The following is a 144,179-nucleotide window of genomic DNA, read 5'->3' as shown; positions in this document are numbered from 1 at the left end:
TGCGAATGAATGCTACTCGCTGATTGACTTTTATGTCATAAGGCGATTTAATACAAACTTGACTAATTATTTAACAAATATAGATTACAAAAATAGAGACGTGATTACGTAATTGCGTAAGACGGCTCGGATACCGGCATTGCGTCGCGGGATTACCATACAGAAAATTAAGAAAATATACACTGAATAATTATCCGACGACGCTAAAAATTATCACAAGACATGAACGGTAATCAGTATCGATCTCGCAGTGTACAACTAATTCGGAACTTTAACTTCCAAGTTTTAACTTACTAACTATCGCAGAGACTTACACGAGGTCCGCACGCGGCACGCCATGACATCAGAGAGAGCAAAAGGAAGAAGAAACGGAAAGAAGGATCAACTTCAGCGCCGCGACGGACGTACACAGCGCCGCAATCAATGCTCGCAACGCCACACATGCAGTTCTATTAACGCCATCTTGGAAAAGCGAGAACTTATTCAAGATCTCATATAATAATACACAATAAAAACATTTTACACCTACCCATTATAATGACAGAGTCTTCACTGACGTTTAGGGCATGCACGTTCTCGTTAAAATCTTTGAAACAGTGATGTGCAAAAGCATTTTCGCAAGAGGCACGAGGATGAAGTTGCAATTGCCATTGTACATTTTAATGACTAAAAAGGTATTAAAAAAGTAATATTTTTTATTAATTGGTATACAATTGAAACCTATTTTTCAGAAACATATTAAAGTCATTCTATATAATTTTGCTCTTATATATTTTTCGCTAGAGTTGATCAGTTTCGAGATATTTTAGCGTTTCCAAACTTTTTGAAAATTATATATTGTGATAAATGTTTTATACAACACTTACAGGACCACTTATCGTATAAATAAAATTATATATATTATAATTAAATAATATATATAATTATAAAATATAATTATTGATTATGTCTAGTGTCCAGTGCCGACCATACCACGTGATACCACGTACCGCGTACCGCCTATTTTCCTAGTTGCTTACAATTGCCTGTAAGTTAGTTACTGTACCGCGCTCCATGTAATCGCACCTTCACTTCACATTTTTCCTCACACCGAAAAATCTAGTGATTTCTAGTATTTTCACTTCGTCGTTACAGAATCACGCGGCAAACTCACATGAAAGTGCGAAAAGTGAGTGATCTCGAATTATAGAATCGACCCCCTGAAGGCTTGCTGAATAATATTTACGCTTTCTCACTTCACGCCAAGGTCCATATATCCTATTGTCACCGTTTTTTTTTCCACGAATATATGGAATAAAAATATTAAAATTATTTATTTAAAACTTATTTAAAACTTCCGAAAATTCAGGTTATTTCGTCTTTATGTCAAATTTAGTTGTACACGAACATAAGGTTTTAAGGTCCAGTTCTACAACTGATTAATTCTTATGTCTCCGACGCACTAGCGCGATGTTCGTCGCACGTGACACGCGATATCCGGCACTGATGTGCTGGAACCATTAATCGAGGTTCAACTTAGGCTGCATTTTCATGCTGACACTCAACACTCGAAACGAGCATTGAGCATCAAAGCTAAACTCAATTGAGCTTTAGCGTTTTCGATCACGTGATCAGTTTGACGCTCGAATCGAACGTCGAGCATCAGCATGAAAATGCAGCCTTATTTATTGTCTCTTTCCAATTTTAGAATTGGAAAAAGATGAGAAAAAAAATGAATCTCGGTTAAGAATTAACCATGAGTTGTGGAACTGGGACTTAAGTTGTATCGTTAATCGTGCATGGACTGATTAATGTAAAAAAGTGGTCACTTTTTAATTTGTAAAAATTTCCGAGGAAACGAATCGAAGTCCTTGAGTGTAAAGTCACTAGATAACGAAGTACCACGAACTGCCGCCACTTTGGCTCCATGATACGCGGTTATTCAAAACTTACGTATGACTATATTACATTATAAGGAAAAATAAAATCTCACAAATAAAAATTATATCTCACAGATTACAGTACTATTCAACAATATTTCTTTGTCAATTAATTGAAGTCATTCTTCACGTCTATCGCCTATTGACATAAAATAAACGAAAGCCTCTTTCGCTGCGGTTTTTGCTATTCTCAATACCGAATATTTTCAACATTTTTTAACCAATTAAATTTATACAAAGTTACAAATGCATATAAAGTTATAACAGAATCAGGGTAATGATCATGTAACTTTTTCCCTAGAGCAAAACCGTGAAAAGTGAAATTCTTTGTATGTATGTGTGTATATGTACGAACATACATATAATACATAAAAATTTTCACTTTTCACGTAGGAGAAGTTATATGATCGCTATCTAGGTTAGGATTGCACTTAATGTGTAGGAAGTTAAACACGAAATGCACTATCTGAACTATTCGACGCCATTTTGGCTTCAAATGTTAATTCAGTGAATTTTTTTCATCGCGGTACTTTGTTATCTAGTGAGTTTACTTATGTGTACACTTCGTCTTCTTATTGGGTTATCTAAAAAGTATCCGCGGTTTTTTGTCACTAGATGGTGTTGATGGTCAACACATCATGCAAGAACTGACAACAGTTGAACATTTCCCTCTCATTCGACTGTAAGAGAGGAATACTCGACTGTGACCTAGTTTTCACCGAGGGTTTAAACCGGATCAAAATATAAGAACAAACCAACTACAGTCAAGTATTTTCTTTATTATAGTCGAATGACGGGGGAATGTTCGACTGTAGTTAGTTGAATCTTACATTCTGATCCGGTTTAATTCTCGATGGAAACCAGGCCTGTGACTAGTCAATTTCCACACTCCGTCAAGACTGAACTCTAAAGCTGAAATCACACGGTGCGAAATAGAACTACGTAATAAAGAATACGTCATTGAAGCAACCAATCAACGCTATATATTCCGCACTTTTCCATTGTTATATTTTAAGGAGATTCGACTGATCCCCGATTTCGATCTAATCTGAGGCTTTGGGTAAGATACAAAATTCGCGGTCCTAGATATTGAAACAAGCTGTGATTGATATTATTCAATTTATCAATTGGCTAAATATGAACGCTAGATATAGCAATTATTGTTGACTCTGAGTCGTTCCACCGGTTATTCCTCCGTTCCTCCCAAATATACTAGGAATTTTTTCAAGATTCTTGGACACTCAGAGCAATCTGTAACCGCGCGAAGTGTAACGAGTGTCAAAGAGCACAAATGGCAAGTCTCGAACCGCTCGGGGTAATCCATGTAATCCAGGACGTAATGTCGCAAAACCACGGAATAATTCTCCTTTTCGTAACGAGGTACATTCAATGCATTTAATTATCCCCTTATGTTGATAGAATAGGGCGGATACGCAACAACCGCTACGCATCCACGCGACGTAAGGATTGATAACAGGAGTCAAACGTTATAGAAATGCGCGAATACGGGAGTATAGGGCACATGCTCTGCTGTTCATTTACGGCGAGTTTCAATTAGTGAAGTGTAAAAAAATTTTGTTACCTTGAGATATTGTATATTGATACTTGGATGGATGTTTTGCGGTGTTCCCAGCGGGAAAGAGGGTGGTCCAGGACTTCTACTGCTCCCTAAACGAAATTAGCTGATTCGGCCAATAGGCGCGCGCAATCATTTTTTGTTAATATTCGATAGCAGTTATATTATTATTAGCGTTAAGATGAATTAGCCAAAAGAATGGAGATGTCCATGAAATGCATACTCAAATGAGAAAAATTAAATATATATTTAATTAATAGTTCGTACACTAGTTAATGCCTTAATAATTAATTTTATACGAGGACAGATTTAATTCTAAATTAATTAAAAGTTATAACTTGCGAGTTAGGACTTATGATTTAGAAATTGGATTAGTGTGTTGGATTTAAAATTTGAAATGCAAGAAAGTCACATTCAGACTTAGTATTACGTTTTACATGCAGCGTTTAAAATAAAAAATTAGAGTGGCAATTTTGCCGGATAGTGGAAGGAGACTGAAGTTCGCGCGTGTCTACTCTGCGATCTCTCTAAGTCTTTTTTTGCGTCCCTAAGTCTTTTTTTGCGTCTCTAAGACTCCCTTCCATTGACCGTGTCGCCGTTGATACATGTGGGGAGAAGCATCAGGTACATTTCAAGAAATGTCCGCGTGTACTACTCGGAGCTGTTAGTGAGTCTATTCGAAAATAGTTATTGGACAAAAAAAAATGAGATTATTGCGGACGTGACATCAACACGTAAATTTTATGTATAATACAATACTATGCATGGTGCAGCAAAGATGCATTCAGGATGAATATAATTTAAACAACTTTTATTAATTTTAATAATTTGCTTATTAAAATGAAATATAATTTATCAAAAAATTAACACAATGTCATGGCTTATTTCAAGCTATAATTAAATTAACTTTAAATTAATATAATTAACAGACGTTTCGGCTTATAAAATCTTCTTCAGTGTTACAACGCAGAAATAATCTTACATTAACGAATAAAGAATAACGGATACAAAATTTAAAAACCTTCAATGGTGAAGTGTCAAAGTATAAAAAAATATAAAAGAATATAAAAAAATATATAAAAATTCGAACGTCAATAAATATCCCGCCATATGACAAAAAGCTAGGAACATTTGGATACTTCAGTCAACAGTAGATCAATTATGTTCATCGATAAAATAGATTTGCCAAATTCCTCGGAGATCGAGAATCCAGACTTTGTCATAGACTTGTATCAAACGATTTGAGAATTCTTTAATTACGAGTATTTTATGATATTCTGTAAAATAAATAGATTTAAGATAATATATTATTAGTGTGAAAAAGAAGTATAGAATCAAACAATAACTTACAGTAATAATAACTTACGGTAATTATATAAAATATTGTAATCTCAACTCTCCATCAAAGATCCGGTTAAGTACGATAAAGATACTGACTGTTGCTTGTTTGAAAATTGACTAATGTGAAGTGTAGGTCAAATAAAAGTAAATTGATAAAATCGAATATAAAAACAAGTCTGTTCAAAACTGACCATTTATGTTCTCGTATATCGTCAAGTATGTTAAAATAATAACCCAATAACTCAGTATCTTTCATTAAATTTAAACCATCTTTTTTTGTTCTTTAATTAATGTGTATCATTTCAGAAATATTTCTTTTACGATAATTCTTTTCAAAATCAAGAATACTAACTTTCTCCCAATCAAAGTCGTGATTAGTTTCTATGATATGTTTCGAGATTACTGAGTACTTGGACTGGTCTAATTTTATATTATTTAATATTTTATTATATTATTTTATATTATTTTATTTTATATGCGATTCTTTAATTCTTGTCTGCCATTGTCTCTTCGTTTGGCCAATATATAATGTATCGCAGTTATTACAATTTACTTTATGTATGACATTATTTTTATCATGTTGATTTTTGTCCTTATGAACTTTTTAATAAATTTATTAAGCTTCTTTTAAGCATTATAAATTGCACTGTAAATTACTAAGTTCATTAATAAATCCAAAAACATAATAGGTAACCTATAGCCTAATCATGTTTTTGGATTTATTAATGGACTTAGTAATTTTATTAGAAATAAATCTTATATTGAGTCATCTAAAAAGTATCCGCGGTACTTTGTCACTAGATATATGACCATCAATACACATCTAGTGACAAAAAACCGCGGATACTTTTTAGATGACCCAATATATGGGAAAACCATTATCTCTCTCAAAACTTCATCAGTGTCAACGTTATTTGAAATGGTGTTAATTAACCTTCGTGAATTTTTTACAAGCCAAACTTTTTATCCTTTTATAAATATAATAAAAAAATCATTCCTAAAGGACCGTTATCCTTCAAATTCTCTATTATAAATTCTATGTTCTTATTATAGAATATAGAATAAGATCACTCAACTAAGCTATATATAGTCCCTATTTTATGATATGCGGGATGATTCGAATAGAACGATAAATACTTATCCGATGTTTTCTTATAGTACCAATCTAAAATAACAGTATTTATTGATGTCGATATCGTCTTTATTAATGATCGATAAATCCAAAAAATTTAGACAATAGTTTTCCTCATATTCAATAGTAAATTTAAGTCTATCATGCTGATCATCGAATGAATTTAAAACTTGAATAACCTTATCTTTAGGCGCAATCATAAAGACGTCATTAATATACAGATAAGTACTTATTAAAATCTCTAGTTTGAATTCTGGTAGACTTCCTATTAATATAAGAATGGAACTTAATTCTCATCTGAATTGAGGAGAATATAAAAGGAAGAGGATATCCATTTTTCAATAAAACTTGTATCATATAAATAATATTCTTACAATGGAATTTTGGGTGGGATAAAAGGAAAATTTTGTCAAATAAACTAAAAATTACGCCTCTTTTATGACAGATGGAATTGGAGTGAAAATTAAGATATCTTTCAGAAAATGAAGATTTTTTGTAGATGTCAAAAATAATTCTATGTTCGTCAATAATAAGATTCACATCCAAAAAGTTCAAGCTATTCTTGCTCACTTCAAGCATGAATTGAAGGCGTTCATGGAACGAGTTAAAAACTTCCAGTATAGTATTATATTTAAACTGTCTAGCGGAGCAGCAAGTAATATATCGTCTACATATCTAAAATAAAAGAGTACACAATATGATAATAATTGGAATGCTTTTTCTTCTAAATCTTCCATAACTATGTTAGCTATGATCGGTGGCAAAGGAGAGCTCATAGGAGAACCAAAAACTTATCTATAAAATTTCTTATTAAAGGAAAAATAGATGGATTCTAATATTAGTTTAATAGCTATCAAAAATTCTTTTTTAGGAATTTTAATATTCTTCGATATATTCTTCCATCTTCTCTCTATACTCTCAATTACAAATTCTGCTGGTACGTTGGTAAAAAGTAAAACAACATCTAAAGAAACCAATTGATAGTCAACTTCAAAATAAGTCCATAAGAATTTTTAATATGTCATTGTTGTAAGGTAGACGTAGTTTTAACATTGAAAATGACCTGATGGAAGGTCGAAACGTATTATGATTATCTGTATGATTTGTTAAATATAATGTTTTGTTATTTATAACAATAGCGAAGTACATCTTGCTTGTGTTCTGAGTCCTTTAACGGATTATTTTAATTTATTTTATTTATTTTATTTTATTTATTTATTGTAAGAATTAATTATTTACAAATTTTAATATGTCATTCAACATTATGATCGTTCAACATTAAGATCGTTTCGAAGATGCGATAAGCATCAAAAATTTATTAAATTGCTAGTTAATTTAACTTGTAATATTACTGCGGTAGTTTAACGGAGTTAGCGTTTCAAGACTAAAATTTCGGCGCGCGTTTCTAAGAACTTATATAAATTCACACAAAAATCATACAAACATTCAAGATCTAGCTAAACCGTTTAAGACTTTGATTTCTATAGTTTGTGTTATTGATTTTATTTTATTTTATTTTTTATTTTATTTTATTTTATTAATATTATATTATATTGTTATATATTTTTATATTTATATCAAAAATTTATTAAATGCGTTTTTATACAAAATGAATCTGAAATACTCTCTCTTTTTTCGATACAATATGTTTTCAACCATTATGTATGCGTGCGTAATATGTCCCAATCGTACCACCTTCTGAGGTGAGGCAAATGGAGCGTGCTCTTAATTGATCCACAGAGTATGCTCTAACGCGATGCGACATCTAGTCACCATATTGGTTCTGGTGACACGAATGGATTGGAACATGTTGGGCATATTGTAGCGTGCGACGAGACAAACCTATTGTAAATATTTTAGTAAATTTACTCGTTTTTGTAATTTTCACTTTATTTCGAGATACACAATCGATTCCCAGGTTTGAGTCATCATCTCATCCTTTCTGAGGTTTCTTTCTGATGTTATTATTAGTGCATTTGTTTACGTAGCGGTTAGTGCAAAGAGTATCATTTAATCCTTGTTTAACGCTCGGTGAACAATAAGGATAAAGTAATACTGCTGCGTAAACGAATGCAGGATATGGCCTATATTCAGAACACACAACGATGTGGCGTGCTAACATAGTTTACGTTACGCATATTATAGAATTTCAGATATAAAAAGGCTCATATTCAAAACGCGCTTATAATGGTCTAGTTTCCACCGAGAGTTTAAATCGGATCAGAATATAAGAATTAACTACAGTCGAGTATTCCCCTGTTACAGTCGAACGACAGGGGAATGCTCGATTATAGTTGATTGGTTCTTATATTCTGATCCAGATTAAACCCTCAGTGGAAATTAGGCCAATGATGTTAGCGCGCTATAGGGTACTTTTCAATAGAGAGCCTATAATCAAAGTGGCGCCATACGAGAGTCATGTTTTAGCGAAATTCTGCGAGAGAGAAAGAGATACACGGTTTCAGTCTATCCAACAGACTGTTAGTTTTAGAGTTAGGTGCAACAACATTGAACGACATAGATACGTAAAGGTACATTGATAAAAATAAAGTTATCGAAATTATTTTAGAAATATGGTTGGATGTACAATACCGTTTTATAACAATTCATTAAAAAAAGGATATCTAGCTTGATTAAAAAGTTTCCGGAATTCATTCAGAAAATTCAAAATACAAGTTTATTCATCAAAAGTGATATTGTCCCCTTCAAAGTACTCTCCAGCGACTGCAACGCACTTATGCCAGCGCTTGATCCAGCTCTCGAAACATTTCTAGAACTCTATTATTGGTATAGCCATCAGAGCTGTCTTCGATTTTTCCATTACCTCCTTTCGGCTGTTAAAACGCGTTCCCCGCAGGTTTTTTGACTCGATCGAACAGAAAAAAATCGCAAGGAGCCATATCGGGTGAATTCGATGGCTGTTGGATGGTATTCGTTGTTGCAAACTCGTTGTTGCAAATTCAACTCCATTTTTAAAACTGTAAAAAATCGAAAACACGCGCAGAGGTAGATGTACTCAAGACGGCGTAATTTTTACAAATGTCAAGCTATGGCGATAAAATTTGATGGAAATGTCAATGATAGATGTGGCAACCTAGCCAAAAAAAAGAACTCAAATCAGCTGACTCAGAGCATCACCTGGTGGTCTCTTTCGGAAACTTTTTGATCAAGCTGGTATATATATATATATACGAGGGCGGTCCGATAAGTACTTAGCCTACAAAAGAAAAACGAAAATTTTGGAAAAGTGGCGATTTATTTCTCAACATAGTGTCCTTTTAGCTCAATACACTTGACCCAGCGATACTCCAACTTCTTTAACCCGTCTAAAAAGTACGTTTTCTCGAGGTCTGCAAAATAGGCCTCCGTGGCAGCGATGACCTCCTCGTTCGACTGAAATTTCTGCCCGGCGAGTGACTTTTTCAAGTTTGGAAACAAAAAGAAGTCGCACGGGGCCAAATCTGGAGAATACGGTGGATGGGGCAGCAGCTCATAGCCCAATTCGACCAATTTGTCGAATCACCGACCGATATTGCTCTTTTTCCATTTTTCTAAAATCCGCGGACACGCCCACTTCCACACGCGGTCAAAACAAAACTACGAGTCCGATTCGGCTGAAATTTTGACAGTAGCCGTCTACGAAGAGAATGTACTACACGTTAATAAATTTCTCTTGCGATAGTGGCTCCATCGGGCGTTAAGGCTAAGTACTTATCGGACCGCCCTCGTATATATATATATAATATTTTTCTGAATTTTTGATTTCTTTTATATTATTACAGATGCATTTTGCTCCTAAAATGTGGGAACAGAAAATGGATAATAAACTAGCGCATTTAATAGCGCAAATAATGTGCAGTAAATAACATTTTGTATAAAGTAATGTGCAATATTACAAAATGTACAATATTGCAATAGTACAAAATAAATGAAATTTTATAATAAATAATATATGTATTATAAAAGTTTTATTATTTTATATACAATATTATATTATTATTTTATTTATACAATATTTATTTATTATCATTTTTTAATTTGTCACAATTTTTGAGCATTTTTTAGCATGAATTCAAAATTTAAAAAATAATGCGTTTAAAAAACTGGAGGGAAAACATGGCTAAAACATGGCGGACCAATCACAAGTGATACCCGTATGGCGTCACTTTGATTGTAGGCTCTCTATTTTTCAGCAAAGACACAATCAGACACAAAGGCCTGTATTCAGAACACGCTTACAACGATGTTAGCACGCTTTACGTCAAACATATTATAGAATTTTAGAGATAAAAGTGCGCTTTTATCGATAAAAACGCGTTCTGAATATGGATCAAAGAATCATTTCATCCTTGTTTAAGTAGGCAAACAACAAGGATGTAATGATTCATGTGTTACACTGTATCTGATTGTGTCCTTGCTGGAAAGCACCCATAATTTACATTACGCATACTATAGAATTTTAGAGATAAAAACACGTTCTGAATACGAGCCATACCTTATCTTCATCGTCCATTAAGCTGATCGCAAGTTTGTTGCGACAGCTAATATGAACATTGATTTCAAAATGCAAGTTTCATATTGGCTGTCGCAACAAACTTGATATCAGTTTGCAATTAATGTAGAACCGGCTTTAAACGTGAAATAAGAGGACTGTTTTCTGTGACTGAACCAGTGTACTTTTGGAACAAAGTGAAATAGGTATATGTTTGATATTTGTCGAAAGCAAGAAAGAGATTTCAAGTTATCAATCATGAAACTTCATCCTTAGGATGGAAAGTGAAAAGTTAAGTTTTAACTATCGAAGTTAATGGAGAAATTTTTCACTTTTCATCCTAGGAAAAAAGTTTCATGATTGATACCCTAGCAATCTAGTGTAGTCTAATGCAGGTACAGAAAACAGACCAATAGATGATATGACACAAAGGTCACAAAGATAACGCGTTCTCCGAATACAGCCAGGATTTCTAGCTTCCGCAATGCGTCACATTCCATTAGCGATGAGCCACTTGACTAGTTACAATCACGTTTTGGGTACTGATAGCTGATAGTGATGATTCGATTGTATATACGTATATATGTACTACATATAAGGGTGCATCAAGGAGCGCTCTATCCACGTCATTTGGATAATACTGTCTTTATCTTACGTCTAATGAACAATGAAGATTGAATGACGCAAATAGCACTAATAGTGTTTTCCCGAATGCCTTAATCATCTTTTTGCCGTGTGATTTTATAAGTCTCGACACCTCGACAAATCACTCAAACGAGGTTAAACCAGGTGAATGTTTTTCGTTTTGACATGGATATTGCATCACCTCGGAATTTTTTAAAAAGTATTGCCGACTTCGACTGAGCAATCATATTTTTCATTTCTGTAAACTCTTCATTCAGTCTCAGGTGTCCAGTGTCTGGAGAATAATATTGTCATCAATTGTCATTTCTGACTATATTATATCATCCATTTAAGGATTTTACCCAGTTTGTGGTGATCAGTGCATCGCGTTTATTTATTATAAGTTCTATTTTTCGACATTTGAACATAAGTGACCCAGTCTCAGCCGATTTATCTATCGATTGCGAGATCATTCAAAGAGGAAGATGGTATATTAATTTCCTCATACATATATGCCATACACTGCCATAGTTATCATTACGACATGATATGAACTCGTAGTTTGTCTTTATCACTTTGTCTCCAAAAACTCCAAGAGATGTGGCTAAGAGCCGATTATTAGATCCTGTCATTCAGAAATAATGAATTCGTCAATGCAAAGCAGTGGCGAAAATAATGACAGAATCGATGTTCTTGATGAGGATGATGAAAAAAGGCTGATCAAGCCGAGGAATAATTTCGCATCATATTCGAACGAGGATATCGACGTGCGATTCCGGGTATATCAAATTTTCTGATATGCATCTTTCATGCATCTCTCTTTCTCTCTCTCTCTCTCTCTCTCTTTCTCTCTCTTTCTCTCTATCTCTATGTTTCTTAAATTTTTAGATGAATATTTTTAAATTATTCTAGCGAGTGTCTTCCAATAGTTCATCTTTCCTCTTTTTTTTTTCATATTGTAAGACATTCAATTAAAAAGAATAGACATTAGATGTTAGAAAATATATATCTATATAGAAGTACAGAGCCTTACTTCTAGGATTACATTTGGAAACACCACTTAAGTGGCTCCATGCATGGTAGAAGAAAATCATATGGCTTTTATTCTTCCACCATGATTCCATGTATCATTTTAACCTTGTTGTTCACAAAATATTAAACAAAGATAAAATGATACATGAGTATATCTAAGTGAAATTTCTGAATATAGCCTAGAAGTATTGACTTTATTGTGTCAACACAGTGCATCGCCAACATTAACATAACATGCAGTGATATAGAGGCTATCTCAGGTCAATCCAAAAGACTACATATCAGGGATATAACCCCAGGAGCGACTAATTTCTTATCAACTAATTATGAGGTAATTGCTTCATGATGAACTTTTAATTGTGAATTGATTGCAAGCACCTTCTGATCCTGTTTAAACACGTGTATTTATGTTTTAATACACTGTATTTCATTTATATGTATTATATATCTTGTCTTTGCTTGGTAAATAAATTAATAGCATCTTTTTTTCAGAGTCTGGATTATGACCCTTGTGAAAATTATCTTCTACAAGATGAGGAGAGAAAGAAAGGATACAAATTTATCGTTAGAAAGAACTTCGCCAGGTGGTTTATCTTTCTCTTAATCGGAATTTGTACTGCTCTCATAGCATGCTTTGTAGACGTACTAATAGAGGAATTATCCAGCCTAAAATATGGCTGGCTTAAGAAATGTATGTTTTCTAACATATTTAATCTATATAAACATGTTCTATGATATATAAAATAATATGCGAACTTCGTGTTGATAGATGTGGACCAGTGTGTGATGAAAGATTGCCTTTGGTTACCATACATGATGTGGTTAGTGCTAAATATAGTACCAGTTTTCATAGGTGCTGTCTTAGTATCCTATATTGAACCTGTTGCTGCAGGGAGTGGTATTCCGCAAGTGAAATGTTATTTAAACGGAGTCAAAATACCACGAGTTGTACGTATTAAAACTCTGGCTGTGAAAACTATTGGAGTTATATGCACTGTAGTCGGAGGCTTAGCAGGAGGCAAGGTAAATAGTTCATCATCGTTTTTTTCATTTGTCAGCATCGTTCACATCTCGTATACTTCAGGAAGGTCCTATGATCCATTCTGGTGCCGTCATAGCCGCAGGGATTTCTCAGGGTAAAAGTACTACTTTTAAGAAAGACTTGAAAATATTTGAATACTTTAGAGAGGATCATGAGAAACGAGAGTTTGTGTCCGGAGGCGCTGCGTCTGGAGTATCAGCGGCTTTCGGAGCACCCATCGGTAAGTACTATTAAATATTAATGGATATGTGTAATGTTCTATTTCGTGCACATTATTTTTAATGAGAAACTAGTTTTTTGTTAATTTAGAATTGATTTATCCTTATTATAAATTATACTGATTTACAAGGTTTCTGTTCCTCGACACCTGAATGACTCGTACATTCTCAACTGTCGAACAAGAATATAAAATTTAAAAAGTTTCATCCACATTTTTTTTGAGAAATCAAGAATTTTTTAAATAAAACTCTTTTTTAATAAGACTCCACAAATTTAAATAATTTGCAATTTTTTTTTCTTTTACTTTATGGAGTAAAATAAGAATCATTATTCAGATGTTAAGAAATAGAAACCACATCAATTAAAATTTTTTTACATTGAATTATTCAATAACTTTTACTTATATTACTTAAAATTGTACATAATGTTTGTATAAATGTTTGTATAAATAATAAAAGACTTCTCACCATCACATTATTTATTCATATATTACAACAAAACTATTTAAATTTCTAGAAAGTAATCTGCGCAGTCTTATATATCTAAAATAAATTTATTCAAAATACATATAGATATATTATTCCAACATATAACTTGAGATATTTCTTTTAGTTAATTTAAATTTCGTATATAGCTACATGGATGGTTTGATAAGTCTGATAAATCTTTATAAGATGATTACAATCTATTTGATAGCGTGAGACCTGAAAAATCATTCTTCAAATCCTTCCAGGCCAAATGTCAGCTAGATTTGGTGTGTTGTTCACGTTCGATAGTTTGTTTTTAAAGCGAGTGAGAAATTTAGAGATTGCATATAAAAATGGAAAAAAAATGAATTCTGTGCAAAATTATAGAATGGGGCTTCGATGATTCCTCATTCTATTCTAAATTCAAAGAATAAGATGGATAAGGAATCAATTCAAAGTTCAATTCAGTAATTTTGTACGAAACTCGTTTTCTTTTTCATTTTTATACATGGCAATTGCTTAATTTCTCACTTATGTTTTAAACAACTACTAAACGTGAAAAACGCATCAATTCTGGCCGAAATTTGACCTGGAAGAGTCTGAACGTTTGAAGAATAATACTTTCCAGGTGTCATGTCATTAAATGGATCGTGGCACTATCTTATAAAGATTTAGACTTATCAAACTATCCACATATATTACAAATTTGCATAAGAAATTCAAAGAAGAGTTCCTAAAAATTAAAGAGTGATAGAATTTTTTGAAAAGCCCATCCTTTTTCAATGTAAAAAGAAATCCTACAAGAAAAATCTATTGCTTCTTGAGAAACAAAATATTGATCAAAATTTATTGTTTAGTGTTATTGTATATTACGATATGTTGTAACATTATGAAGAAATTAATACTATAAGAAATATATTTTATAATTCGCATTTTTTGCATTTTTTAGGTGGAGTCTTGTTCAGTATAGAAGAGGGTACTAGCTTTTTCAATCAAAGCCTCACATGGAGAACTTTCTTCGCCAGCATGATCACTACGTTCACTTTAAACGTGATCTTGAGCGCTTACCACGGACATCCTGGAGATCTTTCGTATCCCGGCTTATTGAATCTAGGAAAATTCAACTCGATTCCATATAAAATCTACGAGATACCTCTATTCATGCTAATGGGCACGTTTGGTGGACTACTCGGTGCTTTTTGGAATTATGTGAATTATAAAATTACTTGCTTTCGTTTGCGATTTGTAACACAAAAGTGGCAAAAAGTCGTCGAGGCTCTTCTGGTGGCAATATTAAGCGCAACGATGGGATCTCTAATGATATACTTTGTCAATGACTGTAAACCATTGGGTAATGATCCCACCAAGTTTCCAGTTCAAATGTATTGCGCAGAAGGGCAATACAATGCGGTCGCCTCTTTATGGTTTCAAACTCCAGAAAGCAGTGTACGATCTTTATTTCACGATCCTAAAGGTATATAACCTGCGATAAGCAATGATAATAAAATCAAAAGACAAATGCAATATAAATTATGCATTTGTAGGAGCTCACAATGATCTGACGCTAGCTATCTTTGTCGTATTGTATTTTTTTCTCGCTGCCATGACTTTCGGCCTATCAATGTCAAGTGGCCTTTTCATTCCCTCTCTATTGATTGGATCTGCTTGGGGTAGATTAATTGGATCGGCTCTCGCGAAACTGTGTCCATATTGTGTGAGAATCGTGAAAAGAGACTTTTAGCTGATATAGCGTACAAAATAAAATTATTGCTGTGTTACATTATATAATTATATTGCAGGAAGTATTAGATCCTGGCAAATATGCTTTACTAGGTGCTGCCGCGCAATTAGGAGGAGTAGTTAGAATGACTATAAGTTTAACCGCAATCTTAATAGAAGCAACTCAGGGAATATATTTTGGTTTGCCTGTTATAATAGTCCTTATAATGGCAAAGTGGATTGGCGATTTCTTTAATGAGGTAAGTATTAATTATTGATTGCCTTGACATCCGAGATACTACCGTGTCTCTTAATGTATGCTGCACTTATAAATATATCATGTGTTTTTTAATAATAAAATATATACCTTTTAGGGAATTTATGATATTCATATACAAATGGCAGGAATTCCATTGCTTCCATGGGAACCGCCTCCACTCTCGAATAATATTTATGCAACTGAGATAATGAGTCATCCTGTTGTGACTTTGAAAACTGTCGAAAATGTCGGACATATTGTCGAACTTTTGAAATGCGTTACATTCAATGGATTTCCGGTAGTTGACCCACCAAGTAGCGATCAGGTAATAAGCAAATATTAATTGTTTCAAATAATTTTGTACATTTATTTTGACTGTATTATCCTTTCAGGCCGAAATAAATTCGTACGGTCGACTACGAGGTCTAATACTGCGTTCTCAATTAATAGTACTTTTAAAAAATAAGGTATTTAACGAGTACGAAGAATTTTGGGAGAGACCTTTAAGTATAAATATGTTTAGAACCGAGTATCCTAGGTATCCAACCATCGAGCAAGTCGCCATCACTGATGAAGAAAAAACTTACACAATTGATTTGAGACACTTTATGAATCCTTCTCCTTATACAGTACAACACGTTAGTAGTTTTTATATTAAGATCTTTTTGATACATCAAAGTGGATTTTAGGCTCATAATTGTTTTTTTAGTCTGCCACACTGCCAAGAACATTCAGACTCTTTAGAGCGTTAGGATTACGTCATGTACCAGTAGTAAATGATATTAACGAGGTAAGAGACTAATTAATATACATTTTGCAATCTATTATGAGAACTGCATTTAATTTCTATATATTTATATATTTCATCTAGGTAATTGGTATTATCACTCGAAAAGACGTTGCTAGATTCAGGATATGGAGGCATCGTGGAAAAATGGGATTGGATGAACTTTTAATCACTAACAAAATTTAATTTTTTTAGAACTTTTCAGAATTTTTTGCGAATTTTATCATATTAGGATTTGTGGTAGTGTCTATTACATTTTACATATTTTGTCATATACAAATTTCAGGTATGTATATGTACATATATTGTTAACGAAACTCGAAAATAATTTAACAGAATATATGTAGACATACTGCATAATTGCATTATAGAAAATATGTCGAGATTTTTCTATACAATTTGTATGTGTGTGTGTACATGTGCGTGCGTGCGTATATGTGTACATAGACAACTTGGTGACATCATTTAGCTTATATTTTAGTAATGTCAAATTTTAATTATTCACAAATAATTCCCATCCAAGCCATGACCAAAGTTTAAAAAAGAGATATACAGGTAGAATGACTAACAGTAACAGAAAATAGTATTCATAGGATGATATGTACATGTCGAATGATAATATTTAGCTGATACTTTATTGATCAATTTTCTAAAGTTCTGTTATTTATTTAATATACTATAAATCTATATACGCGGAACCTGAAACAAAAATAAAGTATTTTGTTGTACAATGAAAAATATATTTATTTTTACAATTTTATCTACTTTCTATTGAACCTTGACTATGCCAATTACAAATGTTGACTTTTTAAAAACTACACAGATTGATTCAAAATCATATATTATTCAAGAAGTAAATTTATATCAAATAAAAAAAGATTTGAAATATACATATACACTATAATTTTTCTAAATTATTAGAAGATTAAAAATGTTTCTTGTTTCGATGTGAGCTACTGATATGATTTTAATTCGATTTTATATTTATAATTACTGTGTTGCGACTCGGATTCTTGAATTTCTTTTACCTTCAACAATTCAAAAATTACATTTGTGTAAATTTTTGGAAAAAACAAAGGGAGTGCAATTTTTTACGACTATTCAGAGATTGTTCTATTTCTATATTTTCTTAAGTCTTTTCCTTCAGTTGGATCAACAATTCTGAATTAATTTTTAAATGCTTGAAACATAACTGACAATGTTTTCGTAACAGTGCATGTTTATGAATAAGGATTCTTTATTTTAATCAATTTTTCCTTGAGTGGAGCATTATTATCATAATTTTTTATTTCTATGAAGAAAAATCAAGGTTGAAATAGTACTAAATTAGAGACTTAAAAGTTAAAAAGTTAAAAAGTTAATTCATCTTAACTTTAATTTTGTCTTATATTGTACAATCGTTAGTTGTGAACAAAAATAACTAGTAATTCTTTGATGAATATATTGAGAGAAAGGAAAAATATGAAAAATTATATAAAACGATCAATTTTTTTTTCATTCAGACCAAATTTAACTTTTTAACTTCAATTACTTTTTTTATTAACTTGTAATTTCATTATGAATTAACTTTTATCTTAAACCAAGTTAAATTTTCAGAGCTGTTAACTTCAACTTAATTTAGTTAAAAAAAAAAAGTTAACTTACTCAACCCTAAGAAAAATATATAAGAAAATGTAGAAATAAAACGATCGCGAAAAAGTGGAAGTTGTCCTTGTCTTTTATTCTTTGAATATTGACATTTATGAATCACTCTGCAGAATCCATAAATTCTTCGCGTTAATTATACGATTTAAACATAATCTAAAACGCTTACATTTCCTTAAATCTTCTAAAGGCAGATATGTACATTTTATTTGACATCGGTTACACAAGTTTCACGAGACATTGCGCGATGTGCCATCATATCTTTTTGTCTTTCTTGAAAATGTAAATCCTCTACTTCCTAAACTACCTAATCTCGACGTTACGAGAACGTTGAGAAAAATACGTATCAGCCGCTCGTTTTCCAACGCGAAGTAGCAAACCGTCTCAATTCGAGCCGAAAGTGTCTCACTCTATCTCTCGATTTCCCTCCATCCGGCCACTGTCGATGTCTTTACGCGAGACATGTAACGCGCGATGTGGCAACTGTGACCTTTAAGACGCGACCACGCGACTAAGAAGTCAATAGTTTCGCAGGTCGTACATACACCTGTCTGTCGCGAGGTTGCGGAAGATAGTAGGAAGGGGTTATGGTCAATAAACGCAACCACGTCACACGCAGCCTATCGGCGGCAGCGGCGGCGGTGGTAACGGCGACGGCAGCGACGACGACCCCGCTTGGCCCCTTAAAGTGGCTCCTCCGTCCTCCGTCTCGAAAATCTTACGTGTCGTATGGCGATACCCGCCTTTGTGCATCTGTTTCGCGGAATAAACCGGGTAAGATCCGCGCGGATCGACGTGGGATGCGGACCGGCGAACGCGGCACTCGTCGAGGAGTCCGCGGATGGGTGTCGCAGACCTGTGGCCGGCCGATCTCTCGCCAAGGTGAGTGGCCAGCGCGTTTCAACGAATCGACCGAAACACGTCCGCCATTGTTGTCGATCAGCCGCGCCGTCCAGCGCCATCCAGCACCGTCGGGGATCGGATCATACAGCGAGAGCAAGCGAGAGAGCGAGGGCACGTGTATATACTATATACGTGCCGATACACGCATACATACATGCATACATGCGTATACATACTCTACGAGAAGACGACGTCTTATGTGCGTGCGCATGCGCATCCAATAACTCCAATGTACAATACTAGTGTTGTTAGACGTCAAGTCGGGTTTTAGACGCATGTGCGTCCAATGTAGCTTCAGTAATGTACCGATCACTAGTAAATAGGAGATCATTAGTTGCTTAGAGTTGAAAATGTTGAAAATTTTAATATATTTTACATAGTTTACATACACATAGTTTACGCACACATATGTATAAATATATATAATATATTTCTATATACCCAGCAAACGAGAATGGATTAAAATAGATTGAAATTTTTTTCTATCCGAATGCATATTTTAAATAGCGAATCGAGCATTTGATAATGGATTGAATTCACATTCAAATCATATTTTTTCTTGACTTAAGTTAGTTTTTTTAGAGATGATAAAATTAATTAAAAATAAAATAAAAGATAAAATAGTTACAAAAATATTTTATATGTGTAAAATACTTTTTTTTTTATTTAATTGGATTCAATTGGATTGAAAAACTGCATTTCCTATTCAAAATTTGAAATCGAACAATATTCACAATGTGTGTGTTGTGCACAGAAAAAGCTAATATTATTTTTAGATTGAAAGGCATAGAGATATGCTCCATGCAATTCTTAAAATGAATAAAAATGCATTCAGGATTGAAAAGCATTCATTTTCGTGAATCAATATTTCTGAAAATCTGAATCCATTTCAATTCATTTCAATCCGTCCTCGTTTGCTGGGTATATATAATATAAATATATATAAAATAAACATATGTAAAATGTGTAAAATATATTAAAAATTTTCAACATTTTTGAAAAAATGTTACATAGGCGACTATGATCTCCTAATGATCTCCTATTTATTAGTAACCGGTACGTCACTGAAGCTACATTGGACGCGCATGCCTCTGAAACCCGGGTCGTCTAACAACACTGCTCAGACGCGAAAGACGCGGACGCTCATTTCTTTTCAAACTTTTCCTATCCTTTGCCTGGCCGCGTCGCGCGCGTACGCACTTACTAGCACATATACCAGGCAATGCAGCTCGCAGATACGACGAAGAGACGCAGTAGACCGAGACAACGACGAAGATTTCCGGGATGATGCGATAATTTCGAACGTAATTGTTCGTAAGTTCAAAAAAACTCGTCGTCCGATATCCTTTGTACTTTTCTTAAATGAGATCGCAGATTCCGGATCTCAGTTATCCATATGATTCGTCGGATATTGGATGTTAACAGTTTTCGATAACGATGCAATGACATCTTATAAGCTGTGTCAATTTAGTCATTTTATTGTGATCCCATTTGTGTTTGACGTATCTTTCGTTAGGAGGTTAGGTCTCGCACGATTTAAAACCCATCATATGTCATATTATACATTAAAGATTGAGAATTATGAATTCGAATTCGACTAATTCAATAATTTTAATTTTAATCCATTTTGTTCTGATTGGCTGAGTCTTAATCTTCAATTCGTAATCTGCAATCCTTAATGCTTAATGTGATATGGAATTTAGCCTGAGACATAAAGTACTGAAAGGCACAAGCAATAGAAACAGAAACTGACAGTTAAGTTTTAACCTATTAAGCCGATTCTACATTTGTTGCAAGCTGACAGCCAATCTGAAGTGTTGATTTCAAAATGCAAGCTTCAGATTGGCTGTCACAACAAACTTGCAACTAATTTAAAACTGATTTTAGAAATTGTGTATTCTGGTATACGTGGTTTCTGATTAGATTGAAATCTATTCCCAGCAAACAAGAATGGATTAAAATAGATTAAAATTTTGTTAATGCATACTTTAAATCCATGAAAATGGATTGAATGGATTGAATCCGAACTGACACTAAGTTTAATATTCAAAAAAACAAACTTTCATCTTTTAGGATAAATTTTATTCCTAAGACATTTATAATAATTATATCTGAAATTAACTACTTCAAATTGATATTAAAAAACGCATCTTAGTGGGATTCGAACCTGGAACCTGTGGATTATGAGTCTTCTACGTTACCCGCTACACTACTTCATCAATTGTTAAATATATTATTCATTTTCTATTTCAATTACAATCAGCTAAATTAGTAACAAATTATAAATTAGTAACAATTATATAGATATAATAAAAATAGTATCATTTGACAAATATAATAAAATATCAACAATTTACATTACTGAGACAATATTGGATAAGTGTCGGATAATCTTAATCTCTCACTTGGCCGATGTCGTGCGCCGTGATTAGCCTAATATTCGGGCTATGTTCGATTTAATTTGCGAGTGTTCACTCATCGATCATTCATTTTACTTCGAATCAAAGATAAACAAATGAACATAGCTCAATTATTTTTACGTTACAATTTTTTTTGAACTTGGATTAAAATGAAAAATTTCCTACTTATAATTATTTTAAATAATTTAAGTAGCATTTATGATCCATTTTTAAATAAAAACTTTTTTTATTCAATTAGATTGAAAAACAGCATTTCATATTCAGAATATTGAATTGAGCAGTATTCACGTTGCACAGAAATTGCTGATATTATTTTTGAATTTAACTGAATTTAAAAAACTGTATTTTCTATTCATAATTCTGAATTGAGTAGTATTCATGATGCACAGAAAATGCTAATATTATTTTTGGAATATTTTGAAAGGCATAGATATGCTCTATGCAATTCGTATAAATGAATAAAAATGTGTTCAGGATTGAAAAGGATTTATTTTAACATTCATGAATCCGTATTTCTGGAAATTTGAATCCATTTTAATCCATTTCAATCCATTCTCGCTTGCTGGGTTGTTTCCATTGTCTGTATTTTTCAATTGCTTTAATCTCTGTGAATATATTCGGATAATCATATTTTATCATCCCTCCCCCCTCTCTCTCACTCACTCACTCACTCACTCACTCACTCACTCACTCACTCACTCACTCACTCACTCACTCACTCACTCATTACTATCTTTATAACATGATTACAATTTGTTTCAGATGCCCGATAGACTCAAGTTTCTCGAATTATAGCACACATGAACTAAACAAAGAGTACTGTTAAAGTGGCGAGAGAATTGGAAAAATAAGCTGTTTATGATTGCAATATTTATTCTATTTTATTAATTTTAGACCATTTTAAATATTATAATTTTACTCTGAAAATGACAAAGCACTTGAGGGACAGAATCAATGTCATTTGTGTCATGTATTAAGTTCAAGACTGGAAAAGAATCTTGCTCTGAAACAGTGAAGGAAATGCGAAATTATAGATGTCAGAGACAGGGGAGGAACGTGCTGTTAGATTATATACGGCTGCGGAGATAATGAAAAACGCTAGAGCCAAGGAAACTGAGGAACAAGCGGCATTAAGGAGAATGCAGGAGGCTCAACGAATGGCCAGGCATCGTGCCAAGAAAAAGCGTTGCCTCGATGAGAATCTCGCGAGGGAGATTTCCAAGATCGCCGAGCTGTCCAAGATGCCCGTTCCTGATTCCACTACAATAGCCCAGATGTCCGAGATGAATATGAATAAAATATCCGCGGAATTGAAGCAAATGATGGAGAGGGGAAAAGTACCTGAGCATATAGTTCAAATGGCTCAACTCGCAGAGTTTAATAAAATGAATTCTGAATTGAACAAGATGTCACAGGACATGGCGAAGAGATATGAAATGGAGAAGATGGCAGAATACTCCAAGACCACGGAATACATGAAGATGCAGGAGATCGCCAAGATGAACGAGATGGTGAAACTTTCCGAGATGGCCAAGTATAACGACATCACTAAGATCAATGAAATGGCAAAGATGAATGAGATGATGAAGATATCTCAGATGGCCAAGATCAACGAGGTGCAAAGGATGAACGAGATAGCGAAACTGAACGAGATGGTGAAAATGACAGAGATGGCAAAGTACAATAACGATATCACAAAACTAACTGAATTCGCGCAGATCAACGAGATGGCGAAAGAGATCGCGAAGATGAATGAGAAGACGAAGATGAATGAGATGATGAAGATGGCAAATATACAAAACGACATCGTCAAGATGGAAAGATCAGAATACCAAAATGTTAAAATGACAAATGAGATGGTGAAACTGAACGAGCTGGCCAAAATGAACGAGATAACGATTACGAAGCTGAATGATCCGCCGAAGGTACCGGAGATTTCGTCGCTACCACCGCCACCGCGTATCCCCGAACCTGTGATCACCGTGCCAAACCCGAGGAATCTGCAGAACGTGCAGACTGTACAAGTGGCACAGGCCAGCCCGTCCAGCATGATCAACTACCAGACCGTGCCCGGCCAGAACAATTATGGCAAATTATTGAATATTATTGAGGAGCTCGGCAGAGACATTCGTCTGTCATATGCAGGCAGCCGCAGCGCTGCCGACAGGCTGAAGAATGGCATTCAACAGGCTAGAATTGCCGTGCGGGATTGCTTGCACGAGACGCAGCACAATGCACAACAATGATCTGCCGACATGAGTTAGATAGCGATTAGATTACTTGTAGCTTTTTATCATTTCATGAGACGTTGCTTTGTACGAACTGCTTAAATTTGAATTGCGGTATTAACACTACATGATATATACAGTAGCGGACGTACATGCATAAATCGAGCATTTTATTTCTAGCAAAAACAAACCTAGACTGCTATCTTTTCATTCTAATAGGTCTCTTTTTTTTGAAGATATGATAGTGACTACTCAGCGCTAAGACAAGCGCAGCGATTCGATCTCGATTTCTCAGCTCGGTTCCTGCACGTACGTCGTTCGAACAATTGTGGCTGACAGTTTCCTATTTTTAAGTTACAATTTAATACATAGAAACGGGAGGGACGGTACCAATTTGTATACACGCACTGAACTACTTAGAGAATATTAGAGTCTTAGTTTATATTTTATAAAAAAGAAACCAGAAAAAAATTATATCATGATTTTTGTTAAAACTCGCATATGCTGCAAATTTTTAGTATACGTTTTGAGTGAGAAAAAGAAAAGAATGCAAAGTAAAAGCTTTTCAAATATGTACCTAATGGAAAGTATAATCCCGTAAATATTTCCCGCAATATATCGTTAAATAAATAAAAATTTTGTATACAACACTGACATCTCGCTCTTCTTTTCCTGACTTGGCGTTTGTATAGTACAATGAGTCGAAAAATGAAAAAAGTTCAAAAAATCGAAACATAAGAGATGTATCTTAAGACATTGAAGAGAATGCTGGAATAGAAATGGGCAATAGGCTAAAAATCAATTTGGAAATTGACCTTTAGGTAAAAAAAAAATTTTTTTTTTCAAGTCTAAGGCTATTTCAAATCGATCTTAAAAAATCGTTTCTTGTTTATCTAAAAGACAATTTCCAAACAATTTTTAACGTACGTCGTTCATTCCTGTGCTACAGCAGCTGAATTTCATTGATGTCAATAAAACAAATTCTTATAGAGTAATTATCCTCAAAAAGTCGCTTAAAAAATGCACTAACAAAAGATCAACGTCTAATGGAAGGAAATGATTTAAAAATGTATGGGCATCATTTTTACAAATGTATTAATATTTATACTTTATATACTAAACGAAGTATATACAGGATGTCCCGAAATTTTTTGCCCAACGCTCTTGTGTAGATAGGGCGGACTAAACTGAGTCGAAAATTTACGAAAAGTTTTCTACCATTTTGCAATTTTCGCAATACAAATTATTAATTATTAAAAACAAGATATTAATTATTTAAAATCACTGAATATTGGTCCTCAATCTTAAGAAAACTCTACGAAAGTGTATGGAAATGTACACATTACACACACGCACACACACACACACACATAAGTATATTTTTATTAGAGCACAGATTTAAAAAATACTATTAGATTTACAAATAAGTTCTGACCTCTCCAAATTAATCAACTGTAACTTTACTATAAATTCAAATCTTTCCTGTTATTTTCGTAGTATCAACCTTTGATAAACAAAAACTACATATGGAAACCTTGCTAGACAACATTGGCATGTTCCAAAATATGCTGCCAGTGCTGAAAATGTACAGTATACGTAACATAAACGATAGATTTGCAGTTCTGGCAGTGAATTTTGGAACATAGCTCATAATTTATAATCTCACAAATCTTAAAAGTGCATTTTCGCTGCTCAAACTGAGGATCGATTATGTATCTCGAAATGAGGTGAAAATTACAAAAGTGAACAAATGCACCAGAATATTCATAATTTAATTGGTCAATATCTAGTACATTGCCCACTTTTGTAATTTTCATCTCATTCTTAATTTTCAAAATACACAATCGAATCCCTGGCTGTTTCAGCGACAAAAAAGATCACGTGACGACTTTGTCGCGGAACTATTAGAGCGACAATTTTATACATAAAAAGGGCAAGAAGCGTTAAATTTGACATTTAAGCACAGATTTGACATATTATGACATACGATTACGGCCAATATAAACGCTCCCTAAAGCCTATTCTACAATAGTCATAAGCGTAGTTGTAAGCGGTTATAGTAAGAATTGACTAATCACAATCAAATATTCTCCTCACATTCGACTTGATTGGTCAATTCTCACGCTTACGATTATTGTAGAATAGATTTAATGGGTCTGTTCTACAATACAGTCTCAAGACGTAAACCGTAAGAAATTGGCCAATCATGTTGAATATGACAAAAATAAACGACTATGATTGGTTAATTTCTTGCAGTTTACGAATTGCTATTCTATTGTGTAATGCATGGTCTACAATAGACAGTAGCAGTAGTGGATTAAGAAATAGGCGTAGAAATCGATCAATCATAGTTGAATGTGAGAAAAAGAATGAACTATGATTGGTTGATTTCTACTCCTACTCCTTCCTAATCAATTACTGTTACTGCCCATTGTAGACCGTGTATTACAGGCCTAAAGTCTATTCTACAATAATCGTAAGCGTAGTTAATGGCTTCTGTATACTAGACGCGAAAACATTTGCCACGCGGCAAAATGTGATGCGGTAGTCAATAAGCTTACAGCTTCTTCTAATGTGTTCATTTGTTACCGCGTCTTATCTATTATTCCGCGTCCAGTGTGTAGGAGTAAGTGCTTGTAATTATAAGAATTGACCAACCAAATCAATGTGAAGGGAATATTTGACTGTAATTGGCTTCTCTCAAATATCATGGCCTAGTTTGGCCCGTTTCTACCAACGCAGTTTAAAGAGTTAATCCCTAATGAGACATGTGGTTAATCAATGTTTAGCAAAATATTGGTTTCAACCAACGATTTGTTCAAATTTAAATTTATGTAAACTAAGTTCAATTTAAACCGATTTTGGCTGTTTAGGCTTTTTAACTGTCAAGTTAAAAATGTAACTAGCTAATCTGATACAAAAAAGTCCTTTTAATCTACATTTTTCAGATATGGCAAATTTATTTAATCTTATGTTGTCATCCTCCAATGATGAAAATAATAAAGAACAACAAAGAAGACAAAGGAAGTTTAAACAACAATTTATAAATTATTTTGATAAATTAGATCACATAGAATTTAAAATGTGATTTCGATTAAATAAATAATCAATATTATTAATATTAGAAGAGATAAGAGAAGAGTTAAAATTTGTTACTAACCGATATGTTAAAATTATTGTATAATTAAATTTTTAAGCATTAAGAAAACGAATATATACAAGATCATTTATAGATATAATGGAATATCTCCTATGGAACAATTATTGTTAACATTTCGCATTTATGCTACCGGATTCCTTATAACAATGGGTGATTTTTCTGGTGCAAGCATAACATCTGCGCATTACATAGTTCATAAGGTCAGTGCAGCTATTGCTGGCCTATAATCTCGTTACATTCACTTCCCAAGTATCAAACAAGAAATAAGGCAAGAACAATTACGTTTTTATAATGCTCGCTTTCCAAGGTCATTGACTGCATAGATTGTACACATATACGTGTCCAGTCATTTGGTGAGTTATTATAAGGATATATTATTTTAATTTATCTATAATATTTATTATTATATTATATTTATTTTTGATTATTACAGGTGGAGAAAATGCTAAATTATTTCGTAATAGAAAAGGTTACTTTTCTTTAAATGTTCAAACAGCGTAATAGCAATCTTCCATCGGCAAAAAATTTTCTTGTCTTTTTTAAATTATCCCAACAGTTTTTCAAAACTTCAGAATTTCGACATTCATCAGAAAATTTACTATTAAATGAGTGTTTTATAATTTTCCAACATTTTTCTGTGTCTTTTGAGATTACTGAGTCAGATTCCTTATTTTCAAGAGTGTCTTTATATTGTACTAAATTTATTAATATCATTTCCTTTGCTTCGGAAAAATTCCGAGCACGTTTACGTTGTAATTTATTTCCCATCTTCATTCATTATGTTACTTGATGCTTATTATAACACTACGAAAACAATATCAAAAAAATATGTATTTTGAGGTATGCGCCTTATTTCTATTAGAACAAACCAATCAATATTCGATATTCTTAAGTTTCCTAAAGTTATGTCGCACAAATTATAAGTTTAGCTAAACGTTCTAGATGGAATGTTCGTAGGAATCATTCAATTAACTGAGGGTTCGGTCAATACAATGCTACGATGAATTTTACAAACTGACTAATTAAAAAAACTCTTTGAAGCGTTTTTTAATTAGTCAGTTTGTAAAATTTTTTCTTCTAATTGGTCCATCAAACGCTTTAAAGCATTTGTAGCTAGACTTTGACCACAGCCTGAGAGTCACGAAGTAATAAGGAGATCAAATTCAAGGTCTTAGGGCCATTCCACACAACTTGCATAGCCGCATAAACATATGTACAAAGAAAATCATCCAATCGTATTTTACGTTTGTCTTTATGACAGAAATGTGATTGGATAATTTTTTGTATGCATATGGTTATGCGGCTTGCAAGTTGTGTGGAATGGCCCTCAAGGGCTCCATCCAATAAAAGGAACAGAGAACAGAAGATAAGAATTTCAACCTATCAGAAATCATGTATTGTGGAATACACCGTTTCTAGGTTGAAATTCTCTATCTCTCTGTTCCCTATTCCTTTTATTGTGCGGAGCCCCTGAAAGTGGGCTCGAAACATGATGTATGAATGTGTAGTATGTATGTGTATATATATATATATATATATGTATATATATATATGGGTCATCTAAAAAGTATCCGCGGTACTTTGTCACTAGATATATGACCATCAACACACATCTAGTGACAAAAAATCGCGGATACTTTTTAGATGACCCATATATATATATATACATATATATATATATATATATATAGTAGATACGTGTAAAGCTAGAAACATACATGAAAAGCACAGGCAATAGGAACAGGGAATAAAAGATTTCAACCTATTAGAAAGCGTTTATTCTATTGGGTCATCTAAAAAGTATCCGCGGTACTTTGTCACTAAATATATGACCATCAACACACATCTAGTGACAAAAAACCGCGGATACTTTTTAGATAACCCAATATTATTCATAGTTTCTAAGTTGAAATCTCTTATTGTGTTACAACCAAGTGACAGTACTTCCAACTTTTCCCGCAAGGCGTGATGGCATTAAAATCACATCTGCCGAATTTTCCATGGATTTTCCTACATCGGAAAGCCTATTTTTTTCGTGACCGGTCGCTTGAGTTTAATCTTTGACTTCCTTCTTATTATTACTCCACGTGTCAACATCCATACTACGGGCTTACCAGGTCTCGTCTGATCATTACTCCACGTTGAGAGTTATCTTAACCCAGGTTTCACTAAACTATAATTAAAATCAATATTGGTAGAAACGGCCCAGAAGAGACGAAGGGAGATTGACTAATAGGAGTATGTATAGTACATATTATATTAATATAATATTTACGTTCACTTGACTTGTGTTTCGATAGAATGATATATATATAGTAAGTCAAGTAAGAGCGTGGTCGACCAGCGTGTTGACTATTTCATGTTATTAGCCTTGAGGTTCGAACAGTTTCGTACGATATATCTAAATCTGCTTCAATTTTGCTTGTCCTTGATGCAGTGTTAAGCCAGGATTCCGCGAAAACAGATTCACTATTTTTTTATCGTCTTTTTTGACCACTTTGCATATCGAGCCACGTTCCGTAAATCATCGACATTTTTTGCCACATTATATTGCTGCACCCACTTCTGTACGAATAATTTCGATTTTTTCATATATTTAGCAGCCGCTAATTGTGACATTTTTGGGAGAGTACAGAGGAACACAGCTTCATAACGTGATGCGTATTTGGTACTCATGGCGCTTAATGCGATTCTCTTAAGAAAGTTCAATGACAACTGAATCTTTCTTGATAGTGCCTCAAGAACAAAGGTGTCCTCTATGGATTCATGATAGATTTAGGGCGATATCTTTTATTAGCTTTGATTAAGGCCGACCACGATCTTACTTGACTTACTGTATTTGTATCAACATGACTTCAATGAAATGAATTCAATGGACTTACTTCTCACATTAAATTAAACTTTAAAGATTAGTATACTGCGATCGATCTTTTTGCTTCGCTCGCTGACGTTTCATAGGCCTGATAGATTATCGATTGTTTCTTAAGGTTATTGTAAAAGATAAATGGAAAACGCGCAGCCTCTTTCCTCTCTCTCAAAGATGACAAAACAACGCAAAAACGTGGGAGTAACAGCGAAAATTATGGAACCGCTGCTGACGGTGCCGGAGCCGAGAGTTTCTCAACGCATCGCATCAATATCTTCCGTGCCTGCTCAATCAAAATACATCAAGTTGCTGCGAGTCATAGAGCAGCTAGGTCGCGATCTTAAACTTTGTTACACCGGCGATAACATTAACAAGACATTAACTAAAGTTGAACGCGACATTGCAAAGGCATGCTGTCTGATCCAACAATGCCGTGCCGAGGCTACGAAAAGTGCCAAGAAAACGTGCCAATAACATTGCGTGTTTTTATAATGAATTATCGACATTATTTACGTAGAAAACTCCTCATATTGATGCAAACATATATTTTTAAAATAGTACTTATTGCATTGTGCAGAAACTTGTATTATCAACAGTATTCATTCTGTTTTGAAAATCAATCCATATTTTAGATCCACTCAAAATTCTTGATAACATACACTAAAACTGAAATACAAAGATTATAACTTTAATGTAATCCTTTTCTAAGCTATTCAGCTTTAAATATCTTTAAATCTTTTATCCTTTGTGGAAAAAAAAATTTTAATGACATTTATATGAGGAAGAGAGTTAATATTAAATCTTATATTAAAATATATCCTACAAAATGGATAATTAACTAATGGATTGTTACACGAAATCATGTAGGATTTCTATCAACTGAGCTAATGTTCTTGAATATCAAGAATTTTAAATTTGTGTCTGTATACTTAAGCAAATATTCCATGTATTTTCTATACAAGTCTATAGAGCCATTACATAGCTCAATCTAAAGCAATCTATAATCAAATGAATGATTGTTCTGCTACCTCTTGCATATTGTAAGAAATTTTGAGTGGAAAGTATTATCCATTGTGATAGAAACACAATGATTTATTGTAATGTGTTATTGTTATAGGTAAAGAATAAGCTGAAATGATAATTATAATAGTGGCAATAGATTCTATTGAAAACTAATGGAAGAATATTTCTATCAAATATTTCAATTTGGCTAAATTTAATTAAATAGATAATTAGCTATTTAATTAAATTTAGCCAAATTGAGATATTTGATAGAAATATTCTTTTAATTAGCTACTAAACAACTTTCTTTTTTTTACACAACAAATAATAATATCGAAAGAATTAAATACTGCCAAAAAATAGTCCTGTAATAGTGATATTTTTTATTATTTATTTTAAGCTCTTGGTTTATAATAGACTTTATATAGATAATTCATATAGATTTTTCTTTTCTTAATAATATTTATTTATTAATTTAAAATAATACAATTTGTGAAAATAGTGATATACATTTAAAGCCTTAACATATGTATATAATCCACAATTATAGTACAAATTATAATACAAATAGTACAAATATAGACACAAGATGCGTATAAGGTCCTACGATAAATATAAGAGAAATGCCATAAAAAATGGTACAAATGTGTTCCTATATTTAAATTTTGTGTAATATCTATAATGAAATAAACATTTTTTTTATTGAAAAAGAAAAGAGCTGTGTTCATTGCAAATATTTTTCTTTCAATTTGATTCACACATATTGGATATATTCTCGTTTCTCTCTTGTTTACATCTTTTCACTATATATATTTAATTACAATTAATGTGCTGCTTTCAATACTATCTTTTACATGCATACATTGATTATGGTCAAGATTTTTTGATTATAATTAAGAATAATCATTGCTATCTTGTTTAAATTTATTATATTAGGTGTTGGAATTAATTCGTAGCGTTTTTAATGAAAGAATGTTATTTATTTCACATGAGCATTAAAAAATACATTAATGAAAGTACTTCCCATCACTTGTAAAACGCTACGAATTAATTCCAACACCTAATATGTAAGTTTATTATTGGATATGGGAAAAAGTTCGTGGCGTTTTTCTCACTAGATGACATTAAATGCTCAGCACTTAACTACTAATCGCATCGACACTAGACGTGCGTTTAAAAAGTGACATTTCAATCTTTGTTTTGAGTCGAAAAAGATTGAAATCAGTGAAGTGGATCGATTATTTTATTTTGAAAATGGAAATAAATAAGGAAAAAATTCGTTACATTTTGCAGTATTACTACGATAAAGACAAGAACGCTGTATAGGCTTGTGAAAAAATTTGTACTATTTATGGTGAAAATACTCTATTAAAATCAGCAGCACGGAAATAGTTCACTCGTTTTCGTTGAAAATTTCGATGTGAAAGATGAACCTCGCTCCGGTCGACCAATCACTGAAAAATCCGATGAAATCATGGAAAAAGTCGAGCGCGATAAGCATGTGAGCACTGTGGAGATTGCCAGGGAACTAGGCATCGACCACAAAACAGTTTTAAATCATTTACACAAAAAGAAGCTCAATGTTTGGATTCCTCACAAGTTGAGTGTTAAGAACATGATGGACTGAATTAACATTTGCGATACGCCACTAAAACAGAATAAAATTGAGCCATTTCTGAAGAGAATGATAACTGGTGATGAAAAATGGATCATGTACGACAATCGAATTCGCAAAAGATCGTGGATAAAGGAAGGAGAGAAGACACAAGCAATCGCAAAATCTGGATTGACGATGAAGAAAGTAATGTTGTGTGTGTGTGTGGTGGGATTGGAAGAGAATCGTTCACTATGAGCTGTTATCGCACGATTAAACAATTAATTCCGAACTCTACTGTGAATAACTGGAGAGATTACAACAAGCGATTGAGAGGAAGTGGCCAGAATTAAGCAATAGGAGGGGTGTCTTCCACGCTCAATCGCACACATTTTTGATAACTCGGCAAAAATTGTGAGAGCTTGACTGGGAAATCTTAATGCATCCACCGTATAGTCCTGACATAACACCTTCAGACTATCATTTGTTTAGGTCTCTGCAAAACTCTCTTAATGGTGTAAAGCTGACTTCAAAAGAGACCTGTGAAAATCACTTGAAACAGTTTTTTGACCAGAAACCACAGAAGTTCTATCGCGATGGAATTATGGTTCTGCCTCAAAAATGGCAAAATATTATTGAAAATAATAGAGCATATTTGGTTTAAATAAATTGATTTTAATATTCTAAGAAAAACACTTGAATTTTACTAAAAAACCGCCACGAACTTTTTCCCATACCCAATATAATCCTAAAACCGCAAATTCAAATAGGTTTTACTAAATATCATTTGACGATGCATCACTCTAAATTATGTCGAAATTCCTTTTGTTCCAGATAATTGACAGAAAGAAATGGCAGAAGACGAGATATATGTACGTACATTGGCTACATTCGATACAAAATTTCCAGCAGACACCGTCGAGTGGTGTCCTGTAGAGCCATATCGAAATGTATTAACATGTGGAACATATGAATTAAATAAAAATGAACCTAACACAAAATCTACCTATAGACAAGGGCAAATCTTATTGTTGCGTATAACAAATGGTGGAGAGTTAGAATTGCTGCAACAAGTATGCACTTCAGCTATATTGGATATGAAATGGTTACATGTCACAGATATTATAGAAACTCGAATATTACTCGCAGTTGTCGATTCCATGGGATACTTACAAATTTATCAATTGAAAAACGATGGAAAAAGAATAGAATTTATTACTAAATTAAAAGTCAATAATGAGGAGAACGTGATGGCGTTATCTTTAGATTGGTCCAGAAGAAACAGTCCTGCCTCTGATCCTATCATTAATACAAATATTCTTGTGAGCGACAGTGCAGGACACATCTCTCGTTTTACGTGGGGTGAAGCGGGTGATCTGACGAAAGATTTTACATGGCCCGCTCACAAGTTCCATGCATGGATTGTCGCCTTTGATTATTGCAATCCATTAATTTTTTATTCTGGTACGACGATATATGATTTATGTGAAAGTGAATCTATATAGATTTTAGGCATACTTTGGAATGCAGCCTATTTATATGATATATTTTGCTTAATTTATAAATAACAATTTTTTGCGGTTAGGCGTATTAGTATGCGTTGGTGCATATACTCTGATTTAATCTAAGTGTAAAAGTGATATGCAAATATTTTGAATTATAAAATACATATTTTATCAAACAGCACAATAAAGTGTTCCGACGATTTTGCAGCTCAACACATTTCTATATTTATATTAAACACACACCTTTATGTTAATTTGTGTGCGTGCATGTGCGCGCGTGAACTGACAACGCACTTAGTCGAATTTATTATTTAGAATAGTATAACTCAATTGAATAAGAAAACTCAATAAGTTTTTTTATAAATTAATTTATGGTAAATTTCAGGAGGCGATGACAATAGATTCTTATGTTTTGATAGCAGAACTGGATCTCATCCTGTAGTTGAAAATAAGAAGCATATTGCCGGTGTTACTAGCATCCATAGTAAAAAATTCTTACTCGCAACCGGAAGGTAAAAAGATTTTCGATAATCACTTTGCATTCTCTTTCAAGAAAATAAAAGTTTAAAAACTCAAAGATCTCCATATTCAATTTTTCGTACGCGCGTGAAACCTTATGATTTTTATAATAAATTTTTTTTTTCTTTATTTATACATTACTAAAATTAAAGAAATTCAATTTACATATTTTATCTTCTATGATTGCAAAATTTATTTGATAAACTTTTCTTTAAACGATCAATATGCACTTAAATATTTCAGTTACGATCAGAATGTAAGATTGTGGGATAAGAGAAATTTCGCTCGGCCAATATCGACACTTTGTCTCGATGGTGGAGTCTGGCGTTTAAAATGGGATCCGTTTACTCATCAATATCTGCTCGCCGCCTGTATGCACAATGGTTTCAAGATCATTAATCATGATATATTATCATCTGTTGTTGTCAATTATAAAGAACACAAAGGTTTATCGTATGGCTGTGACTGGTCATTCTTAAAACAGTCGGATATTTCGAATTTAAACATATCTAATGGAGATACCTTGATGAGCACTTGTTCCTATGAAGATTGTCTCCTTAAAGTATCTGTAATTGATTTTTGGCCGGATAAACGTATTGAGGAAAAAGATTATTAATATGGATAAGATGAAGGATATTCCTGAATAAACATTATAGCAATTTTAGAAACATGAATTAGATATGTTTCATAATTTATATATGCTTATTTATATAGAAACCAGCGATTCAGTATTTATTAAAGTAATTATAGAATGACAAATAAAAAAAATGATTCGAAGACTATAGATTTTTCTAATAAACATCAATAATTCGATGTTTATTAAATTTGATGATATAGGAATTCAGAATGCACTTACAACGATGTTAGCGCGTTAACATGCTACAATTTACGTTACGCATTTACATTTACTAAAAATTGTAGAGATAAAAGTGTGTTTTTATTGATTAAAGCGTGTTCTGAATACAGGTCATAAATAAATTTATAAGGAGAACTTTGTGCAATATGCTGTCGTCTGAAATATATATAAAAATTATGAACATATAAATATCCAGAAAGTCTTGTTCTTTAAACATAATAATCTTAGATTTGTCTAAGCTTCTTTACCCCGGATCTACAATAGATTTTTAAACCTTAAGCCATAAGGAATGGATGAATCACAATCAATTATTCTCTTCGCATTCGGCTGTAGTTAATCAATTTCTTATGGCTTTCTTAAAGTTTAAACACCTATTGGGTGCTTTCCATTTGATGATACAAGTTGACAGAAGCGTCATTCTATCCTTGTTGACATTCAGAGAGTGACAAAGATAGAACGACATTTGTGTCGACTTGTGCTAACCTGTGTCATCAAATGGAAAGCACCCAGATCCGGACTTCTGAATAATGTAATGCGTGATCTACAATGTAGTAGTAGTGGATGAAGTTGTAAGAGTAAGAAATTGATCAATCACAGTCGATTATTCTTCTCACATTCAACTGTGATTGATTGGTTAATTTGTTATTCTTATAACTTAGACCACGCATAAGAAATAAGCGACAACACAAGAAAAATACCAGGTCGCTCCGGGATTCGAAGTGCCCTGATATTTTTCTCGTGTGTCACTTATTTCTTAAGCTTTTTACAAAACAAACTACTACTTAAGTTTTAAGTCTTAAATCATAAGACTAACTAATCATAATTACTTACATTCCAAAACTTCCTCTTCGAGAAGTTTTACTCTTTGACATAAAATTTTTACATTTTTTTTTTTTTGAAAGTACAATCTTTAAGAATATGTAAAAAAAATCGATTTTTTTTATCCAACAAGATAGAAATCCTACTTAATTTTTGAGCTGAGCAAATAAAAGACACATATTTGAGGTTAAACTTCAATAATATATGCTGTTGCCGTTATTCCTTTTCATGCGTAGTAAATGCAGCGGAAGCAATTATGAAAAATTGAAGTAACATTCATGCAATTGGGACTAAAACGTGAACTTAAGCCGATGAGCCAATCAGGATACTGCTTTAGATTTGCATACTCTAACGGAAATAGAAATAGCAGTAAACATATCCATAAGGCGAGTTTCAACTGAAATTCACCTTATTGCGAGGTTATAGATAAGTTTACTGTTATTTACATTTCCGTTAGATTACATAGACCCAAAGCAATATCCTGATTGGTTTATCGGCTTAAGTTTACGTCTTACGATTACTGTTGTGGAATTTTGTGTATGGCAGCCCTAATTCCTGAACGCAAAGATATCTTGTTACTGGCAATTTTTAATTCTTGTGTACGGAAAAAAATTGCGGTATAGCGCGGCAGAGTATTCCGCTGCTTAAGGTCTGTAGTTTTAGATATACTTCTTCTTCTGAAATCGACCATGGGGTACTCAAGGGTTCTTCCTTTTATCTGATGAATTTATTCAGTGTAACTATTAATTTTTTTATTTAGTTTACATTGTTCACTCCGGCCTAGCTGCAAGCTATCATAGAGACTGCAACTTGTGCCACAGTATAAGTAAACTCGGATTCTCATACGGACAACAGCCCTTTGCAGACACCGAATGCAGATTGGTGAAAAGCCGGTTGTGGGGATAAAATTTACCCCCATCGCCCGTTTTTTACCAATTAGCGTTCGGTGTCAGAGCGCTGTTGCTTATTGTATATTCGTCGAGGTTAAGTTAGCCCGGACCCTCATACGGGCAACAGCACTCTAAGAAGACTGAAGGCTGATTGGTGAAAAGCGGATGAAATTGGGGGTAAATTTTACTCTCACAACCGACTTTTCACAAATCAGCGCTCTGTGTCAAAGCGCTGTTGCCTGTATGAGGATCCGGGCTTAATGTAGGGGATTCTGTTTTCAATCACCAACCAAATTTTTCTCTATAATTAAAATTTTTAAGATTTTGTAAAGTATTTATAATGTAAATTTTTAATTTTCTCGTAATGAATAACAGAACGCAATCTCAATTGCAGTCTCTATGATAGCTTGCAGTTAGCCCGGAGTGAACAATGTAAACTAGATAAAAAAATTAATAGTTACACTGAGTAAATTAATCAGATAAAAGGAAGAATCCTTGAGTATTTCATGGTCGAAAAAGAAGCATATCTACATATAATACGGACCTTAAGCGTCTGCAGCGAAATACCCTGCCGCGCTATACCGTAATAGTAACTTTTTTCCGTATACGGAAATTAAAAATTGCCAGTAACAAGATACCTCTGACTTTTACATTTATAATGAAATCAATACACAAGTTGAACTTCACAGAAACTTTGAAAAATTAAAAATGATACACAAGCAAGAATTACGTTCATTCCAGCCTAGTGGCAAACCAGCAGCAGAGATTAAAATTAAGATTGATTCATTATGATAAAATTTGAAATTCACACATTACGTATGTACGTTTACTCTACGAAATTCTAAGAGAGAAAAATTTGGTGCCACTCGAGAACAGAATCCCCTCAAACATTAACCTAACTTTGACGAATATTAAACGCTATCAACGCTACACTAAAGTCGTTCACGGATCTGTAACGCTTAACGCTACCAATACACTACCTTGGAAGGAATAGCGTTGATAGTGTGCAGTTGTGACGTAATACGCTATAGCGTCAGTTATAAACAAATACAATGCATTGTAGTCATCTTACATACAGGTCTCCAAGAGACACAGCAATAAATCGTACGTCATACGCCAAAGCTTGTGCGTTACGTCTACAACTTAAGCTAAGTAAGTGTTACGACAATTCTTGTGCTCAAATAAGTTCAAACCCTTATAAGTAACACCACCAGATAATATTAAAGACCGTCAACCCTGGGCAAATTTTCGGCGAGTAAAAAGAGTCCAAAGATAATTGAAGAATGCTGACATTATCGACAATTAATATAAATTTATTACCCAGTAAACGAGAATGAACTAAAATGGATTGAAATTTTTTCTATCCGAGTATTTTAAATAGCGTATTTTAAATAGCGAATACTTTTTTAGATTTAATTGGATTCAATTAAATTCAATTGGATGCAATTGGATTGAAAAATTGCATTTTCTATTCAAAATTTTGAATTGAACTACACAATGTATGTGCACAGAAAAAGCTAATATTATTTTTAGATTGAAAAGTATACTACTGTGGGCAAAAAGTATCGATAATTTGTTTGTTTTTCAAAAATTCTTTATTTATTCATCCACATTCGTATCATCCCCCTCAAAGTAGTCCCCCCCGGTTGCAATGCAACTGTGCCAACGCTTTTTCCAATTTTCGAAACATGCCGCATAGTCGTCTGTAGGTATGGCCCGCAGCTCACTCGTCGTTTTTTCTTTTATCTCTTCAATCGTCTCGAAACGGTGTCCACGGAGTGGCCTTTTGAGTTTTGAGAACAGCCAGAAGTCAGATGGTGCTAAGTCAGGCGAATACGGTGGTTGTGGAATGATATGAATTGAGTTTTTGGCGAAATGGTCACGAACTACGAGTGATGTGTGCGACGGCGCATTATCGTGGTGAAAGAGCCAAGAGTTGTCGGCCCACAATTCTGGTCTTTTTCGGCGCACGGCATCACGCAAACGACGCATAACACCCAAATAGTATTGGCTGTTGACAGTTTGGCCGGTCGGAAGATATTCAAAGTGAACCACACCACGATAGTCGAAGAAAACTGTCAGCATCACCTTGATTTTCGACTTGTTTTGGCGCGATTTTTTTGGTTTCGGCTCACCTTTGACACGGTATTCAGCTGATTGGTCAGTTTCCGGATCGTATGCGTAAATCCAACTCTCATCTCCAGTTATGATGTTTTTCATTCGGTTTTGATAGTCGGAAAGCATCGTTTCAGACACATCAACGCGTCGTTGTTTTTCCAAAAAATTGAGCGATTTTGGCACCAATTGCGCTTTCACTTTTCGGAGGCCCAAATGGTCGCTCAAAATGGTTTTGACTGATCCTTCCGATATGCCAACAAGATCAGTAAGGTCTCGGACAGTCAATCGACGATTTTCGAGCACCAAATCTCGGATTTTTTGGACGTGAATCACATCAGTTGATGTGGATGGCCGTCCGGCACGTGGCTCGTCTTGAACGCTCTCTCGGCCCTCTTTAAACATTCTGTGCCATGCAAAAACTCTTGCTTGTGACAAAGCGCCATCACCGTACGCCTTCTGACACATTCTCAACGTTTCGGCTGCAGAAATTCCATTCCGGACACAAAATTTTATCGCACTTCGTTGTTCCATAACTTCAGACATTTCAAAAAACGACAAATCACTTTTTACGTGCTTACAAACAGACGCTTATCTCAAACACTAATGACTATTTTGACGTGTACCTTGGCGCAGCTGTCACTGACAGAATTGCCAACTTCAAAATAAATTCGGTTGTCCCTATCGGAAACCCCGGGAAATTTAAATTTGAAATTATCGATACTTTTTGCCCACAGTAGTAGAGATATGCTCCATGCAATTTCTATAAATGAATAAAAATGCGTTCAATATTGAAAAGCATTCATTTTAACATTTGTGAATCAATATTTCTGAAAATCTAAATTCATTTGAATCCATTTCAATTTATTTCAATTCATTTCAATCCATTCTCGTTTCCAGAATATTAACATAAATATGGTGTTGATGGTCAACACATCTAGTGACAAAAAACCGCAGATACTTTTTATATGACCCAATATTTGCCTCATGCATTATTAAATTCATGATTTTTTATTATATAAATGTTCCATAAATGAATATGTTTACTTGTAAAGCTAATATTCTATATATTGCAGAAAAATTACAATTTTTTTTCTATAGTTATCATCTTCGTTGATAATCAAACTTTGACGATAGTACTGAAATCACAATTATAAAGAAAAATCGAGTATTATTGAGTTCTAAATGCATAAATACGTCTACTAAACTAATAAATCATAAAATTAATACAATATTATTTCAACTCTTAATCACTTCAATATTCTCAAGGACGCAAACTCTCTAAGGGTGAAATCACACGGTCCGAAATAGGACTGCGGAATACAGAATGCGTCATTGAAGCAACCAATCAGCGCTATTCCGCACTTTTCCATCACGCAAGTTTTGCGTGCTATGTTCACATGATGCGTTAAAGATGTATCCAGTTAATTTCATGTTAATAATTTGCTTATTAAAATGAAATATAATTTTTCAAATTGTAAAAACAATTATCACTGTTGTAGTATTTAATGTTTTACAATTAATATTTATAATCTCATAACAGTTTTTTGAATTGCTTAACGCATTTACTATCATTTTTTCGCATCGTGTGAACATAGCACACAAAACTGGCGTGATAGAAAAGTGCGGAAAAGGGGCACACTGAAATCGCACGTAATGCATCATTGTTTTTTTGATCTTAGTATCTATATTTATGCACTCAGATTTTGTCATTTTACTTCATTCGTCTCGAATTACGCAATTCCATTATATTAATCAGCATCAAATTATTTTAACCTCTCAAAATATGACAGTTTATTACAAGAACAATGACGCACATCAAATGCGGAATAGCGCTGAGTGGTTGCTTCAATGACGCATTCTCTATTCCGCAGTCCTATTCCGCACTGTGTGATTTCACCCTAACGATGTCGGTTTTTTAATAGTACCTCGTCGGTGGTAGCACACTCGCGTCGCTCGCTATCGAAGTCGAATCATTTTCGATTCGATTTTTTCGTAAAAAAATCGATCTGCAAATTTAACCGAGACATGACAATCGATCCAAAAAATCGAAAATCGAGATTGAAAAGATCGATCTTAATCTCCCATCGCCTACCTCTAGTATCGCGAGATGGCAGGTCGAGCGCGGCGCGAGTCGCATTTCACCGCTGACCGCGGACGGTGGACGGTTCGATAAAAATCAGTCGTCGATCGGCGTTAGTCGGTGTTGGTCGGCGTCGTTTAGCAATTTCGATATCGTTCGGCGTTACAGCCCATCGTCGCTCAATTACTCGGTAACTTGTTAGTTTCATCTGGCCTCGTTCAACTTCGTTCGATCGGGAGGCCATTCCGTGCGTTTCTCTCTCTCAACAACAAGCGTTGTATCGCAGACAACGGCTTCAAAAACACTGCTTGTCGCAATCGTACCCGCGATCACGATCCTCGGAATCCGGAGTGAGACGGTGAGTAGCAGCCGAATCCCGACAAAGTGAAGTCGCGAGCCTCCTCAAGCATCCTCAAGGCGGCTTCTCGCCGAGTCTCCCTCCCGCGAAAAGCGCGCCGGATCAGCTGGTTCTGTCACCATGGAATAGCGACTAAGCGACTAAGCGACCTAGAAGCGATTCGGCGCGTGTCTTCGAGTGTGATTCACCTACCGCGAGATCCGGAAGATGCAGTTCCGACCGGTCGAACGAGTCGGTTAAGCCCATAATTTATAAGCCGCGGCTGATGCTTATTCGCGTCACGTCACGTCGCGTCGCGTCGCGTTTCCCTCTCTCTTAACGAGCCCCCTTGATTTGGGGCGGTGCGCCCCAAATCGCACGATCTCCATCTCCAAGGAACAAAATTGCTCGCGGAAGCACATCTTGTACAGGATCCGTGTGTTTTGCCCTTCTCGTGATTACGAAGCGGATCAGCGGATATCAGGCCAAAGGATCCTGGATTTTACCGCATGTGACGTTATCAGTAACCAGCACTGCAAATTCGCTGCTCTTCCGGTACTCCGCTTAGTCGTTGATTTTTTTTTCTTCTTTATTGTTTCCCTTTACTAAGTATAATGTCCGTTTTTATAAGGGCGGACAATAAAACTGCGAGAAAACAGGTACTTAGGCTGTGCCCCCTTTCCCTTTAAATTACACTATGGATTGAGAATGAAAGATTAGAATTCAGCTAATTAAAACGAAATGGATTAAAATTAAAATTATCTGACCGATCGAATTCTAATCTCTAATTCGCAATCCTTAGTCTCCAATGCGTATGTGAGAGGCGCGTTTGCGCTTTTGCGCTTTTTCTCTCTCTCTACGTAGTCTTAATAATTGACGCGGATTCGCGCCGTTCGCGGAATTTCTAACGCAGCGCTCGAAGGACTCCGAGTGGAATCTTTCACGGGCTTCATACCTTTTTACGTTGATCGTTTAATTCGGTTCGCCGCTAAATTACACTAGAAAAAGAGTGATGATTATACTAATTAGAATTCTGGTTGAAAATTGAGGAATCAGAATTTTATAGTTGAATTTATTATACATAATTTTATTATAATTCTAGTTGAGATAACCAGAATTCTGATTGACGTAATCAGAATTGATCTGGTTCGTCCATTTTCAACTAGCAATTTTTCTCAATGTACATTTTTACACGTTTCCTATATCCGTTGGGCTGCGTTCGAAAACACCGAGTGGCCTTATAGCTCATTTTATCCTTGTTCACTGTATGTTAAACGAGGATAAGATAATACATGAGATCGTTCGAGTGCAGGTATTTCCGAATGTAGACTTGGAAAAGCAAGTCTAATCAGATGTTTTTTTTTTCCATTTAGCAACGTCCGGAGAACCTCCGAAATTCCACCTGTAAAATATATACAGGGCTGGATACGTATTTAAATTACTTTTATTTAAAACAGTTTTTTATTTCAGTGAATCACATAAAAGTGATTACGTATTTTGTATTTAAAACTGAAAGATTAAAAGTTTTTTTTGTATTTCGTAATTTAAATAATAAGATTGATTGTCAATCTTACGACAGTATTTGAAATACAAAATATTTTCATGTGTTCCGCTGAAATACAAAATACAAAATACACTTGTATTTGCAAAAACTGTGTTTTATTAAAAGTATTTGAAATGCCTTGCCCTGTGAATATATAGAGGGTAGTGTACGAAATGTCATACTATTTAATTGTGCAATTTTCAGGCTTTAGTGATTAATAAATACACTAGTTCTATATTACTTGGGTATCAATTTTGTTAAAAACAAATATATTATACAAATCAATTAGTATGACATTTCATGTACATATTTAAATGTATAGATATATAGTAGATATTTTCACACATTTTCTTTTTCTTCTTGAAAAAATCGAAGCAAGAAATATTTCCTTCCATCTCTAGTAGTATTTGGAGAACCTATTTCACTTGTAAATTACGTAATTTATATAATTCAATACATAATTTAATTTATTAAAACGCGTATGTGCAGCTATGTACGTAATTCGTCTGGGGTCTCAGGATGCTTCAAAATTGATTTCCGCCTGGTAGAACGATCGCAAAACTTATTCTCGATTATCTCGTTACAGCGCTGTCCTCGGCGCGATGGCGAGACGAGTGAATATCAGCGCGCGAATCAGCCTCCCCGTCGATCGTCAATAGAGAGGATCCAGTTGCGGTGCAGGGGCGTTGTCCCTTCCCCCCCCCCCCTCTCTCTCTCTCTCGTCATATCCCGGTTGCACGTCCTTCACCTCGTCCGTCCTCAAAAGGGGAACAGGAACGACATGGAAAGGAAGAGAAGAAACGAAATTAAACTCGGGGAATGCAAACGTGTGCGTGATCGATCTTTCTTCCTCTCTTATCTACGCATGAAAACAATGCGTGCCACGCGACGTAGGATTTTTTCCTTAGCATGTGAAAAAAAATGGATGAATCCGCGTGCTTAGTCGGAGTTTTGAGAGTCACCATTATTTACGTTTTACGTCTCGGAAATCATCATCGTTTATCATATCTGCGATGCAGAGTTATGGAAGGATAGCCATCGCGTTAAAGGCCGAAGCATAGATCTTTGCATAACGCATAACCAGCAAACACAATAGAATTAGGCAGTTAGGTAAGCCTTAAACCTTAAAGCCTATTCTACAATGAGTTTTTGTTTCTTGTTTTTTTTGTTATTTTTTACATCTTGTTTTTTTGTTTCTTATTTGGTTTTTTGTTTTCTATCGCCCGAGATAAAAGTTAACAAACTTCGGAAGAAACAGGAAACAGTAGCAAGAAATACAATTGTCGATTGTCGTTAAAACGATCGCAAAGGAAAGAAAAAGTGAGAAGTAAAAAGCAGTAGGAAACAAAGAGCACATTGTAGAATAGGCTTAAGAAATTGATCAATCACAGTCGAATGTGAGAAGAATAATCGACTATTGATCAATTTCTTAAGGCTTAAGGCTTACTCTATTGTGTTTGCGGGGTAATGCGTCAAGTATAAGAAAATCAATCGAGAGTTCGCATAATTTTTGAAAAATATTGCATTTTATTATATATATATATATATATATATATATATATATATATAATACATATATATCTTTAAACGCAATTTTTTAATAATTTTTTAACACAAATTGTGCAAGAAAATAAATAATAAAGCATTGCATTATTTGAAATGCCGAAGACGATTCGGATACAACCGAATCCTCCCGAACGTGCTGTGACGTCACACTGCAACGAAACCACAATTATTCAGTAAAAAATTAATTTATTTTAAAAATGAGCAAAGGAAACACGTATAAAACGTATTTTGCACCTTTGTATAAAAGCAGTAAAACATCGAAAAAATTGTTCTTTTATGTGCCTCAAGCTGAAAATGTGAAAAAAAGTGGTTTAAAAGTGCACATCGTGTTGATGAATCAGGAAAATGGAATTATTTTTGTCGTGAAGATATTTTGATGCATGTATAAAATATGTTTTTTATGCTCTTTAATTATAACAATTATAAAAATATTAATCATGTTCATGTAAAAATATCCAACATAACCCAAAATGTTATTTAAATTTTCAGTCGTAGATTCAAAATTTATTGTCATCTCATTAGTTGTAATAAATTTTTTTGAAATTGCAACATTAGATAAAGCTGATTTTCTCTAATAATATTCAAATTTTTTCAGTTGAAGATTCAGACTCATATAGTCTATTAATCCACATTAAGAATGCTATATCATGTTTACATTCTCCTATAATTAAATTCAATTTATTTAGAAACTTATATATTTATATTGTTACAAATATATATGTATATATATATATATATATATATATATATAAACTTTTATCTTGGATTTATTTTTACTTTGTATTTTTAAAGTCGCAAGTGACTGTTCTATAAGGGTATTTAATGACTGTTTATTGAATTATTACTTTTATGAAATAAAAATTTAGTTGTTTTTTAAACTATTGCTCTTAAATATTTTAATCTTCTGATGCTACACATTCAGGCATTCTACGTGTTAAATTATTTATTTTTTTTCGTCAACAATTCAGATTACAGTATAATTTTTTTTTTGTAGAACTCTGTGTTCAGGGCAGATTCTTCCTTTTACTGTACAAATAGAATCTTCTCGTTTGACGCTAACATAACTTATAAGTTATACTCCGCTAAAGCGGAGTATCCTTTTCTCTTGATGATCTATGATAAATACATTAATTATAATATTTATTATAATATTTATTCATGCTACTTAGAATAAAATTGAAAAAAAATTACCATAATAATAATAAAAATATACAAAGTTGATTTTATTTCCCGAGCTTCTGGAACATTATATCACTCATCACTTTCTCTAACAATATACTCCCAAACCATGAATACAATTATTTGTGATAAATTCGTTAAATCGACTTTAATGAATCCTGAATTCAGTTGGTTTGACATTTTATTTTAATATTCTTAATTTATAAAGAGATTTTTAAGAAGAGAATTTTAAGATTTCGCTTTAGCCTTCCAACGTAAGCAAATAGTTACAGATGATTTATTGCAGTGTGACGTTACTTGGTAATCAAAATTGTTTTCTCAAATTTCAAATATTATTAAACTTTATTTTAATTTATTAATACCTATTTATTGCTAAAAATTACAAATTTTATTATACATAAATTTATAATAATATTTCCATAATAAACAAAAAAAATATATTATTTATTTTCGAACTGCCTATTCACTCAGCAGAGCTTGAAAAAAACCCGGGTTTTGTTAAAATATATTTCAGCCCAGTGAACATTTTTGTAGATATTTTTCTTGTTTTGAAGATTTTTGAGGATTTTTGAGGATTTAAAAAATTTTTTTATACAATTAATTATTTGATATTTTTTTCACTTAATATTTAGTTTATATTATATTTATTTTGTATTATTTAATTACATATTCAAATAATATTATATGAGAATAATATTTTGTAGAAATATTAATGATGACTTTTAGAAAAAACATTTCTGTAATGAGACAAAGGGAGAAATAATGACACTACATATTATAAACAATATATTAATATTTATTTAGATATTATAAACAGAGAAATACTCAAATATATTAAATTATTAATTCAGTTTAGTTTGATATACATATATCCATTAGATATTTATAAATATGTTCCTTTTATTTGTTTTTAATTAACAAATTTTTCTACAATTCCAATAAAATTCAAAAAACAATTTTTTGACAGGTGAAATTTAAAAAATCCTCCAGCTTTTTTGGGGTGAGTAAAATAATGCCTTGAATCAGATTTATTTCTTTCATTTTATGGAAAGGAAGGAAATAACGGACTTCAATTGGTTTCATTTTCTTATCCACTAAACGTTATGCGTTATGCAAAGACTCTATGCTTCTTCCTAAAATCTCAGACGGATTTGTCTGAGATTTTATCGTGCCATTAGCACGACGCTCAGTTTTGAACTGTGTGCATGTGTGCGTGCACGAAAATTAATTTCAAATAATTATCGCCGTCACGCATACGTGATATCGGTCTGTCACAAGAATCGGAGCATCACATAATATGCATGTGATAACGAATGTGCAAAAAGAAAAAAAATTTTTTTATTAAAAAATACTCGCTGTTCACCGCTGTACACGCGATAAAGAGTTCCCGAATATTCTTTTCTCGACGTAAAAAAATCAGAACTATAAAATCATTTCCTATAGTTTAATTTGTTCGATATTGAATAAGAATCACAGTTCCTAATGTTTGCTCCATCACGTTACAATTTTGAGAAATTTGTAATTAAAGTTCGTAAAAAGGGGCTATTTTCGTATATATTTTAACATATTAAAATTGCGATATGTGATATATTGGAGAAGTATTGCAATTATAATTAATTATGTTAAGACTTTCAGCCTTTAAAAAAGATTTTTCAGTATCGATTATGATTAATAAAATAGTCATAATTAAATATGGACTCTATTGCAACTGAAGAATAATTGTGAATTAGTTAATTATTGATTTACCAAAAAGCTTTTATGTTTATTTAAATTTAAAGATCTTTTTCAAATTGCTGAATACGAATCTGATGTTAAAATTGACAAATTCAAAATCATGATTCAATCATTGCCGTATTCAATCTACCATTTTGAATTTATCAATTTTGATATCGAATTTATATTCAGCAATCTAAAAATCCTCTTTAGATGAACACAATTTAAAGCTGTTTAATAAATCATCAATAAATCAATTTGCAGCTTTTCCATAATAAATCCCATGTTTAATCATATTAAACATGAATATATTATTAACTATGGTTGACACTAAAGAATTTTTTTTAAGTCTAAAAATCCCTAACAATGTACAGAATGGTCTACTTAAATTTCGTCCACTTAAATTGTCTTGATGAAACGATCGCTCTATTTTCTCGAAATTATAAAATCGTCAGTAAATAATATAATGAATGTTATTATATTTAATATAAAATATTCTCATTGCATAATATTCTTGAAGCTTCCACAGGTGCTTTCTAAATAAAGATTATGCGTTTCGCGGATTTCCTTCGTGTCCAGATCCATTCTTGGAATGCCAACGTTTCGTGAACATTGTAGTCCACTTCATCAGGGCGAGGAACAGCTTGATACTGAGCTGTTCCTCCAAACCGTTCTTTTTTATATTACGCTACTTGTTGGAATGGTCGGGGGAAAGAAGAGAATTGCGGGTGGGGGGGGGGGGGAGAGGTGGAGAAAGTTGGTCAGTCTTCAATAACCGGTTTTCCATATTTTATTTATGTTATAACCATTATCTCTATTTAGATTGTTAGAGTGTTTTTGTATCTCTATGACTTCTCTATACTTTCTTAAGAAAGTATGATGTAATGTTGGCTATTTCGTCGTTTTGTCAAACAGTATTTGATGTCCTGTTTCGATGTTGTGTTTTGATAATGCTGATTGCGTGACGTGTTTTAGCCTGACATCACGTTGGTATTCTTTTATCCGTAGGTTGACCATTCTCCTAGTTTCTCCAATATATACTTGCCCGCAGGAACAAGATATACTCCTGTGGAGCTGAGTGGAGATCTTTGATCTTTAGGATTTCTTAAGATTTATTCTATTTTTTTGGATGGTTTAAAGATAGTTCGGATATGTTTGTTTAATATCCTGCCAATCCGATCTGTTGTTCCTTTGACATATGGGAAAATGGATAGGATCTTTCGTTTGATTGTGTGTCAGAGACCGTTGTCTTGTTTGCATGTTTATTGATTGTTTTGATTATGTCTTTTTTGTCGTATCCGTTTTTCTGTAAGGCTAATTTTAAGTGATTGAGTTTGGCCTATAGATGTTCTTTGTCAGAAATGGTGAAAGTTCTATGTACAAGTGAATTGATTGCAGACTGTTTTTGTGCTGGGTGGTGGTGCGACTCGGCATATAGGTATCTATCTGTGTGTGTTGGTTTTCTGTACACTTGCCTAAGGTACCGTCTTTCTTAGAGACAAGAATATCTAGGAAGGGGAGTTTTTCGTTTTCCTCTATGTCTATAGTGAAGTGAATATTTGGATAGTTGATTGTTGAGGAAAATAAGGAATTTACGGAGTTCGGCTTTGCCGTGTCTCCATATCGAATATGTGTCGTCTACATAACGGAACTAAATTTCTGGTTTTTTGAGGGCCTTTTTCTCAAAATGCCATCTCCATGAAGATGTTGGCGCTTGCCAAAGGTCCTAACTTCGCAGTGGCACCTAGAAAGTTTCCAAAGGAAGCGATTATCAGTTAAATAGAGCCAACCATCTACCGACTCCCATCAGAAAAAGCAGATAATATCCGCAGACAGGTAACCAGTATTCTTTCCAAAGCCAAACCCCCTCCACCCAAACATCACTAGACAAGAGTAATTGGCCCTCCAAGACCTGAACAGAAACATAGACATCATCGTGCTTCCAGCCGACAAAGGCAACACGACAGTAGTCATGAACACATCAGATTATAAGAAAAAGATGAAGAACCTTCTCTGGGACAAAGTATACAAAAAGTTTGACAAAGATCTAACTAATACAATCGCGCAGAACACCAAGGAAAAAAGCAACATTCCCAATAAAATTAAATCAATATTAAAACCTACAAATTCTCTCCTACTAAGATTGTAGAATTCCTTTTCACACAATAAAACATAATAAAGTCCCCTCCGACCTCATCCCGCTAACTAGAGCACTGCTTAACAACCACTTACTTCTTCTATAACAACCAATTTTATGAACTTCAAGAGCGGCAATGGGCTCTTCTATTTCTCCCGTAATCGCCAACATCTTCATTGGAGCATTTTGAGAAAGAGGCCTTCAGAAAAACACTTAAAAAACCAGAAGTTTGGTTCCGTTATATAGATGATACATTCGTGATATGGAGACACGGCAGAGTGTAAACGAACTCCGTAAATTCCTTATTTTCCTCAATAATCAACATCCCAATATTCACTTCACTATAAACATAGAGAAAAACGGAAAACTCCCCTTCCTAGATGTTCTTGGCTCTAAGAAAGCTGATGATACCTTAGGCTATCAAGTGTACAGAAAACCAACACACACAGATAGATACCTGCATGTCGAATCACACCCAGCACAAAAACAGTCTGCAATCAATTTACTTGTATATAGAGCTTTCACCATCTCTGACAAATAACATTACAAACAGAACTCAATCACTTAAAATTAGCCTTACAGAACACGACAAAAAAAGACATAATTAAAACAATCAATAAACATGCAAACAAGACAACAGTCTCTGACACACAATCAGACGAAAGAATCCTATCCATTCTCCCATATGTCAAAGGAACAACAGATCGGATTGGCAGGATATTAAACAAATATAATATCCAAATTATCTTTAAACCACTCAAAAAGATAGGACAAATCTTAAGAAATCCTAAAGATTAAAGATCTCCACTCAGCTCTGCAAGAGTATACCTTGTTCCTGCGGGCAAGTATACATTAGAGAAATCGGGAAAATGGTCAACCTACGGATAAAAGAATACCAACGTGATGTCAGGCTAAAACACGTCACGCAATCAACATTATCAAAACACAACATCGAAACAGGACATCAAATATCGTTTGACAAAACGACCACAATAGCCAACATTACATCATACTTTCTTAAGGAAGTACTTATAGGGAAGCCAGATATAAAACAATCTAAATGGAGAGATAATGGCTACAACATAAATAAAATTTACAACATAAATAAATAATATGAAAAACCATTCTCCCGGTTATTGAAGACTGACCGATTTCCCCCAATTCCCTCCCCCCATCCACAATTCTCTTCTTTCCCCCGACCACTCCAACAAGTAGTGCAATATAAAAAAGAAACGACCCGGAGGAACAGCTCAGTATCAGGCTGCTCCTCGCCCTGAAGAAGTGGACTGCAAGGTTCACGAGACGTTATTCCAAGAATGAATCTGGACACGGACGAAATTCGCGAAACGCATAATCTTTATATTTTCATTGCAATTTTTTTAAAAAAGAAAATACCTGACATATCTCCGATATCATTTTTCTGAAAATGTATAAAAATGCCCTTACTTCAGTCGCGCAAATAATTGTACTTTTTGGAATGAATCGATATAATATATTTTTTTTAAACTTCACGTTTTCCTCTTTTCAAAACACTATTTTTTTTATCATAGAGATAATTTAAAAAAAAACTAATTATTGCACTCTTCACAAATTGTTCTTTAATATTTTTTGGCGTAATTTTTTCAATTATTATCAAAATCTTTTTATATTTTGATATTTTGATTCTACATTTTGACATTTCATTAAAAAAAAATATTTTCTATTGAGATTTGTGATAATTACAGACCTAGTCAAAGATATCATGAGTGAATTGGACCCAGACATGTAAATTAAGATTTCAGAACGAGACATGTAGTTGAGGGTTAAATTAAAATCGGTAAAACTTTCCTTTTATATGTGAGACATTTAATTGGTCGACTTTATGCACTTATTTATGCATTTATATACTAGCTTGATCAAAAAGTTTCCGGAATTCATTCAGAAAATTCAAAGTACAAGTTTATTCATCAAAAGTGATATTGTCCCCTTCAAAGTACTCTCCAGCGACTGCAACGCACTTATGCCAGCGCTTGATCCAGCTCTCGAAACATTTCTGGAACTCTATTATTGGTATAGCCATCAGAGCCGTCTTCGATTTTTCCATTACCTCCTTTCGGCTGTTAAAACGCGTTCCCCGCAGGTTTTTTGACTCGATCGAACAGAAAAAAATCGCAGGGAGCCATATCGGGTGAATTCGATGACTGTTGGATGGTATTCGTTGTTGCAAACTCGTTGTTGCAAATTCAACTCCATTTTTAAAACTGTAAAAAATCGAAAACACGTGCAGAGGTAGATGTACTCAAGACGACGTAATTTTTACAAATGTCAAGCTATGGCGATAAAATTTGATGGAAATGTCAATGATAGATGTGGCAACCTAGCCAAAAAAAGGAACTCAAATCAGCTGACTCAGAGCATCACCTGGTGGTCTCTTCCGGAAACTTTTTGATCAAGCTGGTATATATATATATATATATATATATATATATATATAATTTTTTTATGTAAGTTTTGACTAGATAAACTTTCAAAGAAGAAATATTTAAAAATTAAAAATATTCATGAAAATAGAGAGTAAATATGAAATTAAAAAATATTTAGTCGATATTTTATTCATAATTTTTTATTTGATATGTTTATATTGAGCTGTAAAAAATATTTGATATTATCGAATAGCGATAAACATTCCTACTTGAAACTATTGAAAACAATTTAGTAGAAAAAATATTACTCCAGGAGTTGGAATTTCTTAACTACATATTTTTTCTCATCGACTACGTTTACACGGTATTCTTAATCAGGTTTAATAACATTAGTTATGAAACTGATCAATCATAGCTATTCCAGTGAAAGAAAGGAATGACTGGCCAGCTTCATGATTATACGGGTGTTATTAAACCCGATTAAGAGTGCCGTGTAAATGTAATCATTATCATTTTCCCTATCATTATCATTATTTCTACGAGCAGAAGAACCGTTTTGCTTGTCTGAATTATTCTCCAATTGTAAACGATGACATGGAATGCGTCAATATACATATATGTATGCATATAATAATATGCTCGTATTCGCAGAATGTTTGGCAAGTAGTTATACGATGCTTGAGTTGACTTCAAATCGAAGAGCTTATTTTCAAACCGTCTACGCTTTTAAGCAAATTGTATAGATCTGTTCCTTCAAGTCTTACGAAAAACAAGCCTCATGCGTCACAAAATTTAACATAAGAAAACATTCTTTAGTTATGAATATTAAATTTCTATTTATAAGGAAAGAAATATAAAAAAAAGAGTGTTTGGTTTGGAAATACCTATAAAGACTCTGTATGACTAAGGGTCTCTTTCACCAATTCCAATTAACGCTAATCGATGGTTAATTCAATCACCACGATTGCCAACGTGAGAATTAAATACAGAAGAGGAAGAGAGGGGAGACGTTCTAATACATTAAACTACTGTTGGCATTTCTGCGAGTTAATCGTCGATTAATTTAATCAGAAGTTGATGAAAGAGGCTCTAATAGTGTTTTTCACTGGCAGAGTGGTATGCACTCAGTGTATACTTTAAAACCGTTGTACACAAATCGATGTAAAGATGTACGTTTAATAAAAATATATAGAAACAAATTAACCGCAAAATCTTCAATATATTTTATTGTGCTGTTTGATAAAGTATACATTGGGTATTTTATTAATTGAAATATTTCACTTTTACATTCAGATTAGGTTAGTATATAACAGCTTTAATGTGCACTGAGCGCACTAGTTCTGTCAGTGAAAAACATTATAAGTGCTAAGGAAGAAGGTCCAATGTTTGTGGCATGATCAAATTTTCGTTTTGTATTTTATTTCTGCGTTGTTGCACTTTTTTCTCTTTGTCAGTCTTTTTTTTTTCCTCTCAGTGGTAAGATGATGCATACCACGTGTGCGCCGATAGGCACGACACGCGTACGTCATCATCGTGAATCTCTCTCGAAGAGAAAGAGCCAATGTATATATGTGCACTAGATTTTTTCGCGATAATATCTTAGGATCAAACTCTCGCAGATCCCCTCTCTAAATTACTACAATTACTATTACTGCTATTCTAGAAAGGCAGGCAAGCTGCTATTCTAGCAAATTTTTGGATCGTGGCGACTTTGAGTCGCTTCGCAGCCTCGTGATATGAAACGCTTTCTATGATGCGATGTGCGATATTGAGTTCACCGAACACAATCGCACCTTTCGACTTTCGACGATTAAAAGAAGAGATCGGTACTCACATTGTTACATATCAAAGAAGCAACGGCAATCTAATCCTTTGAGGGAAGAGCTGCCGAATGTGTATCTCTTCTTAATCTATTTTTTTATTACTTTTTCCACTTGGCATTATTTTGTATGCAAAACATTGGAAATTGTAGTTTGATATTTTAGACACTTATTATTACATGTTTACTTTTTCAATATAATGTATTATAGGATATGTGATAATACAAACTATAGAAATTAAAGCCTTAAACGGTCTAGCTGGATCTTAATCTTGTATGATTCTTGTGTGAATTTACGTATGTAATTTCCAGAAACGAGCATCGAAATTATTTTTCGGTCTTGAAACGCTAACTCTCTACTAATTATACTACCACAGTAATCACGACTTAAATTGACTAGCAATTTAACAAATTTTTTATGCTTATTCGCATCTTCGAAACGATCTTAATAATTGACGTTATTAGGACTACATAGTAGGATATTTTTATAAATTCACACAGGACAATCATACAAGCATTAAGATCCAACTAGACCGTTTAAGGCTTTTATCACATATACAGTCCTATAATATATTATATTGTTTATTTATGTCGCCTAAAAACGCGTTGTTCCTTCAATTATTGCGAAGAATATTACTAAAGCCTCGGTAGTCTAAAGGTTTAGGACGCTCGCATGGAATGCAAGAGATCCGGGTTTAACTCTCGAAATAATATTTTTCGTAATAAGAATTCATTATTTATAGATTTTAATATGTTATTCAATATTATTAAGGTCATTTCGAAAAATTTGTTAAACTGCTAGTTAATTTAACTCGTGATATTATTGCGATAGTTTAGTAGAGAGTTAGCGTTTCAAGATCGAAAAATCATTTCGATGCATTTCTGGAGACTGCATACGTAGTATATAAATTCACACAAGAATCATACAAGCATTAAGATCTAGATTAAGAGATCTAGACTAGATTAAGAGTTAGACTGTTTAAGACTTTGATTTCTATAGTTTAATTTTTCACCAATATCAAATTAATTTATTGTAAGTCTTTTTGTAAAGTCTTATTACAAAAAGTACAATTTAGACACCGATTATAATCGTATCTATAGGTTTTTTAAATCGTATTTCGTTTGAAAGTATTGAATTTATGAATTAAAATAATAAAAAATATGTGTTAGATTAATAGAAAAAATTAATTTATACCTAGATAATAATTAACCTAGATAATACTTAATTTAATAATTTATAATCGAAAAAATCAAGTATTTCATAATCATTAAATAATTACAATAATGTAAAAAGAAAGAAAACTCGAATTTATTTTTGCAATTGACATTTGTATTCATATCAATTATTAGTTTTATTATTGTCCATTGTTAATCTTATCTTGTAGTGGTATGATTTAGGAAATTTCATATAAATATCGATTTAATCTTTCTGATGATTGCAAATACATACAATGTATAAATTTACATAAAATATTCTGAATGAATGGAAATGTTCAATAAATCTTCTTTTATAAAAATTCAAAAATTTATAATAAAATTGGACGATTACGTTATCAGCTACCTGATTTTTTAAAACGCTGTTAAGTCCATAAAAACATGCATAGCCTATTGAATTTTGCTTATTACTCATTTCTCTTTATTTTATATATTATTGTTATTAAATATTGCTTATATAAAATAACATAAATATTATAAATTATTGATGAGATACGATTTAGGTGATCAGTAAGTACGCATTCGGCAACTCTCCCCTAAATAATATTTTGTTACTTACCTTCCATTTGTGTAAAAATGTGAATTAATCCATTTCCAGGGTCGGCACTATTTTATCCACCTCAAAAAAAAAACCCAGAAGGTTTTTTTGGATTTTATTGGAATTTTGTATAAGAAAAATAAATTTTTTAATCGGTAACACATAAAAGGAACATATGTATATAAAATATTTAATGAATATACTAAACTAACTGAACTGATATAATTTTAACATATTATATTATACCAATTTTATATTTGATAAAGATCTACTAATCACATCCGTTGGCGACGCCACCCAAGGTCAAATGGACGTAATCATAGATCTTTTTAAACCTTACAACTTTCTGAAATATTTTTTTCAAAAATGCTTACATTTCAAAATATTTAAGAAATCTGGGACTTTTTATACACCTTGTGTAAACATATATATATATATATATATATATATATATATATATATATATATACATACATATACCTTGTACACACACACACACACACACACACGCGCGCGCGCGCGCGCGCGCACCCAGTAGTTTTAAAGTAAACAGTGTCTATATTAACTTAGTAACTAATGAACTAAATTTGAGTCTTTAATATATTTTCTTGGGTTAAATTGTAACCTCATTATTTCAGTGAAATTAATATAGGGAGTAGAAGCAATGACATCTTGCCACAGATGATTAAAAATTGAGTATAATTTGACACTATAACAGTGCGGAAATCATACTCGCATTTGACAAAAAAGGATTATTTGGATTCGAAACTTTTATTGCAACCGACATATCAAGCTAAACGGTAATATAAATAGCTTTATGAATAAATATTTCGAACGTTTGAGAGCTGCCGCGTTGAATTGTTTCCTTTTTTTCTCTCCTCCCGTATTAATTTACTAAAATTACACGATGATTGAAAGGTAATGCAAATTGAAATACCACAGTATTAATTAGGCTTGAAATAAAGTGCAGTTGATATAAGGATATAAAAATGTGTCAACTGAGCATCGATTAAAATGTTTCGAACGAAGTTGCAACTAATATAACGCGGTTAATTGGCAACTTCTGATTGCTCCATTGTTACCTCACGCGATGAAATTACATTCTGAAAATTGTACACGCTAAGAGATGAAGAGAGAAAGAGAGAGAGAGAGGTGTAGGTATACGTATATCGCGTTGCAGACGGCACTACGAAGGGCGGAACGCGAAAGCGGTGGGGAGGATGCCGAGTGTTGTGCACATTGAAAGGGCAGTCTGGCTGGATTTAAGTATCGCTATCTCTCTAGCGTTGCCGGATCTCATTCGTTTCGCCATGGGCGAACATAAGCGTCGACTCGCAGTTCCCGGATTTTCTTCTGTTCATACAAAAAAGAAGGTACAAAAAATACGCAAGGAGATATATGTCGCGTGGAGTTTTAATTCGTCCTTTATTTCTTGTACTGCTTTTGTTATTCTTTAAATCCCACATTACTAATCGCGTTTCTCTTATCATCTAACTGTATCTATTTTTTTTTTCGATTAAGAATACATGTGTGATAATGATAGTCACTGTATATGTTGCACTTTATAGCGCGCGATCGTGAACGATAATCGGGAAGTAGATTAGGTGAGCGCAGCTGATATATCGATTCACGATTCTAGGATTTATATCCCTACGTTTCTAAGAATGTGCATTATACAATCCTCGTGACTCTCCACTTGTAGTCGCAATCTCTCACTCGCAAACTTATTTATTCACGACCTGACCGGCCTGATCTAATGTCCATGTCACTACGCATTGAAGATTGAGGATTGCGAATTAAAGATTAGAATTCGATCAATCGGATAATTTTAATTTTAATCCGTTTTATTCTGATTGGCAGAATCCTCAATTCGCAATCTTTAATCTTCAATGCGTAATGTAACACGGGCATAAGGGATCAAGCTTCGCGAATCATCCCAATCAGCCGTGCGATGAATCATATTGTATATTATATTTATCTCATGCTATTCGTCGCGCGAGGTGCAAGGCAATATACTCTCTAAAAGACTGACTTGTAGAATCAATCTTACTTTCTGAAGAATGAAGTCTCACTCTTAAAGATTGAAAATTGAGCTAGTTTTTGAAGAAGAATGAAAATATTTGTACCCTTGAAAAAAAAGTTGATTCTTTTAGAATTAATCTCACTCTAAAAGAGTGAAAATTTTCTATTCTTTTTTTCAGGGTACACGATCGCTACCCAGGATGAAAATATTTTGTTTAAAGACATACAATTTTTAGTCTTTTGGAATGAGAGTTCACTATTCACTCAAAGAGATTTCGAGAGTAAGTACATCCATACATACAAATATTTTCGTGCACCTGCGAAATCTTTCACATGCTGGCGCCTCTGACGGAACAAGTTTTGAATTTCTACGGTACGGATAAGATTCTCGAATTTCCGTCTTTATTCCTCGCATCCTGCCTTGCGAGAACCTGATTATTCCGGCCAACGATTCGCTTCGAAGCGCATAGAAACACTGCGCTTCTTTTCCGCGCGACCTTCTCCTTTTGCAATTTACTGTACGAGTTTGATACGTAAGTTACAAAGACAAACTGAATGGGGTTGTCAAGAGCTGAGGATCCCGTGGATACGATGCACGTCGCAAATCAACAACTGTAAGCTCTGTTTCAATGATACTTCATGTTAGACACCCACGCTTGAACACGTTCTTCTACTCCAGAGAGGAGAAAAACACAAGGAAGATACATGAGAGCGTAGTCTTCTCGTGAAAAGAAAGAAAAAAAAGCTAATCGGATTAGATTAGATTAATGTAGGCGAATAGCGTGCAAAATAGCTTATTCGTTATTACCTTTTAAGACGATAATTGTCTCGAGACGAATAAATACAGATCTGTGAAAACGGAATCACGAAATGTCGCGACAATCACGCGCGACATTCTTCCAAGTGACATATCCACGCGCTATTCATCTCTGATCTATGAATGAAAGCCATTCACTCCTGTTTACGTTCTTATCATTCGATAACAGTCAGTGCAATAACAAGCCTGCTTCCTAGCTCGCCATTATCGCACCTTCCGAAAATTTATCATTTTCTCGTTTCCTTCCCAGAAATGAATCCTTTTATGTATCCTTCACGAACAACGTATTACTTGAACAGCCACGTTATTTGGAGAAATTAGAGCCATTGCTTTACCGCATCAATGTTGACGAGTATCATTTTTTTATTGCAATTAAATTTTTTTATTGTATACTATTATTTCTTGCAATCTTTTTAACCAAGTCTTTCATTGGGTCTTTTTTTTTTATCTTTGTAAGTTTTCTTTATTACAGATTTTATGAGTTGTCGTCAGTTTTTAATATAAAATTTTTTATATAAATGAGATAAAATGGTTTATTTATTAATATACTTATTAATATAATACACTTAAAATATTAAGTTAATTTTAAGGAAATACACTTATTGATAAAAAGAAGTGACGCACTTTTCTATAGACAAAAGTTTTATAGATAAAAGCTTTTCATCACTGAGAAAAAAATAGTTGTGATAACTATTTTTTTTGCAACATTGGTGATTGTAGTATTTATAACTAGAGTTTCATAGCAACAGTTACTAATTTAGTACACAACACTGACAAGATACAGTTATGGCATTTGTATATCATTAATTGATAGTGAAATAGTATTTCAATTGCATTAAATAGTTACTTAGGCTTCATAAAAATAAGACAACAATTAAATTTTTCTAGTTAAACAAACACTTTTTTTTTTAATAAAGCACACTATAATATAACACAGTTTTTAGTTTGTGTACAAAAATTCAGTAACTGAAATTCCTAGAAGTTATCTATACCTACTAAAAATTTGTAATTATGCATTATAAAGATTTAATAAGAACAAAATATAAATTAAATAAACTAACAAAATATAGTAATATTAATTATTTGTAATTGGTTAATATTACTATATTTTCTTAGTTCATATAACTTTTTAGTGTTTCTATTAATACATAACACATAACAAATATTTGTTTGGATAGTGCCAGTTGAATATTTATAAATATAAGCATATATTTATTTGGTACAAGAACCATTAATTTGATTTACCTATTATTACCCAACTAAATTTATTCCTGAAATATTCATAAAAGATTCCTAAAATCCCCAAAAAACATTCCAAAGATATTCCAGAATATTTATATATTTTATTTATTGTAACAAATATTTATTTTCCATAAATAAATGTTACATTAGTACTATTCAAACAATTATTTATTAAAATTTAATACATTTTTCTCTCAGTGTATGAGAAAGATCTTATGTGCTGAAGCCATATCTGTTATTGTTGAAAAAACGATCCCAATATTTAGACCTATGTGTAACTTTTTATCAGAGAGTACTATATACAACAATTATTGATATACCGTTATGTATACATATGTCACGATAAATAGAAGAGCGTTAGGCTATTCATATACCTGTATATATAGTCCGTTCTTATTTTAAGATCTTTATTATCTTAAATAATATCTCAGAGAAAAAAATCATAATAATAGCAACTATAGATGACAATTATACAAATTTTGTATGCAGAACTAGTATACAAAAGAAAAGTTGGGTAAATTATTTTATAATTTATTCAATAATTTTATGGTTATTGTGAATAAAGTTAACAATTTATTATTTTTTTAATTACTGCAATTGAAATTAAATGGTTACGAGAACTAATAAGTGCAAATAAAAATTGCACTTTATGGGAAGAATAATATTAATTATCGCATTTTAATTCCATGAACACATATTTATATAAATTATAATTCGAAATCGTTATAAATTATAACAACTATGAGCGAGTTTTTTAATTCATCGATTAATCAATCGCACTATGCGCAAATGCAATTTTTACTGAATGAAATTACATTTGCGTACAATGCGATTGATCAATCGATGAATTAATAAAAAAACTCACTCTAAATAGTAAATTATGTATTAACTACAAAAATATAGTCATTCAGGGAAAATGACATAATGGCGACAACTATCTAGATGACGATTACACAAGTTTTATGTGCAGAATTAATGTATAGTTGGATAAATTATTATTATTTTATAGTTCGTTCAATAACAATTTCATAGTTATTGCAACTAAAGTTAATTATTTTGTAATGTTATTGCAATTAAAGCCGAATGGTTACGATTGCTGATGAATAAAAATTGCACTTTTATGGGAGAAATAAATTAAATTAGTTCCATACAGAACACATATTTGTGTACATAAATTATAATTTAAAAAAAATACAACTTTAACATTCTAAAATCACATATAATTTTTTTAAATAACTATAATCATTAATTATATATAATTTTTGAAATGTTATAAATTTAATTTACTTTAATATAATAAGTTACTTTGAATATATATTGTTGTAACAAAAATCTTTTCTTCCCTGAAAATATTTTTCTGCCTAATAATATTATACTTTATAAAAAATAACGATTAAAACTTAATTAAAAGCATAAAAAATAAAACTACATATAAAATTAAATATAAAATGTTAACTCTTTGCATATATATATATATATATATATATTGAAGAAAAGTGTTTGATTATTGCATTAATTCCAAATAATAAAAGAATTATAATCAGAAGAATCATTTTTGTACACACAATAAGTGTACTATAATGTTAATAATAATAGTCTTATACACTCAAAAAAAAGTGGTAACAACTATATAGATAACTATGCAAGTTTTGTGTGCAGAACTAATATACAAAGTTAGATAAACTATTTTATTGTTTATTCAATAACAAATTTTTAATTATTGTATTGATGTTAATAATATAATTTATTATTTTAAAGTTACTTAACTGAAACTCAATGATTATATTATAAGTAAGTAACTACTCGTATCATGCAATATGTATAATAATCATATAAATTGTTTGATATTATAACAAAAATAATATGAATTATATTCTTGAGGCTTCCACGAGTACTTTCTATAAAGATTATGTGTTTCGTGGGTTTTTTCTGTATCCAGATTCATTCTTGTAATGCCCATTCCATAGATTGGCATTCCAAAAATGGATCTGGATATATATATATATATAAATTAATTAGGCTTTTTTATTTCCAAGATCAGAATTTTTTTGTTTTTGAAAGGTGGTTATCATCACGGATCAGAAAATAAACTTTATAGTTTTTATCTTTATATTCTTTAAAACTTTAGATAATTTGCGATAAAAACTTTAGGAAATATATAAATCAGGGATTGAAAATTTCCACGGGTATCATATATCCAAATGTGGCATTTAAGATAGTCTTTTTGCTGATATAATCAGCAAAATATTATATTATAATGTAAGTTATAATATAATATATTAACATTTAAGAATATTAAGCACGACCGTATATAACTTCCATATAAAACTTCTTAAATGTTATTCAGGACCTGAATATTTCCGAAAACCCAGTGGTCGAGCTAAGACACTCTTCTCGGAAAGCTGAAAGATCCCAGGTTCGAATCCTGACTGAGATAATATTTTTTGAAATAAGTTTCTCACTTTCTTTCTTTCTTTTTAATTTAATTTAGGAGGGATTATTAGCGTTTCAGAATGTGTTGAAACCGAACGTTATCGGCTCGCAATCACATCTGAAATAAATTAATTCAATATATGAATATATAATGTATTGGATGTTTTAAAAACATCCAATTTTGATCAATCATGGTCTTTCTTTATCGTATTTGATGTATTATAATATATTTTTGTTCCAATAACCTTGATCTTGATAAATGTTATCCAAGTCATGATCCTGAACAACATTTAAGAAGTTTTCGCCATCCGTCAGACACCTTGGAAAATTAATGTTAATGCCGGCGATACTGTAACTTTCAAGTCTTATAACTCGAAAAGTTATTATGAAAAAATATTTCATTATGGGAATTTTGAAAAGCTCTCGAAATAAACTACAAAAATATGTAATGAAAAGTGGAGGGTTCTATTTAAAAAATTCAAAATAACCTTGCCCCTGATCTTGACAACGTCACCCAAGGTCAAATCAATAATACCATCTTATGTCTCCCTTGAAATTAAGACTTTTGTCTGAAATATTTTTCGATTTAATGCAGTGTTTCTGAGATATTTCAATGGATCCTTTAAAACGGGATACCCTTTACGTGTGTCGCGCGCGCGTGTGTTTTTTTGTCTGAAATATTTTTCTATAAAATTTATATTTTCTGAGTTCAGAGGTACCAACCTCTTTTCCCTATCCTGTATAATCATTTACGCAATATAATTACTTTATAGTTATAATAAACATTTTTTATATGTTATGTTAATTCTAGAAATTTACATATTCAGTTTTATTTCGTTTCAATTTATTATTTAACAACAGAAAATATTTTTTTTTCAAAATAAATTTCAAATTTTCTTCCTTTTAAATATTATATAAATTATGTTTTTTAAAAGATACAATAATGCAATTTTTTTTTCTGAAAGTTCGAAGTTCCTACTTTCCAAAATGTACATTTAAAATATTTTTGTAACTTACGTACGAAAAATAAGAATTTTAAACAAAATATGATTTTTTTTCGTAACTATAGTTTATTTTATAACTTTTTATTAATAAAGGCACGTACATTTGCTTGGTACTGTTATATTTTTTACTGTCTGGCGTTTCGATTGAAAAAAAAATTGTTAAAATATGTTCATTTTTATGAATGTTCTGAGCAATCAAATTGGATTTGAGCGTTTCATGCCAAATGTGGCGTTTACGTTACAAAAGGGATACAAATGTTTTTAAAAGTTAATTACATATAATTTATTTTTGTATTACATAAAGAAAGATATAAATAATCTTCTGTAAAATTCTGGTAAACAGATATCGATTTTGATGCACTAGAAATGTTGTTTCATTTGCGTGAGACATGATCAAGATGATTAATAACAATCGAATACCACACGCACACACGCGCGCGCGCGCGCGCGCACACACACACACACACACACACACACACACACAAAAGCATTCATGCAGAAATATACGATTAGCACGTATTTTATCACCTCGGAGATCTTATATTTAAATCCCGTCGATACTTTCATATTTTTTTCAAATATCTAATGCGTAATTATAATTAAATAAATTGTATGTAACAAATATAGATATAAATAAATTCAACATATTCTAGAATAATTAAAAAATATATAAGAATTGTATCTTAAAAATTAAAAAAAGTATAATGACTATAAGAATATAGTTTTGGCAATAATATTTTGACAATAATCACAGAATTGTTCACAAGTATTAATTATATTATTTATTTATATTTTGACAATATTTCTATATTTAAATTTATTGTGATATTTTTATTTCTATAATCCATTAAAAATAATTGAGATTATTTCACTATATTTTTATGATTGCGGCAACTATTTTTTTCTCTTGTACATAAGGTGCTGATATAGCTCTGTGATTGGTTTACGACATTTTAAGACAGTACTTAAAATGATCTTAAATATAAGAATCGACTATGAACATCGATATGAATCTTACAATTAGTATCTGATATTTCTATGAATTTTTATAATTTTTTTAGTCGTTTTGCAAATTATGTGTCAATTACTGCCATTCTTGAAATGCAGTTTTTAAATTGAAACACAGGAATATCATAAATAATGACCAAACTTAATGTTGCTAATAAACACTGCAAAGAATTTATTGTGAAAAACGAAAATATATATATAATAAATATATATAATAGATTTCTTGAAAATCAAAATATTATAATTAAACAACAAAAAATAATTGGATAAGTACAAGGATGAGTGTGAATTGACGTCATTTTCGTATCTTTTTTCAAAAGATGATTTTATATTGAGGATTGTTACTACGCAGTACAGTTGACCGTTTTCAGCATGAAAAAGTCAATGGGGCCGGAAATCGTGCGTGTAACTCCGAAATTGCACGCAATCATGCGTGACGCGCGCTCTGCATCAGAACGATCGACTGCGATAGCCCTCCAATAGTCTTGTTTTAAAGTTGCAAGAGCTCCAAACTGGGTCAAAAAGCTTGTGACTGCCCGCCAACCTACTTGGAACACACCCGAACGGAATGGCGAATATTCTTTTGCGCGTCGTGCTTTTTTTTATATTCTGACGAGAACTGGCAAGGAGAACATCGATTTATTCGAAGGCTGTTTTTATTCTTGAGTGAAACTATTATATTGCGTGCGCTCCAATATAGCACTTTTATAATCAGAATGTAATCTTCCAACAAAATCTTTCTCTGCTGAAGTGTAGGTAAATCTAAATATTTTATTATAAGTATAAGTATATAAAAAGTTTTTCACAATCGATGATTGTTAACCAGCAAAAGTTAACGATGTTCCACTTGTCGATGTCATTTTTATCCTACATGAAAATTGTGAAAAAATTGTAAAATTTACATAAAAGTATTATTAGCCACCAAGATCGGCCTTGACCAAATACGATTGTCATCTTTTATTAGTGTTATTCTTATTCTACTTGAAGAAAAAGATATAATGACAACCATGAAGATGACAATTATGCAAGTTGTATATGTATAATTAATGCAAAAAATTTTCTCTTAAAATTTATCCTGAAAATATGATAGGTAATTGTGGTACAATACAATATTTAAAAAATGTTTACCATGCACTTCAGTAAAATTAATCAAATTTATTTTATATTTTATTGTAGTTTTATTATATATATATATATATATATATATATATATAGTTACATATATATATATATATAATTATATATATATATAGTTTTATTATTTATATATAGTTAACGAGAAAGATTTACATAAAAAATTCTTCGAAATATAATTGTCCCACAACTACTATATTTTCAGGATAAAAACTGTAAGAAAAAATTCTCTCCGTGTAGCTATTTTATTTTATATCTTAAAGCTATTTTATAATTATTGCAACTATAAAATAGTTTATTCAATTATATGTAGACTTATATACATATAAATAGACTGCTGACTTAATGCGATAGAAAAAGATAAACCTGATTCCGAGCTGTCCTTGTTTAGTTCCCATATACGTGTATATTTCCTATATGCGTATGTATGCGTCCTGTCTGTGAGTATCGCGTAAATTGATGTGAAAACATTAACGTTATCATTTGTATGATTTATCTATTAGAGTGAGTGAACACAAATATGGCACTGCCCAGCGCTATCTTCAAACATGGAGGCGAAGTCGACAGTCTGTTTATAGAAGTCTGTGGTTATATGCACATTAATTCTATATAAAATACAATGCTGTCCATAAACACCTGACTGATTTTTTTACGACAATACTAATGACGCGATTTATCGATCAATACCGTACCTTGAACCATGTATGTGGTATCTCTTACAATTAGCGACCTCTGTGTGAAGTTTCAGCTCTATATGATCAGTTAAAATTGAGAACAACTAGTTTGTATAAACAGTATTTTAAGTAGTGTCACAAATTGCACAATAAATGCATGTACAGAACAACGTGTCACGATAAAATTTTGTTTTAAAACCGGTATTTTGATGATTGATGCTTTATCAATGCTGCAAAAGGCTTATCGAAGTGATTTTTTTAAAACGTGCAGTGATATTTGAGTGGTACGATCGTTTTTGCAATTGCAAAGAATCGGTAGAAAATGAACGCTGTGTCGACTCAAACAGAAACATCAACGCTGTTGTCAAACTGCTGAAAGAAGTTAATCGATGATTAACGAACGAGTCGCATGATTAGCGAACAGCTACATGTACCAAAGTACAGTTGTATTACGAATCTTACATGAAAAAAAGAAAACTTTGCGTGTGGTTTGTTCCTAATTCCTTGACGCGTGAGCAACATGTTGCTTCTTGTAAAGATTTGTTAGAGATGATCAGAAGAGATAAAAATTTTCTGAGTAAAATACTCAAGCTGAAATATCGGCATTTTGATGAAATAACAGACGTTCAATCAGACTGTTCAATGTGACCGCGGCGACCAGCTGAAATTCATCAGGAAGAAAGACTTCTCAATGGCCATGAAAGACTTAAAAAGACGCACATTGTATTCAATTAATAGAAGATTATTTTGGATAATTAATATGTAAATAAATGTGTTTTGACTTATCTTGATTTTCTATAACCATCTAAATGTTTATAACCGCTGTGTAAAACTTATATAGTTATTACTAGGCTCAGTCATATTTAAACTAAAGTTATTTAAAATATGCAGGGTGTTTCAAAATTCGCACCCCTAAAGTACAAGATCCTTTCCTTTTGCAAAATTGCATCTGACAACAGTAGTTTTTGCAGGAGAGCAGGTTGAAGTTGTACGAGTAAACGCAAAAATTATTTATCGAATGTAATTTTATTATAGGAAAAAGTTGTTCGTTTTAGCACAAAAAATAACTTTTTCCTTTAACAAAATTGTGTTCAATAAATAATTTTTGTAGAAGAACAGATTGAAGTCAACAAATAAGCACAAAAATTATTTATCGGATGCAATTTCGTTAAAGGAAAAAGTTGTTTGTTTTAGCATAAAGTATAACATTTTATACTTCGCGAGCGCGAATTTTGAAACACCCTGTATATTTCAAATTTTAAAAAAGTAAGAGTTATTTAGTATTTATTATTTAAAATAATTTCTTCTGACTTATTTATTATTTAATATTTTAAGTAAAGCCTGCGACACGATGCTTGTTTTCCTGTTGGATTGCTAGCTGGATTAAAATCTTGCCACCATACTACGATACTGGCACTGACAGCATCGCAACCAATACGACGGCAAAATTCTAATCCAGCTTAATTTTTCGAAGTCTATTTTATATTTTTTATTTTAAGTCGCGTCAGTTTTTTACCGAGCTTTGATTATCATTTATATATATAGTTGTCATTATTTTATTATACAATATATGTATGTTTTATCACGATGTCCTCCAATCTGTTTTGACAAAAAGTAACATTTCTACACTGAGAGAAAAATTGTTGATATTTATAACTATATAATTATGTTGCTATACTCATTCATAAAAAAAAGTGGTATATTAAAACTTTAAGAAAAATTTACCAAATTTTAAATGATTATAACTTGGTAAACAATGTAGAAAAACGTGAATAAAATTAAAAATGCAAAATAAAATTCCAAGTATCCATTTAAGAATATTTAAATAACAATTATGCTTGGACATTCTTTTCAAAATGGCGGATGATAAATAAGAAGATGCAGAATTGATGATTGAATGTTGAACTTGCGGCGGTGTAAATCAGGTATCGCAGCCCAATGACATATGAAAGTATAGAATTTTATCTTTGAAATGCTTTTTTAACGAACTTGATACGATTATAAGAGGTCCTACAGACGAGCGACTTTGTAGCGGCACAATCGAAACGCTGACCCATTCATACGTTATATTCATACAGTTATATTCTGTACCACTACAAAAAAGTGAACATATTCGTGACACTTTTCTCCGTAGTTTCGTATGAACAGGTTAGCATTTTCGATTGTGGCGCTACGAAGTCACTTGTTTGTAGGAGTCCTAAAAATAAAATATCTTTAATATCGTATACACGAATGTTGACCACTTGTAATTTGGCATTTTATTAATACATACAATACATACATTGAACTTGTTACGTTGCAAATTTTATTGAGAAATATTCTAGTGAAGAAAGTACACGATTGTTACTTTGATTATCCTAAAACAAAAAATCCAAATAGTTTTATAAATTATAATGTACTCTCTATCGTCTAGCTTTCTTCAATTTTTTTTTAAATTGATGAAAATAAACATGCTTGAACTTTTGATACATTTTTAGATATTATAAATGTTATTGCATTTCGAAAACTAAAAATGTTATCAACAAAGTCATCGGTCAGATAGGAAGTACGTTATAATTTATGAACCTACTTGGATTTTTTGTTTCAGAATAATCAAAATGGCGGAATCGTGTATACATATGTATTTATGTGCATGTACAATCACATTTTACGTAAATTGTTGTATTTCCTCGCAAGATCAATATTTCTCAATAAAATTTGCAATATGACAAGTTTAATATATGTATTAATAGAGCCGGTTTTACCAACGCCGATTAACCCTATCAGGATTAACTATCAATTAGTCAATTTTATAACTAAACAGCAAATACGATTATCAATTAACGGTCGATTAAGTTAACTGGCGTTGGTAAAACCGGCCCATAAAGTATCAAATTATAAATGGATCGTATTATACTTTTCCCACAATTCATGCTCAAAAAAATCTTCACTTTTCAGACTAGTCAGAGTCCCTAGAAAAACAGAGTCTGACCGTCAGCATGTTTTCGATTACTTAGCTCATGTTAGTTTGCCCTCACTATGACAGCACGAATCACACTGTAAGGAAATAACGCACTTATTGAAATACTGTAGACTGTTTTCCAGCTGAGACACAGAGACATTACACTGTGTTCCATTGTGTAAAGTATTTATTATATTTCAGTTTAGTTTCATAGTGTAATACCAGAATGCAGTCTTCCATTCTATTCTTATAATTATATTTAGCGTATGAATAATAAATTTATGATTTTATTTAGGTTTAAGTTATAATTTTTTCAGAATTGACGATTTTTGAAGGTTTTATTGCAAAATAAGTATGGCTGCCAAATAACTTTTTGAAAAGTTGGTAACATCGACATATTTTACACACTCGTACTTAGCTTTTTACTGTGTGTGTCGAGCAATGTAACACTGTTATTTGGAACACTTTGTATAAGATACAGTGTTACACTGTGTTACCTGTGTACGTTGTTGGAAAACATCCATAGACATGAAATAATGCAAAACATTTTTTATTGATATATTTCATATTATAATCACAGGAATGTTATAATTATAAAGAAATAATATAATTGTGAAGAAATATAATACAATCTGTTTAATAAAAATATAAAATTTCAAATGAAAACATATAGTTTCAAATAAAATATAAATTTGAAACGGTAATATTATTTGATGATGGAATGCATTGCTATAATTTTACTGCTATATGTTTTTTTTAAACATTTGCACTCACAAGAAATACGCATTCTAAACTTAATGAAACGTTTCCATATTTTTAATAATAAATCATGGCAATTTTTAATTCTAGAACAACTTACATCTTGCATTTTATTCATAAAAAAATGTATAAAATTACATTGAGAAGGACGCCAGTGGGAGAATAATAAAAACGAAATGTGAAATCAAAATAAAAAAAGACTTAACAAAAATTGGAGATGACGCAACATCTAAGCTCAGATAAAACAAACACATCTGTTCTGGTTCACACTTGTCGTGGAATTAATTTTTAAGTACAAAAGTGTAAAGTGTAAACACTAAGAACATATCTTCACCACTTTTATTTGACATTTTGAGGGTATGGCCAGACCCTGTTTTTCTAGGGACTCTAGTCAAAGTATATTCGCCACTTACTCACACGTGATGGAATTATTTTTTGTAAAAAAAATGAATTGAATAAAAAATGATCGGGCTCAAAGATTGATCTGATCGATTTGGCATAGAATGCTTCTTACACGGATATATATGAGTGTGCATATTATATTAATCAATAAATAAAATTAAAATTAGTTTATAATATAATTATCTATTATATTATATTAAATAGCGAATCTGGTTAATTATTAATGAATTATAAAAAATAAAAATAAAACTCGGAAAAACCCAATAAAACCCGAGTTTTTTTTTAAAATCCATTTGGGTTGGATTTTTTTAAACCCGAGTTTTTTCAAACCCTGACATATTTACTGATGATATCAGTTACATCAAAGGAAGAAAATGGCACTATTGATTATATACCTAATATTAATGTACACGTATAAAGTTCACTTTAGACAATCTATAAATCGTGACTAAATTCCAGATAAAATTTTACATATTATTTTCTATGTCACATATCTTAAATATAAATGTCCTAATAAACTATATTTTTTACATTGTGCATTTTACTTCTTCAAATGTTTTCTATGTTACACGACAATCAAAATTATAAATATATTTCTATTTTGGTCGAATATATAGATCGTCTAAAATGGACTTAACACTTTTGTGCTATTTGTTTATTTTTAAATGTTATATCTAAAATTCGCGCTTGCCTTGACTCTTGCATATGGCGAATTTAGACAAATTACTAAACTACTAGTTATCTCATTGATTTAACTCTTTTCTTAGATTATATGCTCTTTGGGAGGCAATTAGAACTCTTATTATTATTTTTATAAATTTTTGAAAAAGTGAACTAAGTTTACGGAAGGTGTTGGCTAGTTGGACAACCGTTTTATTTGTATTTTTACAGAATCTATCGCGCCTCGGGAAATGTTCCCGAAAGAATTTTTGTGTTGCGTTCCGCGAGCGATTCACGCAGGGATGCAATATCGTATATTCTACATAAAAGGTGGGGAGAAAGAACGTAACGGCGGCAACGTAAACCGGGGAGAAGGTTGAGAGGGAGAGAGCGGATGTAATTCGAAGCATACATGCGGTGGCTAGAAGAGTGGAATGTTCAGAATCTTAAACGTTTAATAGGACATAATCGGTTAATAGGTCCCGCGCATTCAACCAAAGTCTGTCGTCACAACCTCACGCAATGAATGACAACGCGAGTCGCTCCTCGTACTCCGGATATTTTTATCGTCCCTATTTGCTCTATTCTATTTTCTTTCTTTTAAAAAATTCTATTTTCTTTTGAATCTTTTCTCTCTTTCTCTTTTTCATTGCGGTTCGAAACGCTGCATCGAGAGAATTTGTAGATATTCAAATATTCTGTACAAACACACTTACTTGTAGATTTACCTGTAATATGCTTGTTTACATCTCTAATTTTTTATATCATTCTCATATTTTCAATTCGATAAAAGAGAAAAGAGAAAGAAAAACGACGTTTATATAAAATTATTATATTTTTCTCTTTTAAAAACGAGCTTTAGCTCCAATCCCTGAAATATTGCAGACGTGTAATCGTTCCGTCTGTATTTCTTAAGAAGAAAGATCTATTCTCAAACGATGTTTGATTTGCAGAGTGGAATGATAAATGGTCGCCACCAGCAGCATGGTATATGAGGAGATAGTTGGTATACGGGGCAGCTGACCCCAGCCACCGCGCACGCTTTTCACGCGCGAGATGCCCCACAATTTAAACTCAGCTTCTGCCAACTCCGCCAACACGGGACCGAATCATCAAGCTTATCCACAGCAGCCGTACCATCGAGAGAATGCAGATGGAGTCCAGCCCGAGGTAATGCAAAATCGATCGTACTGATATATTTATCCTGCGTCGAATCATCGAACATCTTGGATATAGCGATAGCCCAAGTTAACATCCATAAGTAACACACTTTTCGTTTTATCAATCTGTTTTATCGAACTGTAATTCTTTCGTTTTAAAGAATTTAAAAACGTCTTTACTTTCGAGAAATACATATTTCATACCCTGATGGCTTCAAAGAGCGATTCGTTATTAGGTCAACAAAGAGTACTCTTTACTCTAAGCGTGGTTTACAATAAATTGCGCGCGCGCGCACGTATACACACTATCGCCCAGTCGCAATGCTTTGCAACAGCCAATCAGAAGCGTCAATAGTAATTAACGATGCTTCTAAATCTTACCGTCATAAAAAATGAAATACGAATAAAATTCGAGTAAGATAGAAGTTAAAATATTAAGTAAAATTTTTAAAATGAAAATTATTATGAATCCATGAAAACTATACGATGATCGTTCTTCAGAAAGAACCGGTGGAATTCGACACGTCGCATTTGCGAGGCGCTCCAGCGGAGGTCGAGGCGTTGGTGCACAACATCAAGGAAGTCGCCCAGCAATTCCTCTATCACTGGCGAACGTTCCCTGTCGTTCTGCCCCCGTCGTTATCTTCATGCACGGAAGGCGAGGATACGTTGGCACGAAAGAAATATCATCTAAGGGATCTCTTCGTGGCGCCTAGCTTTGATGAGCTGGACGCTGTTGCTGTGGATAGCAAGGGTGAGCCTAGAAGACTGACCAACAAACAACTGGAGAGCATCAGAGAGCGAGGGTAGGTGTTCCTTATGTGAACGTAGTGGGTATGTCAATTTCTTCTTTACTCATTTGACGATCGTGATTTTTAGCTAGTTATTATATGTAGCGGCAGTAGCTAGGCAGTAGAAAAAAGAAAAAAATAGAGAAGAGAGATTAATGTAATGTAGCCGTAATAGATGAACATACATATACTTGCGTCGAATCTGTCGAAATCTAGAAAGCGATGATATCGCGATAAAGACGTGGGTCTTGGAAGCGTATTGATGTTCAGCTTACGTTTTCGATGAATTAGACGCGCGGAATCTCTCTACGAAGAATAAATAAAGCGATCCTTCGCCTCAAGTGCGTGTGTGTGTCTGATATGCTCTAACGATTTCTGTAAAGCTTACACAAGGATAAATATGGAAAGCCGAAGAAGCTGAATGCCACTCAGTTGGAGAGCATTCGAAGATGCGGGTACGTGTGACACACTTAAGCGACAGTGTTTAAAAAAGTAAAGACAATGTGTTAAACGTTTATGCAATTAGGTCGATAGGTAAATTTGTACAGCAACAACCTCGGGATTGACTAACCCGGCTAACTTCCCTCGCGCGGGAACGATGTCGCGTTCACAGCATGATCTTTCATTTGCACCGCCATTAACTCATTTAATTTAAACGCCCGATGAATTATTTGCGGAGCGTTACGAGATAAATGCATATTATCGTATAACTCTTTTGCGCCACTGGAATTGGAGATTGGTATAACATCTTTTACAACGTGTGTATTCATTGTCGCATGGCACTCAATTTGTACAAACTGTATATTTCCAGCTGTTGTCTATCCTTAGTTTTTTTTTAAGTTTGGCTTGTACATAAAAACGCTGTAAAGAAAAAAAATCGTGAGCTTTAGCGACTATAGGATTAGTCGAAGTGTAATTCAGCACGGATTAGCAGCAATGCTATCGAAATAAGTATTCCCCGTGAAATAGAATACAAGTAGACATTTTACCCGTCACTGTATAAAACGTTTTATAATGGAAAGGGAGAACGGTACCTGCATTTGTTACAACATTCTTATCATTCCGAACTGTTTTTCTGTAGGACATGGCGCTTTGTATGATTGTGGCCGTCGCAAAATCACGCGAGAGAAATTTTATCGCGCGGCTGACCGATGATTCTTCTTACAGAGAGTTCGAAGTCGACTCGATCAACTTCGCCGGGCAGACTCATCGATGGCGATTGAGCGGTCTTCTACAACGCGGCCGAGACAGACGGCGGGATGCGTTGCTCACAGATCTCGCCCTGGCGACTAGGTTTCTCGTTGTAACGGCAAAGGCTAGATTAGTTTCCCATTGCTTCAGTGTCTCACAATCTTTGAAAGCCTTGTTAACGGGGCTGTTACGACTTCTCGGTGAGCAGTTTGCGTCCTTCGCGCGCTTAAATGTGACGTCTAAGCCGTATATCCGCATTATCGCCACTGCATTAGATCTATATATGCTCTATATACATATACATATACATTGCACGTTACATTTATTTGCATCTTACAGACATTATAATCGGTGTACCGTCGCTCCAGGCACACAATCTAGATGCTAAAATTAGGGAGGAACGCTGCCGATATCTGGTGGCGGAATTAGTCTGTAAGGTAAGACCATTATTTTCATTATTACTCGATAGAGATACGATCTTTATTACGTAAACCTAAATGATCGTCGTTTTTACTTCGATACATCATCACTGTAGCCGGAATATGAGGATTCTTTGGAACTCCTTTGTGGATTTATACGAAAGCAACTTCGTCGGGCGACAACGGAGAAATTCGAGGTCGAAAGAGAATCGTCCCAGCTGTTACCCGTTTCAGTTCCTTTTGTATTTGGAACACCTGGCGGGGCCGCGGTTGATCTCAGGCTGTTCAGCAGGGATATAATCAGAAAAGCTTTACCGACGCTCGTTGCGATTCTGGAGAGAGAGACAAGAGGCTGGTTCCTTCACTTCAGAGAAAGACTGATATCTGAATTGAGAGCACAAAAGAAACCGGACGACGAAATAGAACGAGTAAGAAATACTTTTTAATTAAAAAATTGACTACTATACTATATATTTAAAATTACACACATGCACACACACACACATTTATAAAAGTGATAAATTAATGTATATAGAATAAATTAAAATGTGTTTATTTTGTTGATTTTTAGGAAGTTAACGAAGCGGTAATGCGCGAATACTTGCAAAGAGTGTACTCAAATATCTTGTCGCATCCTGACATACTCGCGCTAGGTGAGGGCATTGCTCAGTTGCTGGTTCAACAGGCACAGTCGATTGTGTTGATGCACCGAGCGGTAGAGAACGTGCAACGGAAACTATCGCAAACCAAAGAATCTCTGCGACATCGCATCGAGAGCGAGCATCCGATTCTGTCACGTATACAACCATGGATGCGCGATCGTATGCGCGAGGCCGAGGAAAATTTTATCGAAGAGTGCGAATGGAGTGCGCACGAAGAAGCTCTTGCACTCTGCAGCCATCAAAATCTCACCCAGACCGTGTACTTTCTCAATCGTGATTTAACTTTCATGAAAGAGGTATCTAATGTCCAATCTTGGGATTTTATTTTAGAATTTGTGAAAAACTTGAAATTTTTCTGTTTCAGAGAGAGCCAGTTCTCCTGAAAGAACTGCGGAAGGTGAAAATCCCGACGAGAACTTTCCAATGGCCGACCCAAATCTGGCTACCAAAGAACTGGATAATAAGACGCAATTTTCAAGGTCAGTCCGAAATCATTCCTACCGTATTGAGCAATACTCCAACTTCTATCACGACGCCTCGCGCTGATCCCAGTCAGCCCGTCTTTTTGGTCGAAAGAGAAATTGTACACACAACTACAACAAGGTACCTCAATCAATCGAACTATTATTAAAATTATTAAAATTTTCTTGTGCTCGGTATTCTAACGATTTCGACGATGTATAATAGGTGGCCGATGTGGCGCTGGATAAATTATATCGCCAGAACATGGTGTTGGACATGGAATGCAATGTTCCTGTTGGGTGTAGCCGTACCATGGTGTAGTCCAGTGTCTTTCCGCGCTTTATTATTGGTACAACCATTTACACCCGACTTGGAATTGAGTCAACTAAATGGAACATTGTTCCCGAGAAAATCATCTCAAATGCCTACTCTCTGTTCTCGACTAATAGCACTGTGGAGGCATATCAGTAAAAGTCGAACGCACTTTGAAACTGAACCAGATACAGGTAAAATTATTTTTTATCGGTCTTGAAACATAGCCTTAAACCGAAACCGGAATAGTAGTAAATCACAAATAATAATTCTGACAAATAATCGGCGCAATTGACAAACAATTAGCTTGAATTGGAAATTGTATAAATTTACAAAAGAAATGTGATTAAAGGCACGAAGAACCGCCTTGACCGAATATGGCCTTTTTGCACTTACGCGTGTATAATTTTACAAGATATTTTATTAGATTCTAATATCAGGAAAATACGCTCTAACAATATTTTTTTAGGATTCATCGGCAAAGGTATGACCAGACATTTAAATAGGCTATGGAACTACGGTGCAAAAGGTCTGTTAGGCACACTCATCATTCTATTCGTATTTCCCATCGTGTGCGTTCTGGCGAGCATTAGTTCGCTGGTTATCGCTTTTACTGCGATCTTGTGGTTAGTTCCTCGTGTATTGGATCTTTCATTTGTTTTCTTTGAATAGAACGTAATTGAATTTAACTTATTATTATTGACCATTTCAGGATGCCTCTGGTCACAATGACGTTGCATGCGTTCATGGCGCTCGTGATGGATCTGGATAGTCCTGAACCGAACCGCAATCGATATTTCGTGGTAATGGAAGCATTAGTCTGGAACATCGGTATTCAAGGCTGCCTGCAACCGATAGCGGCGTTATTCGTAGCTCTTGCTCTATGTCCGGTCATCTCATTCGTGATACTTACAAGTAAATAAAATATAGAATTTTGTCAAGAGACGAGAAAATACATTCGAAAGAATTCTATTTTATATAAAATATTTATTCATGTAGCATAATAGCCAAATATTAGTGCAATAGTCTATTTATCCTTCATATATAGTGATAATATAACGATAAACATTTCGTCATATTAGATTAGGTCATTTTCAGTATCAGAACAAAAATTGTAAAATATCTATCTTTAATCTTACATTATTTAACGCTACATAAATTTATATATACTTGTATGATGTTCTTGTAGTCTCATTTTTCAGTACCAGTAGAGTATTGACAATCATTCCTCTCATTTCGTCCTATAAGATTACACTTATCTTGTATTATCAGTTCAGGTTTCTCTATAAAACGATTGAATCTTAATGTTTCTCAATTTATAGAAATTGGGACTTATGTGAGAGACATTAAGAAAAAAAAACATTAAAAAAAACACAAGATAGGTATAATAATCTCTACTGGTATTGAAAAATGAGACTATAAGAACATGATACAAGTATACGTAAAATTTAGCATTAAATAATGTAAGACTAAAGATAGATATTTTACAATTTTTGTTCTGATACTGAAGATGACTAAGATGATCTAATCTAAGGTCGAAACGTTTATCTTATCGCTATATTATCGTTACATATGAAGGATAAATAGATTATTGCACTAATATCTTGCGTTGGCTTTTATGCTCCTTGAATAATTATTTTTTACTTGGTCCAAAAGCCGATACTATATAGAATTTCTATTTTGTAGTTGCTGTGATACGTTACTGGGTCAGAGTGCTCTGGGATACGGCTATGTTCCACTTAGTGATCAAAAATAGGGGTCGGATACCAGCGAGTGACAGCTTCGTCGTAAAGAGAATAGCTGGACCGGGACTAGCTTCGGATTATTATTATCAAGTGAGAATTATACTTTTATATGTGTATGTGGCATCATAATAAATTGAGGAATAAGATTTAACTGAAATTATTCTCGTCAGATACGAGCGGAACAAGCATTGGCCGCGTTTGAAGCGAAATTAGAACTGGACGAATTGCTGGCCTATCAGCAAGAAACTGAAAGATTAATCACTCAACCGCAGAGAGATTTTACTCAATTTGTCGAAGCTTGTTTTGGCCCATTCGCTGCTAGTCTAGCCAAGACAAAGGACCCGTACAAATCGCTTGAGAAAGAAGCCAAAGATCTAATTGCTGTACTGCACGAGAAGCTGGATCGACGAAGAAAGAATTTGCAGACAGGCCTCGGTGTCGCAGTGAGGAGTAAGATAAAATTAACCACTTTCGACTTAAAGGTAATTATTTATATATTGCTGTAAAATCCTACGTGATATCGCATTATTTTAACTAATTACAAATTCGTACGTGCGTGCAATCCAGTTACGATACAATTAAAATAATATTGCAGGTGGTTATACAACAAGGCGCATTGATGTTAGAACGTCTCTATCCCACTCACGTTTTCGCAAGATTGCCTGGAAACGAGGAAGACTTTTGGGAGAACAAAGGTTTAGGGGTATGCGACTGGGCGGGCCTGGCAGGGCTTATGTATGCCGATATTTTCAGTCTAGATTTCCTACAACCACTCGACGACTCTGATACAAAATTCAGATTGGAGCCGCATCCGGGAGTTGATTTGTCACGATACACGGACATGGTACACAGTACTGAGCTTGGTGGCATTAACGGACCCGATTTACTCGGCGCTGTTTACGCACCACGTGGGAATATCCAAGTGCACAGCCCGTATCTCGAAGTATCTGCCTTTAATCCGAGAGCTAAACAAGCTAGCAACAGCAGAAAGTCTGACAAACGATGGTAATTACTTCTTAATTATATGATAATTTTCTGAAAGGAAAAAAAACACATATAAAACATGATTCTTCACAGCGATACTAGCGGCCTGTTAACATCGACGAAAATTCGAAGACGCACAATGACGAATGAGAACAGCGCAGAGGGACGGTGGCAACCGTGGAAACGTCAAATTCATCCGTATAGTGCGGAGAAATTGGTGATACCTCTACCGATTCCGCATCCGGCTCACATAGCGGTGACCATACACAATCGCGATTCGGAGGATCCGATACCGCTCGACTCCGAACTGTGTCAGAACATCCTTCGAGCCATCGAGGAATCGCCCGGCGAGATGGCGACGGAATATGTGAGTCGATACAGAGGTGGCGGTGGTGACTCCAGCTTTGATTCCGTCGCGTCGCAGTCATCGGTCTCGATCGACACCGGTCTGAATAAGGAGAACGAAACAACGCAAGAGATCGCCGCGGCGACCGCCGAGAGGGAGGGCGAAACCTACCACTGGACACTGTCGAATTGGGGCGGTGGCATAACGCGAAGACGGAATAATTCTGGATCCATAAAGGTTGATCTAGCGTCACCGGAGGACGTCACCCTCGACACAGATACCACCAGAGTGATGTTCAGCACGTACGGAACAACCGTCTAAATTAAGTCCGCTGTTATACGCGCCGAATAAAACAATTATTTCGTTTCGCATTTATAGATAATATTAAAAGAAAGAAAGAGAGAAAGGGGGGAAAAAATAATTCCTTTTGCGAATCCTTAGAAAATAACTTTTGCCATTCAAGATGATGCGATGTAATATTAAATATTCACGTTATCCGCTCTCAATTAGAAGTAACACGGAATGATCGGTACATCATAATACAGATTAAGCATTTAATAATGTATTTACGATCCTAATCAAAAGTATAAATTTCGAAAGGAAAAGCATATTTATGGATTTAATTGCCCTACAAATACATACATGTAATCGAGTAGTTCTCAGTGAATTACAATTATTTGTATTGTCAAAATTTAAGCGTGAATCTATCATATTCAAATTTTATCTGAAAATCTGTTAGACAGATATTATTCGCCGACGCTGTTCCTTCGATACCGAAGCTCATAAACAGAATTTCGATTATCGGACGAATATCAGTTTAACGAGGAATATTATGCAAGCGCAATGCAAGATTCCGAGATTTAATTATTATGAGATCACGATTTTTAAAAATATATAAGAAAGTATTATATATATATATATATATATATATATGCTGCGGTTCACTTAGTGCTTCAAACGCTACAGAGCATTTGTAGCATGACTGGTCCATTTGATGCTTTGGAACGCTCCTAGCAACTCTACGTCATCGTTTTTGCTTCCATTTCGCTCCAACCTTGCCTCACCTCGGGAGGTGGGTTGGCTGGAACGTTAGCAATTATAGCATTCGGAATAGTAATGGACCAATCGGAGCATAGCGTTTAGAGCGTAACGTTCAAAACATTCGGAAGAAGTGGACCGCAGCCCAAAAGAGAAAGAAAGAGAGAGAGAGAGAGAGAGAGAGAGAGAGAGAGAGAGAGAAACAGGATATTCCAGATTTTAGCGCATCATGCAAGATTAGATGAGGTTTTTCTCTTTAATATTACGTTAATTAAAAGAAAATGCGACATTCATATTGATATACTGTATATAAATAGCTAATTGTATAAAAATAAACTTGTTAATATAATATTACTCCAGATATACATGCTCTCCGTTATTTATGACGAAAGCTAAGCGTCAACAGGCTGTAACAAAGAGGATTTATGCTTACAATTGTTCAATCGTTTAATATTTAATACAACGTATTATAAGCATGCGCTTGGCGGCGATCATCCCGAATCGATCGAGCGGAATCGTAAAATTTCCGGCACGAAGCATTAGTTGGAGCGTTTCCGATTACGTTAATACTTTGCCGACCGTTCAAATAGATCGACCAGATTCACGATTCATTACCGAAGGACTAATGTCCATTTAATCAATGTAGATTTAGAGACTTCAATTTTTCGGTTTAATTTATTCTTTATCTTTTTCTTAACTTAAAATAAAAAAAAAGACAAAGGAAAGTTAAACACACAGATTTCTATAACTAACTCACTTCAATTATTTTGCACGTGAGAGAAATGAGAATGATGTCAACAAGTCCTGATCTATGATCATGTATACAGATATACATATACGTACGGTATGTGAGTATATGTATTTGTGTGAATAGATGGGCATAGCAATCGAGATTATTAAAGAAAATCTACAAGGTAGAAATGGACATTATTTTGCGCCATGATATTTCTCTGTGACCTTTGATTAATTTGAAGAAAGCGGTACTAAAAGAAATTACGTAAGAGAAATTACAAAAAGAGAATTTTTAAAGACAATGCGGGTTACAAAAATTGTGTGGTGGTTAACGAGTTAAGGCATAACTCGCGCGGTTGGCAAATTGTTCAATGATAAAAAATGTATAGCGTAAATCGATTAAACGCGATCCGCGTGATCTACAAGGTACACGAAATATCATACCATTTAATTATCTCAAAACTATTACTATACTTGTAAAATATCGGTTTTTAAAATTTTTTTTAACTATGTGAACAGATTCTATCTGTACTTTGTGGAAATTCTATTAGGTATAGCGTCACGAGTCGAAATTGGGCGCATACATCAGTGAGATGGCGGACAACGCACCATTGACATAAAATGTTATAATTACAAGGGGAAATTTGTATTATTTTTTACGAAAACAGAAAATTTGGCGTAGAGTCGGAGACGTTTCCGCCCACATCATGCAATTGTTTGTCTAAAGATTTATGTCCGAAAGTAATGATATAAGGGCACATCTCTAAGAGATTGTGAAACAATTGTAATCAGCGATTATATTGAATTATCCATTTGATAATTTTCCAAGCTTTAGTAATTAATTCTATATCAGTTTCTGTACCAGTTTTATTAAAAATAAATATGTAATATGTAAAACAATAGTATGACATTTCGTGAATCATCTTGTATTTGACGAATGCGCCTCCGAGCACCTGGGAAGATACTATATTGTTCTTCCAGCGTCTCTCTATCTCAGTATATATTTTATTTTACTAATAAAACCGTGATAGATGTTAGTATGAAATCGGAGATCTCTCGATTCCGAATGGCGGTGAGCCGTACGGTGGAATGGAAATAAAAATCGCAATCGCAAGTGTATTATCGAGATATTGTGTAGATATGATGCAAGATAGCAAGAATGTGACAACGCGATACTGACTAACACCAACGCTACTCAGATTTAATAAAATTTACTGTAATACAAAGTATGTTTCGCTTAGCCTTGATCGATTTTGTTCCCCGACGTCGTGAAATTAGCAGCGAATGATTACGAATCGCATCAATGAACTTCGTGAGCCAAATCGAACGGTTTAAATTTAATCTCGAAAGAATGCTTCAAAAACATTTTATTGCAGATCAATTCATAAAATTCTTTCTAATTGGTCAACAAAGCATTTGTAGTTAAGTGGATTGTACCTCTTGCAAAAATCAAAACCAACGATCATCGATGTTCGATCGATTTGCGCGAAGCTTGAATATTTCAAATAATATTCCAATCGCGATGTAAGAATTCAAGATACAGCATCGCGCATAATAGCGATAGCAATATTGGAAACAACCAATCAAATTTTGCCCAAAATTCACTCTCCATTATGCATCCACGGAAATGTTTCACCTTGTATTCTTACGTCATAATTTCAGTCGTCTTTCATTTTTCATCGTCGCCTGACTTCACTCTGGCTAGCGACTCTCTCTCTCTCTCCATCTCCCTCCCCCACTCTTCTCATTACTCCCTCCCCCCTCTCTCCCTCTCTCTGCGGAGTGAAATTAGGCAACCTACGCACATAATTGCAGGAAAACTGTAAATCAAATCCATTTGCTTTGCTAAGTTGGTACACATGTCTTTCAGTTGTTTATATCAGTAAAAGTTTTTATGCGCGGCAATTTTTAGGGGCTCCGAACAATAAAAGGAACATTAGAATAGGTTGAATAGGAACATATTAGAATAGGTTGAAATTTTTATTCTCTATTCTCTGTTTCCTGTTCCTTTTATTATGCGGAGCCCTTTATCGAAAGAAGTTGTGCAAAGAAGTTGTTTGAACTTTTGCGTTACGAATGAAATTTCGTTCACAAACGCATTCAAAATGTTGCAATCATCGCCATAAACTTTTTGCAATATTTTGAATGCGTTTGTGAACGAAATTTCGTTCGTAACACAAAATTTCGAACAAATTTTTTAAAATCGCCGCGCCCAAAATCTTTACTGATATAAACAACTGTCTTAAACGGTTTAAAGGAACACCATGATTTAAAAAAAAAAATCAAATGTTACCAAATGTTAAATGTGAAGAATATGTGTACCAACTTAACAAATGGATTTGATTTACAGTTTTCCCGCAATTTAAAAAAAAATAAAGTTCGGATACTTTTTGATCACAGTACGAACACGGCCATACTTGAAACGCAACAACGTTCACGACAACTTCTGAATGCATCTCTTAAAGACGAATGTAAGCCGACTTTAAGTCAACTATCCTAAACTGTGGTCCGATTCATGGTCACAATGCTCATGAACAGCATTCTAACAACAGTTAAACAAGAACAAAATGATTTCACATTTAAGCTTGTGAGTTTAATAAATAAAAATATAAATCGCACTAGACATCCTAGACATCGATATTGAAAGGACGTCTGTACAAAATCGACTTACAGTCGACTCTAAAGGCCTGACTTAGCAAAATCAACTTATAGTCGACATATCGACGTTTGTGTTGTTAGGGCAGCAACGTTTGTATGCGCTTTTGAGCAGAAAGACTTAAATCTCGCAGTGGACAATTATTACCACGGTGAAAGTGTATTTTCACCATTATTACTTTCAGATTAAATAATATTCCATCGAAATTGTCGAAAGTCGATTTTCAAGAAAAAAGATAAAATAATATAAATATATAAATATATTTAGTACAAAGTTGCTTCTTAATTTCTAAAAAGTTCAAATGAAATCTGTCATTTTTTTTCAAAATACATATTAGGTGTTGGAATTAATTCGTAGCGTTTTTTAATGAAAGAATGTTATTTATTTCACATGAGCATTAAAAAATACATTAATGAAAGTACTTCCCATCACTTGTAAAACGCTAATTAATTCCAACACCTAATAGATTCTTTTTCAAAATCGAAACAAAGTTCAATGTTAACTGAATTAATTGAGCATCAATAAGATCCATAAGATTCTTATCCATCTCCACACTATTTTCTTGCACAAAAAGACCATCAAAATTTAAATTCAGTCGGAGATTTGTCCAAAAAAAATCGATGTCTTATTAAAAAGGTTTGTGAGTCATTCAGTTAATTAATTAATCATTTTTAGATCATGTATAGCTGAAAAAATTAACCGGAGATGAATTAAACATTCTTACGGAATCATTTGTATTTTGTTTGAAGGGTTATGAAGTATTAAAAAAGTTTGTAAGTCATCTATATAGTTATAATTAACTACATAAAAATCATGTAATTAACCGAAATATAGATTGAAGACGCTGCAGCGCTCCAGAAGTTCCGTCAGATGCTATCGTTAGGCTCATACATGGAATCGGAACGACGGAACGGATTTGTTATTAGAAATTTTGAAATCACTACAATTCCGTTCTGTAAGGGGCTCCGCACAATAAAAGCAACAAGGAACAGAGAACAGAGAATAAGAATTTCCATCTATCAGAAATTGTGTATTCCACAATACACATAGATTGAAATTCTTATTTTTTGTTCTTTGTTCCTTGTTCCTTTTATTGTGCGGAGTCCCTAAGAAATTTCTTTACCCGTCCCATGTAGCCGGAACGGAATGAAAACGGATGGAATGTCGCCTCGGTCGCAAGTTAATTTGCTTAATTTAATCAATATTTCGTTATTTTAATGCAGTAATATGCATAATTTGTGCAATTATCTTACCTATAACATTATTTTAAATACTCAAAAATATTAAATTATAAGTGAGATATTTTATTAGTAAAATTCCATTGCATTCCGGCTACATGAGATGAATAGAGAAAATTTTTACGGAACGGAATGTTCAGCTGAGTTGATTTAAAAATTGAAACGAATATTCAGAAACTTTTTTTGTAAATCTACAACCACTACTAAGTAGTGTTATTACTAATGTTAAAATTATTGCGAAAGGCAAGAAATGTTGGCGTGCTATTCCGATATTCAAGAATATGCGAAAATTTTATTTCGCTTATAACGTTTTATTGCAATAGCAGAAATATACAAGAAAACAAAAATTCTGGATACAGTCAATGTTTACACAAAGAAAGAGATAGCACCAAGGTACAATTTAGTCCTAGAAATGCAAATGACCGATCATGAGAAGTTCTTTAATTCAGAATGACATCGGAATTATTTAAAGAATTGCTGGCATTATAGTTAGACTATATATATATATATATATATATATATACATAAAACAAGAATATGTCGTATTGAAAAATAAGAATTATTATTAATTTCCTTCTTTGAAGTTGTCAAATTCTCAATCATCAATAGCCGAATCGACATAGCCTGCAATCGATATGACATTCCGTTGATTCCGTATTGTCTCTATACCGTTCTGGCCATGATTCCGGTGGTTCCGATACAGTAGAGAAACTTTTTAGGGGCTCTGCATAATAAAAGGAACAGAAATAAGGGAACACAGAATAAGAATTTCAACCTATCAGAAACTGTGTATTCCGTAACATATGATAGGTTGAAATTCTTATTCTCTGTTCTCTGTTCCCTGTTCCTTTTATTGCTCCTTACAGAATGGAATGCTAATGAACTGATTTCTAGTAAGAAATCCATTCCGTCGTTCTGATTCCGTGTATATGGGATGGCATCTTCAGTCTTTAATATTTCGATATTCCTGAACGTATTATGGAATTGCTTGGAATGAGTTCCGATTAAAATAATTCAATTATTTCCTACATTTCTCTTGTATTTTCTAAAGAAATTGTAAGAAAACGAAATAATTCCAATCGGAACCCATTCCAAGCAATTTCATAATACACCTAGGGTATCATTCATTCAGGAAATTTTTTTCCTAGGATAAAAAAGTAAAAAGTGAAAAATTTCTCCATTAACTTCAATGGTTAAAATTTTTACTTTTCACTTTCCATCCTAGGAATAAAGTTTCATGATTGATATCCAGCAATATCGAAATACTACAGAGACTATGACGATAGCGCCTGACGAAACTTTCGGAGAACTGTAGCGTCTTCAAACTATATTTCGGTCAATGACATGATTTTTATGTAGTTAATTATAGCTACAGGGTGGGCCATCTATTGGTACGTTTTTAAAAATGCGATCAAATGAGCATACATTGATATTTTTTATTAATTTTTTTTTGTTGTGAAGCTAAAAGTATCCGCGTCAAGAATGAAAAACGATTTCGTTCATGTGGCTCCCTCTACTGGCCTTACAGTATGCCATTCGGTCACCCCAATTATTAATGACATTTTGGACTACCTCGGCGCCAATTTCACTCAAAACAGTCGTAATATTGTTTTTCAAAGCTGGAATTGTCTCACACTTTGGGCCACAGCCTCAATATTCTCGGGTGTGCGCACTGTCCGAGCTCTGGGACCACTTCTGTCATCCACTAACATCCCTTTCTCACGAACTTTCCTCACCAATTTGCGTATAGCTCCTTCGGTGGGTGCTCTATCACGACCCATATTTCTTTTCAAAATTCGTACAGTTTCGGCGACACAGCACTGACTTTGAAAATAAGTTTTTAAAATTTCAAAACGCTCTTCAAGAGAAAACATGTTGTTTCGTGCCGCGGACGGTATGACTAATAAACTGTCAAAATTTCGGGTCTGTAGCTCGTTCGGTGTTGCCATACGACGAAATTCAAAAACGTACCAATAGATGGCCCACCCTGTATATGGATAACTCTCAAATTTTTTAAATATTTCATAACTCTTCATACAAACGATTCTGTGTAAGAACGTTATTTAATTCACCTTTGGATATCAATCATGAAACTTTATCCTTAGAAAAATGAAAAATGAAAATTTTTACCATTGAAATTAATGGAGAAAATTTTCACTTTTCACTTTCCATTCTAGGGATAAAGTTACATGATTGATACCCTGGTTTTTTTTTTATTAAATACATGGTGTAAAAATGATTAATTCATTACAATTAACTGACTCACAAATCTTTTCAATTGCACTTTAAAATTCTTCATACGAAATACAAACGTTTTGGAATAATAATTCTTTCAACTAGAATATTTGTTCGGTCAAGTACATACGAATATAAACCTGGCATTTGTTCCTTAAGGTACAATTTCACGCAATGTTAAAACGCTAATGATTCTCCACTCTGTATGATCTCCTACAAGCCGTCGTTTTGCCGTTTAAAATTTGGAGAGGCCCAACTAAACCTGAAAATAGTTAGCAGACGACGCAGACGTGTTTTTCATAGAAAACATTAGATGAAACTAATCTTTTTAGCTACTGTCTACATGTTACTGACAAAATACTTTTTAAGCAGTTTAAACGCACTTTGAAATTCATTCTTATAGCGTTTTCTCTTGAGATACACTGGGTGCAGTCTTGTACCGCACCAGTTGTGTGTATGCCTACTGCACACTGGACGCGATAAACGATGAGCGACGAGCGATATCCAATAAAATATCTTTGCTTTGTGTCGTCACGTAAGAAAAAGCACAGCTTTTATTGGATATTGCTCGTCGTTCATCGCCCATCGCGTCCAGTGTGAACTAGGCATAAGCGCTACATTCAGCTACACTACACTAAAGTGATGCACACCATGGCATACACTACATCATTATTGCGTTAAAATCCTGCTTGACTTCCATTTTCAAATTTTAAATATTACACTGACTCTACACTGTCCCTTTGAGACAGTGTAGCAAAATCCCACTTCGTGCATAAAATTTGTATTACACCATAGCTATGGAAACACGGTACACTGTCTGAAACAGTGCACACTGTCAACACAGTGCACTATCGCACACTGTGTTGCACTGGTGAGCGATAGTGCAGCTAAGAAAAAACACTATTAAGGAGAGACCCGTGGAGACCTCTAGTCGAAGATGAATTTTTTTATACTGAAATTATGGCTAAAAATACTGGATGGATCGCGTTTTAATTGCGATATTCGTAATCAGAAAAGGCTCCTGAAGAGTCGTACAGAGCGATTTTTTTGTAAAAAGAGAAAAATAAAATGTTCTGATATCTCACTCGATATGTACTATAGTGAAAGAAAAATGAGCATAAAAATGACCTAGATCTGCACTTATAAAATGCTTACTTTTATGTTGAAATTATGATTAAAATATAATATGAATCACGTTTTAATTGTGATATTCGTAATCAGAAAAGGCTTCTGAAGGCTCGTACAGAGCTATTTTTTTGTAAAAAAGCATAATAAAAATTTGTTCTGATATCTCACCCAATGTGTACTATAGTGCAATTAAGATGTACATAATTTTATTTTAAAAAATTTTCAAGAATCAATTTGTAAAATCCGGCTCTATACGAGCCTTCCTAGTAATATAAAAAAGAAATTCTAACAGGTTTCATAAAAAAATATTTCTTTGAAAAGAAAAATGAGCATAATCTAGGTTACCAGAACTGCACATTCTGCTACAGCTTATTGCTAATCATAGGGAAATTCTTCACATTGAGTTGAACAAAGAAAGGTAATAGGTTTTCTTGTCTTTCTTGATGGCATTGCCAACGCTCGCCTTCGGCGTGCCGAAAGTGGCCAAGAACTAGAGCATGAGACAATCTGTTGAAAAAAATCCTCTTTTGATCTGTCGCGCTTGGTAGAAATAACCGAAGACCGAAAATGCTTTCTCAGCGATCTCGGCCGCTCGGTATATATCAGTATAAGGGCATTCGAGATAACATATAAGTTTTAATAAATTTTAGTAATCATACGTTTTCCATTAATGAATAATAGCAAAAATGATTTCAAAACGCCATAGTTTATGAGATATTAATTATTTACAATTTTTTATGAGAGTTAAGTATATACTGCGTTTATAAACACAGTCTGTAAAAATTTTATGTGGTCATGTGCGTAAGATGCGAGATCAGTATGCTGGAGATACCACGTTCTAATCCTACGTTTTTTTTCTTTTTTTCACATATTTTTTCTGAAATAAAGTTATTAATAAACATATTAGGGCGAGCATATTTTTATATAATTATTGAATTTATGCGTGTACTTTTAAAAATTTTAAACCAACAACCAAAATATAGTCAAACGTTAGAAAGAATATAGATAAAATTACTAAAATCATATCAGAGACAAAATAAATAAATTAATTTATTAAATCTTCATTATGTGTCAGTGAGTAGTAAAAAGTTTAAATCGGACCTACACTTTGTTGAAAAGCGAGAAAAATTGGAATCATGAGTTAAAGTATTTATAATTACGATATATGAAATAGATGATGAAATCAACTACTTTATCTCTCAAGTACTTTATCTCTCAACTTTTATCTCTTTCCCGGCATGCTATTCTTGTTTTATATCTATTCCATCTAAACAGAAGATGGAATAACAGAAATAGCGATAATGTCTTTCTAAACGTTCGTTAATTTCAATTTCTATTTAAAAGTTATTTTATTTGTGAAAATAATTTCAGTATCAGGAGAGTGGCTTTTTATCTCAACACATAAATAAAAGCACGTATAGCGAGATAAAAATCTAATACTTTACAATGAAAGCACAGTATAAACTAAATTATTAATTATATTTTTATATCAAAATTAAAAAGAAAATCACAGGAGAAAGAGAGAATAATTCTATTATTATTTTAATATTAATATTTATTTTAAGAATTTCGACTAGTCCAGTGTTACATCCCGATAAAATCCTCTTATTCTTTATCGTAGATATACGATTTATACCTTATTTTTATCTTATCCCTAAGTTATAATAATATTTCGTTCTTATTTTATCTTTATTTCAAAACCGAAAATTCTTTTTCTCTTTTATAGGAGGGTATATTCAATTTCGTTATTTAAACATTCAAACCAACAGATCACGTTTTATACTTTTATGCGTCATACAAATTATCTACAGATTATTCTAAAGAATGTCTAAGAATATCACACGATCTTTCTCAAAGAAGCCCTCCTATAAAATAACAAATATAAAAGCATACATTGACATTAGTAATAGTGTATATTATATTAGCGTTTAACAATTAAGTAATTAACAGTAAAATAGAAATCTTCCTGAATGCGAGAACGAATATCTTTTTTTTCCTTTTTCTTTTTCTAATAAAATTAAATTAATTTTATGAATGTAGTGGATTCACCTCGCATAAAGGATATTAAGGAAAACCGAATTTTTATTATTATAAATTATTAAAACTCAACTATTACTTATTAAGAATAAACTTGTAGAATGGGGAGTAGGACTTACGCGGAACCTTGCTGCTTTATCTCAAGGAAAGCGCGAGTATAGGTTCTACCAAATTTTGAGGAGTATTGATTGGTGCTGAAAGGACACTCCCATACTCATTTTCAAAATATAAAAGGAGCTGTCTCAATAAAAACAGAAACAGTCAGTCAGTTAGTTAGTTACAGTCAGTCAGTTAGTTACAGTCAGTTAGTTACAGTTACAGCTACAGTTGCAGTTACAGTTACAGTTATATAGCTATACGATCAAGGTGAGAACTATCCTCGCGCTTCATCAGAACCACACTTTTCTTTTTCGCATTATTTTACTTATTTTAATAAACAGAAATATTGAATCGAATCTATCGACGGAATCTCTAAATCTCTAATCTTCGGTTATATACAAATACATACATATATATATGGATATCCGAAAGGCTGTTGCGACTGTCGCTGCCAATAGCGTGGCCCCCGTTTATTAACTTTTCCTCGGAGAATTCATAATTTTCTCATATCCAGAGAGCTGTTACGACTGTCGCTGCCAATAGCGTGGCTCCCGTCTTATGACGGTTCTCCGGAATATTATTATTGTAATTCTTTTTTGCATTATCTCTACCAAAGGCGGACGAAGACAAAGAGAAAAGAGATTAAGATTCCAAATTAAATCGGTCCTTATTTCAAATCAAGATCCTTTCCCCTATTTTCAAAAATTTGCGCAATTGCTAGATCAAAACAAATCGGTAGATTCACCCCGCGAACCCGTCTACACTCTAAGAAAATTGAAGGTCACATTTTCTATTATAATTACAAAAACATTTTAAAAGGCGATCCACATAGATTCGCCTATAAACTTCGCGATTTTTTTGGCACCGGATTCAAGATTACCCTTCCTATAAATTATCCGGTACTTCCCAATGAACCGCATTCTTAACCGCACAACTTAATCTCCGAGCCCCGAGTAAATTGTTTAAATACATTGACTCAAAAAACGGAGAAAATCTCAATAGCAACATTCGTCGTAACACCAGCCAGTACAGAATATTTATAAAACATTTTATAAATATTTTGTGCTGTCTGGAAGAGTAAAGTTAATTAATTTTTACGTTTTCAATTCGTTTTTTGTTACAAAATTAGTCATTGAAAACACTTTTTATATTGTGTTTTCATTTATAAATTTCTAAAAAAGTGCTAAGGTATAATGGTCTCTCTTTAATTTTACTAATATAACTGTGTAAAAAAAAATACAATAAATAATTTACTACATATACTGATTATGTAAATAATCAATATATAATATATACTGATTATCAGTATATAATATATACTGATTATCAGTATATATTATAATATATACTGATAAATCTACATATATACGTAGGCTGCTGGAAAAGTTTCTGCAATCTAATACTTCTAGTAACACCAACGTTTTGCTACTATCCATAAAATTAAACGTTTTTAATCTATAATTTAATTGACACTTTGTATCCAAGCTAACTAGTTTTGTTTGCATAGTATTTTAAAAAAAGTTATTTTACGAGAAAATGGAAATTTCGCGTGAAAATTTTCGGGCAATGATTTTTTACAATTACAAATGTAATCTAACTCCCAAACAATGAGTAGTATAATAGTGGCGATTCTAACTCAGGTCCTCTGAGGGGGGCGCGGGGCGCGGGGATACTCATAGGGAAAGAAGGGGAGGCGCGAGAAGTCCCGCTATCGGTGTTTACTGATATGATGATACGTATCGCCGTATGTTGTGGTGTCACGTATTATTGGGACCGCCGCCGCCGCAGACCCCGCGTCCATCCTAAAGTGCGTTTCGGGCCATCACCGCAAACCTCGCGTCTATCCCAAAAAATGCGTTTCAGACAGTCACTGCGGAGTCCACTCCCTAAATGCGTAGCAATATTATAATGCGAACAAGAAATATTAAAGAAAAAAAGAAAGAAAAAAAAACCTATATAATAAAAAAAAATATTCTTACTTTCTCCACACCCTCTCCCTTTCCGTCTTCCTCCACAGCCTCATCGACATTGTCGATGAGATGGTTGAACGCAATTCTATCAGCGTCGGCGTCATCGCCGTCACCCCACACCCCGCCGCAGGCGCCAGCGCTCCGCCGCCGCCGCAGACCCCGCGTCCATCCTAAAGTGTGTTTCGGGCCACCACCGTAGACCTCGCGTCTATCCTTAAAAAAAAATGCGTTTCAGACAGCCATTGCGGAGTCCACTCCCTAAATGCGTAATAATATTATAACGCGAACAAAAAATATTAAAGAAAAAAGAAAGAAAAAAACTATATAATAAAAAAAAATATTCTTATCTTCTCCACACCCTCTCCCTCTCCGTCCTCCTCCTCATCCTCCGCTGAATTCTTAGTCCTCTTCCTTTTCCTCTTCCTCTTCTTCTTCCTCCACCGTCTTCTCCTTCTTCTCTTCTTCCTCCACCGCCTTTTCCTCCTCCTCTTCTTCCTCCTCTTATTCCTCCTCCTCTTCCTCCTCCTCCTCCTAATCTTCCGCTGAATTCTTATTCCTCTTCCTCTTCCTCTTCATCCAAACCCTCATCGAAATTGTAGATGAGACAATTGAAAGCATTTCTATTAATGCTCACATGCTTGAAATCGTCCACCTCATCGGCAATCTCGATGAGGCGATGGAACAGTTCTAATTGATCTACGTGTAGTTGAGTGAGATCAACTATGATATCACTCTGACTCTCCTCTGAGAAAGAGGAGGAGGAAACGCTCTCCTCTTTAGTTTCTTCTTCCACTTCCTCTTTAGTTTCTTTTTCCACTTCCTCTTTAGTTTCTCTTCTACTTTCCTCTTCCATTTCCTTTTTCATTTCCTTTTCCATTTCCTCTTCCTTCACAGCCTTATCGAGATTGCCGATGAGGTGTTTGAACGCAATTCTATTAATGCACACATGCCTGAGATCATCCACCTTGGCAATGAGGCGATGGAACACTCCTAATTGATCTACATTTAATTTAGTGAGATCAACTGTGATATTATTCTGAATATCCTCTAAGAAAGAGGAGGAGGAGGAGGAGGAGGAGGAGGAGGCAATCTCCTCAACTTTTTGTTCTTTTTGCATGTTATAGCTGCACAATAAAAAAATTATCATTTCACTTAATCACAAAAAATGTGCAACAATATTCTATCATTAACGCTAAAATAGTAGAATATTGTTGCACATTATGGGCACGGGGAAAAAAAAAATATCACTCACGTCTTAACACGTGCACTTGCGCACGGACAAAGCAGAACAAAGATTGACGTTGAGAATCGATCTTCGCCGTTAAGAAGCGAGCCTGCCTAGGATCTATAGAGGGGCAGTTGTATATAAAACACTTTAGATTATAAGTGCCGTTACGAAAAGTTATCGCTATAGCGCGTCGAGATATAGGATGAATGGATGGATGGATGGATAGACGGATGGGAAGTAAAGAAAGTACATATATATAATGATATGAACAAAAAAAATTTTTTATTCACATATTATTACATCATTTCTTTTTTTTTTACGTATTAAAAATTAAAGCCAATAGCTCACAATCGACGAGCTAATGTTTGTTAAAGATATCACTATCGCGTATAGCGTTTTTGGACGCGATGTTGAATCGCGTATACTTGACATCAACCGTATCGACGAGGGTTAATCGTTCGAACGTTACATCGATACATTTGTCAAACTCAAACATACGTCGTAGCGTCGTTTTGGTCATCATCATGCGTACGGACGAAGAATTGAAATGTACGAGCGTAGCATCGTTCAGCATGCAAACGCTGACAGTTAGCGATCCAACACTTATAAAATTGTCCTTGTATTCGTTTCGCAGCATCTTGTAAACATTCCATCGCTGCTCGTAGAGACCCTTCCACGTTTCGAGAGACAGCAGCAGTTCATGTCCGCGATGATCTCCCAGGGCGATCTCCACGTAACTTGGTGGACCAACATTGATTCCAATTTCCAAAAATTTGTAGCCCGTAGTCGTCAGATCGTAACGTCTGCCCAATAAACGCATCTTGCGATGCTCCATGCTGTGTATATACATAATGTTAAAAATTTCTTTCTTTTATGTATAGAATGTTAAAACTTACATGTTATTGCAGTTTTTCTTCGTTTCGTACGATGTGTTGCTGTCTTCAGCGAAGTACATTTTTTTTTTCAACCGTTCGTACAAGCGAGTATCGCAAGACTAATTGCACCCGCGTAAATTGCGATATATATAAAACTTCTAGAATCGAAGAGGAGGTAACTCTCCCCTCTTTTTCTAAGAATTGCGAACCTGTCGCAACACGTTTTATCGAGTCTTTCTATGTTTTTTTTTATTTTTTATTTTTGTTCGCGAGTTTATCAATGCTTATACTTTATGATTTATATTTCGGTGGCATCGATGACGTTGGTGATGAGCACGTTGGCGACTTTGACGCCTTTTCTCCAGGATATTCCCAATATCTCGCTTTTTCCTTCGAAGGCGGTGGACTTGGCGGACTTGGCGACAATGGACAGTACTCCTTTCGCTCGATTGATTTTCGACATATATATTCTTTTATTCGATCCATGTCTTAACGCTCGTAACTGAAGCTTACGATTGAATGAAAAAAGTCTAATATACTGCCTATGTACATTATATGTACTGTCAGATGTACTGTCAGATCGGACATGTCGCGACACGTTTAACAGAAGCGTTGACGTTTTTGGATACATACATACATATGTGTTCATACATATACATTCATACATATACGTTCATACATATACGTTCATTCATACGAGTACATGTATTACAAAGGAAGAGAAAAAAGAAATACGTAATAAATACGTTAACATATTTTTATTTAAAAAATTCTTTTGCAACCACCAGTTATATATTTTCAATACATTTTGTAACGCGCAATTCTGAACATGTTGTCCACATCGCATAGTATTAGCAACATCCAGCTTGGTTAAAGATTCCAGGTTTTCGTAAACTACATCCAAGGTCTCGATGCACATGCGTTCTCGCTCATCGTCCAAAAGCAAGTTCCATAGCCACGTTCGTTTTTCGCGTCCCTTAACGTACACGATAGCATCATCTTCAAATACAGCTGCTGTGATCAGACGTTTCGCCTCGTTGTACGGGACCATCCCGTCCTCCCATCGCAATCCATGGTGATAAGCAGTCAACCAGGAAGCGCAAGACTTGTCGGATCTTGTCAAAAATTTCCATGGCACGAAACTCAAAAAATGTAATGTGTGAAAACGATCCCCTGTTTCAGCACCGCCATTTCCTTCACGAAATTTCTTGTTAACGATGAATCCTTGCAGATCCACGAACGTTGGTACGAGCATGTTGTCGAGAAGACTGCGGTCGATTGCGACGTATCGTAGATACTTATATCGTGTTAGAGGTGCATCTTAGGTGATTTTGCGCACAATATTGATCAATGGATTATACTGAACCACGCGATCGTGTATGATGAGACAATAGGTTGTTGTATTTGCGGGTACATCCTCTTTACATTCAAAGTCTAATCACACGTCCACGGTGCCACTCTTGACTGATTCGTTCTGTCGAGAGCAATCGATGATCACGAATGGGCCATTACGTAAAAAAGTTGTAAAGGTGAGACTCTTCTCGAGATACTCGTATCCGTAGTAGCCCTTGCAGAAACGCGCTTACAAGTCGTACAGAATCGCACATCTGTTTTTATCAAAATCCAGATTCAAGTCATCGTACGGATAACATTCCGAATTCAGGTAAAGTTTCGCATTGGTTAATTTGCAGTCGAATCGACTTACATCCTCGGACATGATGTTTTTTCGACCCGTTTGCATAGCGAAAATAACGTAGCGCGGCTTCTCGAGTTGAGTAGCGTTGAGGCCCGAATTTTTGGTTTGCTCTGAAGGTGAAATCGTACAGATCCCCGACGAAATTAGGGCCGATATCGCGCTCTCCAAAGCGCGCGATCACCTTTTTACTCCTAATAACACTGGGTTTTCCCCCACTGTTTGATAATTCGGCGTTGGCTCTATCGCCGGATCCCCCTCAACAATTTTTTCGTTCGGCTCGTTTTTAAAAAAAAACGTGACGAGCGTTGCCCCACGCTTTTTTAAAATTTTTGAAAATTAGCAGTAGTGAGCGGTACACAAAAAAATTAAAATATCCGGCCATGGGACCCAGCCGGCATTCCCCTAGAATCCGCTTCTGTGGATGAACGACATATTTTTAGGGGAATCCAATTTTTCATCATCTCCACACCCTGAGCATGAACCCGGGAAAGAAGGACGAATTTTTTTCCCAAGACAGACACCCCGGATAAACTTTTCTTCGTGGGTTTTTCGAATATAAAGTTTGGGGAGGTGACAACTTGTTTGGGGTTGGGTATTTTTGTGCGTACCCAAAACGTTTGGCGACGGGATTTGGAGTTCAATTTTTACATGGTGTCGATGGGTCGTCTTTTGTTTAAGATATCAGTCTCTCAAATTTTCGCACCGCAAAAACCCAAAAATTTTAAAAAGTAAGTTTTTTCCGCGATTTCTTTTTTTTTCCTGATGCAGCGGGGTAGGAGGGGTTTTCGAGTGGGGCGTCACCGATTTTTAAAGGGGCTTTTCTCTGCTACGCTCCTTCCGTCAGCACAGCCACGTTTTTGTCGCCGTCGTACGTGCAATCAAACGGTTCTCTTCTCCCAAAAGAGCAATCGTCCGTTTTGATCAACGAGGTATCTTTTAATCTGTAATGCTCCGTGCGAGATCGGCAAGTAAAAGATTTGCGCGGCCTCTCCAAATTTTTTATCCGGCGCCACGCCGGGGAAAAATTAGATCGTGTGCGCGCTTTCCGGCTTTTTCACTGCGGTCACGTTACACTTTACCGGTAACGTTACTTCTTTATTGACGACACGCCCGATTGTGCCCTTGCGGGCAGTATCGCTTCGCAGAACCCAAAAAGGGGATCCAAGCTGTTGGAGCAAGTTTTTCTGTACGCAAAAATTCCCTTTATTTGTTGTTTTTTCGCGAAGGTAATCGAGTATTCTCCCCCCCCAATCATCATATCATCACATCATCATCAGGTTTTGTATTTTCCCGTATACATCAAGGGGTTTAATGGTCGCGGTGCGGGCGTTTCGTAAAATCCGGTTTCAAAATTTTATATTTTTCCCCTTTTGTGAACCTGGGGAATTGTAATTCCGCGTCTTTTGGGGAAATTTAAAAATTTTTGTTTTGTTCCGTTCGGTATTTGTGATAAGTCTAAAAAAACCAAATGGGAAATTTCCCCTCACCAAATCTAGGGGGGAAAGAAATTTCGCCGCCAGGACGGGCTCTTTCCGCTCAGGTAAGCGTCAAACATGACGGAAAAAATTTGACTAATTTTAAAATTTCCAGCGCCCGTCGAGCTTTTTAAATTCTCGCCCCCTGCCGTTTTTAAAAAGCAAACCTCTACCGAGAAATTGATTTACGTCTTTTGGACGGCGAGTACTCTACGTCGGCCCGTTTTTTTAAATTCGCACCGTTCCCGGCGGTAAAATTGCCGAAAAACCAAAAAAAACACGACGCGATTTTCCTCTTCGGTACGTACCAGTTGAGTACCCCAACCCCGCGCTCGTCCAGATCACGATACCGCTTCGTTCGGGCCTCGTCGCGGTAAGGTTCGCGAAAACGCCTTAAATATTCCCGCATACGTCCGCGGGCTCGTTTTAATTTTAATGGAGTTGCGCCGGGCACTTTATCGTCTTTTTTTTTTTTTTTTTGCAGACACCTGTCCCCTTTTTTTGGAGAATAAGTCCCCCTCCCCCTTTTTTCGGAGCGAAACAGGCGGGAAGGGTTTCCCTCGCGATCGGGACGTTGCAGTCTTTTGGGTGACTCGCCCGGTTTTTTAAGCTTTTTTTCCCGGGGCTGCCGCCGAAAGGTCCCCTGGCCCCCAAAATAAAAACGGAACGCACCCCCCGTTTCGCCGTCAAGATATTTCGCACCTTTTTTTTCGTCTTCTTTTCGGTTTCAGCCCTGCCGATCTTGGCTTGGCTTATCGATCGCACGATCGTGTACAGCCGATAACCTCCACTCCGCGTACGATGATCGTACCGACGATAGAATCGTTGGATAACGTTTTCGAAACGACGGACGACTCGCTAGCAACAAAGGTTCAAAATCAGTTGCAAACGTCGGAAAGTCGAGAGGCGTTGCAAGCCGGCTTGGGTCCGTTGGGTCAAAAGTACGTCGAGGCTATCCTGAGGGGAGCGCGAGATAAACAGAAGAGTGGTATAGATTATGTATATGGCGTTTACCTACACAAGGATGGATTGATGTTTGGCAATAAACGTTTCGACGTGGATGATGCTGACAACATAATTATCGACGGCGTACGATATGGCGGTTCACCCGGTCTTTACGAGTTAAGGGGATGCTGGAGTGTTCTGTTTTATCATTAAATTTTAAAAGCACCTTTCTCATAACTGTGTTTATGGACTGAAAAATCCTTCTCCACAATTAAAGTATCGACAACAACGCAAATCGCCAGCTATATTTGAACACGAAAAACGAAAAAAAATTAAAGACTTACAGTTTTGTTATCGGCTTCTGTAGTCAACACATCACAATATGTATTGCATATAAGAGTTTCAGATCTTGCACGTTCATGAAAGTAGCTGGCGTATTGCGGAAAACCTAAACGAACAATCCCATGCTTTTAGAAACGCGGTAGGAGTTTTAGTTTAAGAGAAAGGTGCATCAAAAAATTTCGTTTGTATATTACGAGTGAAATTGACGTGAAGCCATGAAACTGAACAGTATTTTAGTTCCGCGATATTCCGACAGAGGCGCTGTCATGAAAAGTGCGTCGCTGAACCATAGAAATGATCTGAATTATCGACCTACTCAGGCCCATATCAATCAAAACGTGTCCTGGTCAAAGTTTTTTCTTTTGAGAGGAAAAATAATAAAATAAATATGATATTAGTTATTTCAATTTTGTTGAAATAATTTCTTCCTAAACAAGAAACATATCATATTATTTACATATGAATACAAATGAAGATAATTATTTTAATTATACTGTTCTGTCTTTTACATACATTTTATTTAGTAAATTATTGATGCATATATATAAAATAACATATATATATATATATATATATATAATATATAATAGCATAAATACACACGTGTGTGCGTATGTATGCGTGTGCGCGCGCGCGCGCACGTGTGTGCGTGTACATATATACAACACATGTCTAAACTTTATTTACTGAATTATTTACACATGCATATATCAAGGTTCGGAACGCGATGTGTGTTTCGGTTGAGCTTTCTTTCTGCTCGGATGTCGGAACGACAAGCGGCAATCTCGTAGCAGACGTAGCATATAAATGAAATTTTCGAATACACTTTGCTCTTATATTAAAGCTCGTAACTCGTTTCTGCAATCATAGTATTGTTCTTTGAGGTTTTCTGTAAATCGCCAGCTACTTATGCAAGGTCTGAAATTATTGTATACAGCACATTTTTGACTCGGCTCGGATGTCGAGTCTTAGTAAGAAGCGCCATTCCTCCTATCGGTCGCGCGCAAACGAAGTAGTATTGCTATTCAACTATAGAAATGGATTGAACCATTGTAAATAAACCAGCAATATATTATCAGCCGGAAACGCCATAATAATATATTTTTGTATATATAGAAATATATATCAGGATCGATGTTTAGAGAAGGAATCGTGCGTCCTTGCTGCATCGACGATGATGTCAGAATCGATAGAAATCACATTCTTGAATTGTAGAACGAATTATTGAAACAGAAGTACGACAGAGTGAGACAGAGAAAAAACAAAAAAGGATGGAAACTCCGATTGTAATCGGTGAGACTCCGCATGCCGAGCTGGGCTCGTCGAACGAAACAGCGAATCTATCCTTCAGAGTCTCTCTTTCTCTCTCTCTCTCTCTCTCTCTCTCTCTCTCTCTCTCTCTCTCTCTCTCTCCCTTCCCCCTCCCTCTCCCCCTTCCTCTACTCTCTCTCTCTCCTCTCCACTCTTCTCTTATCTCCTCTCCTCTCCTCTGCTCTCCTCTCCTCTCCTCTCCTCTCTTCTCCTCTCCTCTCTTCTCCTCTCCTCTCCTCTCCACTCCTCTCCTCTCCTCTCCTCTCCTCTCCTCTCCTCTCCTCTCCTCTTCTCTCCTCTCCTCTCCTCTCCTCTCCTCTCCTCTCCTCTCCTTTCCTCTCCTCTCCACTCCTCTCCTCTCCTCTCCTCTCCTCTCCTCTCCTCTCCTCTCCTCTCCTCTCCTCTCCGCTCCACTCCACTCCACTCCTCTCCTCTCCTCTCCTCTCCTCTCCTCTCCGCTCCACTCCACTCCACTCCTCTCCTCTCCTCTTCTCTCCTCTCCTCTCCTCTCCTCTCCCCTCCATCTCTCTACGGTCGCTTGTTTCTAGCGACCGAAAATGCTTTCTGGAAAATTTCGGCCGCTCAATGTGTATAATTAAGAGGAGAAGGAACATTATAGATAACATATAAGTTTTAATAAATTATGCTAATCCTATATCCCTCCAATTTATGTATAATAGCAAAAATAATTTCAAAACACGATAATTTACGGGATATTGATATTTCTATGATTTTCCATAAACCTTATATACCACGTTCATAGAAAAGATTTGCAAGACCTCGGTGTGGTCTCACGCGTAAGATGCGAGATCTGAATGTTAGAGATCTCATGATCAATTCCTTTTTTCTTTTTCAATAATTTTTTTTTTTTTAAATAAGTGACATTGTTAACATATATTACAGGCTAAATATATTTTTATTTAATTATTGAAATTATACGTGTATTTCTAAACGTTTTAATTTACCTTTAGAAAAAATCCAAAAAAATCATGTTTCTGTAATAATGTTACGATCAGTACTTTCTGTGAAATATTTTTTTTATATGATGAATTATACGATGAACGAAATCTCATTTTTTATGTTTACATTTTTTAAAGCAACCTTTTCCGGCAGATTTCTTAATTTCCATTCACACCACCCGCTCTGTCATAAAAGAGGTGTGATTTATGGAGTCGTGGATAAGATATTTTGTTTGTGTCATCCGAAATTCCAACAAAATAATTTGATTGACGCTATTAAGGTTTTTTTACAGAATGGATATCCATTAAGTTTTATTTTTTCGACCATTCATAATAGAATAAAATATCACATTAATAAGTTTAATAATTTAAATAAGAATAAGGATGACACTGGGGGAAGGTTCTTTACGATTCCATACGTTAATACGATATCCGAAAGATTTATACCTGTTGTTAATATGCTTAATTGTAAATTGGCTTTTACTATTCCTAACACATTGAGAAGTTTTATAAGGAGAGGAAAGGATGATTTGGAACACGTTCAGAGTCAAAATGTGATTTATAGAATATCCTGTGATGATTGTGATGCCAGTTATGTTGGCCAAACTAAAAGACAATTAAAGACCAGATTGCATGAACATGTTTCTGATATCAATATAAGTTCAAAATCTCCATCAGTGATTTCCAACCATCGTATGGTGGAGAATCATAACTTTAAATGGGATAAAGTAGAAATATTGGATATAGAGCCTTCATACAACAAAAGATTGATATCAGAAATGGTTCATATTAAAAAACAGAAGCATGGGATTAATAGACAAAATGACACGGAGTCTTTGCCGGATTTGTATTCTGACATTATACATTCTCTTTCTCCTTTCTAACATCTTCTGTCCTTTTCCTCCTATTTTTCCTTTTTCCGTTTATCGATAATGTTTTTCTGTTTGACATTTCGTTGTGTGACATCGTTTAAGTCAGTAGTTCGTTACTTTTGCGAATTTGCTTTAATAACCTATTAAATTAAAAAGACTATTTTTCTGTATCACAAAATGGACCACATTTTACATTTTTTTCTCGTTGTGTATTATGGGACTTTTAACAGATTTACTAAGGTATATCATCATATTTTTAATTTTTATATGGTTAATATTAATTCTTTTTGTATACGGTTACTTTTCCAGAACTTTCTTATGACTTTGTTAATTCTTGATAAAAATGACACAGCGTATTACACCGAAAGAGGAAAGAATTTTTTGTTAATTTTAAGAATATTGTAAGATTATGTATTAATTTTTTAATTTAGAACGACATTTATAGATACATGTAAATTCTGCGTTTTACTAATATTTGTGATTTTACTGAAGATGGCCAGATTGTGGCCGAAACGTCTGTTTTATTTTATTGTATTTTAATTGTTTCTGTATTAAGTTTTCTTATCTGAATTATAATTTTTTATTTACGTCATTGGCTCTTTGCCCTTCTTTTATACTACCATTTTTTTTATAATTATCATCCGAAAGAAAATTCTGATAATCAATCAAATCGCAAAAGTGCGATTAATATAATTATAAGGATGATGTCAATATAATTTTATAATTAACAAATCAAAAAGCCTTTATGTGTGCCTTTATATGCAACATACAAATAATTTTTTATTTATCTATTAAAGTGATTCGGTATTCTTCCTATAGTTATTGGAATATATGTTAAATTTTGGGTCGACTTTTGAAGCATCGCCTTCTTTCCCCCCGCCGCCGCCGCTGAATGCTCGACGGCTGAGCTGCACCGGATCGCGCGCGGATGTGTATCTCAGGAGCACTAAGAAATATGCTCCGTATCTTCTAGCAAATTATCAATCCTTTACTTTCATTAGTCTTCTGTGATGTCTTCTTTATTCAACATGCCTTCTTTATTCACATGTTAAATAAAGAAGAAGAAGGAGTTATTGAAGTTGAGTCATTCCAGTTTAAAATTACTCATCTCGTTCTGTTTCGACTCTTATTAGTCTTAAATTGATATTATCAGTATTCTATATTAAAAGATATTACATTTTGTGGCACATAAGCGTGGTCAGTAGCTCTTTGAAAGAAAACTGAATGTATCAATGTAATATATAAAAATAATAAAGTAAATATTTTAAAAGTATATAATATTTAGTAAAATGTATATACTTATTAATATGATGTTCAATCACTATTATTAAGAAAATAACAATTATGTAAGAAGGAAAATATTTTTATGATAATTTTCATGCTAAAATGTTGTCATGATAATTTTCATGTTGGAAGGTATGATAGCAGCATGTTTCTTATACTGTGACGCTCCTGAGATGCACGTCCGCGCGCGTTCCAGCGATTCAGCCGTCGACTGTTGAGCGGTTGTAAAGGAAAAATAGGCAGCACCTCAGAAATTGGCTCGAAATGTGTAACTAGTTCTGAGCACACTAAAGTACACATATAATTTCTATAATTTTATAAAAATATATTTGGAGTAATATGTTCATTAATAACGTTATTTGTTTTAAAAAAAAATTAAGAAAAAAAGGAAAAAGCAGGATTGAACATAGGATCCTCAACATTCTGATCTTGCACCTAACGCCCGAGACCATGCTGAGTTTTTGCAGACCGCCTCTATGAACGTGGTACATAAAATACACGGAAAATCATAAACTATATCTCGTTAACTATCATGTTTTGAAATCATTTTTGCTATTATATATTAATGAGAAAGGTATATGATTAACTCTTTCACCAATATCGTGTGAGACTCGTGGTAAAGAAATCGGGCCAAACATAAGTATCATTGATGAGAGCCGTGGTATGTCTATCGGGCCAAACATAAACAATATGTTCCAGGCTGTTAATTATGGCACGCGCCATCGTAACTTAAATTGTAGGGCAAAGGATTAATATAATTTAATAAAAATTATGTATTGTCTAGAATGTCTCTTTCCTCCTTATGATACACGCCAAGCGGTCGAGATCATCGAGAAAATATTTTCGGTCGCTAGAAACAAGCTACTACAGAGAGAAGGACAGAGACAGATGACTCATTGTTTTGCGGGCCCAGTTCGGCGTGTCCGCGCAGAGACTCATCGATTACAATCGGAGCTTCTATCTGTTTGTTTTTTCTCTGTCTCGCTCTATCGAAATAACAGAAATTGAAAGAATTTTAAATCACGAACACGGTTGCCAGTTCTCCGTTTTTTTTTTGACAGACTTCGGTTTCTTGGACTAATATTCAATACTCCAGCAGATGTGAAAATCTCCAATTTTTGTCGAATTAAAATTCTTTTATTTTCTTTTTATTAAATTATATTAATCATATATCTTTCTCATTAACGTAGCAAAAATGCAAATGCAAAAATGATTTCAAAACGTAAACATTGATGAGATATACAATAGTTTACGACTTTTCGTGCACTATATGTATCGCGTTCGTCGAGGTGATCTGCAAGAACTCAGCGTGGTCTCGGACGTTGGGTGCAAGATCAGAATATTGGAGATCTTATGTTCGATTCTGCTTTTTTCTTTTTTAATTTTTATTTAATAAATAACATTTTATTTATTAAATTTTATTAATAAACATTTTACTCCAAATATACTTTTTATAAAATTTCAAAAATTATATACGTGTACTTCAATGTGCTCGAAATTAGTTGCGCATTTCGAGCCGATTTCTGAAATGCTGCCTACTTTTCCTTCACAATCGCTCGACGCTTGACGGCCGAACCGCTCACGCGTGGACTTGTATCTCAAGAGTGCATAGTATAAGAAACATGCTGCGACCATACCTTCCAGCAAATTGTCATGAAAATATTTCCCTTCCTACATTATATTGTATTTTCTTAATAATGGTGATTGAACATCATATTAATAACTTAATGCATTTTACTAAATGTAATGTACTTTTAAAATATTACTTTATTATTTTTATGATACATTCAGTTTCAAAGAGTTACTGATCACGTTTTTATGCCACAGAATGTAATATAAAATTTTACTTTACCGCATCATACATCTGGTCATCTATTTGTATTTTTTTTAGTGGAATAAACCTGGAGAATACATTTAAATGACGTATCAATAATAGAACTTCAAAGATAATAGAGAGTCTTTTTACAATAACGTGGATTTAGATACGGTGAACACCTTTTCTTAATTAGTCGCTAAGGAAAAGATAATGTGATCATGATATCGATTATGTATCTTTTTTCTTAGAGTGATAAATAACAATTTTTTGTATGTATATATATATATATATATATATATGCATACATATATCATTTTGCGTGACGCTGTATGTGTAGAAAACAACGGCGTTATACGAGTCAATCAGCTGTAACCAGTATGGCCCGCGTTCACAGTATCATTGCCGCACAATAGTATTGTCAATGTAGTGTAGTGTAGTAGTGTTCTACACACAACCATATATATATATATATATATATGTGTGCGTGTGTGTATGTGTATGTATATATGTGTGTATATATGTGCATATGAATATATATATATATATATAGTATATATATATATATATATTTATATAATATTTTTTGTCCACAAAATAGAAAAAATGTAATAGCAGAATATTGTCTGCCTTTGGTAAGACAAGGTTATGGGTGCTTTATAACAAGCGACTCAGTACAATACAGTACAATATCTCATCCTTGTATTATCGAACAAGATTGTAATGATGCACCGTGTCGCATTGTGTCTCTTGTTGGAAGGCGCTCTAGAAGGCCAAAATTGGTTATTGTGATGTGTGTTTCTTGTTGGCACCCTATAAAGCCAGAATGAGAAAGGTTAACATCTTTATGTTATTCGTGAAAATATCACTTTTATTTATCATACAAGTGATATGATTAAATTTATTGTTATAACAATAAATTGCGCTTTGCCTAATTATGATCCAATGTCAGAGGCGTTCATCGTGGGCTGACTATTTTTAATTTACTGCCAGAGACGTTAATCGTGAGCTGGTTAGCTATAATAAAATGTCACAGTCATAAATCATATTTTGGCTAGTTATAGACAAATGTCAGAGGCGTTCATCGTGGGCTGATTATTTTTAATTTACTGCCAGAGGCGTTAATAGTGAGGTGGCTAGTTATAACAAAATGTGACAGCAATAAATAATATTTTGGCTAGTTATAGACAAATGTCAGAGGCGTTCATCGTGGGCTGATTATTTTTAATTTACTGCCAGAGGCGTTAATAGTGAGGTGGCTAGTTATAACAAAATGTGACAGCAATAAATAATATTTTGGCTAGTTATAGACAAATGTCAGAGGCGTTCATCGTGGGCTGACTATTTTTAATTTACTGCCAGAGGCGTTAATCGTGAGCTGGCTAGCTATAACAAAATGTCACAGCCATAAATCATATTTTGGCTAGTTATAGACAAATGTCAGAGGCGTTCATCGTGGGCTGACTATATTTCATTCACTGTCAGAGGCGTTAATTGTGAGCTGGCTAATTATAACAAAATGCCACAGCCGTAAATCGTGCTTTGGCTAGTTACAGATAAATGTCAGAGGCGTTTATCGTGGACTGACTATTTTTAATTTATTGGCAGAAGCATTTTGATTATTAAATTTGGTGAATTTAATTTATAGAATTTTGCGTCTGCAATTAAAGAAATGCAAATAAATGCATTGTCATGATGGAATCAAAAGCTAATTGCTTGACATAACCGAAACAAAGAAACTAATGAAGAAAAAAAACTGAATATCAGTAAGTAGCTTCTTTGAAATCTTACAACTTTTGTCTAAAGCGTTTTTTTCTAAAAACGTTATAGCCTTAGCACAAGGATGGTCATAATTGAATCGTAGAAGTGAATCATAGGGCAACGCATTATATTTTGGCGTACTATACATGTCGATACAAGTTCACATTCCTCTACGATTAGTTATAGTCACTTTTATATTCAGCTCCTAAATCCGGAATTTTTTTGGACACCCTATATAATATATATGTTATACATATATGTATATATATATATATATATGTATATATATATATATATATATACAACATATAATACATTACAATAGTCACATGCATAATTTTTGTACGATGCTGTACGTTTATAAAATGTATGTAAGTATATTATATTCAAAGTGTTTTAGCAAATATATACACTTACAGGTCAATGTACGTTGACTAACAGCAAGTTACAATAAGTATATTTTTACTAAATGAACACTCTGACTGCGACTTAGATATATTTTCGGATGCAACCATGTATTTGAGATACATGTATACACGTGTAATGTAATAGCACTTTTTCCTTTATTCCCAATGTCATTTTAACTTAGGATGTAACATGTATTGTCAGTACGTAAATACATTGCACATACATATGTAACTATTCCATCTCTTTTTATTATTTAATGAGCTTTTTACAATTATAAGCCATAAATCAGCCATAAATAAGAAGTCAAACGCTAAAAATTGGCTGTGATTGATCAATTTTTAGCTTCTAACTTTTGATTTGTAACTAATGTGTTATTGTAGAAGGCCCATAATAAAAAGAGATAGAAGTTACTCATACTTAGCTTTTCATGGAGATATAATATAAACACAGTCTATTAGTGAATAATAGAATTATATTTTATGTGTATTATGATGTGTACACACATTATAAAATATATTTCTAATTCATATTCACATACATGTGTAGCTACTTCATCTCTTTTTGTTACGTACAACAAAAAGGTGTACTGATGTCCTCTTTTTTCTACGTTTAATAAAAAGAGATATATTTTTTTATGATCAAATATTAGTGATATATACTTTTATATTTTCAATATCAGAATATACAACGAACATAAATCAAAGCTAACGATAGTGAAACACAGATGATCAGACGTTAAAAAAAATAATCAAATTACGAATCCTCTGATAAATCCTCATTTTATGTGTGTGTGTGTGTATATATATATATATATATATATATATATATATATATATACATATATATATACACGCATTATATATATATATTTTATATATGTATACAATTTTAATATTGCACATTTAAACACAGAGAATGCATAAACACCTTAGTATTGATAATTTCTATCTGCAACGTATGTATATTCACACATTATAGTACATATATGCAATATTGTACAATATTGCCTATGTGTGTATTATATTTAAGTACATCACTAATATTTTAACATGATTAACTTCTACATATTTTTATTAAACATAGCAAAAAATGGTACAGTTATGTATATTATATGTGTAATATCTATGTATAGCTAATACATATCATATCCTGACCTAAAATGACATTGTACGACAGGAAAAATGCTATTATATAGGCCCATGTGTCAATGTACACTGTCAATACTGAAAATCTATAGTTACGTATTTTCAGTACTCGCAGTGAATATCGAAATACAGTTGTAGTATCACTTTTTCCTATGATCAATATCATTTAGGGTTGAGTCAAGATGTAACATACCATATATTATTGTCAATATATGGACACATGTTTCATATATATATATAAATACGACATTGCACATACATAATGTAACTCTTTTTACTCTGTCTAATAAAAAGAGATAGATTACTTATAGTACTTATACATTACTAATATGTCGACTATATATCTAATATAGAAAATTGTATGTACATTATACTATGATAATTCTAACATTGTTGTAACATATAACAAAACATTATTAGTGAATATAAATTATAATTATTTTATATGTATTATAATGTACATATACACAATAATGTACAAAATATAATTTTAATATTGCATATATCATTAATTCACTAACATGTTTATGTCTTCACTAATATGTCAATAATATTTTTTGTGTTATTGTGTATATACACATATATTATAATACACATAAAATGTAATTGTAATTCGTATTCATGAATGTCTTTTTATATACAACATTAGAATTATATTTTATATATCATTATACATATTATAATATAAAATTTTAATATTGCTTAAAAATGGACATAGAGAATATCTGCATGAATATCTATATATATATATATATATATATATATATATATATATATAAATATAATATATATATATATATTATGATATTCATTTATGATAATATATTATCGTAACCTAAAATGGCATTGGATGTAAGAAAAAAGTGCTATTACGGTTTCGTATCGATATATCTATTAATTAAAAATCTGTATTTTATGTATATTACAGACTTTTAGTACTGGTGATATATATTAGAACACGGCCTACATTGCATGTGTATATAATACAACTAAATATGTATATAATGCAACTAAATTTCTAAGGTCCGATTCTACAAATATAAGATTAACTTCAATTATGTTTATTTTTTTTTCAATTCTAAAATTGGAAAATTTTCCAAAATAAATCTTATATTGTGGGACCGACCCTAATACACGTCCCTATTAAGATGGTAATGTAGGAAACGGAATAAAAATATCGATAATTAATCGATCGAATTTCCTGCATGATCATATTAACTTCAGAGGGCGTAAGCAGCTTATACATTGGAAATGAAAACCGTAATATCGACCTTGATCAACTTCGGCCTTCGCTCCAGCATCCCCTTAATTTTCAAGAGAATTCCCTACGATCTCCTTTACACGGAAGACGATATGAACAAGTACAAGAGCATGCTGCTGGCGACGAATGCGCACAAACACAAGCATCATTCGCAGGGCCGATTATTGAGCAACAGGGGATACAAGTACAAATACGTAATTGCGCCGTTGATGTCGATCACACCCAAGAAATAGAAGAAGAAATCTGGAAAGGGATTACCTCACGTGACATTAAATGACAACGCGATCGATTACGTGCACTAAGACGATCCCAACGAGCTGGTGGATCGTCTACGATTGCTCGACGCTTCGCATCGAGCGGGCAACAACACTCACGACAACGAGATGCTGTCGATTATCGAAGAACTTCGCGAAGCCGGTCTTATTATAAATTAAATCGCGTATCGACGAAACGAGTCAGTCGAGTGGCGTCAGCGAGAAAAAAAAAATACTTTTGTCCTTTGTATTACACGTCGAATCATGAAAAAGAAATCCAGCGAAAAGAGAAAAATTAGCCCCGAGAGACGCCAACTCGTCGAGGAATTCCACGCTCCGACGAGAAGAAATTTTCCACGAAGACGCGTCATAGTTCGAGGATACGACGATTTATGGCAGGCTGATATCATCGAGATGCGTCCGTACTCGAGCTTCAACAGAGGCCACCATACCTACATAGGCCTACATACTCACTGTCATCGATATGTTGAGCAAGTACGCGTGGGCCGTACCGCTCAAGAGCAAGGGTGGAAGCGAGACGGCTGATGCTATTATTGAGATAATTCGAGCAAGTGGAAGATGTCCTAAAAATTTACAAACGGATATGGGGAAGGAGTTTTACAACGTCGATGTGCAGAAAATCTTGAAAAAACACAACGTTAATCACTATTCTACGTATTCGACGTTGAAAGCGTCGATAGTCGAGCGGTTCAATCGTACGCTCAAAAGCGACATATGGAAGATGTTTACACTCAACGGCAATTACAAGTGGATCGACGAGCTGCCGCGTCTCGTATCAGATTACAACGCGCGCAAGCATCGCACTATCGGCATGCGACCCGCCAACGTAACTCCCGCGATCGCCGAAAGATTCTTGGACACGGTGTACAGCGTGATAAAAATCGCTGGTCCAGCAAAATTCAAAGTGGGCGATTCGGTACGCGTGAACAAGTACAAGACGATTTTTGAGAAGGGTTACACGCCAAATTGGACCACCGAGGTGTTTACGATCATTAAAATACAGCGTACCAATCCCGTAACCTATCTACTCGAAGACTATCGCGGAAAATCCGTCGCTGGTGCGTTCTACGAGCACGAGTTGCATCGCGCTACTCATCCGGACGTGTATTTCGTGGAGAAAGTACTGCGCAGGAAGGGAGACAAGATGTACGTCAAGTGGCTGAGATTCGATGGATCGCACAATTCATGGATACACAAAACAATGTCATTTGATAAAATTTTTTCTACATATAAAAAATATATCAATATAAATATATAAAATATATCAATATAAACGTTTTTTATTACTTCCCATTCATCATCATCATCATCTTCGTTTTGGAATATACAAAAAAAAACATGAGATACATAAAGTAAATAAAGTAAATTAGAATACTAGTATATAATACGTATATAAATGTTAAAAACATATGATATATATTATATGAAAGTATATAATATATACTTACATAATAATCTAATATATATAATAATCGTAATACATAAAAAAATAATACTTGTATAAATGTAAAAAAAAAGTATAAAATACAATAGTAATACATAATAGCATAATACATATAATATACACAATACATATATTGTATTACAAAGGTATCCGCCAATGTCCCCATGGTAACGTCTCCGTCGAGTTCGGTACGACGTATCGTTTGTCGTTGTATGGACTCAGAGCGATCTTCGATTCGGATATCGTGTACATCTCGTGTAATTTAGATCGTATACACGATTGACGGCGAGTCATTTCAATCTCTTCGTTCAAACACCGCGTATAATCGTCGAACGTTATCGTTCGCGCTACGACGTTATTCTTTACGCCTTTCGCCTTTTTAATGTCCTTCTTGCCATCCACTCTCACCGCGTACATCTTCGCTCTAAGTCCAATAAATTCGGTCATTAATACACCGTTGTTCTCATCCTTCATCAGGCCGAGTACTTTTTTGTTCGCGAGAGGCATATCGTACGCGTTGTCTGCCGGATAATCGCTCGTGTCGAATCTAGCGATATCGCGTTTCATAGTCTCGTAAACATTGTCGCATTCTATATAGTAAATGAGACTATCCGTGTCGGTATACATGATCTTGCATTTGTCGTGATATGATCGGTGACATGTACTCGTGATGAAATTCGTACAAACAGACTTTCAATATGTCAAGTATGCACATACCCACGTAAATTGTTGAATTTCACCTCAAGTTTGCGCATTTCGACGGCAATCAAATTTTCCGCAAAGACGCTACGGCTGTGAAAATTCGGTTTCGCAATCATTGCCTCCGCGCCGTATCGTCCGTCCCATTTTGTTATTAATTTTACATCAACGTGATTGCGCACATTCTCCATAGTCTTACCGAATACTGCGTTGTTCATTAGCTTATACAAATTTTTTTCGAAATCGTTTTTCGCGAACGTTCTAAATTGTGTATTGAGTTCAATATAATTGCAGAGAGATGAGCGAATTGTAGCACTCGATAAATCTTTATTACGCGAAGACCGTGACGAGTACATTGCTGCAGATTGCGATAATGGATGACGTAACGCTGCTTATCGTACAACGTCGCTAGAAGTTTATCTTCGCGCTTGCCAGGCGGTTTATCGCGCGTTGGACAGAAAGGTAGGTCAGTGTGTCGGTCGTGTAGATGCTGCGGATATTCGAGATCGACCTCGAGAATATAACCGGTAGGTGAATCCGGAGCGATCGCGCTCACGTCAAAGTTCGCAGCGTCTTCGACCCACCGAAATTCGATGTATGGTAAAGGTTGACACATCTCCCATCCATACAGATTATTCACATCGTAGTACATCAAGTACGACGACGGTTTCGATGGATCGAACGAATACATGTACTTGTTATTAGCCTGCGCGTATCTGCCGGAGCATTGACTGAGGCCGCCGCGTATACCGCGCTCGATGAACATAACCATATCAATGTCGGTGAGCAACTCGAATCTTATGCGTGTATATTTCAGCATGGCGTCCCACGTGAAACCTGACAATGTATAATAATGCGCGGGATCGAGACAGTAACTCGCGATGCAGCTATTGCGGAAATTTTCGAAAATGTCTGCTACACAACTAACAAGACATCAGTTTTCAAGTACAGATCACTGTACTCGCCGAGCGTTCGAATGGAGAATCGCTTCCAGATGTTCGCGGCGTAAGCGTAATCGCTCTCGGATACTGTATCGCCTGTCAACGAACTGAAAAATAATTCGCGCGATGGTAAGCGCGTGTCCTGCAATTTTTCGACGCAATCAATGTACTCGTACGGAAAGACACCTTTTCGTGTGAGTAATTCAAATTCTTCATCTGATAATGTTGGAAATTCGAAACGTACAATTTTTAATTTATCTTTGTCGAGATACGACGCCAATTTATCAAGACTTGCATTTAAAAATTTGAAAGAATCAATGAATCTTAATTTTATGCAATTTTTCTGAAAATTCTTTTCATTTGTGTCTTTGGTGCTATCGACATGTTTAGTGAATGAAATATATTTTTCTTTAGTTATCGGTAGTATATCTACATGTCCATCGTACGCGGTAGCAATTTCCTTAATTATAAAATGCGCGTCGTAGCCTGATAAATTGTGAAATACGACTGGAATATAAAACGAATTTTTATAATTTAAATTACAATTCGAATGCGCTGGACCACGATATCTACCGGTGAGATGACAATGATCGCGAACCCGCATGTCGTCCGGCGCGAACGGTTTCTCGCAGATGTGACAATGCGTCGCGCTACGGTATGCCTCCCATTGCTGTTTAGATAACGTTTTCATGGGCACTTTGGTGGATACGATATTTTTCACGCGATGCACCAAATCGTTGAGTTCTCGCGTGAATCACGCTATACAGTCTTCATCGCGACGGAAGTGGTACGACGATAACGCGTCATCGTACGCACATCGCACGTAGTAGCCTATACTAAACGCGTCATGCTGTTGATACGCGTACGACGATGCATCTTCCTTGTCGGATTTCGTCTTGCGTAAGACGCATTCCAGATCGGCGTAGATGAACGGTACTCGTTCTCGATTGTTATAGTTATCGAAATCGAGCCACCTGTCGTCCTCGCTCGGCAGTCGGATGGCGCAGTTGTTGATCTTCTGGCAGTCCACTTCATGCAACTGCAATTTTTCGCACGAACTGAAGTAATAAAGGCACCTACAAATAATAAAGAAATTTTTCTATTTCTTTTTTACTGTTTTTTTATTGACTATTTTGTTATTATACTTATTGATCACAAAAATATTTCCTGCTCTCGTTCCTAGTAATTTATGATCTTACAAGGCGGGATAGATTTTTTCCACGCAAAGTGTCTAATGTTGTCGTTGCGTGAATGTTGTAGGTACAGGAGATTGACATGCTTCTCCTTCTTGTCATTGGTGAGCTGCAGAAGAAGGACCTGTCTATTTTCGATGCTGTAGATGTTGATCGATACCGCGTTCAACCGTTCGAATTTCGGAATGTCTTTTAATGTCATTGGAAATTCGATACCCGCAAGATTTAATACTGCGGTGTAATACGGGTATGATGATTCCCGATTTACATGTCTTTCTGCGGGGTACCACCGGCGACCACCGACCACGCAAAGCATGCATTGTCCGTCGAATAAACACTGACCACCGCTCGTTTCGTCGCTATTTCTCGTGGCACTTCGATGTGACATCCCGCGTGCATTGAATTATGCTTATTCACATTCACTATCAAATTGAGGATTCGCGACAATGCCCACCCGCTGTCGCGTTCCTGGAATTCTTCGAGCGATGCTAGGATAGGCTCGACGACGTGTCGCTCGTACCACTCGCGCATATCGGTGCAATGATATATCTCGCTGTTTTTTGTAATTATGCTCTTATTAGCACGTTTATCCTTCGTCGCAAACTCGCCATTGAACGCGGTGTTCACTTTTACACTGCCGTGTCTTTCTACAGCGTCTCGCACTCGCTCGAACACTACATCGCCAGCGTTCTAAAAACCGCCGCGGCTCGATGTGATTAGAGTTTATCACCGCAACTGTCAATATACGGTTCTCAAACGCGGCATCGATCTCTCGCCAGACAAGAGATTATTCGTTGCCACTCGCATATTCGCCATTCGCGTACTCGCCACCAATGTGCACGAAACGTTGCTCCAATTCCAACTTTGCACCCGCGAGTCGCGCGATCTTCGCCACCGTGGATTGTCTGTATCCAATGATGAGGCGCGGACGCTTGGCACGACAAAGCTCTTCGAGCTGCTTCATGTATTCGTCGCACTGTTGCAGCCATAAGAAACACTCCGTCAGAGCGACCTGGTTGCACTGTTCCAGCAGTTCGCGTTCCACTCGCTCGTGGTTTTCCATGTTTTTTTTCTTTTAATGTGTGCAAAGTGGACATATGCTGCACGAGAATATAATGTACAAAGGTAATCTGCAATTTGTGCACGACCTGCCGTCTAGCCTACCGAAAGAACCGGTCTCATGCACCCTGACGTGATACATTCCTCCATCGTTAATGTCAGCTATACGAATCATGCATGATGTGCGTACGGTTAAAGAACCACCCGTTGTATAATAATTGTGGATTACACAATGCTTAGTACGAGCATTCAATGTACGAATTTCTGGAGACGACACGAATTTTTCTACGCGATCCATTTCATACTCGCTCATATCACTAGCACATCCACTATCGTCGGATAGTATTTCTTCGTCGGATGACTCTTGGTTCATTATATTCTCAAAGTCTACTTCCACTTCATCAAACACTTCGTCTTTAATATTCGTTAATGTTCCTCATCCACATTTCTAATATATTCTGCTACGTCGATTCTCTCCTCAATGTTACCGATATTCTCGAACTCTACATCGTCCATTATGTCCTCAAATTCTATTTCCAATGCTTCAAATAACTTGTCTGTATTTACATCATCCATGTCTTCAACGTTTATATGATATCAGCCATACTTTTCGCATTACACTTATTGCGATTCGGTAATTTTTAAAAACGTCAACTGAGATGCCGCGCGCTTATGACCCATTATATAATATTTCTATTTGCGACTTCTTTGTCTCTTTGTCTATTTTCCCTATTGGGTCGCAGCATCGGCGACGTATCACCGATCTTTTCTTAGAAAAAATATCGTTATCAGTTTCTCTTTCTTAACGCATCGCGACGTGTCACCCGATCTCACGGTTCTTCTTAGATAAATATCATTATCAACGTTTCTGACTTTCTTGAAAGAAAGAACTGTAAGAATGCAGTATGATTTCATCATCTATCCCTCATTGAAGGCGCTTTGTGTAGCAGCCGATACATCGATGATGTGCCACCGATCTTCTAGACAAAAGTCCACGTTATAATGGACGCATTTTTTAGGGTGAATGTTGGGGTGGGTGTTGGGGTGATGGCGCAACGCATTTTTTTTTTCGACAGTTCGAAACGCACTTTAGGGTGGACGCGGGGTCCACGCGGCGGCGGTGGTGGCACTGATGCCTGCGGCGATGGGGTGTTGGATGGCGGCGGTCCCAATAATACGTGACACCACAACATGGCGATACATATCATCATATCAGTAAACACTGATAGCGCTAGAACTCATCATATCAGTAAACACCGATAGCGCCGGGACTTCCCGCGCCTCCCCTCCCTTCCCCGCGCCTATCAGTACTCCCCGCGCCTATTCCCCCGCGCCTATGAGTATCCCCCGCGCCCCGCGCCCCCCTCAGAGGACCTGGGTTAGAACCGCCACTGCATACACTACTACAATGCATCGACTTCATTTGGCTTTTGGGGATGAAGCATCATCCAATAGGACTGTTTATAATTGATTTGCCGAATTTCAGCATGGACATTTCAGCATGGACCTTTCTTTGTGACGAATTCCGTGAAGGTCGTCCATCCACGTCTGTTGTTGCAACTAATGTTGATGCTGTGCGTGAAATGATTGAGCGAGATCGGCATATGACATACGCGAGATATCCTTAGGCATGAAAGCAATATATACGATTTTGCATGATCACTTGAGCGTACGGAAACTTTGCAGTCGTTGGATTGCACAATTTGACCGAAGCTCAAAAATAGACTCGTGTTAAATGGAGCAAAGAAATGCTCAAGAAATTCAACCGAGGTCGATCAAATTTGGTCTACAACATCGTTACTGGGGATGAAACATAGATCTATTCGTAAAATCTCTACTTGTATGAGTTCGAAAGTAAACAACAATCCACTGTTTGGGTATTTCAAAATGAACCGAAACCAACAAAAGTTGTTCGTTCACGCAGTACTGCCAAGCAAATGATTGCTTGTTTCTTCAGTTATACCGGACATGTGGCAACCGTGGCTTTAGAGGATCGAAGGACTGTAAATACTGATTGGTATACAACAATTTGTTTGCCAGAAGTCATAAATGAATTGCGTAGAACAAATCGAAATCATCGCATCATCCTTCATCATGACAACGCCAGCTGTCACACAGTCAAACCGTTGATTTTTATCCAGTAAAAATGTCGAATTGATGACTTATTGTCCGTATTCACTTGATTTCTCACCTAATGACTTCTTTTTGTTCCCAAACATTAAAAGAAGATGCGTGATGAGCGATTTGAGTCGCCTAAAGCAGTTGTTGAAACATTTCGTACACTGATTTCCAAGGTTACAGCCTCAGAGTGGAAAAAATGCTTCGAAAATTGGTTCGGGCGTATGCAAAAATGTATCGCACTTAAAGGCGAATACTTCGAAAAACAATAAAGCCATTTACCGAATTTTATATGTTTTTTTTCATATTGTTTGCAGAAACTTTTCCAGCAGTCTACGTATAATATGTAGATTTGTAACCTACATTTATTAATGTATTTGTAAATAACTAATTGTAACAATTGATGTTTAATCTATCTAGTAAAAACTTTAATTCGATTAAAAAATTATTATAATAATTCAATAGTCATGTTAATTATACAAATTTTTTTACGATGTTTTATTAATTTATATATATATAAAATCATTAAGTTTTTTGTAAAGACAAATAAAAAATTTAAAATATCAATATTTTAATATATTTTAATATATTAATATTTTAATATATTCAGAGTAGATCATGGCCATGAAAAAGTAATTTATTTGCTGTAGAAGGATCTGAAACGTTTATTTATTCTTTTAAAATGAATATTTAGTATTCTATAATTATAATTTCCTTTAAAGCTCGCTATCGTACTTAATTGCTTGAAAATATTAATATTAGATCGTATTGCTACTATTAATTTATTACAAGAAATATTAATTTGTTCATAGAATATTTTTTTTATACATATGTACTTACAATGTATGCAGTTATAAAATAACATTTACATATACGCAAATATGTGCATATACAAAAATTTACATTTAATTCGCAGTGGCGCTTGTTAGCCTTGTTCCTTATTGCTTTCTGTTACAAAAGGCCAGAAAGGATTTTCATACCAAATCTTGAGTAGATACACGGTGTGACACAATATATCATTACATTCTTGTTATTCGACAAAAATAATATGATCACTATCTTCCATTGTGTCACTTGTAGGAAGACACACGATGCTTTATCACAATACAAAGTATAAAAATCAGGGCTAGAATTATTATATTGAAAAGAAAACGAACATTCCATCTGATGAATTTATTTTCATTGTAAAATTCATATTATCTCTCTCTCTCTCTCTCTCTCTCTCTCTCTCTCTCTCTCTCTTTCCTACTTATTTTACTACTAAAACACTAAGACCCGGTTGCATCAACGTTACTTTGACTTTAAGCGAGACTTAACTTTATCTGTCTCGTTTTAAAGCGAAAGAGAGACAGAGATAAAGAGAGTTTTAAGCCTTGCTTAAAGTCAAAGTAACATTGGTGCAACTGGGTCTAAGAGCTTTAAATTTGGAATTACTCTGACATGAAGCATTTTTACTATTTGATCTATTTGAATATAATCTTTTCATAAAATTCGTTATTAAATTAAATTTTCTTATAATTAATTTATTTTTTATATGTATATATACATAGATGTACTTCAGAACATTCAATTTTGATTAAAGTACATCAATCATTTGACTTTATATAACGTAATTATAAAAACTTTAACTCATGATTCTATTTTTTTTGCATTTAAACAAAGGAGTTTAAATTTTTTACTACTCACTGACACAATGAAGATTTATCTATAATATTCATCTATAATATTTTATTTATATTGTATCCAAAGTCTGATTTCAGTAATTTTTATTATATTCATTCTAACGTTTGACTATGTTTTGTTTTTATTTGACTATATTTTGGTTGTTGATTTAAAACTTTTAAAGTGCACATATAAATTCAACAATTATATAAAAATATTGTTCACTCTAATATGTTTATTAATAACTTTATTTTAGAAAAAATGTGTGAAAAAAAAGAAAAAAAAGAACAATTTGAACATGGGATCTCTAGTTTACTAATTTCGCATCTTACGCGCACGACCATGAAAAGTTACATATGAACGTGGTATATAACGCGCATGGAAAATTGTAAATAATTAATATCTTGTAAACTATCGCGTTTTGAAATCAATTTTGTTATTATACATTAATGGGAAAAATATATAATTATTAAAATTTATTAGAATTTATATATTATCTCGAATGCCCTTATACTGATATACACCGAGCGGCCGAGATTGCTGAGAAAGCATTTTCAGTCTTCGGTCGCTTATACAGCGACCAGAGCGAGAACGTCGAGTTGATTCTGCTTGATTCTGCTGCGTTTAATGTACTATGGACCGCTCTTCGCGTTTATCGCTCAATGGGACATAGGAGAAAGAAAATAAACGCAATTGTAAACTGCTGATTAATATCTACATTCATATATACTATAATTATCGAATCATTAACATTCTGCTACTTACCAATTCTGTGTCCATATTAATGAAGAAGATAAAAATAGCATGTAATCAATCTCATTATATGGACAATGATTGTAATATATACATCGACAGCATATAATATTGAAGTTATGTAATTTTCATTCATTCCGCAAATTGTAATGGTACGGTCCCATGATGCGGAATTGGCGCAATGTGGAATTAACGAAACGTTCGTAATTGGGTTCATTCCGCCGATTTCGCCGTTTTCTGTTGCAAAAATTTATTTCATTTGCAGATTCCGCCTACGTGTGTGCGTGTACATACATACATACACTCACTGACTAAAAGATTGAACACTTTTTTAAATGAATTACGGAATGCAGTCTGCTCACCGAGCGATAGGTTCTTACTTATGGATCCGTGAGTAGGCTGTTTTTTTCCAAACCATACAAAAAAATCTGTTGCAATCTTTTAGTCGGTGAGTGTACATACATGTATAAACAATTGACGACACAAAGAAAAATATCAGAGCGCTCGTCTCGATCTCAGACCTGTTCTCTCCTCTGAATTGGTAGACTGTCGCTCTGCCATTGAGCCACACAGCCCTGACGCTTGTTCACAGCCCTTATCTCTTGTATGTACATCTAGTGAATTTCTTACAATTCGGTCCGCCTGACATTACATTCGACTTGGAATGTCCCCCGCATGGCATTTTCTCGCTATATCCAGGATCTTCTTCTAGAGATCATCGAGATCCTGTGGCATTACAAGCGTTAGTTGCGACGCTCGAGTTAATTCTTTTTCCCGGCTTTCCTCTCTCTCTCTCTCTCTCCCTCTCCCTCTCCCTCTCTCTCTCTCTCTCTCTCTCTCTCTCTCTCTCTCTCTGGTGTCATGGCGTTCTGCGTGACCTTTTGTAAGCCTCAGCGATCGATTATAAGTTAATGCTCGGTAAGATATTCATCCTATATTCACTGCGAGATCGACATCAGTTCCGACCGCTCATGTCATTAGGTAATTGCTAGCGTCGTTAGATAAATGCTTATTTGTAGATTTTCTTGTTTCTAGTTTCTCGTGTTCTAGCAATGCGATGCCGATATCCGAGCTGTCATATGTATGAAATTACATTCCTACTTTTGTAATCTATACTTTCTAAACAATCATTTAAGTTTGTATTAAATCGTCTTATGGCATATGAGTCAGAACTAATGAGTAACATTTATTTGCAAACTTAATGATTTTCCGCCAATTATCCTTCGCCGTTAATCATCGCCGGTGCCCAGACACGCTCGACGTCACATTGGGCACAGCAGCCACAACGTAGCCACAGTCCTGTGGCGTTGCGAGCGTTAGTCGCGGCGCTGCGAGCGTTGGTTGCGGCGCTGCGAGCGCCAGTGGCGGCGCTGCATGCGTCCGTCGCGGCACTGATACGGTCGTTCTTTCCGTTACTTCTTCCGTTTACTCTCTCTGGTGTCATGGCGTGCCGCGTGCAGACCTCGTGTAAGTCTCTGCGATAGTCAGTAAGTTAGAACTCGGAAGTTGAGGTTCCGAATTACTTTGTGTATTCCGCGAGATGATGACCGATACCGATCACTGTTCATGTCTGTGATAATTGTTAGCGTCGTCAGATAATTTCTTAGAGTGTATTTTTATAGTTCTAGTATTGTAACTCCGCGACACGATGCCGGTATCCGAGTCGTCTTACACGCGCAATCACGTCTCTACTTTCTAATCTACATTTGTATTTAGTATTTAGTTAGTTAGATAAGTTAAGTGTGTATTAAATCTCCTCATGACATAAAAATCAGAAGCAGTGAGTAGCGCTCATTCTCAACCTAACGTTTTCCCGCCAATTATCCTTCGCCGTGGTTGGCAACCACCGGCGCCATATTGCGTAGCACGTGATCCAATAGCCACAGTCCCTGGGGCACGACCGCCATCTACCGGGTAACCAACCAATTTTCGTGTTCTCCATCTAGACATCTCTTGGTCATCTGAGCTATTTATTATTTTTGTCCTCGTTTTGTATCCGAATCCCGGTCTCTCTTTATCGAATCATTCCGAATGCTTCGGCCTTTTTCGCCATCGGCTCCGATTCTTTAGAGCAGCTGACGCCAGAACATTTTTCTAAAATCCTGATCCTCTTCTCTTGAGAGGTTAGCAGGTATACTAATCCCACTTCTGAGCTGTAAACAATTGACAACAAAGAAAAATATTAGGGCGCTTCTCGATCCCGGGCCTGTTCTCTCCTCCGAGTTGATAGACTTTCGCTCTGCTATTGAACCACACAGCCCTGACGCTGTTGGTATCTCTGTTGTGTGTATATCTAGTGAATTTCTTACACATGTATTTATAAAAATTAATCTCGTTAAGCTGATTTAAATGGAGAAAAGTATCTTCTACAAGCGCATGATTAATCAACATGCTGAGGCGTGTCGGACTCCCATCTGGTGTTTTCCGGGTGTCATCCTTGTTTAACGTTCGATAAATATTGGGTCATCTAAAAAGTATCCACGGTTTTTTGTCACTAGATGTGTGTTGATGGTCATATATCTAGTGACAAAGTACCGCGGATACTTTTTAGATGACCTAATACAAGAATAGAATGAAGAATAGAATGACTGGTGCGTGATTTCGTAATTGTCTTTACACACCTACCGACAGTTGTCAGTGTCGTTGCGCAGATATTTTATATAATGAAAAAGCTGCACAATGACACCAACAACTGTGGGCGTATAAAACAGTTATAGATCTAGATCCTAGATGGTACTCGGGTGGTAATCTACATATATATATATATATATATACATATATATATATATATATATATATATATATAAACATAATTCTAAAGGTAATTAATTGAGTCTCCAGACAAATACAGGAGGTCAATATGATAGAATACGAATGTTGTATAAATAGTATAGAAAGGCGAAAATGTAAATCAAAATCAAAATGGGTATACAAAACGAAGTCTGCAATGTCCCTGTATGTATGATTTCCGATCCACAGGAATTCATTTTCTTATGTCCCATTAAGCGAAACGGATGCGCAACCAATGCGAGCCAATGACAAACACTATTCTAATAAATCTAATGAAAGTGATCTACGAGAAGATTCTTGCAATTGGTCAGAGCTAATTGTGCATTCCGCAAATTCCGCTTAATGGGATATAAGACAACACATTTTAGCGGAACGGAATCGGCGGAATAAAGCCACGACCATTCACGAACGTTCCACCAATTCTGCACTATGGGACTGCACCATTTTTATGGTAATTATAGCAAAAATAATTAAACGACTATGATTTATTGTATTAATTCTGCTAGTTTTGTTGCCAATTTCCGCTTTAGGCCCGTTCTATCAATCCGTATGTCGGAGTCGGGCGTCGTACGCATGCGCACTGGATTTGACTGTCGAATGAAGTTGACGCAAGTCGGCTGTCGTTGTCGAAGAAGATGGTCAATTCCCATTTTTTCCAACTACGACTAGATAGGAACATAATCTTCGGACATATATTTGTGTATGGATATACAGATATTTTTATACGGATATATGAATATATTTAAATTATATTATAAAATCCTTGAATGTAAATGAAATAATTATTGATTTTGTTCGCGAAAATCAGTGCTTGTATGATAAATGCGACGTGGATTTTAAAAATGTTAGCAAAAAAAAGATTTGTGGCAAAAAATATTCACAAATTTAAGAAATTGTTATGATATAAATATGCCAGGTAATTTTTTATTTGTTAAATTATTATTATTTAATATAAAAATATTTTGTAATTTAATTCTTTTGTATCAAACTTAAGAAATGTCTACAAGAGCTGACACTGGGTGAACTTGTAACACTGTATATAAATTTATTCAAGTTTAATAACTTAAATAATATACGTTTCGATTATCGTTTTGATCCTTTTTTTTATTATAAAACTAATTAAATCAATGCATAATCGTCAAGCAAGTAGAGTCATATTATTCTTAATCATATAATTTGTGTCCAAATTAATAATAAATTTCAATATGTATTCAATGTTTCAATGTCCATTCTTTACATTTGTTCTGACCTTCCAACTTCGATCAATGACTCAATTGTAGACTAGCAAGTCGTATTTATATGTGACATACAACATACGACAAACGATTAGCGACAGCCGACATGACTGATTGTAGAATGAATGTTTGAGATCGTTAATTCGGGAAAAAAAGTAAGAACTCTTTCGGTCGACAAACAGTAATTGTTATTGAACACACGCATAAGGTGAGCTCGTGATTTCATCTCGAGCATGATCTTAATCCTCGTCAAAGTCAGCGATTTGTCGTTCTTTGTTCATTTTAAAACAATTCGGTACACGCAAACAGGCACCGGCAACGGACCATCGAAAGTTTCTCGAAAGTTTTTCTAGAACAATTCAATTCGCGCACGCGAGCGCCGCGCTCCGACGAATACGTCACGCGCTGTCACCAATCTCACGTACGGATTTTCTGTCGCGCATGACTGTTACGTTGAACGTCATTAGAAAAGAATCCAAAGTGCCAATCAATTTTGTACAACTAATGCTACGTAATAATTACGATTGTGGCAAAAATCTATTGGATTTTCTCAAAAAGAAAGCCCAGGCCGAAAGCAATAAATGCTTCAATCTCGCCGTTCCTTTTCTTCTTAGTGTTCAGAGTCTCTACTATTATATATCGTTTCGTAAAACCGCCGTGCTAACCGCTTAGTAAAAACCGCTATAAGAAAGATCTCTTCGAGAAGCGCCGAGAAAATCGCCGAGATTTTCTATCACCGCGATTCCAAATACAATTTGGAAAAGGTGACTGCATCTAATATTCTGTTAATCTAATATTCAATTAATTATATTTTCTGAATTTGTAATTGTGCATATTAAAGAAAATTCTTTTGTTAAATTACAAAGAAACGGAGTTCTCTTTATTGTCATGTATTATATCAACCGTGTGCCGTTCTTTCACTCTAATCTTTCCACATGGTGCATTCCCGCACAATGAGTCTTAGGATGAAATCACACAGTCCGGAATAAGACTGCGGAATACAGAATGCGTTGAAGCTACCAAGCGCTATTCTGCACTTTTCCATCACGCAAATTTTGTGTGCTATGTTCACATGATGCGTCAAAGATGTATCCAACATGAATATAATTTAAGAACTGCTAACTTCATGTTAATAATTTGTTTATTAAAATAAAATATAATTTTTCAAATTGTAAAAACAATTATTATTAGTGTAGTATTTAATGTTTTACAATTAATATCTACAATCTCATAACAATTTTTTGAACTGCTTTAACGCATTTACTGTCATTTTTCCGTGTCGTGGTGCGTGCGTGTGTGTGTGAGAAAAGGAAAAGATTATTGAGTATTGGAGGCGAGGAAAATGGTGCAGGAGTACATCGGGATGAGGTGCTTGTACAAGATGATGAAGGAGTGGAGTTCCCTGGGATATAGACTGTTCTATTCCCTTCGTTGGAGCGGGACGAATAAATGTATCATTGTTTTTTTGATCTTGATATCTATACTTATGCACTCAGATTTTGTCATTTTGCTTCATTCGTCTCGACATTACGCAATTCCATCAATCAGCATCAATTTATTTTAACCTCTCAAAATACGACAGTTTATTAGAAGAACAATGACGTACTCGCTATTCCGCAACATCAAATGCGGAATAGAGCTGAGTGGTTGTTTCAATAAAACACGCATTCTCTATTCTGCAGTCCTATTCTGCACTGTGTGATTTCACCCTTATGGGACATCGGTCTTATATCCCATGCAACGCACGTAATCAGATTAGCAGATCGCCAATCACAGAATTGTTCTCTTAAGCCAGCGGCACACCAATGCTTTTCCTACTAGATTGCTAGCTGAATTAGAATTTTCCATCGCATTGGCTGCGAATAGACAAGGGGCTTATCTAATCTCAAATGCTATGCACTGTAAAAAATTGTGTAAAATTACAACTATTACAGTGGATAATTTTGAGACACACTATAATAATTGTAAACGTCCACACGTTTGTAAATTTGCAATATGCGAATAAAAATAACGGTTTGTAACTAAGCAGATTGTGGAAGTACAATAATACAATGTGTATGGTTACAGGAACGATAATATGACAATATAATTCGCATTATATATTATTATACATTTAACAGCAATACGCGAAAAATTTCTGTTATTGTTACTGATTTGATTGACTTGCTTTATTTGTTTTGATATAAACGTTAGTAATAATATTTCAAGGTAAAGGTAATTCCTTTTACAAAAAATGATAGAAAATAATAACGGTCGCTCCTCTCTGTGCCTTGAAGAAGAAGAAGCAAACATGGCAAGCGGCTAAAGTCTTAGAAACCCTTTGGGAAGAAACGTGTCTTCCATGTTGCTTTGTGAGCCCTTATGGCTCGAAATTCAAATTAAGCGTTAATAGTTATATTACGTAATACTATTAGGTTGGTGCATATGAAATGTCGGATTTTCTTTACATATGAACATTTGTCTCCCTGTTTTCGTTATGCTTTTGTTTTTGGCATAACCTCGTTTATAGTCGTATTGTCCATTGCCAGAGTCACATTTCAACAAAGAAGATTTTCTCAAAAGTGTTCCATTTTGTTATTTGTTTTGAATTTCGTAAGGATATGAATTCAACCGAAATTCATGTAATTGTTTTATATGAGTATAAACTTGGTAATAATGCTTCAAAAGCTGCACGCAATATAAAGCAGACATTTGAGGAGAATACTGTTAACGATCGAAAAGTGCAGCGTTGGTTTGAAAAATTTCGATCTGGTGATTTTTCCCTACAAAATGAACCGCGTGGAAGACCCAAAACGTCTATGAAAAATGATGCTCTGAAAGCATTGGTGGAAACGAATCCAACTATATCTACAAGGGAACTTGCTACCAGAATGAAAGTTGACCATACAACGATATTGCGACACCTTTCTGAAATTGGCAAGGTGAAAAAAATGGATAAATGGATACCGCACGAACTAACCGAGCGAAATAAGCTGGATCGATTGAACGTATGCATCATTACTAACCCAATTTCATCGAGAGCCATTTTTCAATCGGATTATTACTTGTGATGAAAAATGGGTTCTTTACGACAATAGGAAAAGGTGTGCTCGGTGGCTTGATAGGAATGAGGCTTGTGCTCATACTCCAAGGCCATCACTTCATCCACGGAAAATTTTAATAACAGTTTGGTGGAATGTGACTGGAGTAATTCATTACTCATTCCTTCGAACTGGGGAGACAATTACAGCCGAAACGTACTGCCAGTACATTGATGAAATGCATGAAAAATTGAAAATTATACGCCCATCACTTGTTAATCGGCATGGCCCAATATTTCTCCACGACAACGCTCGGCCGCATACGTCGTACAAAACAATTGCGAAATTATTATACATGAATTAAAATATGAAATTTTGCAGCACCCAGCTTATTCATCGGATCTTTCGCCAACCGACTTTCATTTTTTTAAACATTTAGAACAGTTTTTACGAGCTAAACAGTATGAAAATGAAGACAGAAAATGAAGACTGAAAAATTCCATATCAGAGTTTATTGATTTTAAAGATCAGAATTTCTTTAAGACAGGCATCTATGCATTAAAATCTCTGGGAAAAGTGTATTGAAACAAATGGAGCATATTTTAAATAAACAGCTTTTGAAAAAAGATGCAGTTTTATATATTCACTTAAAAATCCGACATTTCATATGCACCAACCTAATACTTTAATTAAAATTTAAATAATTACAAAAAATATTTAAAATATCTTATTATTTACATAATTTTCAATATAAAATAAGATATATTTACACAATAAAATTTACATAATTTTTGTGCAGTTACATAATTTTTGTAAAATGATATTTTTATATATACAGGATTAATCATGTAATCTATTTTACATCTATTATGTATGTAAAGAAATCTTTTTACAATGTAAGTGGCTTGTGTCATATCATGTCCAATCATGTGCAAAGTAATGATAAAAGTAACTGTAAAATTTGTTACTGTTATCAAAAAAATGTAACTTCGTTACCGTTACAGTTACCAAAGAAAAAAAGTTATCGGTAAAGTTATCAAAAAAAGAAACTTGTAAGTGTAACTTCGTTATAAATAACGAGTTATTTCCATTCCCTGATAATATTACATATTGTATCAGTGCTCACAAAGATTTGTACATTTCGGGTCGATTCCGGCGCGCTACTTCTACTACTGCTCAAAGCTCGGGCGGCCGAGTCGCCGGGCGCCCATGTGACATTCTGGCTCAGGAGCGTCTCTGTAATTTAAACGTGCGGAGGTCGTATCTTACATTATTAAAGAATATTCTTCTTGCAAAATAATTTTTATTTTCTTAAAAAAATTAAATACTAAATTTTCTAAAACATTTTGTCATAATAATTCTTGTCTCTCAGAAACTATTCAATAATTGTTAGAAATTTACATCGAGAAATTTCTAGAATAACTAACACATTTTGTGTTAGTCCCAAAGGGCCCCGACCAGATGTAATGATCAGCCATAGATTGTATGTATACCGTATCCATGTATTATAGTGTCTATAATTAGTTTCACGGTTCTGATGCAGAAATAGATTCCGATTATTCCAGCACTTGCGTTGCCGAAGGAAATAAAATTTCCCCAGATCTTTTTCCATGTATTCTTTGTAATTTTCTGAATTGAATTCTCATCTAAAAGATGCGAAAGAGAGATTCCTTGGGAAATTATGAATTCGCCTTTAACTCCTCGTGCCACAGTATTTAGAATTCCGTTTTTTTCGGCTCGAAACATTATGTGATCCCGCAAGTTTTCGAAATCCTTGTCACTATATATGCCGCTTGCTGCTAGCGATCCAGGATTTGTATAATGCCATATAGGTTTTGTCATGGGTTTCATAATTGTCGGAGGTAAAGAGCGTTCGGGAGTTGGTGTCATACGATACCATCCATCATTTAAAAAGAACATTGAAGGTACACAATTGCAGGAGATTTGCGTGCCTATTTTAATTAATATGTGCGTTCATGGGGATAAAAAGTATGTCTCTTACCTTTCTGAACTGGCAGTTCTGAGTAACATTCTTTAACATGTTGAATTTTGACATCTACTGGAGTGCATTTAATGCATGATATGCACTACTTCTCCAGAAACGATGAATCCGGATCCTTTCATAATCCGGTATACGAATTCGTCTGGTGAGTTTATAGCGAGGCTAAGTGCGCCTTTTAAAATTTGCTCCAGATTGCAACGTTGTTTGAGGACATCTCTATACAGAGTATTCATCTGAGAGCGTATATGTTTTTCCACATGTACAAATTTAGAGTTGATGGATAAATATGTCTAGATTTTCGGCAGATATTCGCCATTTTCTAGTAAAAGATTCTCCCTTTTTAGTTTCGAGAATTAACAGTTTTGGGTGTTCTGTTTTTATTAATGTACATCCACATAGAAGTTCTTCTCCTGTCCTAGCGAGTGCAAATGTTACATCTTGCGTTGATAGTGAATATACAATTTGCGGATTTTCGTAGGAGGTGTCATTCTATTAGCATATCCTTCATAAAAAACGTCATAGTGATTAAATTGACAATGATCCATTGGTAAGGTTTTCTAGAAGGTATGTCCTCCATCGATATCCATACAAGTAGTGTCAGTATATAAACAGATTGTGCCCGATCTTAGACGAACTTGATTTGTTTCCAGATTTATAGTAGTTTGGTAAGAAGTTAGTGTGATGGTCGTTGTTCCTTGTACGATGACGTTATCCCAAGTGTATGGATCAGAATTGTGCACCTGAACATCGTCCGTCTGAGCTTGTAGATCCCGCGAAAGTAGTTGGTCGTGTTATAGTCTGGTTTATTTTCAAACCATATATGAAATTATTGATACTAATGGAAAATACTCCAGTTAAATGCATCTTTCTACATTCGTCTGCAGTTATTTCCAGGATATACTCTGCTTGTGCATTCGTTACTGTTGAAATGTGAGAGTACATCTCATAATAGTATATAAATCGATTAATAGACACCTTGCATTGAATTACATCTATGGACTCGAATTTTGATAATTGAAGTAATTGGATGTATGTTTTTTCAATTTGCAGTTGAGTTAGAGGAATATTGCAGCTTTCAACATCTAGGAAAGATAAAGTTGTTTAGATGTGGTGATCATATCCGACGATTCTATTAACATGAGGGATGTAGAGAGTCCACATGAGCACGGCAAATAACAGTAGATTCGGCATTCCTTTCGCTTTTTCCTAAAAATACATTTTTAAAAAGGGAAAAGAAACAATTATACACAAAATTGTTTGCAAAATACAATACATGAATACATTATATACAAAATATAATACTTATTACTAATTGCGCGCGTACTTATATAATTTGTTTTAGATATGTATGTATACACACACACACACACACACACACACACACACACACACACATATAAAGATTTTTATATATCTTGAAAACTAACGTGGTTATAATTTTAAAACATAAAAAGAAGAGCATAAAAAACCACAACACAAGTTATAGTTTGTGATATTTAATTATTATTACATTAATTAAAACATTAAATGTTTCGGCCACAATCTGGCCATCTTCAGTAATTCAATAATATTCTTAAAACGCAGAGTTACATCTAGTTGATATTAAATTCAACAGTCGGGTGTTGTAATTAAATAAACATGTTTTTTTTTGTGTGAAGATGCTTCACAATAATGTTACAACGCCTTTTTTTATGCTCTTCTTTTTATATGTTTTAAAATTATAACCACGTTAGTTTTCAAGATATACGAGGTCTGTCCCAAAAGTATCTGACCTGCATTTATATCTTCGCGCCAAAGTGTTCTAGCGACCTCTACCGGGCAGGCACATCAACAGTAGGACCTTACGAACTTATCGGTTGGTCGCCGACACTAGTAGGACGTATAGTTCATACGCAGTGTGTATTTGTTTACAGTGTCCTTTTCATGTTCGTCGGATTTTTAAGTAGCTAAAAATGACCGAAAAAACAATGCTCCGCGCATGCATCAAACCTTGTGCAGCAGTATTTATCAAAACACAATGTTGTACAGCTTCGCCAGACTCCATACAGTCCCGACGTAGCTCCCTGCGACTTTTGGCTATTTCCTCGATTGAAAATGCCGCTTAAAGGACACCGATTCGACGACAAGAAGACTGTTGAAACCAATGCGACGAATGCACTGAAGGCGATTCCAATAACTGACTTTCAAGACTGCTTTGGGAAGTGGAAGCATCGATATGAGCGTGTTGTTCAATCAAATGGGGACTACTTCGAAGGATGCCACCAACCGGATGACGAAGAATAAGCCAAGCGCCGAAAAATGGAGGTAGGTCGGATACTTTTGGGACAGACCTCGTATTTTAATTATACGAGCATTAATATGTGTAAATTAACGCAATTTTTTGATTTTATCAAATTTAATTTTGAATTACATGCATGTTTGCTTCTGAAGAAATGTGTAAGAAATTACAGAGCGAATATATATACAAAAGTACAAATACAATTCTTACAAACGTGTGTAAAGGAACGTCTAATTCCTATTCATATGTACAGATTCGCACGAAAAGATAATAATAAATTGTTCCATTCTTCGAAAGAAAGAATCGACAGACTCAAACACAATTTTATCTTCAAATATTTACGTGTAGAATTACAAGACGCCTATAAACATTTTGGACAAACAAAATCTGAATTATTCAGCATTTGTAGAAGAATTGAAAAAATTCTACCTAATAATATAGCGCATTCTTTGCAACAGATAGGAAATTAACTTCGATATTATGTGGCAAAAAGAACAAAATAGAATTGTCAAAAAAATCTCTAATTTGCGGACTAAATATATTCGCCAAGAAATATTGAATATCAATAATATTAACTATAATATTACGCAATTTGTGGACTCTGAGATGAATGGTGATACTTCTTGTGCACCTTTAAAATTGAAAACAGTTTCAACTAAAATTCTAATATAATTCATTCATCGTATAATATTAATGTTGCTCCTGATAGATGTAATGAAAAATTTGATATACGGAATACTAACGAACAATGGCTGAATCTAAGTAATGCCAAAATTTCAGAAAAAGCCATAGTCGTATTACAATTAGGTCAACAGTTCAATTTACCTAACAACATGGTTAGTAAGGACGGTATTACACGTGAGTTCATCAAACACGTAGAATATAATCTTTTTAGAGCTAACGATGAAATACGTAAAAATGTTAGGAATGAAATTGTCCAAATTGTTAAATCGATTAGGAATTGTAACATTAAATCTGTTGAAAATACAATTTTACATGAAGATGTAAAGGAGGTTAAGCGATTCATCTCAGAGAATCCGGATATTTTAATTACTAGAGCGGATAAAGGCAATACCACTGTAATTATGAGAGATAGTTACAAAGAAAAAATTTATGAGATTCTCAATGATCAGACTACATACAATTCAATAAAAAAAGATCCTACTAATAAAATAACTGTTGAAATTGATAATTTATTAAAAAATTGGAAAAACAAGGGGTACATTGATTTAAATTTATAAAAAAAATTGTATGTCGGACGGCGAACTTCCGAGATCTTATAGTTTGCCAAAAATTCATAAAAAAGGTCACCTCTAAGATTAATTGTCAGTTGTATTAACAGTGCTTCATCGAAAGTTCTAGAACAATTCAATTCGCGCACGTGAGCGCCGCGCTCCGACGAATACGTCACGCGCTGTCACCAATCCCGCGTACGGATTTTCTGTCGCGCATGACTGTTACGTTGAACGTCATTGGAAAAGAATCGAAAGCGCCAATCAATTTTGTATTACCAATGCCACGTGATAATTACGATTGTGGCAAAAATTTAATTAGATTTCTCCCAAGAAGAAAGCCCAGACCGAAAGCAATAAATGCTTCGATCTCGTCGTTCCTCCGGGCAGATTGCTTAGGTAGTTTACACCGCTTACACCGTTTACACCGCTTAGAGTTCTTAGACTTCTTAGAGTTCTTACTTCTAAAAGTTCTTCGAGTTCTTAGAATCATAGTCTCGCTACTACATCGCTTCGTAAAACCGCCGTGCCAACCGCTTAGTGAAAACCGCTATAAAACAAATCTTTTCAAAAGTGCCGAGAAAATCGCCGAGATTTTCCATCACCGCGATTCCAAATACAATTTTGAAAAAGGTGACCGCATTTGATATTTTGTTAATCTAATATTTAATTAATTATATTTTTTGACTCTGTAACTGATCATATTAAAGAAAATTCTTTTGTTAAATTAAAAGGAACGAAGTTCTCTTTACTGTCGTGTATCACATTAACCGTGTGCCGTTCTCTCACTCGAACCTTTCCGCGCGGTGCATTCTCGCACATTTTCTGGTCCTTCGAGCCGGATTTGAACTAGCGAGAAAGATTGTTAGACAAACGCCGCATCACTCTAAAATTTCACGTCAGCGCTCTCGCTCTAATTCGCACATATATCATTTGACGTGGTCTCCATGTAAACAAATATTCCTACTGAATTAGTATCAAAAAGCATTGAACGTAGGTAGAATTTTATTGAGAATAAGACTTCGATTCCTTTACATGAGTTTATCAAAGCAATTATAATTATAATTAATTCTACATTTTTTAGTTTTGATAAAAAAATATTTAAACAGATTTTTGGCATGTCAATGGGGTTCTTTGTCCCCTATACTGGCGAACATAGTTTTACAAGATTTAGAATAAGAAATTATTACCATTACGAATAATATTATTTCATCTTTTTATTTTCGTTATGTGGATGACATTGTGTTAGCTGTACATAAAGAAAAGGTTGAAGGAGTTCTAGAATTGTTTAACTCATATCATGAAAGGCTTAAATTTACTGTTGACTTTGGCGATGAAAACGCATAAATTTCCTAGATGTTAAATTAATTGAACAAGAAGGAAATATCATCTTCGATTTTTTTAAAAAAACCTACCAATTCTGGGAGATATTTAAACTATTAGATGTTGGAATTAATTCGTAGCGTTTTACAAGTGATGGGAAGTACTTTCATTAATGTATTTTTTAATGCTCATGTGAAATAAATAACATTCTTTCATTAAAAAACGCTACGAATTAATTCCAACACCTAATATTTTTCAAATCCGTTAGCACATAAAAGGGGAGTAATTATTGATCAATTTGATAGAATTCTATTTTTGTCCCATCCTAAATTTCATGAAAAAAACATCTCTGAATTAATTCACACGCTTTTAAGTAATAGTTATTCTTTAAAGTTCATATTTTCAACAATAAAAAATAGAATAAAAACATTGGAAAATAGAACCAATTTAGATCAGAATCGCGAAGAAATCAATAATGAATGTGATTCTAATGTTACTTCAAAAAATTTTTTCACGATACCATACTTGAGCAAAGTATCTGAAAAATTCAAAAAACTTTCACATATTCATGGTTTTAATATAGCTTATAAACCTATGAATAAAATGAATACATTTATTAAGACAGGAAAGGATTCTTTGCCTAAGGATGACCAATGTGGAGTAGTCTATAAAATCAATTGTTTAAACTGTGAATCGTCCTATGTTGGCCAAACTAAAAGGAAATTAAAAACTTGGATAAAAGAACATAAGGCTGACATAAAATAACCTTCTTCCGAAATTTCAGTGGTTTCACGTCACCGTTTGATACATGAATTAGATTGGGATAATATAAGAATTTTAGATACAGAACAATCGTTAATGAAAAGAAGAATTTTGGAAATGATACAGACATATAAAAAGACAAACAAGAGGTATCAATAAGCAAAGTGACACGGAAGGTTTGCTTGATGTTTATCTTCCTCTTCTTAAGAAGGATCTCTCTTTCTTTTAATAAATAATTCTAGAACTTTCTAAACTGTTGATTCAGATATATAAATAGTGGTAAAATACATGATATGACAAATAACAACACATAATGTCACGACAAAATTCTAATTGTGCAAAAGAGGTACTTGAGATTCATTTTTTTTGCTATAAAACAGGTAACGATTCTATTTCTTTATATTCCGACTAGAAGATATTAATGATATACAATTTTATTTAAATTAGAATCTGGAAATTCTTGTTCTACACTTTTCGTGATATAACAATTGGCGTTGTAACATTATTGTATGAAGCATCTTCACATAGAAAAGAACATGTTTATTTAATTACAACACCCGACTGTTGAATTTAATGTCAACTAGATGTAACTCTGCGTTTTAAGAATACTATTGAATTACTGAAGATGGCCAGATTATGGCCGAAACGTTTAATGTTTCAATTAATGTAATAATAATTAAATATCACAAACTATAACTTGTGCTGTGGTTTTTTATGCTCTTCTTTTTGTATAAAGATTTGGATTGTTACGCGGCACAATTCAAATCTTCTCCGTCTCATTCCTTTTCTAAATGAATATGAGACACCTTTAATTTATTAGGATGAACAATTTTGTGTTTTCCTTTTACAAGTTTTATATTATCATTAGGTAATATATCCAATATCGTGTGAGGCCCGGAGTATTGATTACCGAGTTTGCCCTTCTTGGGTTCACATAATAAGAAAACTTCATCGTTGATTTGAAAATGTTGAGGATTGATCTTTCGATCATAATACCTCTTGGATTTTATTTTGGAAGTTATAATATTGTCTCGTGCTAATTTTTGTATATTATGTATATCCGTCATGAGCTGTGTTAAGTAAGATGTTTTTAATTCTTCTATATTATTAACGATTTCACTGGACGGAAGCCTAGCTAATTTACCAAATACTAACTCATATGGGTTGTATCCGATAGCCTCGTGTGTGCTTGTATTGTATGAAAAGGTGACATATCGTACTAATTTATCCCATTCTGTGAATCTGTCTATAAATTGCTTCAAAAATTCTACTAAAACTAAGTGAGACCGTTCTAAAGCTCCATTAGCTTGTGGGTAAAAAGCGGTCGTTTTGAATTGTTTAATTAAAAATTTTTTTGCAAATCTTTTCGTCATGTTGCTCGTAAAATTATTGCCTCCGTTAGTATTGATTTAGGAGCTCCGAACGTACAGATAAAAAATTCTAGGAAGGCGTCAGCAACACTTGGCTGTAGAGGATTTTAAAGGGTTGGCGAAGGAGAATTCGTTAAATGGTCTTGGATAGTTAATATATAAGAATTTTGTTGAGAGGTTGTTGGTAATGGGCCGACTATGTCCATTGATACTTTTTCGAATGCAGAATATGGAGTGTCTGTTCAACATAGGTTGTTTTGTTTTAATGCGAACCAATTTTTTTATTTGGTATTGTAGACAATGATTAATGTAATCTTATATGTCGGATTTCAAATTATTCCAATAGAAGTTTTGTCTAATGCGATTGTATGTTTTAGTTATGCCTTTATGGCCACCAACTACTGAGGAATTCTTCTATAATAGAGTTTTGTCTTTCTATTTCTGGTATTTGCACTAGTCCATGGCAGATAACTAGCTTAATTAGAAATCCTATTAATGACGCGAATATAACCAAAAATTGTGCTCCATTTAAAATCATCGATTTTTGTTGTTTTTGCTACGCTTAATACCACTATTGGGATATTATTTAGTGTTTTCGTGAAGTGAAATTGATCCAACGTTTCCTTTGTTACTCTATCGTTTATTTCATTTTTGCAAATCAAAATAAAATGAGTTTTATTTCCCCTTTTAATAAGTGTTACTCTCCCTGTCTCTGACCTTTAGGCATTTGTGGAATTAATTTTTGTTCTTGAAGACTTTTGGATCCATTATCGCAAGGTTCGCCGTCTGTGCTCATAAAATATAAATAATTTTCTTTGTGCATAAATATTTGATCTCGACTACTTATAATACTATGTATTTGTGATCGTATTACGATTTGTGGATCGTTAAGATCTTTGATTTATCCAGATCAAATTTATTGAAATTTTTATCGATATCGACTTCATCGTCATCGTTGTCATCATCATTGTTATTGTGGTTGTTGTCGGTATCACTGTTACTAATATTGTTCATCGTCATTAATGTCATCATTGTTATTGTTATAAATTTCACTGTTTTTCACCTCACGGTTATGACTAATACTGTCATGTTCGTCCTCGTCCGTATTATTAGTAAATGAATCGTGATTTTTATTATTTTTATTACGGTCGTCCAAGTCTTTTGTCAGGTTGTCTATGATAGGTTGAGTGGAATAGTTTACGTTATATCTATAATATTTGGACCGGTTCTTGGTGCAGGATTTATACTTTTTTCTTCAGGAGAAGTGGAGGATGGGGAGGGATTTGTATCATTCAGATTTTTCACAATCTGAATCTCGTCCTTTGGTTCCTGGTGTACTTCTGCTTCTACAATATGTTGTGTGAAGGGTAGTTCTTGTAATTCTCTTCGGGTGAATGGTACGCTTTCCCCTTCTGTTGAGACTGTTTTATGGGTTTGTATTGTTGGTTTACATTCATGCTCTGGTTCCTCTATCATTGATCTTCTTCGGGGTGATGATGGAAGAGGTCGTGGATTTGCGTTTCTAATATGCTTCTTCATCTTCCGAACATTCTTCGATTTCGTCGAATGATGGTTGTATCATACATATTTGTATAAGATTCCTTGATAATGCATCGGCGTTCACATTTGTTTTTCCGGATTTGTAAACGATTTCATAGTTGTACTCGGCTAATTTAATTTTCCAACGTGTTAGTCGCGAAGTAGGATCTTTTGCTTTGTGAAGCCAAGTCAGCGGTTTGTGGTCGGTAACCAAAATAAATTTATTACCATAAAGATAAGGTCGAAAATGTCCTACTGCGTAAACTATTGCCAATAATTCTTTTTCGATTGTGGAATAATTCTTTTCAGTGTCGTTTAATACACGAGAAGCGTAACTTATGGGGTCGCTCTCTTCCTATTGGTCCTTGACTTAAGATAGCGCCTAAGGCTGTTCCTGATGCATCCATTGTTACGACGAAAGGTTTAGAAAAATCGAGATATCGCAACACCGGTTCTTTACATAATATATTTTTCAATGTGGTGAAAGAATCTTGTTTTTTTCTGATTCCATTTAAATTTCACTCCGTTTTTTAATTTGTCAGGGGTTTCGCAATGTTAGAAAAACCTTCTATAAACCTGCGATAATAACCTGCTAATCCGAGAAATTGTTTTATATTCTTCTGATTTGTGGGTACAGAGAAATTTTGCTTCTATTTTCTTCTGGTTGGGATGTACTCTGTTTTCGTTTATCACGTGTCTCAAGTAGGTCACTTCTTTTCGAAGAAATTCGCATTTTTCCCGTTGCAGTTCCAGGTTTGTTTCACGCAATTCGTTTATTAATTTTTTTTTGAAATTTAATTTCGTATTCTCTTAATGAACTTGCATATAAAACGAAATTTGTCTAAATAGATAAATATTTCCATTTCTTGCATTTCAATTAGTATCCTATTCAGAGGATCAACGCCGATGTCACTTCGCAGCCAGTTGCGGACCTTGAGTCCCTTCATTGACAAGCAAAGGGTGCTCGGACGTCGCCTAAGGCACGCAATTCTCTCTCCGGACGAGCGGCATCTGATAATCATTCCGCCGCTCTCACACCTCGCATGCCTCTTGATATCATCGTGTCACCGCCGAGCACTCCATGGAGGGGTGCAATTGACCCTAAACCTGTTGCGACTGCGGTACTGGATCCTTCGAGGGCGAGCCACAACAAAATACTGGCTGCATCGGTGCGTCACTTCTACCAGATGGAGAGGGGTCACGCCACAACCGCCGATGGGCAACCTCCTTCAAGGACGCGTAACGTCCATTCCTCAGGACCGGTATCGACTACACCGGGCCGATACTCATTCGCACGAGCTGAGGACGCGGGCACCGGTCCCACAAGACCTTGCAATCTTTGTGTCTCTGTTCTAAGGCGACGCACCTTAAGGTCGTGTCCGACTACACGACGGACGCATTCCTGGCCGCGCTTCGTTGATTCACGTCAAGGAGAGGACTATGCTCGGAGATCTACTCCGACTGTGGCACGAACTTTATTGGCGCCGATAGATACGAGAGCTTTTTCGCACATCTTCCGCCAATGGTAGTCGCATTGCAAATGCTGCTGTCACAGAAGGAATCCGGTGGCATTTCAACCCACCTTCCGCACTTCGGAGGCCTCTGGCAAGCAGCAGTAAAATCGACGAAGTATCATCTTCGAAAAGTAATCGGCGACGCCACGCTCACCTATGAGGAGATGAGCACTCTCCTAGCTCAGGTAGAGGCCTGCCTGAATTCTCGGCCATTGCTGGCATTATCCCGACGACCTCTCAGCGCTTACTCCAGGACACCTGCTCATCGGAGCTCCGCTGTTAGCCATTCCAGAACCGTCGCTCGCAGAGAAGGCAACGAGCTCTCTCTCTCTCGTTAGCAACACCTTCAAGGAATGCGTGATCATTTTTGGAAAAGATGGTCCTGCATTCCTTGACCTCACGCCCGAAGTGATGCAAGATAAGCGCCGCGCCTCAGATTAGCTCATTGTGCCTCATACTTTCAGAGACATCACCGCCGAGCAAATGGCCTCTAGCTCGCATCACCAAACTGCACCCAGAAGAGGACGGGTGACCCGAGTGACAACGGTTCGCACAGCGTCTTCCAAGCTCATTCGACCTCTGGTCAAATTGGTGATGCTGCCTGGATCTGCTGCCTCGACCACTTTACACGCAGACTCGTAAGAGCAGTAAAACCGCACATTGTATTAAACCGCGTGATCTTCAATGTACTCGCGTCAGTTAAAGCGTGTGTAATCGCAGTAATGTTCGCGTTGATTTTATTTACCTTTCGCAATCTTGGATGATGCAAATTTTCAATTTTTTTAAAATAACATGTTTACCGCTTGATGCAATGTACTATACATTGTTACATTTTCGCTGTTTCGTTTCGAAATTATTCTGATCTTACGTTCGCAACCATTGCGCAACCAACGCCTTGTAATCGCGATTGCCCGCTAATTCCTTTTGATTGATGTCATAGCTAAATTACATGACGGCGTCTGCGTCATTATATTTCTTGAATACTGTGCGAGAGCGCACCGCGCGGAAAGATTCGAGTGAGAGAACGGCACAAGGTTGATATGATGCACGACAGTGAAATCAACTCAGTTTCTTTGTAATTTAACAAAAGAATTTCTTTAATGTATTCAGTTACAAAGTCAAAAGATATAATTAATTAAAGATCAGATTAACAGAATATTAAATGCGGTCACCTTTTCCAAATTGAGTTTGGAATCGCGGTGATGGAAAATCTCGGCGATTTTTCTCGGCACTTCTCGAAAGATTCGGTTTATAGCGATTTCACTAAACGGTTAGCACGGCGATTTTACGAAGCGAGATTATGACCCTAAGAACTCTAAGAACTTTTTGGAAGTAAGAAGGAGGACGGCGAGATCGAAGCATTTATTGCTTTCGGCCTGAGCTTTCCCTTTTGGGAAAAATCCAATAAAATTTTGCCACAATCGTAATTATTACGTGGCATTAGGTGTACAGAATTGATTGGCGCTTTGAATTCTTTTCTAGCGACGTTCAACGTAACAGTCATGCGCGGCAGAAAATCCGTGCGTGGGATTGGTGACAGCGCATGACGTATTCGTCAGAGCGCGGCGCTCGCGTGCGCGAATTGAATCGTTCTAGAACTTTCGATTGTCCGTTGCCGGTAACGACAGCTTGTTTGCGTGTAACGAATTGTTTTTAAAAAGAACAAAGAACGACGAATTCGATGATTTTAATGAGGATTAAGATCATGCTCGAGATGAAATCACGAGCTCAATTTATGCATGCGTTCAATGACAATTAATGTCGGTCGACTGACAGAATTCTTGCTTTTCTTTCGAATTACCGATCTCGAACAAATACTTTCTTGTTAGTTCAAACTCAGAGCGTATCCGATCATGTGCACGCACAGGCTTCCACGACACCGTGCGCGGGACGCGCACACATCATCAGCTTGCGCCGCCTAAAACGCCGCGATCTCCCAAGCAATAAACAGAACTCGCGACATCTGTACGCTTGCCGAGCGTGATCATTAATTTCGTCACTGCGTGACAAGGCGGGCGGGATGTTCAAGATACAGCTAACACGAACAGTTTTTGTCGATTTGGCGTACGTGCGACATGCGAATCGGAAGCTTCTAGAAGGATTCCAAGCGTCCTTAGAGGTTTCCAAAACATAAACTTGGCCATCACCTCATCAATAAAGTCGAAAAACAATAAGCTAAGCCGCACGTCACACACACGCAGATCTCAACCGCTATAACGGCGAACCAACTCAGATCGGTCGCAGCGCACGCGCGATCGCATGACGCAAAGCGCGTAATATGCGTACATCCCAATCAAGATTTAGTGGGCGTACCGCTTGGCCATCGCGCTCGAAATTGCCAATCATCGCCCGAAAAAGAAGGTCACCTCAAAATTTTCAATTTTGCGAGAATCTCATAGGCGAATGCAAAGGGAAGCCTTTGTTCTTAGAAAAGAGCATAAAAGGCAAAACCGAGAAGCAATGACTCTCTTCTTCTTCGCTATTCTCGAGTCAACGCTTCGCTACAAGTGCAACTGCCTAGGAAACGCTCCGCCGCGTTTAATTCGCAATCGAGAATTCGCGTAAATCGAAATTCAGCCAAAACACCGTATCACTCGAAATTTTTTCGCTCTCGCTCTAACTCGCTCTCGAACACCTACTTTCTCATTTTTTTTAAATTTGAGCGTATTATCACATAAACATGTGTTGTTTGAGTAGCATATCTATGTATATTCTAAGCCATGGGGCAAGCCGCGGGGTGTGGTGCGGGGGGGCAGCCAATGAGCGAGCTGCTATGGCCTCCCACCACCTCTCGCGGTTTTCCTCCCCGGCCCCCGTCCCCACAGGCGCATGTGTGTGTGAGCTGGTGACGTCACGGCGTGACGCGTCGCGACGACGATGATCCGGCGAGCTTGAGAGCGGGCGAGCGACTGAGGGGATTCGCGCGTTTTTCTTCCCGCGTGCGTGCCGTCGCTCTCACTCGCACCAACGGGTTTCTCACTCGCTGTAAATATATAATATAATAATGTAGTCTTATCTCCTTTAAATATACGGTCCTCCATTTTTACCGTCGCTCTCGTTCGCACCAACGTTACGTTTCGTTTGTCGCTCTCGCTCGCACCAACGTTGTCGTTGCGTTGTTAGTTTAATAAACAAAAAAAGTAATAAAAAAAGGATAGCGAAATCCGTCACGCAGTTTTTTACATATGTTTCTTCCCCTGTCGTTCTCGCTCGTACCAACGCGTTTCTCACTCATTGTAAATATAATATAATAATATAATCTTACCTCCTTTAAGATACGGATTGTAGTTCTCGCTCCCATCAAGTTGCTCTCGCTCGCACCAACGTTTAAATTTTTTCACCGCATCCTTAAAAAGCGTGTTCGTTAAAATCACTAACGTAACCAGAATCGTTGGAATTTTCATCCACGTTAAAATCAATTTTCTCGAACATTTCGTCTATAATATTTTTGAATTGTTCCGCGTTCACGTTTCTAATATAATTGACTACGGCGTCAATGTTCGCACGGTCCGCCATACTTTTTTTATCAATTTCGACCAATTACGAATGAAGAAACATAAGCTCACACGTTTTTTTCATTACTAACGTTCGTTTAGTGCGAGTAATTATATATATATCGTACGAGTCCACATCCATTTCCGTCTTCCTATTTGCTATTTTTTTCTATTAAGTTTGCGTTAGCGCGAGTTTCTTTTTTCTCTGATAAAATTGTATATAAAATAGATAGGGATACATAGGTAGATTAGAGGAAAAATGAGACGACGCGATTACAGTGTTTGAAATTAAATATATATTAAGTACAGTACAAAATAATTTCATATATTGTAAAAACGTATAGGTTCATCGCTAGCATTAATTGATATATACAATTAACGTTCTCCGAAAATCAAAGCGATCAATTCGCAATCGAGTATGTCGTTGCGGTCGAAGGAATCGTTATCGTACATCGTTTTTAGCACGTTCGCAGATTTCGTGACAGTGGACGCGATAGCAAGAAGTCGTGAAAATTTTTTATCGACGTTATCGGTCATTGCGGTTAGAGAGGAAATGAGACGATTCACACAGTGTTCGAGATTAAATATATTAAGTACAGTACTTTTCGACATGGATAGACGAGCTGTACTTGTTTCTAGACGCAGTATTGGTAGATTATTAATTCGTCCGAAGCGTAACGTTAGATTTCCAACGTACATTGGTGACGGCGCACGTATTCCTTTATTATTTTCGTCGTATTGCAAAAGGGACAAAATGACGTGTTTTTGTTCGAGAAGCTCTTTCCAGATGTCCGATGAAATCGGAATCTCTTTACCGTGACAATCTCCCAAAATGATAGTCACGCAAGAAGGGAGTGTGACATTGATACCAATGTTCAAGTATTTATAGCCAGTTGCAGTTAACGGATATCTTCTCTCGAGAATGCGTACGGTAGGATGATGTGCGATTTGATGTCTGTAATTATGGAAAAAAGAAATTGGCAGATGGAAAAAGAGAGAGAGACGCAAAAGGGAAAAAGAATATCTACCTATTTGATATATTATCTTTATCTGGATTCACATCAGTTGATTCGTCGACTATTTTTTTCTTCTTCGTGCTTTGTTCATCGCGATCGTCCTGTTCCATAAGATAATTTATAATATCCGCGTTGTTGAACATTCTCACGATTGAGAAAAAAAGCTTGGAAAGTGCGTACGAACGATGTTGTCGGAATGATCGTTCTTTTCGTACTGATCGTTTAAAATTATTATAGTATTTATATATTATATGTGCCCTTTCATCCTTTCCTCTTCCTCCTCCTTCTTCGTCTTATTTCCCGGTGTATGTTTTGTTAATATATATTACTCGATTGAAATAATCGATCCAAGATATCCTGCATTTGTTGTAATAACCCGTTTCGCAAACATTCAACGTTGAGTATGTTTATATTAAATTTACTAACTTCTGTTACGGTTTTCGTGAACTCGTTAAATGTGTAAAATTGTTGTTGTTTGGCAAAGTACAGATTACCATTTATATATCGGAAGGCCAAGGTCGGAGCTGGTGGTATTCCTGGGAATACCGCTTGTAACGGTTGAAACGAGCGAACAGTCATACTACATTCGTCTATCTGCGCCACGTCATTACCATTGAAAATCGCGTAGGTTTGTCCTCTGTTAGTATTTACTACGGTATCGATGAAAGTGTTCGGGGGAAATCCTAGACTCGAGATACGTTTTGGCCAACCTTTTTTCAATTTGAAACTGGGGTACTCGATCATATAGACAATATTATTTATAAACAGTACTAGTTCACCCGAAGGTCTTTGATACGCGGCTGATAAGGAGAAATTCTTCGGAAGGAAATCCATGTAGCTGTTTAGTATGTATGGTCCGTCGTATTTAGTATCGTCTATATTTATCGACCATACATAACGTTGGTACGTGACGAATATTCGATGATGCAATACCAATATCGTATCTACATATTGTAAACTACAGAGATCTATGTTGTCGGGTTTATTTGTTGTAATTTCGGTACTTGGTGGTGTTGTTGTTGACATTGGTGATGGTTGTGTAGTTGCCGGTTTTGAATTTTTATCTCCATAGAGTTGTTGAATGGCTAAAATGTCCTCTATGTTGAGTCTAACGATTTTATC

The 144,179-nt window shown here is 34.7% G+C and overlaps 5 protein-coding genes, 2 long non-coding RNA genes and 3 pseudogenes across 20 annotated transcripts; 5 read left to right on the top strand and 5 right to left on the bottom strand.

Moving 5' to 3' along the window:
- Positions 1–10,451: 10,451 nt before the first annotated feature.
- On the top strand, positions 10,452–17,347 carry ClC-b (chloride channel protein 7). 8 transcript variants are annotated; one of them, XM_011061777.2, is made up of 13 exons: positions 10,452–10,666; positions 11,363–11,863; positions 12,295–12,447; positions 12,609–12,807; positions 12,886–13,139; positions 13,201–13,378; positions 14,794–15,318; positions 15,389–15,558; positions 15,644–15,823; positions 15,938–16,147; positions 16,215–16,460; positions 16,532–16,612; positions 16,694–17,347. In XM_011061777.2, the coding sequence occupies exons 2-13, from the start codon at positions 11,726–11,728 to the stop codon at positions 16,793–16,795; spliced, it is 2,436 nt and encodes an 811-aa protein (XP_011060079.1). In that variant the 5' UTR covers positions 10,452–10,666; positions 11,363–11,725; the 3' UTR covers positions 16,796–17,347. The 8 variants fall into 8 exon arrangements, with proteins under 8 accessions (XP_011060079.1, XP_087268496.1, XP_087268498.1 ...); XM_087412370.1 differs by having other exon boundaries at positions 10,846–11,863; XM_011061776.2 differs by lacking the exon at positions 10,452–10,666 and adding an exon at positions 10,678–11,249.
- Positions 16,791–18,833, bottom strand: LOC105149392 (uncharacterized). The gene is made up of 2 exons (XR_846592.2): positions 18,423–18,833; positions 16,791–17,308 (listed from the first exon to the last, which is right to left on the bottom strand). It is a non-coding gene; the product is annotated as an uncharacterized LOC105149392 (long non-coding RNA).
- A 109-nt stretch (positions 18,834–18,942) lies between these two features.
- On the top strand, positions 18,943–24,452 carry LOC105149393 (CDK2-associated protein 1). 2 transcript variants are annotated; one of them, XM_011061771.2, is made up of 2 exons: positions 18,943–19,135; positions 22,339–24,452. In XM_011061771.2, the coding sequence occupies exon 2, from the start codon at positions 22,611–22,613 to the stop codon at positions 23,820–23,822; it is 1,212 nt and encodes a 403-aa protein (XP_011060073.1). In that variant the 5' UTR covers positions 18,943–19,135; positions 22,339–22,610; the 3' UTR covers positions 23,823–24,452. The 2 variants fall into 2 exon arrangements, with proteins under 2 accessions (XP_011060073.1, XP_011060074.1); XM_011061772.2 differs by lacking the exon at positions 18,943–19,135 and adding an exon at positions 20,214–20,470.
- A 4,609-nt stretch (positions 24,453–29,061) lies between these two features.
- LOC105149395 (diphthine methyltransferase) lies at positions 29,062–35,495 on the top strand. 2 transcript variants are annotated; one of them, XM_011061773.2, is made up of 4 exons: positions 29,062–29,202; positions 33,261–33,890; positions 34,317–34,443; positions 34,694–35,495. In XM_011061773.2, exons 2-4 carry the CDS (start codon positions 33,278–33,280, stop codon positions 35,064–35,066), a joined length of 1,113 nt encoding a protein of 370 aa, XP_011060075.1. In that variant the 5' UTR covers positions 29,062–29,202; positions 33,261–33,277; the 3' UTR covers positions 35,067–35,495. The 2 variants fall into 2 exon arrangements, with proteins under 2 accessions (XP_011060075.1, XP_011060076.1); XM_011061774.2 differs by lacking the exon at positions 29,062–29,202 and adding an exon at positions 30,021–30,161.
- Positions 29,969–31,547, top strand: LOC147907677 (cyclin-dependent kinase 2-associated protein 1). The gene has a single exon (XM_087412301.1). It carries the CDS (start codon positions 29,969–29,971, stop codon positions 30,302–30,304), a length of 336 nt encoding a protein of 111 aa, XP_087268427.1. The 3' UTR covers positions 30,305–31,547.
- On the bottom strand, positions 34,524–35,441 carry LOC105149396 (uncharacterized). The gene is made up of 3 exons (XR_846594.2): positions 35,307–35,441; positions 34,973–35,089; positions 34,524–34,819 (listed from the first exon to the last, which is right to left on the bottom strand). It is a non-coding gene; the product is annotated as an uncharacterized LOC105149396 (long non-coding RNA).
- A 5,747-nt stretch (positions 35,496–41,242) lies between the features above and the next one.
- Positions 41,243–81,829, top strand: LOC105149391 (hypothetical protein). Of its 5 annotated transcripts, none has more exons than XM_011061768.2 (16): positions 41,243–41,571; positions 71,712–71,928; positions 72,420–72,724; positions 73,093–73,164; positions 73,877–74,100; positions 74,240–74,337; positions 74,436–74,747; positions 74,891–75,277; positions 75,346–75,584; positions 75,669–75,949; positions 76,225–76,381; positions 76,468–76,670; positions 77,442–77,590; positions 77,671–77,982; positions 78,096–78,505; positions 78,578–81,829. In XM_011061768.2, the coding sequence occupies exons 2-16, from the start codon at positions 71,815–71,817 to the stop codon at positions 79,149–79,151; spliced, it is 3,837 nt and encodes a 1,278-aa protein (XP_011060070.2). In that variant the 5' UTR covers positions 41,243–41,571; positions 71,712–71,814; the 3' UTR covers positions 79,152–81,829. The 5 variants fall into 5 exon arrangements, with proteins under 5 accessions (XP_011060070.2, XP_011060072.2, XP_011060071.2 ...); XM_011061769.2 differs by lacking the exon at positions 41,243–41,571 and adding an exon at positions 41,631–42,105; XM_087412299.1 differs by lacking the exon at positions 41,243–41,571 and adding an exon at positions 56,838–57,035.
- An 11,678-nt stretch (positions 81,830–93,507) lies between these two features.
- Positions 93,508–95,839, bottom strand: LOC147907676 (uncharacterized; annotated as a pseudogene).
- Positions 95,840–111,078: 15,239 nt separating this feature from the next.
- On the bottom strand, positions 111,079–111,792 carry LOC147907675 (uncharacterized; annotated as a pseudogene).
- Positions 111,793–127,964: 16,172 nt separating this feature from the next.
- LOC147907674 (uncharacterized) lies at positions 127,965–129,408 on the bottom strand (annotated as a pseudogene).
- Between the last annotated feature and the right edge of the window lie 14,771 nt (positions 129,409–144,179).

The sequence above is a fragment of the Acromyrmex echinatior genome, chromosome 13 (genome assembly GCF_024713525.1).
Source record: "Acromyrmex echinatior isolate Ae372 chromosome 13, ASM2471352v2, whole genome shotgun sequence".
Lineage (NCBI taxonomy): Eukaryota > Metazoa > Arthropoda > Insecta > Hymenoptera > Formicidae > Acromyrmex > Acromyrmex echinatior.
This window is presented reverse-complemented; position numbering and strand designations above follow the sequence as displayed.

Coding starts and splice junctions, on each gene's coding strand:
- ClC-b (XM_011061777.2), top strand. CDS start 11,726: ATGAATTCGTCAATGCAAAGCAGTGGCGAAAATAATGACAGAATCGAT. Junction 12,448..12,608: donor TCTTATCAACTAATTATGAG/GTAATTGCTTCA, acceptor TCTTTTTTTCAG/AGTCTGGATTATGACCCTTG. Junction 16,461..16,531: donor CTCCTTATACAGTACAACAC/GTTAGTAGTTTT, acceptor TTGTTTTTTTAG/TCTGCCACACTGCCAAGAAC.
- LOC105149393 (XM_011061771.2), top strand. CDS start 22,611: ATGTCAGAGACAGGGGAGGAACGTGCTGTTAGATTATATACGGCTGCG.
- LOC147907677 (XM_087412301.1), top strand. CDS start 29,969: ATGGAAAACGCGCAGCCTCTTTCCTCTCTCTCAAAGATGACAAAACAA.
- LOC105149395 (XM_011061773.2), top strand. CDS start 33,278: ATGGCAGAAGACGAGATATATGTACGTACATTGGCTACATTCGATACA. Junction 33,891..34,316: donor TCCATTAATTTTTTATTCTG/GTACGACGATAT, acceptor GGTAAATTTCAG/GAGGCGATGACAATAGATTC. Junction 34,444..34,693: donor TTCTTACTCGCAACCGGAAG/GTAAAAAGATTT, acceptor TAAATATTTCAG/TTACGATCAGAATGTAAGAT.
- LOC105149391 (XM_011061768.2), top strand. CDS start 71,815: ATGCCCCACAATTTAAACTCAGCTTCTGCCAACTCCGCCAACACGGGA. Junction 75,950..76,224: donor TGAAACTGAACCAGATACAG/GTAAAATTATTT, acceptor ATATTTTTTTAG/GATTCATCGGCAAAGGTATG. Junction 76,382..76,467: donor GCTTTTACTGCGATCTTGTG/GTTAGTTCCTCG, acceptor TGACCATTTCAG/GATGCCTCTGGTCACAATGA.